This window comes from Lissotriton helveticus, chromosome 1_2, assembly GCF_964261635.1.
Source record: "Lissotriton helveticus chromosome 1_2, aLisHel1.1, whole genome shotgun sequence".
NCBI classification, from domain to species: Eukaryota; Metazoa; Chordata; class Amphibia; order Caudata; family Salamandridae; genus Lissotriton; species Lissotriton helveticus.
This window is the reverse complement of record NC_136058.1, coordinates 410,797,726-410,930,583: the sequence shown is the minus strand read 5'-3', so window position 1 is coordinate 410,930,583 and position 132,858 is coordinate 410,797,726. Positions and strand designations below refer to the sequence as shown.

The 132,858-nt window shown below is 49.6% G+C and overlaps 1 protein-coding gene across 1 annotated transcript; it reads right to left on the bottom strand.

Moving 5' to 3' along the window:
• Nucleotides 1-11,508: 11,508 nt before the first annotated feature.
• Nucleotides 11,509-74,473, bottom strand: LOC144807983 (uncharacterized). Its single transcript, XM_078673563.1, is given in 3 exon segments — nt 11,509-12,918; nt 13,122-16,158; nt 74,351-74,473. Coding segments are annotated over 2 exon segments (2,520 nt in total). The 5' UTR covers nt 15,442-16,158; nt 74,351-74,473; the 3' UTR covers nt 11,509-12,718.
• Between the last annotated feature and the right edge of the window lie 58,385 nt (nt 74,474-132,858).

The window sequence follows — 132,858 nt, the reverse complement described above, 5'->3', positions numbered from 1 at the left end:
AGATTCTGCATCGTGTCTATGTCACGGGTCCACGGTTGGTGCATTTGGGTTATTCTGTGGATGTGTCATGTCGGCGTGGCTGTGGTATGCTTGCTACCTTCCTCCACATTATATGGGAATGCCCGGAGGTAGTGGTTTTCTGGAATCAAGTGCATGCGGTCATGGGTGAAGTGACGGGTGTTGAGCAGCTCCCTGAGGCCAGACGCTGTTTGTTGAATGTATGGGAACCGAATGACTGTACGGTTGCTCAGACTCAGTGGGTCACGCTGAGTAACATGATTGCGAAGAGAGATATTGCTCAATTGTGGGGATCTCATAGGGCACCGTCGGTCTCGACCTGGGAGGAGAACATGGACTGGTGCATGTTTAGAGAAAAAATCGTGTACATATCTCGTGGTAGGCCCAAGAAGTGGGGCAAGATATGGGGTCAATGGAATTCATATCGAGGAGAGATCTGTGCTCCTCCCCTTGCTGAGCCCCCTGACATTCCACGATCTCCTTGACTGTACGTTCTGGTACTTTGATTTCCTGTTGTATGTGATGCACTGCTCACTCTCGGTCCCCACTCCCCTCTCCTGTGATTTCTTGATGCCTGCTACTCATTTGTCTCCCCCTACCGTACGTAACAGTCCTTATATTGCTTGGTTTTGCCTCGACTCTTTTTCGTGTTTTTCTTTGTGGTGTTTATACATTGTAAAAAATGGAAACCTTTATTTATCCTCTCTTGCCATGGGCTCCGGATAACATCGTGCTTCTACGCTGCCGGACCCTCGGGCTGTCGGCTGATGAGCTGTGTATAGAGTTGTTATTGTTATTGCATGTAACTGACCGGCCTCTGTGGTTGTAGGTCTGTAACTGTACTCTTTTTTACGAAATAAAGGTTTTTTAAAAAAAAGAAAGGGGGGGAGAGATGACCCCCCCAACTATCGGCTAATTTCCCAATTAGGCAACATCTGGAAAATCTTTGGGAAACCCTTACAGTCACGACTCGAGACCAGGACAGAGGAGGACAATATTGCCTCTAACTCTCAGGCTGGATCCTGAAAAGGCTAAAGTAGAATCGACCAGGCTCTGAGGTTGCACATGATCTGTATGAAGTTTGTGTCCCTGGAAACTACCCGCTCTACTTGGTCTTAAGAGACCTAAAAACAGCATTCGATTCTGTCGCCGCTCCGTCCTTCTGAGTCTTCTGGAAGAAGGAGGTTCCCAAGCAACTATTTAAGTATCCGAAAGGATCTGCAACGGCAATCATTCCAGAGTAAGATTTGGTGTAAAAGAAGAATGCACAGAGAAGTTTGAAATAAACATTGGCGTTGGGCAGGGTTGCGTACTTGCCCCAGCTTTATTCAACATTCACATCAGTGGAACTGATTTCTCTCGGGAATCTTCGTCTTGATGTTCCGATATTGGAGAAGGAATATATTCCAATCCCGCTGGTTGCAGATGATACAGTAATATTAGCGCATACTGAAAAATCAATGCATCAACTTTTGGAAGGCTTCGAGCTATTCTCTAAAGTACAGAAGTTAATAATCAATAAAGAGAAAAATATATGATAATTAATCCTAAATCAAAGTTATTGTTGACATTCAGGATTGATAGTAAACCAACTAAGCTAATTAAAACATGGCTACCTCGGCATACAAATGGATGACCATTTATATTGGAAAGCTCATCTGGCGAAGTCGGAAACAAACTTGTCGCCACATTTCTACATTTTGCTAACTCAAGCAGCAAGAAACCAATAAAACTAGCACTGACACATTCAAGACAAATGCACGGTGGCCTGCTCTTATGGTGCTAACTGTGGGATTTTAAGAAGGTTCACGCTGTTCAAAAACTGGGAAAATATTCTTGAGACGTGTACTGAACATGGCTCCTGGCACCCCAATGACAGTATTAAGAGCTGAGCTGGGGTTCACCGGAGGATCTCAACTTGTAAGACACAGGGTGCGAGTGTGGTCGACTCCAGCTCTTCCCTCATATAGAATGGTCCTGAAGGTACTGCGACGATGCAGGATTACAATAGTTTACCCTGGTTCAAGTACGTTACGAACGTTCTAACACACACTAGTTGAGTAGAGCAATAGAATAACCTGGAACTGATGAATAAGCCAACCAGAGAACTGGTTAAAAAGAGATATTGGGCATTCATGTGGCGCAAGCAAGAAGCCAGGAAAGGCATCCTTGCGACTAATTACCATAAAGTAAAATGTGAACCGTGCTGGGAGCCGTTCAAGGACTTGCTGTTCCCTCCTGAGAAAAGGGCTTTATATCTCATGTTCAGATTAGGGACTCTTCAGGTGGGGGCCTTTGCTAAATCATGGGTAAAGCCCCTGGAGGCGGATCTAACATGTGTCCCAGTACATAAGGGGGCCCTGAGCCATTTATGTGTTTGATGCTGCTGTGTGATATGTCGCTTAAAATCCATAGGTACTACCTACGTCCTCTTTTTCTAAAACGTAATCTGAGATGCTGCAGTGCAGCACTTTTCTTATGTTATAGAACTGATCGTATGGAGATTTGCCAGGCAGCTGCTTCGTATATGCAGACCTACTACAAACAGCAGCGAAGGAAGTGGGTGCAAGCCATAAACCAACTGTAGTGATGGTTTTGCCATTTTCCGAGTTGTCTCTGGGGGCTGTGGTCCTCCTTTGATATATCTGCCCCCATAAACTGGAGTGTGGCTCGACTCCGGTATTAAATGCACTAGGGCACAATGGATGACCTGGAGAACCTTATGGACTGGACAGAGCATCAAGAGGTATTGTTGCACATTTCTACTTGTACCTGCACTTTAGAAAATGCTCACGTAGGTGTTGGCCGTCTATTGGCCCATATCTGAGGGTTGATTTCCATCGGGCTGTCAGCAAAACTGTAATTATTTGGTCAATCCTCGTTTTTTTAACACACTAGGTAACGTCTGCACAGCAGGCTTGTGCTCTTCTTTTATTTCTGTTGCTTATAAGACAGCTGTCTGGCTTGCTAGAGGTTTACTTGCTCTGAGTAGGCAACAAACAGACAGACGCCGGTATCTGCACCTTGGTACATGGTTGTTAGCTGGTAGGTTTTGTAAGATCTAATGACCGCTCTATCTAATTGATTGGTTTTAATAGTGATGTACGTCATCCGTTGGCACTTGCACTATACATCAGATCATGGATTATGCGCAAAGTGTAGTATTTATATGAACTGTGCTTAAGTCGTTTTAAATGAAGAAGAATTGTGATTGTTTTATTATGTGCTGTAAATATCAATGTTTTAGGCATTATTGCATAAACTGCTGACAATAAACCTTTGCTATCAAGTACCACACCTGCAAGAATGCTCAGTGGGTTGTGCGCTGCTAGATTTAACATGGACGTCTGTGGAAGTGTGTCCCTCCAGAAAGCACAGTAGATCATACGGGGGCCAAGAAAGCTTTATTCAAGTATCACAACTACAGAGACCCCATCCATCATCAAGCTAAGACCAACGGACAAATGTCTCTATTCCAGCCCACGGCCTAGCAACCATCCCCACATTCCAGAGTATCATGACACAGGACGACACACCTTCTCCCCCTAAAACATTCTAAACTTAAAGATAATAAAAGGAAACTTAACTATGAATGCAGAGGGTACAAAGAACATAATAGAGAATGCAGTTACGATCTTTGAAGAACTCAATAAAGCGATTTCATAGGCAAGGAGAAAACTGGGGTGCATGGCAAATGGGAAAGAGCTCACTTTAAGAAACACAATCGTGCAAACATCGGGGAATACATTTCAAGTGAAGTGGCCCAGAGCCCCTTTCTCCTGCAACAGGCTCTTCCACCTCGGAGCCCAAATCACGCCCACCAGTTGCGGTGCTGGTTTCAAAACTAGTGCTCGCCTGGCACTTCGCCACTCGACTTAGATTCCAAATTCTATGGTCACTGGTCTTTATTGCATTTTTGAAAACCTTGATAACCTGAAACGGAAGACTGAATTTGGATCTGGGAGACTTGATCTTGACTCAGTCTCCCACGTCGACCACTCTTCTCTTCACAGCCCTCCTTTTATCATACAATATCTTTCTTTTTTTCGTCACCTCTTTCTCTCTTTCCAGTCCTCAATACTGTCCACTGTTAGACCTGGTACCATTGGCGTGAGTTTCCCTTCCATTTTTCGGTGTTGTCTCCTCTGTTTTTGATATGGTTTTGCTGGTCAGATGCTTTGGGCACTGCACCACTGCTATTCAATGTCACAGTGCAAGGGCTCCCTATGTCAAATTGATGTAATGGATTATTAACTCCAGGATTGGCTTATTTGATGTGCTTGTCAGACCCTAGTTCAGTGCACTGCCTGTGCCCAGGGCCTGTAAGTCAAATGATGCTGGTGGGCTTGCAGCACTGATTGTGCCACCCGCACAAGCAGCTTGTAAAGTGTGTCTCAGGCCTGCCATTGAAGAGCCTGTGTGCAGTCTAGTAATGCCATGTCGACTTGGTAAGTGCACCCACTAAACCTGCCCTTTTCTACATGTTAGCCACCCCTAAGGTAGGCCCTAAGGCAGGGTGCATTGTATGTGATAGGTAGGACATGCCCTAATGTGTGTAGCATGTCCTGGTAGTGAATTACAGCCAATTTCGTTTTTCACTATTGCAAGGCTACCTGTCCCCTTAGGCCAGAATGGGTAGTTTGGTTATAACACCTTATAATCCTAACTATCCCAGGGAACATGTTAATAACAAATTTAATAAGCATAACCTCAGAATGATAAAATACATATTTTAGTGAAATTGGTTTTAACATTGTGTTCGAACTACCACTTTTAGAAAATAGGTATTTTCTTGCCTAACCATCCAAGCCTGCCTCTGCTAGGTTGTGTATTCCTTGTCTGGCTTGTGAGTGACAGGGGCTGAGGGGGCTCCAGGAGACAGGGTGAGTCAGCACAAGGCTGAATAGACCTATCTGAAGTGGGAGTGGTGGGAGGAGTAGCACCTGGGCCTGAATAGATCTGTGCCTGCCTTCCACAATGCTGGCTCCACCTCCTGTGGTGTGTCTGAAGACCCTGGCCCACACTGACAAAGGAAGAAGTTTTGCATTGGCAGGATGCACCCAGAACTGGTTTGGACCAGGTACAGACACTCTCTGCCTTCAGAGACAAGGCATTTGTGTGTATAAAAAGGGGAACCCAGACCCCAGAACTTAAGATCACTTCTGGAAATCAAGATGGACCTTTTGCCAAGGAGAAGAACCAGACAATCTGCAGGAGTTTTTGACTACCCCTATGCCAGTGTGTTGTTTGCTGGGTTGGCCTGCAGTGGTTTCTTTATTGCCAAGGAAAGGAGAAAAGACTTTTATTGAAACTTTCATCATCTTGCAGAAAATCTCCAAGGGCTTGAATTTGAGCTTGCCTCCTGTCTGAAGTCTCAGGGATACAGAGACTTCACCCCTTCTGCTTGCCTGCATCTGGAACTTGCCTTTCTGGCTGCTACAGAAGGAAATTGGAACACCGACCCCGGCGAGCAACGCCGTAATCTGCATCGAAGCCGTAAGCGCTGCTCCGACTTACAACGTAGGCCCGACGCCTGCCGCCTTGCCACATCGACGCCAGCGAGCGACATTGTATCCTGCCACAAGCCCTGAGCGCTGCTCCGACTTTGTGACGTAGGCCTGATGCCAGCTGCTGTGCCGCATCGACTCCAAAGCTAACATCATTGTGGAGCCGATCCTCGACATGGGTGGACAAGAATCCATCGATATCGTATGGAACCGTGGTTTTGGTGCCATCGTAACGTCACCTCCTCTCCGGTAAGAAACCAACGCCTCTCCTGCTTTGCGCAAGCATCGAGGACCCGACGCGTCGCCTCTCCCGAAGCAAGGAACCGACACCGCACAGTGCCAACGATGCCGCATCTCCTCGACGCTGCGAGCGGTCTTTGTTTTCGCTTTTCCAAGGTACTGTTCTTTGTGGATCTGTTTTGACTCTGCGTCTGCAGCCACGCACCTCGCGGTCGACGCCGTACTTTGGGATTTCTTTGACCTCGACGTCGTGATAATTCCAGCTGTTGCACAAAACTGCGTTTTACTGAATAACCTATTTTTTAGCTACTTCTACCATCTTATTTCTGATTATGGTATTGTGGATTTTTGTCGTTTGAATCTTTTGTTAAGTCTATATAAAGAATACTTATTTTTATAAAACATGTACGGTTTCCATCTGTTGTGTTTTCACTGTATTGCTGTATGTGTTCACAAATGCTTTACACACTCCCTCTGAGATGAACCTTCCTGCTGTGGAAGAGGTGTGGCGCAAAGGCCAGGGTGCCTAACTCATAACTACGGGGTTCACGGTTCGATTCCCAGTTAGCCCAGCACCATGTGACTTTGGGCAATAGCTCGCTTAATCCTCCCGAGGGTCCCCAGTGCTGGAACACCACTTTGGACGTTGCTGTGAGCTTCACAAATAGTGGTATTTCATTTCATTTAATTTCGTGCCAAGCTACCCCCGGGTTGAGCAGGGGTTATTTTAGGAGTGTAGCCCCCTTACTCTGACTAGAAGCAAGAGTCTCTATTTGGACAAAGGTGCAAGCCATTGCCAACTAGAGACCCCCAGTTCTAAAACCCACCTTTTCATCCACTAAGGTTTTTTTGGTCATTACCCACAAAGGAGTGATTTCCATGGTGGGGAGCCTTCCTTTAAATACACGAAAGGGAGTTTCACCAGTGGACGAACAAGAAGTGAACCTATTCTCGCTAACCTTCTTCCTCATGGCCAACACCCTACTTTCACCACAGGCAACAGATTGTTGCAGAGTCTCTTTAACAACCTAGACAAACCTTTCCACCACACCATTGCTTTGTGGATGGTACAGGGACGCCTTCTTATGCTTGATCCCCCTGGAACTCTGAAATTCTTCCATGACTAAGGTCGTGAACTGAACACTATTGTCTGACAAGAGTGTTAACTAGACACCCTCACGTTCAAATAACTCTTCTAGAAACTCTATCACTACACCAGACTCAACGGAATGAACCACCTTGATATCAGGCCAATGGAAAAACATATCAATACACACATTCAAATAGCGTTCCAGAGTCTTCAACTTCACAGGTCCCAAAATATCTATAGAAATGTCCACCACGGACAAGTAGCCTGTTCCCTAATAACCATGGGTTGCGTCCTGCACTTCAATATCGTGTCACAACACACACATTCAGCACATTCACACATTAACCTCTCTACATGTACATCTATGACAGGCCACCAAGATGCTTCCCTCATTATTTTCTTTCTCTTGACAATGCCCATGTGCGAGGCATCAGAACTCTTTACTAGCTTATCCCTTAGTGCAAGGGGTGCAACCAACTTACTACCACACATGAGGAGACCATCCTCCACTGCCAGATCTTCCCTAACTCGATGAAATCCTTCGAGGACCTCTTCACAGTCCTTCTTCTCATACCAATCACCTGTGAGCATGGTGAGGACTTTCTGCAAGTCTTAATCGTTCATGTGAGGTTCCCTCCACTCACTCTCAGAAATCAACCCTTCGCTAATCACACACACATTAATTCCTTACTCCAGTTCTTCACCTCCAAACCACTCAACATCATCTGTCGTTTCACACTCCACACCCCGAGTCTTGACAGAGAGTCTGCCAGAACTGTGGAGCCACAACCCACTGCCGTATCCCAAGGGAGACAAAGTCAATGCCTTTCTTGGAGAAGACCTCACTAAGAGGTTTGCGGTCAGTAAGAATTCTGAAACTTTTCCCCCACAAAACCTTTCTCAGCTTGCGCACCACCCAGAAAACACCCAGAGCTTCTTTCTCCACAACAGAACAGTTGCATTCAGCACCCCTTAAGGGCTTAGAGAAGAAAAGAATCGTTTTAATCTCCACATCAACCTTCTGAAAAAGAACTGCTCCTAACCCCTTCGAGCTGGCATTAGTCATGAGATAAGATACCTTTATGGGGTCAAAATTTCATAGACAAGGTGTTTCATTCAGATGTTTCTTAATGCACTCAAACTCTTCCTCACAGCACTCGGATCAAACAAATGTACTTCCCTTCTGGAGGAGAGACCTCAAACAAGAGCTTTTATCTGCAAAGTTAAGAACGAATTTGTGATAAAATTCAGCCATGCCCAGAAACTTTACAAACTCTTCTTTGTTCAAAGGGGTGCGCAAATTAAAAAGAGTGTTTAGCAAAGAGTCTTTGAATTTGATGCCTGCAGTGGACACAAAATGCCCTAAGTACTCTATTTCTTTGATACCAAATGTGCACTGGTCAGCCCTAAGGGTGAGGTCAGCATAGCGTAACTTCTTCAATCCTGACCTCAGCCTCTCATTATGCTCCTCAAAATCCACACCAAAGATGAGCACATTATCTGGGTATACCTTGATACCCTGAAGCCCTCCAAGAATGACCTTCATCGCTCACTGAAAAAATGAGGCTCCAGAAGTCAGTCCAAAAGGCATTCTTAGAAATCTAAAGGTACCAAAGGGTGTTACACAGGAGGTAAGGTCCTGGGAAGAGGAGTGAATATTCTGAATGTTCTGAAGAGGAGTGAAGGCTGGCCTGGTGATAGGCGGAGGTCAGGTGCAAGGAAGAAAAATGCCTTGCCCCTCAATAGAACACAGCATTTTAGTTACGTTGGGTAAAGAGTAATGATCAACAATAACTGCTTTGTTGAGCTCCCTCGATCTGACACAGAGCCTGGCCTCCCCATTGGCTTTGTGGGCCATAACAACAGGAGAGACCCACTCCATTGCTTCAACTTCTTGCATGATGCTCTCCCTTACTTACAGAGGTGTATTCCTGACTTTAACTGTTTTTAGAACAGCGTTAGATTTGACCTTTAACCAATGTACATAGCTTTTGAGACAAACCAGTTCACCAGCAAATACCTCAGGGAATTCCTTGATCCAGACTCAATTATCATTACTAACAACCCTAACTGGTGGTAATTCTTTTAGGCAGACAGATCTCATTGAGATCAAGTCAGATATGTAGATCACGTTGATGGAACAAACTTATGAGTGGGTCCCTTTTCATAAAGACATAGATTTTACCAGGCTCGACTCTCCCTTTGAAGTCAATCGTGTACCAGAAATTACCCAGCAACTCAATAGTCACCCCACCTTAACCTTTTGGTCTAATGTCAGGCTTCAACAGGGTGACTTTGCCCAGCAGATTACGCTCATAAAATGTTTTTGGAACTAGAGTTATCTTGGCCCCAGAGTCGAAGAGCATGCTCACTGGAGCATCTTTAATCAAAACTAGCTACTAAAGGCCATCACTAGCATTCCCTGTGACTGGGAGAGTATTGATTCCTTCCAATTCTTCTTCATAAAGATCAACTTCCTTGACTTTTTTATGCTCGTGGCCCGTTCTGCAGCATTTTGAGACGTGAACTTTTCTCTCACAAGTTTTGCACATGGCCTTCCAGCCCGGGCAGTCTTTAACATGTTGAACACAGCGCAAATTTCGTCATGGTGCGGGCTTATTAATGAGTGGGCGCGGTTCGGAAGGCCCCCGGCCATCCTCCGCACATGCCCACTGTCACATCGGACGGCCGGGGCCATCTGAAGTACGCAACAGGTTAAATTGGCCATATGGACAGAGTTGCCACACCTGAAGCATTTCCCCTGAAAATTCTTTGTGTTAAAGAGCTTTGAAGTGGTGCTAAATTTGGGTTCAACGAATCTATCCACCAGCACCTTGACATTAATGTTCTCCTTTTTATCACCTGAACTGTCTTTTTGCATAATATCAACACACACTTTTGAATGTTCGTGACTTTTGGCTATGGTCAGCACTTCTTGAAGCGATGGCTTGTCTTTTTGCCACAGGGCGTCTTTCGTTTTGTTGAGGGCGCATCCCAACATGAACTGATTTCTTAACCGCTCCTCTAAAGCTGCACCAAAATTGCATGTGGAAGCCAATTTGCGCAAGGTAGTTATGTACTGTTCTACCGGCTCAACCTGGCTTTGCATTCTTTTCCCAAAGTGATATCGTTCAAGGACAGTACTCACTTTGGGGAGGTGGTGCAAGTCCAACTTTTTGAGGCAGATCTCGTATTTATCAAGAGTTGCAGAGTCACTGTCAGAGAGTTCAGGAAGGTGTTCAAAGAATTATTTTCCATCAGAGCCCAAACAATGCATTAACCATGAGGCTTTCCTCTCTGCGCTTAAGTGCCACAGACACGAGCATAATGTGTGAAAACCTTCTTTCACTTCAGCCACAAGAGAGGAGGAACTCCTGGAGATGTCAACAAGAAGCGAGGGGCAGTGACATTTTGCATGATGTACGTAATATGTTTTGACCTATTTACTACTTAAGGGTGAACTTCAGTGATCTGCTTACAGTGCGCAATATCCTCAAGCCTTATAAGCTGTGCAAATCAGCAAAACTGCGTGAAACTTCAGCAATTAAAATTTAGGCCAATGCGTACAGTCCCAGTAAGTTTATTTGCTGTGCGCATCAGCGGAATAATCAGCCCGATTACTGATGGCACATATTTATATAGAGAGGAGTTACTTTAGTCTGGTGCTCAATTACATGTGTAGACGTGAGTCTGGTGATGCCTGATAACTGAAAGGTACATATTTGTTTACATGCAATTTCATATATGTCTGATTTATTATTCCTATTACAGCACCTTCTACCTTGAGAAGGCCCATCCTAGACCAGTGTGTGGACAAAACCCATGCAGACAAATCAAGGACAAAGGGATTGGGACATGGTCTAGGGACACAAACAACAAATCCTACATCAAACCTCACGTTTATATGATGGAGAGCTATGAGCGCCCGAAGCGTAATACTGAGAAAAAGTAACCTGGAGAATTGCTGCAAATAAAAGTACATTAAAAAAAACTAATAATGAACTACATAACCACAGCTGTGTGACCTGGAAGCCGATGGTTTCTCAATATAGCCCTTGTTTGTGATTACCTTAAAGTGCTCACATTATCATCCGTGCTAGAAGAGATGGGAGCCTGGGGTGTATGGTCACAGAAGCTCATTTACATACAAATAGGGGTGACAGCCTGTTCATATCGCACAGTACAAATTGTTTACGTAAAGTGCTTGTACACAGAACAGGGTAAAGTCTTGTGTCTCTTTTTTTCATTTTCTTTAATATATCCTGCACCTCGCTCTCTTCTTCTCTTCCTCGCATTTCAATTCATCGTAAATTACTCAAATCCACTATTGCTTTATCAGCACGTCACAAGTCGGGGGTCGACACACTTTGATGTGGTCCCCCACTATTACCTAGAAAAGGGATTTAGTTAAACCTAGCTCCTTAGGCTGCGACTGGGAATTGTTACTTTGTTTATTGCATCTGCAAACACAGGCCTCAGAGTGTTTGTAACTATCCGTCCAACTAGCAGCGTCCCCTTTATTTATTTGTGTGAGTGGCGCAAGAGAGGAACAGAGAACTAGACAAAATTAGCCCTTCAGTTGCTTAATACATTGTAAATGTGAAACACTTTAGGGCTTAGGGGCTGTATGAAGAACAACGTTAGGAAACAAACTCAAATTAAAAGCACATTTTATTTATTCGCTGAAAACTGTTTAAAAATGTAATTTCCAAGTTCCACAAAGCACTTTAAAAATATTTACACAGTCAGTCCTTTCCGAGTTTAGTTACAAACTCATATTTGGAAAAACACATGATGTATAAAAACTGAGAACAAAAACTTCTTTTGACATTATTTTATGTTTCTTGTTTTTTTGTTTTTAAAACAGGCCGTCAAGTTTTCACATGAAAATTATTATAAGGGCCTGACATCACTTCTTCTGACGTCATTGTGATTTGCATATGATTCTTCAACCTGAATCTGCTGCTTACAGTGGCTCAATTATGGTAAAAAGTAGAGTTTGGCAAGTCACAAAATGAATAGGGAGAGCCAAGTCGGAAAGGAGCCACGGGTCACACTTTGGTATAAGGCTCGAGGCACAAGCTGATCCATCAACTGATAACAGTGTGTAAAAGATGTAGCAAACGTTAATTAAAAACAAGGTATATGCTCTTTTATATATCTAACAATACGTTATTTGTTGAACACCTGTGCTTCATTTTAGTTCATTATATATACTGCTGTAGCATTTGTTAATAGTAATACATACATTTTACAACTGAAGCTTCCATCTCCAGAGCCCTGACAACATGTCCACTCTGGGCGTGTTGGGTTTATAGGTTTTATCACTAATCTGACAAGTTAGGTGAAAGTACCGTTGTTAGTCCCAGTGTTGTTCAGTGTTGCTATTACAGGTAGTGTGATCAGGTGTGATTGAATGTTATTTTTTGTATCTCTTCTTCACCAAATAAAAATAAAGAATGTTTCTTTTCTTTTAGTCCACATGGTGCTTGTCTCCCACTGTGTATTTTGGTGCATCATGTCGCTTTGCTATGTGTACTGAGGTGAACAGTCTCTGGAAACAAACAGTTTTACAATTCTGCAAATACTATTATCTGTTTTTCTTCTTTACTGCTAGTCGGGTCTTCTATCATCTGGTATTTCAATGTCCCACATAATTTGAATTTGATCTTTTTCCGCAATTCATTCCTCTCACAATAACTGCACCGTTCAGCTCTTGTCTTTGTCCTCTAAGGGTCAATATTATTTTTGATGTTCTTAAAATCTCTCCAGAGTCTCTGCATCTCTAGGATTATTTCCATGCAAGTTAAATGAAGGAGTGTATTCACTGAGGGCTGTGTGGGATCGAAAATTGACAAAAGCACTACTCACTTTCAGTGCCCTTATATGTTTTCCCCCTGTTTGTTCGCTGATGACTTTGTAGCACTGATAATCGACTAAAGCTCTTCCGACATTCACTGCACTTGAATGCTTTTTCTCCTGTGTGTGTTCGCTGATGATACCTTAATGCTGAAGAGTCACTAAAACTACTGTCACATTCACTACAATGATAGGGTTTTTTCCCTGTGTGTGTTCAATTATGTCTTTGAAGGTTTGAAACTGACTAAAGCACTTCACACATTCACTGCACTTGAATAGTGTTTGTAGGTTTGACAGGTGACTAAAGCACTTTTTACATTCACTGCCCTTGAATGGTTTTTCCCTTGTGTGTGTTCGCTGATGACTTTTAAGGCTTAATAAATGACTAAAGCACTTTGCAAATTCACTGCACTTGAATGGCTTTTCCCCCCTGTGTGTTCGCTGATGACGTTGAAGGCTCGATAACTCACTAAAGCACTTTGCACATTCAGTGCACATGAATGGCTTCCCCCCCGTGTGTTTTCGTTGATGAATTTGTAGTTCTGATAATTGACTAAAGCTCTTCACACATTCACTGCAATGGTATGGCTTTTCTCCTATGTGTGTTCGCTGGTGTCTTCGTAGGTGTGATAGCTGACTAAAGCTCTTTACACATTCACTGCACTTGAATGGTTTTTCTCCTGTGTGTGTTTGCTGATGATACCTTAATGCTGAAGAGTAACTAAAACTACTGTCATATTCACTACAATGACTTTGTAGCACTGATAATCGACTAAAGCTCTTCCCACATTCATTGCACTTGAATGGTTTTTCCCCTGTGTGTGTTCGCTGATGTGTTTGGAGGTTTGATAAGTGACTAAAGCTCTTCCCACGTTCACAACAGTTGAATAGTTTTTCCCCTGTGTGTGTTCACTGATGCATTTATAGTCTTGATAATTGACTAAAGCTCTTGACACATTCATTACACTTAAATGTTTTTTCTCCTGTGTGAGTTCTCTGATGATACCTTAATGCTGAAGAGCCACGAAAACTACTGTCACATTCACTACAATGATAGGGTTTTTCCCCCGTGTGTGTTCGCTGATGACTTTGTAGCACTGATAATCGACTAAATCTCTTCCCGCAGTCATTGCACTTGAATGGTTTTTCCCCTGTGTGTGTTCGCTGATGTGTTTGGAGGTTTGATAAGCGACTAAAGCTCTTCCCACATTCACTGCACTTGAATGTTTTTTCTCCTGTGTGAGTTCTCTGATGATACCTTAATGCTGAAGAGCCGCGAAAACTACTGTCACATTCACTACAATGATAGGGTTTTTCCCCCGTGTGTGTTCGCTGATGACTTTGTAGCACTGATAATCGACTAAAGCTCTTCCCACATTCATTGCACTTAAATGTTTTTTCTCCTGTGTGAGTTCGCTGATGATACCTTAATGCTGAAGAGCCGCGAAAACTACTGTCACATTCACTACAATGATAGGGTTTGTCCCCCGTGTGTGTTCGCTGATGACTTTGTAGCACTGATAATCGACTAAAGCTCTTCCCGCATTCATTGCACTTGAATGGTTTTTCCCCTGTGTGTGTTCGCTGATGTGTTTGGAGGTTTGATAAGCGACTAAAGCTCTTCCCACATTCACTGCACTTGAATGGTTTTTCTCCTGTGTGAGTTCGCTGATGATACCTTAATGCTGAAGAGTAACTAAAACTACTGTCACATTCACTACAATGATAGGGTTTGTTCCCCGTGTGTGTTCGCTGATGATTTCCTAGCACTGATAATCGACTAAAGCTCTTCCCGCATTCATTGCACTTGAATGGTTTTTCACCTGTGTGTGTTCGCTGATGTGTTTGGAGGTTTGATAAGCGACTAAAGCTCTTCCCACATTCACTGCACTTGAATGGTTTTTCTCCTGTGTGAGTTCGCTGATGATACCTTAATGCTGAAGAGTAACTAAAACTACTGTCACATTCACTACAATGATAGGGTTTTTCCCCCGTGTGTGTTCGCTGATGACTTTGTAGCACTGATAATCGACTAAAGCTCTTCCCACATTCACTGCACTTGAATGGTTTTTCGCCTGTGTGTGTTCGCTGATGCATTTGTAGTCTTGATAATTGACTAAAGCTCTTGACACATTCATAACACTTAAATGGTTTTTCTCCTGTGTGAGTTCGCTGATGATACCTTAATGCTGAAGAGCTGCGAAAACTGCTGTCACATTCACTACAATGATAGGGTTTGTCCCCTGTGTGTGTTCGCTGATGAATTTGTAGGGATGATAATCGACTAAAGCTCTTCCCACATTCACGGCACTTGAATGGCCTTTCCCCCGTGTGTGTTCGCTGATGAATTTGTAGGGATGATAATCGACTAAAGCTCTTTAAACATTCACTGCACTTGAATCGTTTGTCTCCTGTGTGTGTTTGATTATGTCTTTGAAGGTGTGATATCTGACTAAAGCATTTTGCACATTCACTGCACTTGAATGGCATTTCCTCCGTGTGTGTTCGCTGATGTGTTTGGAGGAATGATAACTGACTAAAGCTCTTTACACATTCACTGCACTCGAATGGTTTTTCTACTGTGTACGTGTGCTGATGAAGCTTGAGTAGTGATGACAAACTAAAGCTTTCGCTGCAGGTGTATGATTCTTCTTTCTTAATTAGTGTCTGTGGGTCGGGTATATATTTGTCTACATCCCATGACTGTATTTCCTGATGGGCCAACATGTCTGATAAAGCACTTGTGTTTTTCTCACACACTTTATATGTTTGAAGTATTTTGCACGTTCGATTTCTGCTTCAATAATAAAATGCAATAGCCACCAAACATTTGCCATACTCCTCATACGTAGAAGATGTCTTTGTAGGCAATTGTGCTTTACATTGGATTATGGCTAAGCACGCTTGCGGGTAAAGATGTATTTTCCTTCTGGCTGGTGCAAATTGGGACAGTCTGTTGTATTGCAGATAGAAGAACGCCTCTTTCCTTTACCAGTCAGTTGTCCGGCTCCGCTCTGTTGTGCTTTTCTCTGGTTACTGTGGTTTGGCTAGAAATTGTTTACTATTCACCTGGAGCGCGGAATGATGGCTTGTCATCATATTAGAAAACAGATCACTGTGGTAATCACATCATACCGATCCCATGATCAAAGCTGGTATTGGACACTTGTTTATACAGGATGCGATTTGTTATTGTTGTTGCCTTAATTTTCCTAAGGTCATTTCTTCGTCTTGTGGCGTGGAGGTGCACAGCTCAGCCTCTTGCAATCACTGAACTGCCCTTAATGCTTCATTCGGCATCTGTCAGTTTATGTGCAGGTTACTCTGTCGCCAACTGCGCTGATGTTGTCCTCAGTACTGGAGCTCATTATTTCTGCTATTATTGAAGATTTACAGCATTAGCTTCATTATTGATGGTCATTTTATACATTCAAGGATCGTTTTCTGTTGGATGTAAAGATATTTAAAATTACTAAATTGAAACATAATGGAATGAGAATTCACAATGTTTAAATGGTTGTAAAACACATTTGAGAGATTTACAAAATCTCCACGCAATGCAGCGCAGTCCCTCGCACCCCAGAGGCTGCTCTGTGCAACAGGGAGGGAGCAGGAGAGGACCATATTTTCAAAGATATGTCTCTCTCCTTCCCTTTCCCTTGCACCACCACTGATTACAGCAGCCCTGCGCCATGCACACAACTTGGCACCAGAGTGCTAGGGTGTGTGTGTGAGTCCAGCATAGGTTTTGTACAGGAAGGATTCCCTTTCTCTACAAAATACTATGCCTAGACATGAGGGAAAGCTTTTCCCACATTGTATGATTGTTACACAGTGCTGCACGCATGCAAAGTCAGAAAAGGAAGGAAAAAGGATAGCATTTCTCCTTCCTTGGGCCTAGTTCAAAAGGGTGCAGTTTTCAAATGCTAAACCCAATCTACTGTGTTAGAAATGGGATCCCTGGCTGGCCAGGGCTTGCGCCAAAGTCAGTCAGAGACCACCACTCTAAGTCAGGGCAAGGGAGTTACACGCCAAGATAACCCCTGCTCACCCCCTTGGTAACGTGACACGAGCAGTAAGGCTAAACTCGGAGGCAAGTGTTTGCGCGCGCACCCAGCAACAACACCCAAGGCCCACCACAAAGGAAACTCCACACAAGGTTCTATAAAAAATAGCCTTTGTATTGTAACAAACACATTAGATAATAAATACACACTTTACAATGTGCCATGGGCACGGGCAGAATTTACAGGGGATTAGGTGCATGGGACAGGGCCACGGGCACCACTGTCAGGAAGAAACACTTTTGGAACTAACACTTGGTAGAATTAGCACTCTGTGGGATAACCCTTAGCACATAGAACAATTGTAGAACCAAATAGAAAATAAAGCACACAACCAGTAACCACTGGTAAGAGGCAAGTACCACCTACGCAACCCTAACCACCTTAGGAGAATATTACGCAGGGAACCAGGACCTTACTAGCAACACCTGTACTAGAAAGAACAACCACCTAAGTATCACTATACATTTAGGGGTATAGGCAAGAACACATTACACATGATGCATCACCACATTCAGAGGTGTAGGGAAGGAAAACACATAATGCATTAACATACATTAAGCGGTGTAGGAACAAGGCACATGACGCATCAAAAAACATTCAGAGGTGCAGGACAGAATAATTCGCAGAAATGATGTAAGCCACAACCTGTGACTGTCCCCAGGCCAACTGACCTCTCATGGGGCTGAAACGCCCCGTGTCCCAAATGTCAGGGCAGGCTGCGCAGGCAGCCAAAGAAGATTTGCACCAGGCCTAAACGTAGCAGCTGCCCACTAAGTGCTGGGCAGCTGTAGAACTCCTCTGGGCTCCTAACATGAATAGTAGCGCCAAAAACGATGTGGGAGCCTCGCACGCTCTAAAACAACCAACTGTACCCCCAGGAGCCCTCGTGGGCTTAGAAACAAATGTGGTGCCCTGGAGCCTCTCGGGTTCGAGAACGGTGTGCCCAGGAGCCTCTCGTGGGCTTCACAGAAGCAAATGGGGCCTCAGGGGGAGCCTCGCAGGCTCTCACTACACAAATGCCCCCCCTGCGGACTGCCAACTCGGAGCCCCACTCACCGGGGCTCTTGCTGCCTGTCTTCTTTACTCGCGGTCGGGCAGGGGGATCAAACAGAGTCCCACTCACACTGAGCAGCTGCAGGAGGAGCGGGCACCGGCAATGCGCCCGACGCCCCCTCTGCTGACAATGGTGCCCGGAGCTCTCATGGGCTCTCACTATCTTCGTGCTTCCTCCCGCCTCGTCACTCACCAGCTTCTCCGCTTCTGGTGGCGGTGACGGCGGGGGCGGCAGGTCCTCTTCGATGGTGCGGTGGGGGCAGGTACGGCACTGTAACTCGCGCTCCTCCTTCCTCCGTCGCAGGCTGCAGGCTCCTCTGCGGGACACCACGGGGCTCTCCCTCTCTCTCGGGAGCCCCGGGGGAGACGCCGGCTTCTTGCTTCTGTCCGCGCTGAGGTTGCGGGGCAGGACTTCTGGGTTTGTGGCTTCTGCTTCCGGGTTGCCGCAGGGGGGATACCTCGGCGGCTTGTTTGGCGGCAATACGGGGTGGGCACCCGCTAAATAAATAAATAAAACAGGGTGGCCTCCTGTTCATGAAGCACAAAAAATTGGCAAATATGCGGCGTGGGCAGCCGCTTTCACCTAGGACAAACTAGGGGCAAATAAAGCGCTCCCAGACGCTAGGGGAAGCAACAGAAGTCCAGGGATTCCTTCTTGAGGAAATGCAGCCCTTCTTCCTCTTGTAGAAAATACAGCACTCCTGGCACTGTAGAACAAAGCCACAAGTCCAGGCAAAAGTCTTTAGGAAGTGGGGGGCAAGGCTGGGCCTGCCAGGGGCCAGCTCACAGGGTCCTCCTAGGCAGGGAGGCAATCCCCAGTGGCGGTCCTCCTGGCGCCCAGCAGCACCCCCCCTCAGGACAAGGATCCAGGAAGAAAACATTTCGTAAGGGGACACAGCCCCTTTTTATACCGTGAATTCCTTTGTCTCAGGGTGCAGGGTGGGGGAAAACCAGTCGCAGCTGGTTTTGGAGCACTGTGATGTGCTCAACCACCCTTTCCTTTCACTGGCCAGGCTAGGGTCATTAGACGCACCACAGGGGGCGGAGCTAGAATTGTGTGGGGAAAGCCCAGCTCTATTCAGGTCCCAGGAGCACCCCTCCCTCACATCAGCATGCTAATCTCTCCACTCACCACCGGGGTAGACCCATCCAGACTCCTGGAGCCAGGCTCAGCAGCCAGCTCCAGCCAATCACACGCCAGCACACTCACTGCACACGCACACCCATATCTAGAAGTGTCACTTCCACACTAGACACATTCACGCCGCACACATCATTGCGCAGCATTCAATCTCACAAGTTCGCACATACCAAACTCGAGCCTGCACACCTCACGCATCAGGAACTACGAGGGACACAGACATTCCCCATGCATTCCTATGGGAGGGCAGGCCTATCTCACCACACGCACTCAGAGTGCGCACGCACTTTCCACTGGGACACAGTGAAAGTGCGCAGAAACCAAAAATCACCTTCCCCAGGTCACATATAAAAAGCAAAAAGTTCAGGGGTGAACCTGCCAGAAGGGCCAAGTCCAACACAACCCCCTTCCAGCCAAATCGCAGGGTAGACCAATCACCACCGTGATGGGCTTCCCTGCTTGGGGCGATAGAACACAGACACGGGCCCGCATCTGAAGGGACACCCTCCTGTTCTACGCCACGGTGAACCCATCGGGTTCCTTCTAAAACCACTGTCTGGACGGGGGCGGAGCTAGCAGGCGACGAGAATGGCCGCGTAGTTCCCGAGCTCTGCCGGCGCCACCAATAATCCTGCTCTATCCTGCATTAACCACGCTTGTTGGATACCCCCGACACCCCCACGGTTGGCGGAACCACAGGTGACCAGTCCGGTACGTCTGAGGGGAGTATTCATCGGCCCAAACGGCAGCTGACAGCTCGCTCTCCTGAGAGCCGAGTGGGCCCGCAGACCGCGGCCTCTAGTGGAACCACTACCCGGTGTCAGGAATGGCTTCTCGGTAAGGCATTCACAGGTAGTTTCCCCCATAAACAAGGTTTCTATGTTGGCAAAGACTCCTTGCTCCTTAACAGGTTGGGGCGCTTTGGTTTCTAGATATCGTTTGAGTCAGGTCAGGCACTTCCCTGTTGCCACAGTTTGCTCAAGCGGTTAGCGTTCTAGTGGCCCCATTGAATTCTGGCACAGCTGAACGTTAAGCGCGAGCGTTTACCGAACGTCGCACTTCAACCGTTCATTTTCGGGAGGCGGATGTTTTGTTCGCGCTCTCCTATTCTTGTTAGGCCAGAGGACTGAAACCCGTTTTATATCTGGCATTTCTTGTTTATTCGACATCGAGTTCCCGAGACGGCTCCTCTCGTGAGCCTTCAGTTTGGTTCAGCTCGCAGCAGGAAGTCACTGAACAGGCGACAGACTCGCGCTGTGTTTCTCCTCAGCCTTCCTGTGTGTCCCGTCAGAGAGCCTCATCAAAGTGAACCCAGCAGCAGTGACAGCTCATTCCGTACTGGCTCCATTTTCCTGAGGCAGCATTCACCGAGTATTGGTGAGACCATTCCTTGTTTTAGTACACGAAATGAATAAGGTATTTCAGGTCAATTTTCTACATCGTGTTCAGAGACATTCTTTTCCAGCGCCTTGTATATAGTTTTTTTTTCCACATCAGTTAGAGACTTAAAACTTCACTATTAAAGTCTCTTTCATGAAGGTTTTTTCGCTCATGAAGAAATGAGTTTCCAGAGAAGTCTTTTATCATTATGAACTTGCAGAATAGACTTACAAGGAGTTAAAGCAGTTATTTTTGTAAACCTAGAGCGCCATCTGCTGACCTTAATCGGCGCCTCCTTTGGAACTGAACATTTTGTCGTTGGCATTTGGAATATTGTTGGAGTACAGTCTTCTGAGAACTCTTCTTCTAGAGACACCCTCTTCAAGTAGATAACAATATATATATATATTCTTGTGTACCACCTTTATCTTCAGACTCCAATTCTACCAAGTATTTATTTTGACTGATGTTCATCGCAGTAGAGTTCCATTTAGAGATTTACTAGAGAGAGGCTAACTCCCACACTAAGTCAGGTAAAGAAAGAGAGAGAGTGAATTTAGATATAATTGTTAAACTCAATGTGCATGAACTTATTAATGTTTTGTTCAATCTTGTAGGAAGAACATTCATCTAATCTGAACAATCGAGGTGAAGATTCTTGTGTGGGCAGTCTCTCTGTTTTTCTCTTCCACTTCCCCTTTCCCCCGCGTCACTGTGGCAAGAGAAATCTGGTGCAGTGGTGTGAGGGAGTTGGGAGCAAGCATCAGCTTCGGCCTGGCATTCCCGCGGATATCAGGAAATTCCAGGTACTAAATCTGACACCCGGATTGCGTAAGGAGGCGTGCGGCTGGAGATAGCGAGTGCACCCCCCGTGGGCGATTATCCTGCAACAGGCTCCTGCGAACACGACGGAAGGAGGCGGGCACCACAACGGGACTACGGCAGCCGCTGTTCACCGCCGCTGTGAGACCGTAAAGGAGACGGTGAGCCTGACCCACGGGGGAAGGGGGAGCCCAACAGCGCCATTTTGCCGCGACCGGAGCTGTGCGCCAGGGAAGCTGTTGTAGCACCACACGGAGCGGAGGACTCACACTGCGGGAGGGCTGAGGCGCCATGGGTCCCCGAGACTGGGGTGGCCTACCCTCCCCCCTGCATTACATCCACCCAGGTGGGTCGACGGTTCTGGGCCCTACTGCACCTGGGGGCCTCGTAACTGGGACGGCGGCGGCACCTGAAGCGACCTGATCCACTGCCCGACTCGCCCTGAGCCCACACCAGCTGCACTACCGGGGTGCCGGCCCACGTGGCCCTCACATTCAACGGCGGACAGCGTCGACACCGAGTGGGGCACCCCGCGGTCTGGGCCGGACGGACGGGCTCCTTCTCCACAACATCAAGAGGGCAAGCGGATGTGGTAGGAGTGATTCGACCCCTAACTTTTTTAGCTGGGAAGCTTGAGAAGCCCACTGGTGACGGGACGATCGATTGTGCGACGGCAGTCCACTTGATACCTGCGCATCATCACCGGTGGAACACGGTAATCACAGGACGCTACCAAACATGGGGAAAGGTGACAGAACTCAGAGTAAGCTCCCCTTCTCACAGAGGCGGTTACCCGTGCAGAGTCCCCCGGCACAGCGCGACGAGGAGGCGCGTACAGGGGAGACGCAGGAAGAGAACTCAGACATAAAAACTATGCTCCGCTCCATGGAGCAGAATATCCAGACGAATATAGCGGCGCTGGGATCCAAGATGGACGCCATGTCCTACAGAATGAACCGCATGGCGGAACGCCTCGATAAACATGCGGAGAAGCACGACATGGCTGAACGGCGAATCACAGAGGTAGAGGAGGCCCAAACGGAGCTAGACACAGCACGACGGCGGGCGGAGACACTCATCAGAACACTCCAAGATAAAACGGAGGATTTGGAGGCGCGGTCCCGTCGCTGCAATTTCCGCATCACTGGCCTTCCGGAGACCACTCAGACGGGGAAGATGGAATTATTCATAGAACGATTGCTCACTACGCTTCTGGGTGACGGAGTGTTCTCGGCAATGTTTGTCGTGGAACGCGCACACCGCACGCTTGGCCCACAGCACAAACCGGGTTACCCTCCCCGTCCAGTCATAGCGAAGTTGTTAAACTACAGAGACAGAGACACGGCGCTCAGGCTAGCACGAACCAAGGAGGTCCTACAATTCGAGGGGTCGGCGATTTCCATATTCCCGGACTTTACAGCAAGGGTGCAGGAGGCACTAAAGCATTTCGCCCCTCACAAGAAACGCCTCAGAGATATGGGCCTCGATTACGCAATGTTGTACCTGGCCAAATTACGTGTGAATAGGCAGGGCCACTCACATATCTTCACGGACCCGGCAGAGCTGCAGAAAGCCTTGAAAACATGGGCCAGGGAGAAGAAAGACGGACAAGCCGACAACCAGAACGAAGCAGATAAAAGTCAATTCGATGAACAGGAGTGATCTGGGGGTGCGAAGCTTGGAGCAAAGTGAACTTATGATGAAGACTTTACAACCCTAGCGACTGGAGGGATCTGGACTCGGAGGTGTGACCCACAGGGACGATGTGACAGATAAGTGGGGCCAGGGTTCTGAGGATGGGATGGACTGCTCTGTGTTCTGAACTCTGATGGACATATGCTCTGAGTGCCCCTGTCACGTTTGTTAGCTGGCGAAGTGTAGGTATCGCCTGTGGGGTGGCGGGGGTGGGAGGGACAAGTACGGTAAACCAGGAGAAAACCATAATGGTGTATAGGTTGGTGCATTGACGCATTGCTGGTGGTGCAGGGCGGGGGGAGGGGGGCTGGGCACCAGAGTTGAGAGTTGTGCACAGAGGACGAGTTAGCTTGCTACCTTTGCCCCGAGCGTAATGCATATGGGGATGTTGAAATTGTTGCTGGGGAGGGCTGGGTGGGATGGGGACCTGCAAGGCCAAATTGGGGTGGGTCTGCTGTGGGTGGCGGGTGGAATGTTGGGGACTGTATCTGGGAACAGGTTGTTGCTTTGTTTGACTGCGGTTGTGCTAATTGCTGACTATGGGTTTGGTTCTACTGTGTACACTACTGCCACTTACACGCCACACAGCCTGCTCGAAATCGCCCTTCGGGGCGCCTGAGACTCTTACACAATTGCCTCAGTACTCACACCGACCGACAAGGTCATGGCTGAAGCCCCTATGCCGCAGATTGGCACTGCATCAGATCACCTGCGGGTACTGACATGGAATGTTAGAGGCCTCAACGACTTTAGAAAGCTGCGTAAGGTCCTTAGTTACTCACGTAGACATCACATAGATCTCGCTCTCATACAGGAGACTCACTTACCTCTTAACAGCAAAATGCTGACACACAAAGGTATAGCAGGCTGTAGTGTGGCGGCGGGCTTCACCACTCACTCACGGGGGACACTCACATGGGCCAACCCGTGCTCCAAACTCACATTGACGTCTCCAGAGGCAGACCCTGAAGGACACTACGTACTCTGTAGGTGTCAGGGTAAGGGGCATGATCTATTGGTTGTGAATGTATATGGCCAGAACTACGACTCCCCTGATTTTTACACGGAGTTAGCCCAGAAATGCAAGTCGTATGACTACTCAAATATGCTCTGGGGAGGGGATTTCAATTTAGTACTCGACCCGACCCTGGATAGGTCTGCGGGACCCCCCGGAACCCGTCAGCTGCTGCCATGGTAGTCCGGACTGAACTGGTGCAGTTAGATCTCCTAGATGTGTGGCACAGTCGGCATCACTCCGGGGGGGGGGTACACTCACTACTCCGCTTATCATGCACTCCACACCAGAATAGATTACTGGCTAGCATCACAACAGCTCTCCAATAGTGTCAGGGACTGTCTGATACTGCCGTGCACGCTATCTGATCACTCTCCTCTCCTTCTGATTCTGGAGACGCCGGTTCATAGGATCCCCTCCTTTACGTGGCGCTTCCCCCCGTACTCCCTACTGGATGTGGTTTTCCGGGGAGAAATCGCAAACGAAATTGATAACTTTTTTGAGACCAATGTGGGCTCTGTAGACAGCTTCCAGACGCTATGGGAGGCATTTAAGGTCTACGTCCGCGGGATAGCCATGGCCAAACACTCCAGTGTCCTGAAATCCATTAGGCAGAGACTTCAACATCTTGAAAATCAGCTCTCAGAACTGGAAGAGAGGCAGCGGGTGGAGCCTGAGGGGGACGCCATGGAACAGATTAAACAACTGGTGACAGAATATAACGCAGAGGCAGACAGGGAAGTGCAACATATGGGTAAATACGCCACTGCCCGTACTTATGGCGAAGGTGAGAGACCACACTCTCTTCTGGCCAAAATAGTCCGCTGCGAAAGACACCAGCTAAGAGTGGGCAAGCTGGTGTCGAGTTCGGGGGAGGTTCTCACAGATGAAGAGCAGATTATTGGGGAATTCAGGCAGTACTATTCCACTCTCTATAAGTCTAGGTCAACAGGAATGGAGGAGGCAATTGACGACTACCTAAGCTATATCAAAGTGCCACAGCTGTCCAACTCACAGAGAGAATTCCTCATGATGCCTATTCAAAAGGAAGAAATAGTGGAGGCGCTCGATGGCATGCGGTCCGGTAGCGCTCCTGGTGCTGATGGGCTGACTGTTGGCTTCTACAAGGCCTTTAAAGAACAGTTGGTGCCCTTCCTCTCCATCCTCTTCGACGACATATGCATGGAAGGCAGCATGCCTGCTACTATGCGAGAGGATCTCATTATAACGCTCCTTAAGCCAGGGAAGCCTTCCACTGAGTGCGGCTCATACAGACCCCTGTCCCTGATAAATGTTGACGCAAAGCTGTATGCCAAGGTACTTGCGACGCGCCTCGCACTACTCGCTCCGGAACTGGTGGCCCCGGAACAGGCCGGTTTTATCCCTTCTAGGAACCTCACATACAACATATGCACAGTCCTAGGGACGATGCAGCATGTGAAGCCGGAGAATAAGGCATTGGCAGTCTTCCTCGATATGGAGGAGGCGTTCGACTCCGTAGAGTGGCCCTTTATGTCGAGAGTGCTCAGAAAGCTGGGGTTGGGCGAACCCTTCCTACAAATGATAGGTGCCTTGTATTACAAACCATCGGCCCGACTGCGAATAGGTGATAGAGTCACGGAAGCGTTTGAGATAAGCAGAGGCACCAGACAGGGCTGCCCCCTCTCACCATTACTATACGCCCTAGTGGCAGAACCCCTAGCATGTGCGCTCCGGGAATACCATAGTCATGAGGGCATTAGTTTCCCTACTTACAAGATATGTATCTCCACGTACGCAGATGATACACTCTTGTACGTCCGAGACCCGGAGCTCAACCTCTCCCCCGTACTGAGGGAGGTAGTGCAGTTCGGAGCGCTGTCTGGTCTGAAGGTGAACTGGACCAAATCGGTGGCATTCCCACTGAGTCCGTTGACGCGTAAATTTGTTATGGATTACCCATTACAGTGGTCAGAAGACCCGGTCAGATACTTGGTCATACAGCTGCATCCGGACCCGGACATCTTAGTAAGGGAAAACTATGAAGTCGCCTACACTAAGTTAACTGAAGATGTAGACAGATGGTGTAAATTGCCGTTGTCCCTGTTGGGCCTCATCGCATTAATGAAAATGATTGTGCTACCGAGGTTTTTGTTTCTCTTTAGCAATATCCCGGGGATCCTCTCAAAGGCTTTCTTCAGAACAATGACTCAGACTCTCACACGGTTGGCATGGAGAGGTAAGCAACCACGGGTCCAGTGGCAAGTTCTAACGCTCCCGTAAGAACAAGGCGGTCTAGGGGCCCCGGACATGGAGAGGTATTATAGGGTTGCGCAAGCAACGCATTTGCACACATGGATACATGGGGATCGTAATATCCCACACGTGATCCTGGAGACTCTGTTCACAGACCCCCTCCCTCCCCCGGCTACAGTGTTTGAGCCGGCCACGCGCCGGGTAGGATCTCTGGATTCAATCACAACGACGAACCACGCATGGCATTCTTTGGCCAAGAGACAGGACTATGCCCTACTGTACTCCCCCCTTGTTCCGACAGACTGGGCCGGGTGGCTGGCGCCGCTATGGGAGAAGGGGGTCACGCGCGCCCTTAAACAACTTGGTATAGTTAAGCTGGGAGACCTGTTCAGGGATGGGAAGGTAGTTTCCTGTGAACAGGTTGCCCCTTCCCAGATCCCGGTGTCGTTACTGCACCGTTTTCACCTGCACAGGGTCTGCGCAGCACTTCAAGAGCTGCTGGGTCCGGACATGGCGGAGCCTCCCGAACTTCCAGAGCTGACGTATGTCATAAAAAAGCCCTCACCCAGCAACTTGATTTCGCGTTTATACAAGGCAGGACTGCACCACAGGGAACAGCCACCCTCGAAAGCCCGGTTGGCATGGCAACATGACCTACATAGCAGATAGATGACTCAATGTGGAAATACTGCTGCCAAAATACTAAAAAAGTGTCGCCTAATGCCCGGCACAGACTAATCCATTTTAAATTTCTACAACGTGTATATTACACTCCAGAACGCCTACACAGATACGGGCTCCGACAGACGTCGGAATGTGAACGCTGCCATGCACCGGTGGAGGGTTTCATACATCTGGTGTGGGAAGACATTTTTCTGGAACTAGGACTAATACTTGAGTTTGAGCTCCCAGTCGACCCTGCGTTGGCGTTGCTGGGACACACCAGGATTCTCCCACCGGCGACACGTCGCCTGGCAGATATGGGGTTACTTATGGCTCGGCGCGCAGTGGCGCAATGCTGGATGCGAGGCCCGCTTCCGACCAAACACAGATGGGCCAGGGATATGCTGTACAGCTGCACCCAATCACAGTTCTATAGCGAACTCCTACCCCCTGTTAGCAGACCAAAACATTTTTGGGACCTGTATCTGACTTACAGCTCCACTAAGGACACCAAGGATGCAGTTTGGGAGGAGACGGAGGAGCGGCAAGGAGGGGAGGCGGGCCCCGAAGATTAGATACACAGCACCCTGTAGTCCAAGCGGGAAAGTAGGCAGGCCATTTGGGACCCGGGGATGCTGGAGGGACACAGGACTGTGGTTCTGCAAATTCTGGACTCGTGTAATAATTCTGGACTCGAGAATAAAACTTCGTCGTAACATGACGAATTTGGTATCAAAAGACCGAGAATGGCTAGTACACTATGTACAAGCATTTTCGTCGTATTTGAGTGACGATTTCACCTCGAAATCGTCATTTTCGCCAAGAAACCCTTGGCTTCCATTTTGTGTACGGCAGCCATTTTGTGAGTTGCCCTCACATAGGCAGCTGAATTAAGCCAAATTCGATTCCAAAGGACACGTACACCTTAATTGACTTTCATCTGACCTGGGCAAGTTGGAACCATTGCCCCAGGCCGAACCTGTTTGGTCAGTTCCTCTCCCAGTGGCCGAACGAGATAGCATCAAGGCACACCCTACCATAAACCTTTTCATCGCACACACACCCTGCCGAATCTTGCTCACACCTGTCCCTGCTCTTTTTTCTCTCACTTGCTTTATGATGGGGAGGTGCCCGTTTTTATTGGGGGTCCACCGATATCTGATGGAAATGTTGGGCCTTGCCGGGTAATTTGTTATGGGATGGACAAACTGAAATGTGGGCTTGTCATCATGACTCTGCTTTTCCTTTGTAGTGGAAACATGTAACAGTATACTGAAATGTGGAGAATGTTTGCCTAAAGCACAATATTTCGTATAGAAAGAGAAGCCTGACTTTGTAAATTTGAGCAGTCTCCTGAGAATATACATCCCGTGTTGTTGTACTTCTAGGACCTGTTACTTGGTTGCAGCCAATAAATTCGATCTTTGACTTCACCTAGAAGACTCTGAGTTTCTGTGGTCTGAATCAGGAAAGTACTCGAGGTCTTTGGGTGTACCCTGACACTGCTGGGTTACCGGTTCGGTACCGGTTCTTAAAAACCCAGTACCTCAGTTGGCGCCCAACGTGGGGCGATTCCAGCGGTACCGGTCCAGCCAGAAGTTCGTGAGGAGCTTCGTGTGAAAATTCTGGAGGAAGGCCGCCACTTCATCGACCCCTGCATGTCGACGTGGTCCGAAAGTCTTTGCTGCGAGGTTCCCCGCTTCCCGACGGCTACAAAGGACTGCTGCCCTGGCTATCGCCCTGATTTGGACCCTTGAAGTTTGGTAGAGCGAAACGCTAAAGACGAGTCTTCTGGTGACGTCATCGATATCTCAGTTAAGTATAAGTGTAGCGTCTCCCAGTCCTTAGTTGGTTCTTAGTTTTGGGCATCCCTTTGGGATCTTTATTTGGAATTTGCAAGTGCCAAAGCCGAAGGACTTGTGTATTCACGAGAAATATCGTAATCAATAATCCTTTGAAGTTTGGAGCTAGACTAGAGAGCTAAGATGCCTGGTCTTAGCAGACTTGGAAATTCGTTTTGTCTTGGTTGTAGTAAAAGGGATTCCCGATTGGAGGACTCGTGTCCGGTTCCTCCGATTGGAACTCCAACTTATGAATTATATGTGAAACATGGAGTAGGCCCCATCACATATAATGAAGTGTGGATCAAATACACCAGAAACGATGGTGTTTTAAAATGGCCCCAATATGGTAGCTTTGATACGGAAATCCTAGAGTTTCCTTTTCCCAGTCCTGAGGCAAAGTAGCCGGGAGCTGGAGGTACTATTCTCGCTAATATCTGAAAAGTTGATTTTAAAAACTGCTTTTATCTTGTGTGGTGTCACTTACCCATTGCTTGTGTTCTAAGCGCCTCTGTTTAAACTTTGTTAGCGCACAGCCGATCTTAACGCTGTTCGCGCTTTCTTCTTCTTCCAGCGGCCGCCATCAGCCCAGGCGTGCGTGCTGGCCACGCCCCTTTTAGGCCACGCCCCCTGCCCTGACTACTAATACGCTGCATAACCAGCGCCTGACAGTTTCCTTTTCCCAGTCCTGAGGCAAAGTAGCCGGGAGCTGGAGGTACTATTCTCGCTAATATCTGAAAAGTTGATTTTAAAAACTGCTTTTATCTTGTGTGGTGTCACTTACCCATTGCTTGTGTTCTAAGCGCCTCTGTTTAAACTTTGTTAGCGCACAGCCGATCTTAACGCTGTTCGCGCTTTCTTCTTCCAGCGGCTGCCATCAGCCCAGGCGTGCGCGCTGGCCACGCCCCTTTTAGGCCACGCCCCCTGCCCTGACTACTAATACGCTGCATAACCAGCGCCTGACAGTTTCCTTTTCCCAGTCCTGAGGCAAAGTAGCCGGGAGCTGGAGGTACTATTCTCGCTAATATCTGAAAAGTTGATTTTAAAAACTGCTTTTATCTTGTGTGGTGTCACTTACCCATTGCTTGTGTTCTAAGCGCCTCTGTTTAAACTTTGTTAGCGCACAGCCGATCTTAACGCTGTTCGCGCTTTCTTCTTCTTCCAGCGGCCGCCATCAGCCCAGGCGTGCGCGCTGGCCACGCCCCTTTTAGGCCACGCCCCCCTCTCTTTAAATATGTGCATGCATAGGAAGCGCAGCGGACGAGCGCAGCGGGAGCGCCGTTTGCGTGCCGAAGGCACGCCTAAGGCAAGCCCGTCTGCGCCCGTCCGCGCCAAGACCGCGCCAGGCGCAGGAAACCCTGCCCTAATCCCTCCACTTATTAGGTACACCCCTATTGACCTCCTCCGACTCCGAGGTTCTTCCTGCTGTTCCTACAAACTTGACCTTTCTAAGGTAGTCGGTTCTGCCAGCTGCCCCAAATGCTGCTGGACACCTACCATCGATCCCGACCAGCCAATTCCCCCCAAGAACCAGCTACCATTCTTCAAATGTGGCCTGATAAATGCCCGGTCTATGTGCAAACATAGCCAAGATATTCATGACCTCATCATAGAACATGACTTTGATTGTCTCATGATCACTGAAACTTGGCTCACAGAAGACAGCAACCCTGACATAGCCGTAGCTCTCCCCCAGGGTTACTCCTTCTACAGACAGGACAGATTGAAAGGAAGAGGAGGAGGTGTCGCAATTATTTTGAAGAACACTTTTAACTGTCACACCTTCTGCCTTGACCCACTTACCGACTCAGAGGGAATGGGTTTTTCCATCAAACTCAGCCAATCCCTTTCCCTATCAGGAGGTCTGATTTACCGCCCTCCTGGCAACGCCTCTAAATTTCTCGACTCTCTTAACGATGCTCTGGGCCACTTCTTACTTCGTTACCCACATTTCACCCTTCTAGGAGACTTTAATCTGCCTCTTGAGTCCCCCCTCGATCCTCAAACGAGAAATTTTCTTCAAACACTTGAAATTTTCCAATTACAACAAATTGTCACGTTGCCTACCCACTCACTAGGTCATACCTTAGATGGTGTCTGCACTAATTTCCCTTCTCTCACCATCTTGCCCCCCTTGCCCCAGATATGGACTGATCACAGCCTGATCCCATTCCACATCTCCAGCAGCTGCCCTCCTTTTGTCAATAAATTCAATTCTCATCGTGGTCACTCTGCCAATTGGAAAACCGTCCAACAAAACCTCATTATCAATCCCATTTCCCAAGCCCACTCCCCCCCTCTATCTGGTAACATCGAAAGTGATGCGACCTCTTCCATAACTGGCTCTCACAAGAAATTATTAAACGGAGCCCCACCAACCGCCATGACAGAATACAGAAAAAAACTAAAAACAACGCTCCCTGGTTCACACCTGACTTAGCCTCCGCACATCTAATCCGCAGGAAAGCCGAGCGTAAATGGCGTCAAACCTATGGCAACGACGACCGCCGCGACTATATCCTCCAGAGAAAAAATTATCTCTCTGCCATCAAATCGGCCAAGAGGGTGTTCTACGTAAAAGCCATCAATGAAGCCAGCCAAAAACAAAAAACACTATTCACAATAGTAAAGACCTTCACCCATCCCAAAACCCTCCAACCTGAAATTCCCCCTTCCCAAGAGCTATGCGACAAGATCTCTGAATACTTTGATGAAAAAATTAACGCTATCCAAAAGAGCTTCCCCCCTCCTCAAACGCTCTATGGTCTTCCCAATCCAGATCAACCTTGCTCGACAGCTGACAGTCTTAAAAACTTCACCCCGGTCACCCTGGCCCAAACCAGAGATGCCATTCTCTCGTGCAAATCCGGCTCCCCTTCCGACCCATGCCCTCCCAAGATCCTCCATCAAATCATTGATGAGATAAACCCCATCATCAATGACATTATCAACCTGTCTCTCAGTTCTGGATCTGTTCCTCGCTTATGGAAAAGGGGTGTTGTCAAACCGCTTATGAAAAAAGCTAATAAATCCCCAGTGGACTTGACCAATCTCCGTCCTATCACCCTTCTCCCCGCTCTGGGAAAAATAACAGAACAGTTAGTCCATAAAGAACTCAAATCCTTTCTGGAAACCCACAACTTACTTCACCCTCAACAATCCGGGTTTCGGCCTAAACATTCAACCGAAACTGCTTTAATTGAACTGACCGACACCATCAAAATGCTGCAAGATCAAAGGAAGAAGGCCATTCTGATCCTTCTTGACCTCACGGCAGCATTCGACACCATATCCCATTCCATTCTGATCGACAGATTAAGGGATATCGGAATCTCGGACTCAGCCTTATCATGGTTCAGATCGTTTCTCTGTGACAGGTCCCAAATTGTTGCCCTGGGCCCCTTCCAATCTAAAGAGAAAACAGTCTCCTCCGGAGTGCCCCAAGGGTCCATCCTTAGTCCCCTTCTTTTTAATGTTTATCTCATCCCTCTCCTCACCCTGATTGAATCATTCGGCATAACTGTCACCTCATACGCCGATGATACTCAGTTGATCATCCCCCTAGACGACAACTCCAACAATGCAGAGCTCAATCTTAAACATTGCCTAACTGCTGTATTCCAATGGATGGACTCCAACCACCTCCGCTGTAACTCATCGGAAAGAACGCCTCTTTCTGTCCTGCTCTCTGGTGGCCTGATAATTCTGCCGCCCCCCCCAGACCGTCTCTACCGCTAGAAACCTCGGGGTATTCTTCGACTCTGATCTTTCATTTGACCATCATGCCACGACCGTGGCCGGCAGATGCTTCGGCATAATCAAATCCCTCAGAAAGTTTTTTGACTTTCTCCCCTTAGATTCTAGAAAAACGGTAACAGTAGCCCTCATTCTTTCGCGCGTGGACTACTGCAACGGCCTCCTGGCAGGGACCAAGAAGTCCACCCTCTCCAAACTCCAAAGTGTTCTACATACTGCTGCCCGGCTGGTCTTAAAATTACCTCGCAAATCTTCAATCTCTGCAGCCCTTAAGACCTTGCACTGGCTCCCCCTGCACAAGAGAATACTTTTCAAAATTCTCATCGTTGCCTTTCGGGCCTACAATAAAACAGGCCCTGTTTACCTCACTAGACGCTTCCCACACTACAACCCGAGTCGTTCCCTCCGCTCTGCCCAAGAAAATCTCATGGTCTCTACCAGGTTTAACCTGAAGTCTAAAGGAGGTAAAACCCTAAGCTCCCTGGCTATAAAAGCCTGGAACAGCATGCCCAGACACCTAAGACATCAGACTCTCGAGAAACCGTTTAGAAAACTTCTCAAAACATGGATTTTCAATCTCCCCGACGAATGGTCCAAAGCTTCCATTTAGCCTCCCCCCTTACCCTCTGCGACCTGGCCTCAAGGATTACTCAGCGCCATGATGCTCCTTTCGGAGCGAACGCAGCGCTTTATAAATACCCATCCAAATATCCAAATATCCAAATAGATAATCTTGAAGTTAAACTTTTTAAGAAGAAAGCCCGGCCGGCAATGTTTGACTCTTTCCGCCTATGGCGTAAGGAGGCCAAACAGAAGGAAATTAAATTAGCGAAAAAAAATAAGAGAGAAAGGGGTATTTCGATAATGCAAGCTGCTATGCAGTTTAAAGACAATGAAGAAGAACAGATGAGTGAGCAGTTGCACAGGCAACGTAAAATGGTAATAGATAAATGTTATCCAGTTTTGCCGCCTCTTCAGCAAGATGCAGCAAAAGAGCTTGAAAAAGATCCGTTAATGGCGCATTTGTTAAGTTCGCCACCGCCCTATGCGCAAAATGCTACGGCACCTCCGCAACCTTTAGTTGCGCAACCTGTGGTTGTTATGCCTCCTGTTCCTCCACAGCACCCACCAGCTACTCTTCAGCTGGCTCCTGCTCTTCCGGTGCAGCCTCCTCAAGGGCCACCGACTTTGACATCTGCTCTTCCTATACTCCCTACAACTTTGACTACTATATCGACTACCACTCCTGGTACTTCTCCTGACACTGCCTCTACATCTGCCTCGTCTAACTCTGCTTTCCCTCTTGTCTTTTCATCGACTTCTCCTTCTGTTCGTCAGAGAGTGACTAGCACATTTAATAGTATTTTATATCCTTTCTTTGGAGCGACAAGTCCGGCTCCTGTCTCTAAGCATAAACAGTTGCGTAGCCAACAGCCTGATTCTAGGGAGAAAGAAACGTTAAATCATTTGGCACATAGATGGATGACTGACCCGACAATATATGATCTAGAATCTGTTATGGAAGTCTTCCACAAGTGGGAAGCATCAAAACAGAGATACATTTTCGAGAAAATGTGTGTTTTTCTGTGTGAAGATTTAGAGGAAAATGATTTGGACTCTAATCCGCCCGAGTTGAGCCATGTACGGTTCGAGTTTTCAAAAGGCACAATTGTGGGTTCAGATGTTAGGAAAGCAGTTGCGACGTTGTTGTCACTTAGGACTGAAGGTGTTTCTAAGTCGTTGTTGTTTGAGTATGATTCTTCTGCTAAAAAGAAGGCGAGACAATATCCAATGAGAGAAGTTCCTCCGGTATGGAAGGAAGCAGTTCAGGCTGATGCCGCTCTTCATATTGACGCCGTTCCAGCACACTTTCAGCGTGTGTTGGTACATGTTCCTTGGAAGCGAGCTGAAGTTTTGGCCCTTAAACAGACATTGCCTGATCCCCGTAAAAATCCCGCAGGGTATTACAAAGAGTTGTCACAGACTGCTGGGTCATGTATCATGAATTTAGCCGATATCGATATGTTATTTGGGAATGTTGTTCCACAGCCTTTATGGGGAAAGATTCGTCATGCAGATCATGACCAGGAGTTAGGTGACTCATGGGCTAATATTACTGCTGTCGATGCCCGACAAGTTGGTGGTGCTAAACCTGAGCCTTTAGTAGCAGATCTCCCTGGTAGGATCATTAATTACATGAAAACTTTAATGCCTGCCATGCGAGTAACTTGGGATAAATTGTCTGCGTGTAAGCAGAAGAAAGATGAAACGGTGTCTGATTTCTTCACCAGGTTTGAAGAAACGTTTGTCGACCACAGTGGTCAAGATATGAGCACAGAAGGTGGTCAGCGACTGTTCGTCGAGAAATTCGTGCACAATCTGCTTCCAGAGTTGTGTAAAAAGTTGAAGGATTCAGAGAGTTCTTGGGCAGTTTCCTCTTCAGCACAGATATTGGCTACTGCACAGTATTATGAAAATCGAGACAAAGACGAGAAAGATAGAGCAGAGAAGAAAACTAAAGAGTTGAAAACGAAGGTTTTGTTACAGCAAGCGTATCCGCCACGTGGTGGTGGTGGCCAGAATAATGGTGGTCAGAATAACTATCAGAATAATTATCAGCAACCTCAACAGTTTCAAAGGCAAAGAGTAGAGTATAATCAGCCACGTGTTCCTGTAGGTCCCAACCAGTGTTCGTATTGCAAGGAAGAGGGTCATTTTAAGTATAGTTGCCCTATTCTGTTACAGCGCGCAAATGGTGTGTCAAATACAAGAGGTAGAGGTGTTCAGCAAGCGCCTAGAGGTAGAGGACGTGGAAACGTCCCTCAGAATGCACAGTCTTTTCCACCTCAAAGTTCGATGAATAGGTTTGATCAGCAGAATAACACGTCTGGTAGGACAGCTCAGTACTATGCTGATGATTACTATGTAGAAGATGAGAATATGGAAGGTAATATTACCTTCCATATTACCTGGAGCCTTTTCTGTTGGATACTGGTGCTACAAAGAGTTCTATTATGCACTCAAAACCCCCGGCGCACCTTTGTCTGGCGAAATGAATGTTTCTGTAGGTTTTTCTGGCGGCCCGGTTAGGAACCCGATTTCTAGTCCTATGTCCCTTTCTGTTGGTCCTTGTGAATTCGAATCACCCCTTATTCTGACAACAGGTTGTGGTGAAAATTTGTTGGGATTAGATCTGTTAAAAAGATTGTATGCAACTTTGTACTGTTCTCCTTCAGGAGTACAACTTACTTTAGGTAAGAAAGTGGTTTCTCCAATGTATTTGTCAAGGGATAAACTTCCAACAGAATTGTCGTTTCTTCCTGATATTCTTTGGGCTACTGGTCCTAATGATGTGGGTCTTTTTGAAATACCACCATATATTGTAACATTGAAAGTCAATGTTAAAATGCCACGAATTCCCCAATACAAAATTTCTAGTGAAGGTGAAAAAGCTTTGCTAGCGATCGTTTACGATCTAATTGAAAAAGATGTCATTGAAGAAACAAGAGGCAACGTTTGCAATAGTCCTGTTCTGCCTGTTTTGAAACGAACTGACCCTTCTCAGCCACCTGTTTACAGATTCGTGATCGATCTCAGAGAGGTCAATAAGATAGTTGTGCCACAATTTCCAGTTGTCCCTGAAATCACTGCCCTATTGACTATGATTCCAGCTTCTGCAACATGGTTTTCGGTGATTGACTTGAAGAATGCTTTCTTCAGCATCCCGATTGCTGAGGAGAGCAGAGATATTTTTGGCTTCAGTTTAGGAGGACGTTGCTTCCGCTTTAAAAGAGCTCCCCAGGGCTACTGTGAAAGTCCATCAATATATAGTCAAGCTCTAAAAACACAGCTTGATACGATTGTTTTACCTGATGGTGCTACTCTTGTACAGTATGTTGATGATTTGCTTATTGCTGCAGATACTGAGGAAATCTGTAAAAAAGCCACGTTGTCATTGTTGCGTCATCTGTGTGATTTGCATCACAAGGTGTCACTTTCCAAATTGCAATATTGTCGACAAGAAGTGACCTACTTAGGTCATCTCTTATCAAAGGAGGGAAGGAAACTGACCCCAGAAAGAATTCAGGCAATAGCGAAATTGAGTGTGCCAAAAACACAGAGAGAAGTGCGTGCTTTCTTGGGCATTACATCGTACTGTAGACAGTGGATTCCAAATTTTTCGTTATTAGCCAAACCTTTGGTGGCATTAACGTGTAGAGATACACCGAATCCCGTTCCTTGGTCTGAAGTGTGTCAGAAAAGTTTTTCTGAATTGCGCACAGCATTATGTTCGGCTCCTGTGTTAGGTACCCCCAACTACAGTAAGCCCTTTACACTGTATGTCCACGAGAAAGAAGGTTGTGCATTGTCCGTGTTGACACAGTTGTTTGGGGACAAGCAGCGTCCATGTGCATATTTTTCGTCGACTTTGGATCCGGTAGCTAAAGCATTGCCAAGTTGTTTAAGAGCAACAGCGGCAGCAGCTGTTTCTATTCGACAGTCTGCTGGTTTAGTGATAAATAACACCTTGATCGTTATGGTTCCACATGCAGTAGACACGTTGTTAAACAGAACCAAGACACAGCACTTAACTAGTGCTCGATTGTCAGGTTACGAGTTGACATTGTTAGCGAGTCATGTGCACATAAAACGCTGCAACACACTCAACCCAGCCACGTTGTTGCCGATTGTAGAGGAATTAGATGCTTCAGAACAGCATGATTGTTTTCTTAGGACAGAAGAAGAAATGAAAGGGAGAATAGATCTCCAGGACACTCCTCTTGCTGAATGTGATGGTACATTGTGGGTGGATGGTTCATGTTTCAAGCTCCCGAATGGTGATACGACTGCAGCATATGCTGTCACGACTTTGCATACAATTGTTGAAGCTGCACGTATTCCACATAATTCAGCTCAAGCAGCAGAATTGATTGCACTCACGAGAGCATGTGTGTTGTCGAAAGGAATGAAAGTGACCATCCACACCAACAGCCAGTATGCTTTTGGTGTGGCTCACAGTTTTGGACGATTGTGGAAAGAACGTGGGTTCCTGACTTCGCATGGAGCTAAGATTCAGCATGGTCAGTTGGTGAATGAGCTTCTTGAATCACTGACCTTGCCTCTGCAAGTGGCGATTGTGAAATGTAGTGCTCACAAGAAGGTGACTGATGATGTTGGTCGTGGAAATGCATTTGCTGACTAAATCGCGAAAGAAACTGCAAGGAATGTGATGAGCCGAATGTATGTTGCAGGCCCTGCAAGATGGGTTGGTGATGTTGGAATGTGTGAAGACACGATAGAGAGTGTGAAGTCTATTCAAGCTGAAGCTACAGAGAAAGAGTTGAACATGTGGAGAGAGAGTACGGGTAGAATGGATGCGAATGGTTGTTGGATTGAATTGTCAGAGCATCAGAGATGGTTGCTACCCGATGCGTATGTGCTTGCAGTGGTTACAATGGCTCATGGAATGGCTCACATCAGCGTGAAAGGGATTTGCAAGTTGTTGGCTCCAGTATGGCAAAATGCAGGAATTCCCAAGTGTGCAGAGAATGTGGTCAATAATTGCATGGTGTGTCTGAAACACAACCCTGGTAGGGGAACCCCAACTCCAGCTGGTCATTTTGTGCCTCCTACGTATCCGTTTGAGGTTTTGCAGCTAGATTTCATCCACATGGAGAGGTGCAACAACTTAAAATACGTACTCGTTGTTGTTTGTGCCTTCTCAAGATGGGTAGAAGCATATCCTCTAATGGACAATACTGCCCTGTCCACAGCGAAAGCCCTTGTGAAAGAATTCTTCCCCAGATTTGGAATGCCTAGAATGGTCTGGAGTGACAATGGGAGTGAATTTGTGGGTCGTGCGATGAAGCAAGTATGTGAAGGGCTAGGCATTCAGCAGAAGTTCCACGCTGCAAATCACCCCCAATCAGCTGGACTAGTAGAATGCTACAATGGCACGCTTAAGTTAAAATGGCCAAAATTCAAGCGAGCACAGGTCTTAAATGGCCTGACGCTCTACCCTTAGCACTCCTATCCACCAGAATGACTGTGCATTCGCGAGTGAAACTTAGTCCCTATGAAATTGTTTTTGGCCGCCCGGCCAACATATGGGGAGTGCCTAGGCCCACAAAGTTCAGTGAAATCGAACACCCTGTTTTGCTTGATTATCTGTACGAATTGACGGCTAAATTGCGTGTTTTACACCAACAGGTGCATGATTCACTGCCTCAAGTCTCTGAAGCTCCAGGACACCAGATTGACCCTGGATCCTGGGTGCTGGTCAAGAACTTCCAGCGAACCAAGAACGACCAGCCCAGGTGGACCGGACCGCACCTCGTCCTTCTTTCCACAAGATCAGCTGTTCGAGTGGAAGGGAAGAAAAACTGCATCCACGGGATCCACTGCAATAGGATCCCTTTACCTCTGCCGTACGACCGGTGGGTCCAGGAGGATATCGCTGACTCAGAGACTGAAACCGTGCCACGTTTTCTGCCTTTCAGTGATGCACGTGTAAAAGGAACACTGACTGAACAAGAGAGTGATGACATTTTGAAACCAGCAGTATCACCATCAAAGCGATTGAACACTACAGAGCCTGAACTCCTGTTTCAGGATCAGACAGTACTTGGAAAAAAGCGCTATAATTTGAGGCCGAGACCTATGGACAAATAAAAATCTTTTTTCCCCTCCAAGTACTATTTTTGAAAGTGCAGCTCTCCCATTTGAGAAACTTGCTTATTTTTGTTTTTCGAACCGCCATCCGGGTTCCGCTGCTAGGGCCGCGATTGCCCAAAGTCTTTGGGGTACAGCTGACGACGTTAGGTCGGCAGTTCTGGTTGGTCCAAGGGAGTTGCCCTAGACTGACAGAAGCATTCCTTAGCAGAAACAACCTCCCATCGCGGGCAGCACTTTAGAGAGGATGGCGTTTTTCGAGATGGAGAGACCTGCCAAGGAAATGAACTTTAAACACAGATTATGTAAAATGATGACAAAGAAAAGTTTTTTGATATTGTGCATTTTCATGTTATTCAGTGTGATGATATTTTTATTAGGATATGTCTTATTCACTTTCCAAGTGACATTTACACCCACTACATCGCCCATACCTCCTCCTTCTACTGTTTCCCCACACTCTTTTCAACCCCTTCCTGAACATGAATCCGCTAGGAGATTAGAGTTTATTAATAACTCCTTTGTTCAGCTCTTGCACCAACACCAACTTCTAATGAACACGACTAACTGTTGGGTATGTGGTCTTATGCCTCACACAACGGATAAAGGTATCCCTTATCTGGTCCTGCCTTTCAGCCATAATGGTTCTGTGTGGGCATACAGAACAATGTTCATATATGCTCGTGAAGTCCACCCCCTACATTCTGTAAAGGACAATCCTAAGAATAGTGCTCTAGTTAAGGGTATAGTCGACATGATTAAGGAAGATATTTCTTATGAAACTACCCCCGAAGATGAGACACTTGCATATATAGGATGGAACGTGACCGGATATGGAGCTACTCTGAGTGAGAAACAGCAAGCTAAGAGATCGTCCCCGATTTGGATTGTACCCCATCAGGGTCACCTGTGTCTGCAAGGTACTGGCAAGAATCCCAGAGCTCAGTTAGGGAAGAGTGTCTGTACTGAAACATATGTTTTTGGGTCTCAGACTTCCCCTGCTTTTTTAGCAGCTAAGGGTACCTATTTCATCTGCCATGATAGAGCCTATACATGGTTGCCCCCTGACTTTTCGGGCTCATGTTTTGTTTCGTTCCTGTTGCCTCCCACCTACACAGCAGCGGCAGACTACCACAAGACAAGGATAGTTAGAGGTATCTTGAGTAAAGAAGACACTGCAGGTCAAGAATTTGGAGACTTCGCAAAGGGTTTTCTGCCGTTCTGGGGACCCATGGTTAACAGCTGGAACATAAGGCAATTGACAAGGGTGGTTGAGTCCACTGTAATTGAAACTGCTGGTGCCCTTAGTAACTTGACTGCTGAGCTCCAGTCGGATCGTCTTATGACCCTTCAGAACAGGGTCGCATTAGATGTCATACTTGCAGACCGAGGTGGGGTATGTAGATTGATCCAATCGAGTTGCTGTGTTTTCATTTCAGATAACGCTCCAACAGTGTACCAGGCCATCTCCAAACAGCATAAGATTTCCGAATCTATTCATGTGGATAAAGGAGATTGGTCATTAATGGGATGGTTCTGGGAACTGATATCCGGCTGGGGATGGAAAATTCTGATGGCCATTGGGATGGTCTTAGCCATTCTTTTCCTGTTCTGTCTGTGCGTGCAGTGTGCTCCTGCAATATGTGGCCTCTGTGCTACATCATGAGTAAGGAAACCTGTATCAAGAGACGAGCTAAGTACTAGGATGATGTTACAGCAGCATCTCAATGACTTTAGGAATATAGACCTGGACTCAGATTAGCATGAGATTAGGTTAAATTGCCTATGTAAGGGCAAAAGGAGGGTTTGTGGTTCTGAAAATTCTGGACTCGTGTAATAATTCTGGACTCGAGAATAAAACTTCGTCGTAACATGACGAATTTGGTATCAAAAGACCGAGAATGGCTAGTACACTATGTACAAGCATTTTCGTCGTATTTGAGTGACGATTTCACCTCGAAATTGTCATTTTCGTCCTGAAACCCTTGGCTTCCATTTTGTGTACGGCAGCCATTTTGTGAGTTGCCCTCACATAGGCAGCTGAATTAAGCCAAATTCGATTCCAAAGGACACGTACACCTTAATTGACTTTCCTCTGACCTGGGCAAGTTGGAACCATTGCCCCAGGCCAAACCTGTTTAGTCAGTTCCTCTCCCAGTGGCCGAACGAGATAGCATCAAGGCACAGCCTACCATAAAACTTTTCATCGCACACACACCCTGCCGAATCTTGCTCACACCTGTCCCTGCTCTTTTTTCTCTCACTTGCTTTATGATGGGGAGGTGCCCGTTTTTATTGGGGGTCCATCGATATCTGATGGAAATGTTGGGCCTTGCCGGGTAATTTGTTATGGGATGGACAAACTGAAATGTGGGCTTGTCATCATGACTCTGCTTTTCCTTTGTAGTGGAAACATGTAACAGTATACTGAAATGCGGAGAATGTTTGCCTAAAGCACAATATTTCGTATAGAAAGAGAAGCCTGACTTTGTAAATTTGAGCAGTCTCCTGAGAATATACATCCCGTGTTGTTGTACTTCTAGGACCTGTTACTTGGTTGCAGCCAATAAATTCGATCTTTGACTTCACCTAGAAGACTCTGAGTTTCTGTGGTCTGAATCAGGAAAGTACTCGAGGTCTTTGGGTGTACCCTGACACCGCTGGGTTACCGGTTCGGTACCGGTTCTGAAAAACCCAGTACCTCAGGACATTTAGGTAACACTTGCATTGGGGTGCACACAGAGAGGGGGGGCCTGGCGGGAGAGGGAAAACGGCGGGTGGGGATGATGCAGAACCGGCGTGGCTGTGGGCGGGGTGGCACACAGAACTGAGGTGGCAGTGTAAGGGTAGCGGTTGGCACATAGGCAGTCAAGGGGGGAGGGGAGAGGTTGGGCGGGATTGTTGCGGGAGCTAGGTTAGAATCGGATTACGTTGGCAGACACACACACTTCACCACAGGATCCCCGCATCGTTGCAGCCATCATATCCACACTTACCCAAAGACGAGGGAGCGGGGCGGGGGGCGTCGGCATGTTCTGAAACTAGACTGGGTAACGCACTCTAGGATACGAGTCGCCGGACCCTCGGGTTGACGGTGCATTAACTTTATATGTTGGTTTTGTTCTATGTACTGACATTGCCCTAGTTTGCTGCCGGCCCCAGGGTTGTAGGCGGAAAGCTGTGTGTGTGAACTGATGCCGAATAAAAGTTTATAACCAAAAAAAAAAAAACATTGTCTGGACCACCTGGGCTACCCCACTGGTACTCCCAAGCTGCCCGCGGCCAGGACCAGGCCCTGGGCCACCCAGGTGCCACCGGTCCTTGCCTATTCACAGAGTGGGGGGTAGGAACCCCTGGCACATAGTAGCCATTTTCATTCTCCCTGTCTGCAGGACAGGGCTAGACTGCCACTGGTTCTCGAGCCTAGGGTCTACACCCTCCGGTGGACTAGAAGTCTCAGTTGAGGCTCTCCTCCCCCTACCTCTTCTTCTAGGGTTCCTCCACCTCCTGCGAGGGGTACCCTTAGAACACCATTCACCCAACCTAGGGTTTAACCCCTCAGTTTGCACTAGGGTCAGAGGCGGGCTCTCCCACACTCTGCACCCCCTTCCAGAGTTCTGTACCCTCCCAAATGGAGAGGTACCCCTGGAAGATGAACCGGTCAGGACGCTGCTTACAGACGTCCTACCCTTCAGGTCAGGCGGATCCTGAACCTGGCCTTCCAACCTCTGGTCTAGAACCTTTGGAGGAATAACTGCTTGGCACTCCAGGACTTCTGGAGATTAACACACTATCCCCCTGAGGCTGACACATGACTCATGTGTTGAGTGACTGTCTGTCTGGCACAGATCTCCCCTGTCCACCTGACAGTGCGTGAAGACCCCCCAGAACAGAAGTGGCACCAACCGGGTCCTCCCAAGAAGATCTAGCCCAACTGGCTAGTCCCTGGTCCACTGGTTCTTCCACTGGGGAACACATCCCCCATTCACACCTCACTTCAGACTCCTGTACCCTCCCAACTGGAGTAGCACTGCCGGACACGGGAACCCCTGGAGCTCTAGTTACAGATGCTCCAGGTTCCCTAGATTCTAGGAGATCCTCCTCAAATGGTCTAACAGGACAGCCTACGTCCCCAACCTGGTGTTCCCTCAAGAAACCACCCAGGTTCTGAGATAGGGCTTCAGCATCTGGGGACTCTCAGCCACCCACTGACTCCAGCTCCACTGAGCCAGGTAGTAAGCCTCTACACCCCTCTCGCTACTCTGGGACCTAGCTGGGCTACTCTGAGCCTCTTCCACCATCCTGGGCTGGAAGATACCTGAACCACTACTTTTGGAATCACCTACTAATGACTCTAAAGAACCTCTGGCACTCTCCCAGCGCTTTGCTTCTTCTGCAAGGGTGTCAGGATCAGTCAACCAATACTCCAACAGGTGTTGGCGCAACCCTGGCAAACAACTATTGAGCACCTGCTCTCTGAGAACCAGATCAAACAGTTTGGCAAAATCAGGTTCCTTGTGAACCTCTAACCAATTAGACATTGTACCTTGACATTCATCCACATACACCCCCCCAAGACTGGTGAGACAGTTTCCTACTACCCCTGAATTTCAACCTATACTCCTTCTCTGGGGTAACAGGTACCATACTCTGGGAACTGGGAATGGGATTTCATGCACTGATGTCTATATAGCTGCCACCACTGGACTCAACCCTCCCTGGAGAGTCCAGAAAATTAAAACTGCGCTCAGGGGAGAATCTACCCTCCTGAGCTAATCTCTCTCTGGAAAAGGCCCTCTCAGCCTCTGCCATCCTCTCCTGCACACCCAGCTGAGCTATCTCTTTGGCATGCTCTAACCTGAGCTTCTCCAAAGCCAGCTGGTGCTCCCTCTCTTCCCTTCTATCTACCCACTAGTCTGGGGACAGGGAGCGGGAGAGGGATGAGGCGCTGCCTCCTACACTGGAACCAGCAAGGGACTCCCTATCTATGTGGTCCTCACTATCTGCTGGTGCCCATTCACTGTCATCTTCATCCTCCTCTTCAGACTCTTCAAGGCTCCCCAGAGACCCACCACCCTCATGGCATGAGGCCCGGGCCCTCTCTTTCTCACTGTGCTCACGTTCCCAGTCATCCTTCTGCCATAGAATTAGGTTATCCCTAAGCTTGGACTGGGTGTCTGACTCATTCACTGTGATGTCTCTCTCCTCACAAAACTGCACCAACTCATGCATACTGTACCTAAACAGACCACAGGGGTTAAAAGAAGATTCCATCTTGGCAGGATGCTCACAGACACGTGAAACACAGGGGACTTAACTGTCTGAGCTGAAGCAAGAGTACACAATTCACAAAGTATTTCAGCAAGCTCTCTACCCCAGAGAACTCACACTCACTTGTCTAGTACCCCACACCATTCATCCACACACAATCCCCCCCTTGGACTGGTAAGGCAGTTTCTACCACCCCTGATTTCTCAACCTGACCACACGTGACACAGGTACCAAACTCTGGGAGCGGGGCGGGGAACAAATGTACTGGACACAATTAAGCTGCTACCACTGGATCCCACCCTCTGGTGAATCCAGAAAATTCAAAAGTGCACTTAGGGGATTGTGAGAAGTTGGCCTGATAGGTGATGTTTCCAATTCTGGAACCACCTATTATCAGACCAAACAATCCCTTATGGTGTCTGGTTGTAAGTCAACCTTATGAGACAAGCTATCCTAGGGGTAGCATGGACTAAGCAGCCTAAAGGCTTAACTTAAGAGGTCGTGTTAAGCGAGCTGTTTTACCACATACAATCCTGTAATATCAAATGAAAGGACACCACACAAGTATATATTATAAAAATATATGTATTTATTACTAAAAACAATCCCCAGTATTCTTTATGAATAAAGGGGCACAAGCGTTAAATCAAAAGCACTGTTTAAACATACAAGTTGCCCAATTATGGATGAGGGCGGGTGGCCACTCAAACCATATACTAAACAAGTGGTATAAGAGATGCCAATCGAACAGTGGTTAGGCCTAGGGCCTAGGGAATCGCTGGGAGCAGTCAGGACAAGCAATGCTGAAGTCGGGAATGGCCCTCGGGATTCGGGAGATGTGCGGAAAGCGCACGCATGCACCAATGTTAACCAATGGTGCGTAAAAGTCATAAAGTTAAAGTTTAAGGACACTTCCGCTGGACCTAGAGGAACAAAACTTAACACACAGACCCTAGAGATGTGCACCAGTGTGGGAACACTGGCGGAGCAAAGTTACCTCACCCACAGGAAGTGGGTGCACAGGGTCGAAGTGGCGTCGGGTTTTGACACGCAGGCTCTTGGTGCTTGAAGCTGAAAGGGCTGCAGGCAGGTTGAAGGTGAAGTGTCCGGTGGAGTCCAAGGGTGGACTCAAGTCGAAAAGTACCTGAAAGCAGAGGGGACAGAGTCTGGGTCACTCAGCAGTGACCAGGGTGGAACCAGGATGGAACCAGGCAATGTCGGGCGCAATCAGGTGGTCGTCGAGGAGCTTCTCTCCGCTGTCACGTGGGCTCTGGGGCATCTGCGACGTCCAGGAGCAGGTCACGATCTGTCCCACGCAGGCTCTCACCGTCGGTGCAGTCGGCTTCAAGTTTGGAGCAACCAACACTTGGCAAGAGCAATCCACGCGGGATCGGAAGATTGCTTCTCACTTGGACCAGGAAGGTCAGAGTCGGGGCTCCTTTTCAGGGGAGCTGGTGTGGATCTGGAGCAACCAGATTCACAAGTCTTCTTTGTAGTTTCGTCGGCACAGGGACCACTAGCCAGCGGGCAAGTGACCGGGCCAACGCGTTGAGCCAAATGGAGCAGAAGGGCCCCACGCAGCACTCGTCGAGCGTGGAGGGCTGAACTTTGGCTCAGGAGTAGCTCAGGGTGGGGGCTTCTCAAACCCCGGTGCACAGCTTCGAGGGTCACTCGTGGGCTGCACGGTCAGCGTCTCGTGGTCAATTCAAGATGGCGTGCCCCACGCTTCCGGTCGCCTCCACGGGTCTCAGCTTTGCAGGGACTGTGGATCGGGCTGTTGGAAGGCAGGCAGGCTTGATCTCGTCGATCTCAGTCGCTCGAGCTCCGGCGGGAACTGCAACTAAGTAGACGTCGAGGGCTGGATGGTGCCTGCTGCTGCAGGGTGGTCACTCCTTGACCACAAGGGAGATTCTTCGGGCTTCCACGATGAGATGGAGGGCGAAGGGTCCAGAATTTCGTTTCAAATGTTTCTTCCAGGAAATCTGATGTGCATTGGCACTGCTCCCACTCTTATTCCAATCTGGGGGGCGTGATTACCTGCTAGGTCCCTCCCTATGGGTGGGACCCAGGAAGGGGGTGGATACACCCCTTTCCTTTGATCCAGGCCGCCCTGGCACGAGGGCTGGAGTGCCCCAGAACCGGTTTGGCCGGATTATGCAAGGGGCAGCCTTGTGCGCCCCAGGCAGTGTCTGGTTTCTTTCAAACCTCCCTGCTACAATCCACTATCTCCTGTCTGGAGGGTGGTGACACCCTCCTGTGACAGGAAACCCTTTGTCCAGGCCCCATCTGCTGAGTTTCGGTCAGCTACAGGGGTCCAGACATTTGTCTGTGGCAGAGGCATCCATTTTGTGGATCTAAGGTCTTTGGAGAAATTAACCGCATTACAGTAAAGGAACATGTCTTACCCCTCTAGAGGGGTGGAATGCCATCCCCGTCGCCAGAACTGGCGAGGGGATGGTATTCCAAATCGTATGACACCTTACACGACATGTTTTGATAAAGCCAAACCAAAGTTGCTATTTAACCGCGAGGATTATAAGGCACTTAAGAGTATATGGTATGGCATTATCCTGAAACAGCTTAGGGAGTTGTTCCCGACAGCTGCAGACAGGCTCAGCTCATGCTAGAGCTCCATCGCACATAAAACCACGCACCCTGCCTCCAGGATTGATGAGGCCTTCCATAGGAGTGGCTCACAGGTTTACATGTGTCCAGATATAGGTTTAGATATAGGTATACTATATCTAAGCAAGGGGTGATTACACCACCTTACCCCAGCTGAGTGAACAGCCAGTTGTGTCAATTTAAGAACCAGCCAGGGGTGGCAAAAGATATGCTGCAGCCCCTGGTAGGCCTTGGTGGCCCCTATGCCCTGGGCACCTATAGTGCATTATACAGGGGCTAACAAGGAGTCCATTTCCAATTGTGGTATGTACCTAGGGTACATGGAATCCATTTTACAGAGAGAGCAGATGGCCTGGGGCCCTGATTAGCAGGGAACCAGGTCAACTAAGTCAAAAAACCAGCTAAACACAGGCAAAAAATCTGGGGTAACCATAGTCAGGTAGCCACCTTCCTACATAACCCCCCCCCAAACGAAAGGAGATAAGGCTATCCTTGGCCAGGTAAGCCTATATTGCCTGAGTGGCCATATAAGGAAGTACCTGCACTAGCATGGGTACCCCCTGTCTCATGGTCCACTAAGCAGTCCCTCACCCTTTGGGTATTAGAGGGTCTCCACCATAGGGAATCACTACCTTGGGTGTGTTTATGCAACGTTAAAGGCTGGTTTGGATATCGAGTATTGAAGTGAGGCTCTACTAAGTTAGGGCTTGGCTTCCTCCAATTATCTTCCACCATGTGTGCCTTTCTTTCTTTAACTGAGTTGCACTGTGCTCTCAGGGTCAACCTCTGGCTACCTAAAGCGGGAGGCTGGGTCCTTCTGTTTGGCTTGCTGGAGGGACAGTTCAGGTTTGGGCCCCTTGGGTCCCAGGTTTGGCTGTGCCCAACAGAATCCATCTGTGGGAGGTCCCTAACTGTTTTTAAGGGGGCTCCCTCAGGAGTTTTTAAAGTTTTCACCTTACTAGGGCTACTAGTTTTGGTGCACCTAATCTTTTGATGGGGGTGCTTTATTTGACAGGGGGCCCTCTGGGTCTCACTGTCCTTCTTGTCCTCTGCAGCCCTGGGCTGGCTAAGGCAAGGTAGAGAGGGGCAGGTTACCTGCTCCAGGCTGGGTCCCACCTGAGAAGGGTCCACCGCCATCAGAGGCTCTGTCAGGCCAGGCCTAACAACCTCTGGGGCAGTTCCTTCATCAGGGGTAAGATCAGTTCCCTGAGGAGGCTGATCCTGTCCTAACGTCTGGTGAGGGGGAGATTTCTCTTCCTCCTCCATGCTCTCAGTTTGTGTGGAGTTATCCATCATTTCAGGCTTCACAACACACATATCAGTTTGAGTTTGGGCTGTGGCCATCACAGCCCCACCAACCTTTTCAGGAGGAGACTCAGTTTGGGTTTCTGCTGTTATCATAACAGCTTTGCTATTCTGTTCAGGAAGAGCTTTTGCTAAAGATGGGGCAGAGAGTTTCTCAGCCCTACCAACCTTTTCAGGAAGGACATCTTGCATTGGGGCTGTAGCCATTACAGCCCCACTAACCTTTCCATTGGAATTTACCATTCTAGAATGGGTTTCCTGTTCAACCTCAGCCCAGGCTGAGATCTCCAAATCATTACCAAGTAGGCAGTCTACAGGCAAGTTTGGTGACACTGCCACTCTCTTTGGGCCAATGACACCTCCCCAGCTGAGACTTACTACTGCCATGGGATGATTTGTTTGGATTCCATCAATGTTTGTAACCTGGTATGTGGCACCAGGTAAAAGTTGCTTAGAGGGGACTATGCCATCAGCCACCATGGTGATACTAGCCCCTGTGTCTCTAAAAGCTTCAACTTTCAAACCATTGATGATGGGTTCTTGTCTATACTTGCTCAAAGTATTTGGGCAAGCAGAGAAGTTGGCAAACCCCATGCCAGTCTCATAAACAAGATCATTGGGTGATGGGGACCTGGATAGGCCAGGGTCCACCTGAGCTCCAACAGTAAACCCACCCAGATTCCTGGGTGTGCTTCCACTTCCTGGGGGATTACTGCTGACAGTAACAGGAGGTGTTGAAGCTGGCTTTGGAGGTATATTTTCTTTATTGTTATTCTTGGGACAACAGTTGTCTGTTTTGTAATGCCCAACCTGTTTACAGGCATAACAATAAGGCTTTTTCTCAGTTGAAGAAGTGTCTTGGGACCCACCCCCATTCTTGGAGTTTTGGGGCCCTGGGGAAGTCTTTTCTTTATTTTTATCCCCACCCTTATCTTGAGGCTTGGTAGACTCCTTCTTCTGGTTACTGTCCTGATTCTTAGGCCTAATCCTGGTTCTGACCCACTTGTCTGCCTTCTTTCCCAATTCTTGGGGAGAGGTCAGATCAGAGTCCACCAGGTGCTGGTGTAAGAGCTGGTTCTGACAATTACTTAGGATCTGCTCCCTCATAATCAAATTATACAATCCTGTAAAGTCATGTACTTTGCTGCCATGTAGCCAACCCTCCAGAGCCTTAGTTGCACAATCAACAAAATCAGTCCAGTCCTGAGTCTGTGTCTTCTGGGTGTCTCTGAACTTCAACCTGTATTGTTCAGTGGTTAAGCCAAACCCATCTATTAGGACACTCTTCAGGACTTTGTAATTGTTTGCATCCTCATGTCTAACAGTGAGGAGCTTATCCCTCCCTTTCTCTGAAAAGGAGTACCATAAGATTGCTGCCCACTGTTCCTCAGGAACCTGCTGTACCATGCAGGCTCTCTCAAGAGCAGTTATCCACTTGTGGATGTCATCCCCTTCCTTGTAGGGGGGCACAATCTTTGTCAGGTTTCTACTATCATAGGACCTGGGTTTCTCTTTAGGAATATTGCTGCCACCAGTGGCATCTAAGCCACTCAATTTCTGCTCTCTTGCCAAGGTAAGTCTAGCTTGAGCCAAGGTAAGTTTAGCTTGAGCCAGGGCTACCTCCTCCCTCTCTATCTGGAGTCTGACAGCCCTCATTCTGGCCCTATGCTCAGTCTTTTGAGAGGCAGTCATACCTCTCTCAGATTCTCTTGAGGCACTAGAAATATGAGAGTCCCCTGAGGGGGATCTCACTCTTCTGTTGCCTGGGAGAATGCTATAGGATCTGGGGAGGTGCTGGCCCTCTCCATTCCCTAGTAGGCTTAAGTTGGCCTGGCTAAGCCTGGCAACTCCAACCTGGCTATCCTCCCGACCCTGGTCTTCTGTGTCCTCAACCTCTGAGTCCTCATCCCCCTCTTCTCCTTCTTCTTCCTCCTGAGGGGTACCAGTTACAGGTAGGTTCTCTCCATTTCCTGATCCTAGGGGAATTCCCTTCGCCCTTTCTAAGTCATCCTGTTCTAGAATGGCTATCAGGATTGGACAGGTGGGGCTTCTGCCCCTTTTTAACCCTCTTGATTTGCACAAGGCAACCAAGTCCTTTCGGGTTAGTTTGTCATAGCTGGAAGTTGCCTGGGTAAGGTCAACTGTCACAGGAGCAGACCCTGAGGCTTTTCCTGTGTCAGACATGACTCTAGTGTGGTGTAAGTGATGCACCTACCTACACTAAGTGTTTTCCTACTGTACCTTACTAGTGAGTTGTAGTCAGGGTGTGCTAATCCCTTCAACCTACAACTACTAAGTTCAGTAGAACTTAATATGCTAAGCTTTTGATTTTATATGTACCTAGAGGTACTTGATGTGATCTTTCAATTTGATACAAAGATTGCAATGGTAAAACAACAGCAAGCTCAAATCCGCACCGCTGCTCACCAATGTGAGAAGTTGGCCTGATAGGTGATGTTTCCAATTCTGGAACCACCTATTATCAGACCAAACAATCCCTTATGGTGTCTGGTTGTAAGTCAACCTTATTAGACAAGCTATCCTAGGGGTAGCATGGACTAAGCAGCCTAAAGGCTTAACTTAAGAGGTCGTGTTAAGCGAGCTGTTTTACCACATACAATCCTGTAATATCAAATGAAAGGACACCACACAAGTATATATTATAAAAATATATGTATTTATTACTAAAAACAATCCCCAGTATTCTTTATGAATAAAGGGGCACAAGCGTTAAATCAAAAGCACTGTTTAAACATACAAGTTGCACAATTATGGATGAGGGCGGGTGGCCACTCAAACCATATACTAAACAAGTGGTATAAGATATGCCAATCGAACAGTGGTTAGGCCTAGGGCCTAGGGAATCGCTGGGAGCAGTCAGGACAAGCAATGCTGAAGTCGGGAATGGCCCTCGGGATTCGGGAGATGTGCGGAAAGCGCACGCATGCACCAATGTTAACCAATGGTGCGTAAAAGTCATAAAGTTAAAGTTTAAGGACACTTCCGCTGGACCTAGAGGAACAAAACTTAACACACAGACCCTAGAGATGTGCACCAGTGTGGGAACACTGGCGGAGCAAAGTTACCACACCCACAGGAAGTGGGTGCACAGGGTCAAAGTGGCGTCGGGTTTTGACACGCAGGCTCTTGGTGCTTGAAGCTGAAAGGGCTGCAGGCAGGTTGAAGGTGAAGTGTCCGGTGGAGTCCAAGGGTGGACTCAAGTCGAAAAGTACCTGAAAGCAGAGGGGACAGAGTCTGGGTCACTCAGCAGTGACCAGGGTGGAACCAGGATGGAACCAGGCAATGTCGGGCGCAATCAGGTGGTCGTCGAGGAGCTTCTCTCCGCTGTCACGTGGGCTCTGGGGCATCTGCGACGTCCAGGAGCAGGTCACGATCTGTCCCACGCAGGCTCTCACCGTCGGTGCAGTCGGCTTCAAGTTTGGAGCAACCAACACTTGGCAAGAGCAATCCACGCGGGATCGGAAGATTGCTTCTCACTCGGACCAGGAAGGTCAGAGTCGGGGCTCCTTTTCAGGGGAGCTGGTGTGGATCTGGAGCAACCAGATTCACGAGTCTTCTTTGTAGTTTCGTCGGCACAGGGACCACTAGCCAGCGGGCAAGTGACCGGGCCAACGCGTTGAGCCAAATGGAGCAGAAGGGCCCCACGCAGCACTCATCGAGTGTGGAGGGCTGAACTTCGGCTCAGGAGTAGCTCAGGGTGGGGGCTTCTCAAACCCCGGTGCACAGCTTCGAGGGTCACTCGTGGGCTGCACGGTCAGCGTCTCGTGGTCAATTCAAGATGGCGTGCCCCACGCTTCCGGTCGCCTCCACGGGTCTCAGCTTTGCAGGGACTGTGGATCGGGCTGTTGGAAGGCAGGCAGGCTTGATCTCGTCGATCTCAGTCGCTCGAGCTCCGGCGGGAACTGCAACTAAGTAGACGTCGAGGGCTGGATGGTGCCTGCTGCTGCAGGGTGGTCACTCCTTGACCACAAGGGAGATTCTTCGGGCTTCCACGATGAGATGGAGGGCGAAGGGTCCAGAATTTCGTTTCAAATGTTTCTTCCAGGAAATCTGATGTGCATTGGCACTGCTCCCACTCTTATTCCAATCTGGGGGGCGTGATTACCTGCTAGGTCCCTCCCTATGGGTGGGACCCAGGAAGGGGGTGGATACACCCCTTTCCTTTGATCCAGGCCGCCCTGGCACGAGGGCTGGAGTGCCCCAGAACCGGTTTGGCCGGATTATGCAAGGGGCAGCCTTGTGCGCCCCAGGCAGTGTCTGGTTTCTTTCAAACCTCCCTGCTACAATCCACTATCTCCTGTCTGGAGGGTGGTGACACCCTCCTGTGACAGGAAACCCTTTGTCCAGGCCCCATCTGCTGAGTTTCGGTCAGCTACAGGGGTCCAGACATTTGTCTGTGGCAGAGGCATCCATTTTGTGGATCTAAGGTCTTTGGAGAAATTAACCGCATTACAGTAAAGGAACATGTCTTACCCCTCTAGAGGGGTGGAATGCCATCCCCGTCGCCAGAACTGGCGAGGGGATGGTATTCCAAATCGTATGACACCTTACACGACATGTTTTGATAAAGCCAAACCAAAGTTGCTATTTAACAGCGAGGATTATAAGGCACTTAAGAGTATATGGTATGGCATTATCCTGAAACAGCTTAGGGAGTTGTTCCCGACAGCTGCAGACAGGCTCAGCTCATGCTAGAGCTCCATCGCACATAAAACCACGCACCCTGCCTCCAGGATTGATGAGGCCTTCCATAGGAGTGGCTCACAGGTTTACATGTGTCCAGATATAGGTTTAGATATAGGTATACTATATCTAAGCAAGGGGTGATTACACCACCTTACCCCAGCTGAGTGAACAGCCAGTTGTGTCAATTTAAGAACCAGCCAGGGGTGGCAAAAGATATGCTGCAGCCCCTGGTAGGCCTTGGTGGCCCCTATGCCCTGGGCACCTATAGTGCATTATACAGGGGCTAACAAGGAGTCCATTTCCAATTGTGGTATGTACCTAGGGTACATGGAATCCATTTTACAGAGAGAGCAGATGGCCTGGGGCCCTGATTAGCAGGGAACCAGGTCAACTAAGTCAAAAAACCAGCTAAACACAGGCAAAAAATCTGGGGTAACCATAGTCAGGTAGCCACCTTCCTACAGGGATAGAAAACCACCCAGAGCTAGTGACACCTAACTCACAGTGCACAAGAAACACATTTCCCAAGAAATTACTTTTAGAACAATTTTGAAACAATAATCCCCAAAATGTGATTTATCTAAAATGCAGAGTTTTGTGGTGCAGCCAGCTGCCACTGCGGTACAGCGCAAACACAAATCCGGATCCCTTCCTCTGCCTACCAATGTTAGAAATGGGATCCCTGACTGGCCAAGGCTTGCGCCAAAGTCAGTCAGAGACCACCACTCTAAGTCAGGGCAAGGGAGTTACACGCCAAGATAACCCCTGCTCACCCCTTGGTAAGGTGACACGAGCAGTAAGGCTAAACTCGGAGGCAATTTGAGTTAAGTATTTGCGCACGCACCCAGCTACAACACCCAAGGCCCACCACAAAAAAAACTCCACACAAGGTTCTATTAAAAATAGCCTTTGTATTGTACAAAACACATTAGATAATAAATACACACTTTACAATGTGCCATGGGCACGGGCAGAATTTACAGGGGATTAGGTGCATGGGACAGGGCCATGGGCGCCACTGTCCGGAAGAAACACTTTTAGAACTAACACTTGGTAGAATTAGCACTCTGTGGGATAACCCTTAGCACATAGAACAATTGTAGAACAAAATAGAAAATAAAGCACACAACCAGTAACCACTGGTAAGAGGTAAGTACCACCTACGCAACCCTAACCACTTTAGGAGAATATTACGCAGGGAACCAGGACCTTACTAGCAACACCTGTACTAGAAAGAACAACCACCTAAGTATCACTATACATTTAGGGGTATAGGCAAAAACACATTACACATGATGCATCACCACATTCAGAGGTGTAGGGAAGGAAAACACATGAGGCACAAACATACATTCAGCGGTGTAGGAACAAGGCACATGACGCATCAAAACACATTCAGAGGTGCGGGACAGTCAGTCAGTCAAATTTCTTTATTCGATTATTTAAAATCATAAAAGAGCGAGCAATACACGGGAACATTTCATCATGACACATAATAATATAGATCAAAAGTTTGTTTAAAAAAAAAAACCCTAAAAACACATTATACAGAATAAAATATGCAATAATCTTTAAAAAGAGTAAAATCGATAAAATATAGAGGGTACACATTAGTCAGGGACAGAGTGCCTAATACTAAAACGATGCTTATTTATACGTGCACCGGCAACCAAAAAACTAGCAACATGGAATGCCACTTTTAAATTAGATAAAAGTTGCAGGAACAGCATAGCTGGTTTTACCTGTGTAAAACCCATATTGCACAATATAGGCAGCAAGAATTTTTTCCTACTCTCTTTGTAGTGACCGCAGAACAGGATAAAATGGGTCGTGTCTTGAATAGAAAAATGATCACAATCACATGGATCAGCATTTTCAGGTCTAGTCCATTTTTTAAAATTGCCCAGAATAAAAGGAATTAAATCAAGACGAAATCTTGTTAGGAGGAAACGGTGGTATGGTTTATGAACCGAAAAGAGATATGGTTCCATACCTGGGACAGATGTTATCATGCAATGTTTCCTACCCGTAGGTTTGTTCAACTCTGTGGCTTCCCTCTCCAAGACGTAACGGTCAGTCAAAAGATTTTTGACTATCTTTACGTCTTCCGAATTTATCAAATGTGGGGAGGAAAAAAGTTCAGATCGGCCAACTAGAGTTAACTGCGTCTTAACATATTTTAACCATGGAATGTTATGTGCTTTGTCCAGGGCTAAACAGTCTTTAAAAATATGGTGGTTTAGAGTATGCTCCTGGTTGAGCCACACTTTCAACCAACCAATAACTGGGGCTGCCTTCAAAATGTCGGTAATGTAGCCCAGACCAAGCTCTGTATGTGTTATATATGTAGAAGTCGACTGGGGGACAGAAAGCAGGGTTCTCAAGAATTTGTTTTCTACTTTCTGAATTTTGTCGTGCTCGTGATTAGTGTGCCCCCAGATAACAGAGCCGTATTGAGCAACCGACAGACATTTGGATTTGTAGACCTTTATAATGCTTTCCATGGGGCGAGCTCCGAGCTTTTTAGCAAACCCAAGCAGCCCAGCAGCCGCTCTTGCTACTGCGTTGCTTTTAGCCAAAAGCTGGGGGCCCCACTTGCCTTTTTCATCAAAGATCACGCCTAAGTAGGGGAAAGATGCGACTCTCCTAACCTCTTTCCCAGCACAGAAGAAAGTTTTGGTCTTTCTTTTCCTGCCTGCGGCTCCTGCTATCATTACGTGGGATTTTTCTACATTAGTTTTCATGTCCAGCGAGGACATGAAATCCCCAAAGGCTAAGAGGAGTTTATTCAGTGCCACTCCAGAGCGTGCTAAGAGGACAGCGTCATCCGCGTACAGGAGGACAGGTATCTTTATCTCTCCTGCGGAATGTCAATATGGGACACTGCCAGGACTGCCTCAAGACCATTTATATAGAGTGTAAAGAGAAGGGGTGCAAGGATACATCCTTGCCTGACCCCTCTCCCTGATTCAAAGTGGCAGGTGCATCTTCCTTCCCTGGTCACTCTGACCGACGTCTTGAGGTCTCTATGTAGCTCTGCCAGGTACCCTACCAGGGGGGCATCAATGCCCATGGCCAAGAGGACCCCCCACAGCTTAGCCCTGTTGACCAAGTCAAAAGCTGAGGAGAGGTCCATAAAGGCCATGTACAGAGAGCCCCCCTTGGCAGTTACATATTTGCTTATGATCAGTTCTAAATTTAAACACTGATCTAAGGTTCCTCTTTTGGCTCTAAAGCCATATTGTGCATTCGATAAAATGCCCTTCCCTTCTAAAAGCTGGGTCAGTCTTCCTAAAAGGACTCTTCCCAAGATCTTGATACTAGAATCAATTAGGGAAATTGGCCTATAACAGGCCGGATCTGTTCTTTGGCCCTTTTTAAAAATCGGTATAATAGTAGACTTTGACCAGCTGATAGGGAAAACAAAATCTCTTGTGGCATTAAAGATGTTAATAAGAATTTTGGCACTTAATTCAGGAGCACTCTTAAAAAAGTCTGCGGGAACCCCATCGGGGCCCGGAGCCTTTTTAGAGTGTGTGTCGCTGATCGCTTTTTTTACCTCTTCTATGCTAAAAGGGGAAATAAGAGCTGCTGCTTGTGTGGATTGTAATCCACAGCCTGGGATATTATCAGGACAACTATAGATATTACTGAAGTGTGTGACCCACTGTTCGTCCGGTATGATGCAATCTGCTCTCTGCTTGTCTAGACCCACAAAAAAAGGATGATTTATTATCGCCCAAAATTTTGAGCTGTCTCTCTGTATGTCGGGCGACAACAAGTCGTTCCAGGCCTCCTTTTCGATCTCTAATTTTCTCTTCCTGATAGCGTCATTATAATTTTTCCTTAGCGACGCTATCTGTGCTTTATCTCTTGGCTTAATTTTTAAAGCCTTCAAGAGGGTTGAGTGAGCCTTTGAACAATCTGAATCAAACCATTTTTGGCCCCTACAAATCTGGGCCTTTTTCCTTACAGTCAGATCTAGATTAACCTGGCTGCAGATGGTGTTAAATGCTTCTATCAGGGTAATAACCGTTTTATTATTATCCAGGCAGATTGCAACCTCACCCTCAACTTTGGACAGAGTGTCCTGTATAAAAGTGATTGGGGTGACTTGGTCCCACTTCAGCCTGCGATTCTGATCTCCCAGGACTAAGTTAGTCGCACATAAAACTCCAGCCTCTCTCTTTCCCAGAACTCCCTGAGATAAAATCTCTAAAATAACTGGGTTGTGATCACTAAAAACTGAGGTTTCCACCTTATAGGTTGAAACCTCAGACAAAATACTAGGCGACAAAAAAATATAATCTACTATTGTGCCAGAGTTGTTACCCACGAATGTTGGTAACCTCAAGCCTCTATTGCTACTAGAAAATTCATAAAGGTTAAAAGTTGCTAAGAGTGATTCCAAAGCCTCTCCACGCGGTGAGTGTTCAAAGTGCGGGATACAGAGGAAGGGGGGAAAATCCTCATATTCCTCACGACAATCCATGTTGCATGGGTGAATATTATAATCTCCCATGAGAATCACGTCAAAGCCGTGGGCACTATTCTCGCTGTGGGTAGACAAGAAATCCTCTAGAGTTACCAAATGCTCGTTCAATATTTGACTGGCAGGGGAATTATAAAAATTAACTAATAAAATAGGCTGTGAGTTATATGTTGTTAATTCAACCGCTAATATATTTGTTGAGTTAGTTTTGATCTGTCTTGGCTTTCCTTGGACTTCTAAGGAAATATATATAGCCAAGCCTCCCTTTGCCCTTCCAGATGTGCTAGGTACAGCAGGTACAGAGAAATAGGAAAAGCCGTCTAGAACAAATCGGTCGGACGTCTCCCAAGTCTCCTGAAATACAAGAATGTCGTTTGATCTGACCATTTCCAACCAGTTCTTATTGCTGAGTTTAGATCTACCAGCGACATTCCAGCTCAAGATACTACAAACCCTGTTACCTGTGATTTTTAGGTCTAGGAGTGCAGGGACAGGTAAAGAACCCTCATTATTGGTATCTTCTGTAGGAGCGAGTCAATCATTCTGATCCATGAAGGACAATGGGGCGTAGCGATTAAATAACTGGAGAGGTTCAACAAAAGAATTTTGCTGTGGTAGAAGGGGATAATGGGCCACTGAATTATGCCTTATATCCTGCCCCCGTCTGGGGTTAGAATCCCAGAATCTATCCCACCCTATCGCAGGAGTCCTTGGATAAGTGACATTTTGTTGCTCCCCATAAAAAAACTTCAGGGTTAGAGGAACAACAGTACCTTGTCTGCGTTGGGGAGGGAATAAATTAGCCAGTATGTTAGGAAGAACATCCTGATTCGAGAGGGTCACTGCCACGCAGTCCCCTTTAAACTTTTTCGGCCGGTTTCCCAGCCAAGGGACCCTGGTCGCGGACTTAATAACATTTGCCAGTTGATGTTTCCCCCCTGGGGCTAACCGCATGTTACTGGTTAGCCAATGCAGAGCCTTACTTGTAAGGGAGGTAGGGCTTTCCACTGTTCCCCCTTCCAAGGGGGGTACATTTGCTAGCACCAGGACCACTGGTGTGGCCTCGACTAGAAATTGGAGGGGGACCGTAGTGTGGGTAGTTGCTGGGGGTGGTCTAGCAGAAGGGATATCATCTGTAGGGATGTTAACTTGAAGAGGGCCCTCAGTGATGGTAGTCAAAGGTATTAATGGCTGGGGCAATACATTTTCAACAGGTAACTGAGTCCCTTCATTATCACAAAAGACTTCACTAATCACATCTCCCCCTATATTGTTAGGCAAGTTTGTGACTATCTTAGTGATATTTTCTACCCCATCTACGACCAGAGTGTTTAGACCACCCAACCTCTTAACCTCTGCATGCAATTTGTCTAATTTAGATATTAAGGGTTTAACAATGGCATTAATTTTTAGTTCAAGAAAGTCAGCAATCCTTTCAAAGAAGGCATCCTCGAAGGTATGACTCTGATTATCCTCCACGACGTTTGCTTGCTTTATCTTTGGGGTAGTAACCCTTTTCCTTCTTGCCCCTATGCGTGGGCCACTCAGCTTAGGAGGATTCTTGGTGCATAAACGTCTTGGCCTTGTTGCACGCCCTTTCGGTGTCATCTCATCAGGTGCAACTCGTACATGTCTCTCTTGATCAGAGTCAATGTCAGTACCACCCTCGGCCTGTATGTTGGAGGTCTCGATAGCCGGGACTGCATTATCAGGTGCACTACTTAAATCTAGGAGAATGGGGCCGCCAGTTACATTCTCCTGACTAGTTTCCTGCAAGATAGTGTCATCAATCATAGTAGATGCAGTCGGGGACAAACAGCAAAGGTCTGGGGATTGACCTAACCCAAGAGAGTCTCTCCTTTGCGTGTTTATTTTCCTAACTGTCTGGACAAGATAATTGTCAAGAGTGTTCTGTGGGGCTTCCTTCACTTTCGCAGGCATAATTTTCAATATACTCACAGCCTAATTTTTCAAAATAAAATACTTAATTTTAGTAATGTTTACGACAGTGTAGCTTACTTGCGTGTAAGTCCTGTAGAGTTTCTGGCACTGCCCCTGCCTCTTCCTGCCGATGAGGGCCGTAGAGGGCCCGCCCTTTGCTCGGGCTTAGCCCCGGGCGTCCCGCTCGCGTCCCGCGACGCGGGTGTGTGCACCGCTTTATGTGTCGTTCGCGCTCTCCGTGCGCGTCACACAGCGCGCCGCCGCGAGGCCTGCCGGGTGTTGTGGTTCCCGGAGCGGCGGCGCGGTTTCAATGGCAGGATGACTCTTGGCGGTGCCGGCTTCTCCCTGTGCAGGACGGCGTGTCAGGTAAGATTACAGCGGACTCCCCCGCTTTGCCGGTGTGTGCACCGCTTTATGTGTCGTTCGCGCTCTCCGTGCGCGTCACACAGCGCGCCGCCCCGAGGCCTGCCGGGTGTTGTGGTTCCCGGAGCGGCGGCGCGGTTTCAATGGCAGGATGACTCTTGGCGGTGGCGGCTTCTCCCTGTGCAGGACGGCGTGTCAGGTAAGATTACAGCGGACTCCCCCGCTTTGCCGGTGTGTGCACCGCTTTATGTGTCGTTCGCGCTCTCCGTGCGCGTCACACAGCGCGCCGCCGCGAGGCCTGCCGGGTGTTGTGGTTCCCGGAGCGGCGGCGCGGTTTCAATGGCAGGATGACTCTTGGCGGTGGCGGCTTCTCCCTGTGCAGGACGGCGTGTCAGGTAAGATTACAGAGGACTCCCCCGCTTTGCCGGTGTGTGCACCGCTTTATGTGTCGTTCGCACTCTCCGTGCGCGTCACACAGCGTGCCGCCGCGAGGCCTGCCGGGTGTTGTCGTTCCCGGAGCGGCGGCGCGGTTTCAATGGCAGGATGACTCTTGGCGGTGGCGGCTTCTCCCTGTGCAGGACGGCGTGTCAGGTAAGATTACAGCGGACTCCCCCGCTTTGCCGGTGTGTGCACCGCTTTATGTGTCGTTCGCGCTCTCCGTGCGCGTCACACAGCGCGCCGCCAGGAGGCCTGCCGGGTGTTGTGGTTCCCGGAGCGGCGGCGCGGTTTCAATGGCAGGATGACTCTTGGCGGTGGCGGCTTCTCCCTGTGCAGGACGGCGTGTCAGGTAAGATTACAGCGGACTCCTGGTGCGGGACAGAATAATTCGCAGAAATTACGTAAGCTACAATATGTGACTTTCCCCAGGCCAACTGACCTCTCATGGGGCTGAATCGCCCCGTGTCCCAAATGTCAGGACAGGCTGCGCAGGCAGCCAAAGAAGATTTGCACCAGGCCTAAACGTAGCAGCTGTCCACTAAGTGCTGGGCAGCTGTAGAACTCCCCTGGGCTCCTAACATGAATAATAATTCACATTTGTAAAGCGCACAATCACCCGTAAGGGTCTCTAGGCGCTGGGGGCCGTCGGGAAGATTAAGCGAGCTATTGCCCAGAGTCACATGGTGCTGGGCTAACCTGCCGCCGGAGCAGGGGATCGAACCGTGGTCCCCAGATTCCAGCGTCAGTCGCCCTGGCCACGGCGCCACACCTCTTCCACTTGAATAGTAGCGTCAAAAACGATGTGGGAGCCTCGCAGGCTCTAAAACAAACAACTGTGCCCCCAGGAGCCCTCGTGGGCTTAGAAAGAAATGTGGTGCCCGGGATCCTCTCAGGTTCGAGAACGATGTGCCCAAGAGCCTCTCGTGGGCTTGACAGAAGCAACTGGGGCCTCAGGGGAGCCTTGCAGGCTCTCACTACACAAATGCCCCCCCCTGTGGACTGCCAACACGGAGCCCCACTCACCGGGGCTCTTGCTGCCTGTCTTCTTTACTCGCGGTCGGGCAGGGGGATCAAACGGAGCCCCACTCACACTGAGCAGCTGCAGGAGGGGCGGGCACCGGCAATGCGCCCCTACGCCCCCTCTGCTGACAATGGTGCCCTGAGCCCTCGTGGGCTCTCACTATCTCCGTGCTTCCTCCCGCCTCGTCACTCACCAGCTTCTCCGCTTCTGGAGGCGGTGACGGCGGGGGCAGCAGGTCCTCTTCGATGGTGCGGCGGGGGCAGGTACGGCACTGTACCTCGCGCCCTTCCTTCCTCCGTCGCACGCTGCAGGCTCCTCTGCGGGACACCACGGGGCTCTTCCTCTCTCTCGGGAGCCCCGGGGGAGACTCCGGCTTCTTGCTTCTGCCCGCGCTGAGGTTGCGGAGCGGGATTTCCGGGTTTGTGGCTTCTGCTTCCGGGTTGCCGCAGGCAGTGCGGCGGCCGAGGGGGGATACCTCGGCGGCTTGTTTGGCGGCAATATGAGGAGGGGGTACCCATTAAATAAATAAATAAAACAGGGTGGCCTCCTGTTCATGAAGCACAAAAAATCAGCAAATATGCGTCGTGGGCAGCCGCTTTCACCTAGGACGAAAAGGGGCAAACAAAGCGCTCCCAGGCGCTAGGGGAAGCAACAGAAGTCCAGGGATTCCTTCTTGAGGAAATGCAGCCCTTCTTCCTCTTGTAGAACATACAGCACTCCTGGCGCTGTAGAACAAAGCCACAAGTCCAGGCAACAGTCTTTAGGAAGTGGGGGCAAGGCTGGGCCTGCCAGGGGCCAGCTCACAGGGTCCTCCTAGGCAGGGAGGCAATCCCCAGTGGCGGTCCTCCTGGCGCCCAGCAGCAACCCCCCTCAGGACAAGGATCCAGGAAGAGAACATTTTGTAAGGGGACACAGCCCCTTTTTATACCGTGAATTCCTTTGTCTCAGGGTGCAGGGTGGGGGAAAAACCAGTCGCAGCTGGTTTTGGAGCACTGTAATGTGCTCAACCACCCTTTCCTTTCACTGGCCAGGCTAGGGTCATTAGACGCACCACAGGGGGCAAAGCCAGCATTGTGTGGGGAAAGCCCAGCCTTATTCAGGTCCCAGGTGCACCCCTCCCTCACATCAGCATGCTAATCTCTCCACTCACCACCGGGGCAGACCCATCCAGACTCCTGGAGCCAGGCTCACCAGCCAGCTTCAGCCAATCACACGCCAGCACACGCACTGCACATGCATACCCATTTCTAGAAGTGTCACTTCCACACTAGACACATTCACGCCGCACACATCATTGCGCAGCATTCAATCTCACAAGTTTGCACATACCAAACTCGAGCCTGCACACCTCACGCATCAGGAACTACGAGGGACACAGACATTCCCCATGCATTCCTATGGGAGGGCAGGCCTATCTCACCACACACACTCAGAGTGCGCACGCACTTTCCACTGAGACATAGTGAAAGTGTGCAGAAACCAAAAATCACCATCCCCAGTTCACATATAAAAAACAAAAAGTTCAGGGGTGAACCTGCCAGAAGGGCCAAGTCCAACATACTGTAATTATGTAAATTGGGTTTAGCGTGAGAAAACTTGGGTGGTTGCACGGGAACGCCCATGCACCCCTCTTGGCAGGTCCCAATGGTGTGAAGTAATGCGAAACAGTTCTATGCGCTGCTTCACATTACTTTTATGTTGTTTCCAGTGCTAAATACGTTTAGCGCTGGAAAGTAAATTGTTGTGACGCAAACACGGCGCAAAATCTTCATAAATTTCCCCCTTCTTCTTTACCACATTTGAAACATAGCAAGAAATATTTCATCATACACAGATATTTAACAAAAAGTTGATTTGATCATGTGACATCTCAATAAGGTTTGAAAAAGAGGTGATTCACCAGTGTTCACAGAGTAACTTAGCAAAGTAAGGGCGCTCACGGAGGACCCAAGTGCTAAGGGTATATCTTAAGAGAGACGCATATGGTCAAGATTTCATTTAAACAACAATAGAGTTTAGAAAAAAGAGATGGATCAGGCTGGGCTGCAAAATTTCAGGTAACGTTTTATGAAGTATACAACAAAAGTAACTCCATTTACACACTTCTTCTTGTTCTTTTCCTATTCACTTAAGATCATCTCAAATGCCAACTCCTGTCTTTACTCGCTGTTCATAAGTCACCTTTGACACTTTCAACACCTCCCTTGGATCATTTTCTGCTTTCTTTGTACCTGGAACATTGGAACATTATTGTGAGTTGAGGGGGGGTTTCCTATCGCCATAACATCTGTCCATCTCCCTGAAACTAGTGAAGCTTACAGCACCCAGTTCTGACCCTGAAAGTCTTTAAAAAGCAAGTCTTTAGTTCTTCCTAAAGTAAATAAAGTTCTGTAAGATGCAGCTCCTTCCAGGGCTTTTGGGTCAAACAGAGCGAGGGATTCACTGTAAGGCCCATCCTATACACTATAAGCACAGATAATGTAAACAAACATTGCTTCATATCATTTAATATTCAACAATATCAGTCATTTAGTACTTATAGAGAATCCATCAGAACCAATAATTTACCTGACATATCCCCGCAGCAGATGTGTGCATATTACTCTGTATCCCCCCTTTTCCACCATTACATGGCATCTGGCAGCCCCCCCACTGACCTCTGGCTGCGCAATCACTCTGTGGGGTACATCAGAAGTCAGATAACGGCATCATAGTCACAAGGCCATGGTTCTCACTTCTTCTACAACACTTATTGCAGACATAGAGCCTAGTTTAGAGTTTGTCCAACAGGTTATTGCTTCAAAAGTAGGGGTCGGTGAAGAATTCTGCTCTGCGGGCGAAGCTTGCACAGTTTCCCCCAAAAACTCCATGAAGTGATGCAGTACAGAGTTTTTTTTCTCAAGCGGTTCGCCAACGTTAAGGTGACCCGCGCTTGTGAGAAAAAATAACACGCTAGACCTCCTGGCGAAATTTCTCATTGCGGGAGGTCACGGCAGGTCGCAACCACTCAAGTGTAGAAATCTGCCATTCGCGTTGATGAAGCTGCCAATCAAGTAGAATGTCATGGCTTCTGATATGACGTTGTCCGTTTGGGGCCCAGGATGCCATTTGTAACCAAATGGACATTTGGCAGAGCAGGAGGAGGTGTCAATAATCCACAGGTGACGCAGCATTTCTACCCTTCCATATTTCTCATATTCAAGGTTACTCAATTTCCTGTCTTTCGGCCCCCCAACTGCCCTCTTGTTGCACACTCACTCTGTGGGGTACATCAGAAGTCAGATAACGGCCTCATAGTCACAAGGCCATGGATCTCACTTCTTCTACATTACTTATTGCAGACATAGGGCCTAGTTTAGAGTTTGTCCAATAGATTATTGCCTCAAAACTAGGGGTGGGTGAAGAATTCTGCTCTGCCGGCGGAGCTCGCAAAGTTATACAAAAAACTCCATGAAGTGATGCCGAACAGTTTTTCTTTCTCAAGCGGTAAGGTGGCGAGCGCTTATGAGAAAAAATAACACGCTAGACCGCCATGCGAAATTTCTTATTGTGGGAGGTCGCGGCAGGTCCTGACCACTCGAGTGTTTAAATCTGCCATTCTCGTTGATGAAGCTGCCAATCAAGTAGAATGTCAATTCGAGTGGCAGAAAGCAGCAGCACCCTCTGGCGCAATGCATAGTGCCGTTTGTGCTGATTTTACCTTGAGGGACAAACTCCTGGCACTAAAAATCATTGCGAGAAGCGCAAATTAAACTCTGCCACTTGCGGAAGTCCGTGGAGTGCGGCTGAGTTTCTCTGGCACTTCGTAGAGTACCGCGGAGTAAAACTCTGCGAACTAAACCAAGGCCTAATCAAAACGTGACATATAGCCTGTCTGCCTTATTATGATTGCCACACGATTTAATGTATTTTAATGGGGCGGGAAGGATACCTTTCACATTTGTAATGAAATAAAGCATCCACTAAAATATAAATCAGGCCTCTGGTGTATATTGCGTCCAGTCTGGCTAGTTGGGCTTGAAGGATCTTGTGGTTTGTGGGTCTCTCACTGCTTTGAGGTCACCGCCAGGCAGACCTTCAGTCAGCTGCGCCTCGTGCAGATCTTCCTTATAGGCAGAACTTCTGGCAGCTGTGCCGTGTGCTGATCTTCCTTCCAGGCAGGACTTCTGTCAGCTGCGCCTTGTGCAGATCTTCCTTATAGGCAGAACTTCTGGCAGCTGTGCCGTGTGCTGATCTTCCTTCCAGGCAGGGACTTCTGTCAGCAAGGTCTTGTGCTGATTCTTGATTTCCCTGTATTCTACAAGGATGTTGTTTTGGGAGGTGTCTGCCTCCCCTGCCGCCACACTGGAATGGTGGATTGTTATGACTTTTGTTTTATGTGTTGTTAGCGTTTGACATTTCTTTTCTTTATCTCTGTTACTAGTAGCTGATACTTCACCAGGGAGCATGTGAAGGTCGCAGGGATCTCTGTACCCTAATTTGGTTTATACTTTGCCCTCACATTATCTTTTAAACTTGCTAATATTGTGCTGAGTAGTATTATGGTTTCGTACACGCTTCTGCAGCACACCCCCGGATGTTGTGCTACAAAGAGCGATCTATAGCTCGCAGAAGTTGCGCCTAAGGCAAGCTTGTCTATGCCCGTTCATGTTCAGACTGTGCATGGGATGAGCTGCTCACTTTCAAACCTCTAGGTAAGACTTGTTTAGGCCCTACTTTGATTCCGTCTGATACTATAGCCAAGAATAGTTGCCCAGATTGTAAGCTCACTCTGAGCACCTCCAGGATTGTTGAACTTATCTCTCCTGCACCGCATGTCTTCAGGTTGCCCACTCCTCAGAGAGAAATCAGAGGCATGTTTATTAATGCATGGTCTCTAACTAACAGAGAGTGCATCCTATGTTGCGGACTTTCTAGACGCTTGTGCACTGGATTTTGTTTTCATCACTGAGACCTGAGCATATGCTTAATCCGACCCAGATCTAATTGTTGCAACACCCCTGATTTTTCCAATTTCAGGCTTGATTATTCGGGGAAAGTGGCGGTGGGTTAGCAATCATTTACAGGGACAACCTCAATGCCTCCTTTGAGACATTACCGGCCGCATCTGATTATGAAGCACTTGGATATAAAATTCCTCTTTCTAAGCGTTACTCCTTCAATGGGGTACCTTTTTACCGACCCCCAGTCCCTAGGACAGCATTCCTAAATAGTAACAATCAGCTCTTGGACATTAAACCCAATTCCCTCAATTTCACTCTACTCGGTGACTTCAATATCCATCTTGAAAATTCTGCGTATAAAAATAGGATTGATCTCTCAGACCCTAGGGCAAGTCTGGGTCTCACCCCGTTAGTGACGGCCCTGACACACTCAGCCGGGCCACTTATTAGATGGTATTTTCTCATACAATCCCTCTCTTCAAGTGACTGCTGCACGTCCACTTCTCTGGTCAGACCATCGTGCAGTTATGCTTCAACCGAATTTGGAAGCAGATGTTCTCAGTGTTCATCCTCAGCCGCTGGGGTCCTTATGCCGCTCCTGGCATAAAATGACCCCTGAACTATTGAAGGCACAGCTCACTCAATCTATGCCTGAGATTACTGCAGATTTAGATGCAGCCACGGATGTATATCGTCAGTGGATTGACTCCAGTCTCCATTCGCTTGCTCCATTTAAAAATCAGAAAAATAAAAGATTTTTTCCCTCCAAACCTTGGTTTGACGAGAACCTTAGAGCTCACAAACAAGCCTGCAGAAGGATAGAAAGGAAACGGCACATCCACTATGATCCCTGTGATAAAATCCCATACAAGCACGCCATTCAGGCCTACCATGATATAATTTTTAAAGCAAAATCCAGTTATTGTGCTGTCAAAGTTAAATCTTCTTTAAACATCCCCAAAGAACTCTTTGCGACAGTGGTAAAACCGAGCAAGCTTCCTGAACCTAAAAACATTACTGCCGACGAATCCTTCTGCAATTTGTTAGCAACTTTTTTTCAAGATAAGGTCAAAGCTACCTATAATACGTGTTCACACAAGCATCCTCCCTGTGGTGTAACCAATAAGAAGGACACAGGCATTGAACTGGTAATGATGGCTACCACCCCTTCAGACCTCATCAGAACAACAGGAAATAGGCCAGCAAAGGAGTTGGGATCCGGTAGTGTCGGGTACTGGCAGATACCACCTCCCTGACTCGATCAGTACAACAGAAAATATGGCTGTCCCTCACTCTATGACACGGGGAGCCTGCCCCTCAGTCGGAGATACGTTTCTGCTATCTTTTAATCTTCTATCGGAAGATCAAGTTCAATCATTATTTAGCCAAATGAAATGTGGCTCCCCCTTGGATCCCGGCCCTCCCAGAATTCTTCACTTGCCACCTGATGCCGTCTCCAGGCACCTCGGGGGCATCCTCAACAGGATGCTCACGTCTATTTATTTTCCTGAGAAATAGAGGACGGCCTCCGTTCTGCCTCTCCCATAAAAGCCCAACGTAGTCAGTAGCGATAGAAATAATTAGAGGCCTATCTTGCGTGTTCCCTTCCCTGCAAAGGTTGTGGAGAAGGCTGCGAACTCTGAGCTTTCACATTTTATTAATTATAATTCACTTCTGGATGCCACCCAATTTGACTTTAGAAGCCAACAGATGGGCTATCTCTGAATACAGCCTCAGAAGAGATACGGCAAACCCTTGACACAGGTGGAAATGCTGCCCTGACCTTGTCGAACTCTCTGCAGCTTTCAACAGTTAACCAAAGCCTTCTTATTGACTGTCTCTTCACTATAGGGATCAGGGGCAAGGCCCTTAAGTTTGTTAAATATTTCCTTTCAGATAGAGAGCAATTTGCTGAGTTCAATGGCGTCAAGTCGCCCTCTTTCTGTCGACCGAGTGCAGTTCCGCAGGGCTCTGCCCTTAGTCCGACCCTTTTTACCTTAAACATAACCTCTTTGGCTAACCTTATAAAATCATTTGGCTTTGCAATGGTATCCTCTGCTGATGACACCCACATTGTGGGGTTTGTGGCCAGCAACCCTGAAGACACTGCAGCTCGCTTTCATGAGTGTATGCTACAAATCGGTAGGTGGATGTCAAAAGACTTAACTCGGGTAAAATCAAGGTTCTGCTTTTTAGGCAGGAACACATTGTTCTGGTCCCCCACCTGTGGCCACAGGAGTTGGGGTGCGCCCTACCCCGATTACCAGAGTCAAAAATCTTGGTGTATACTTTGACAACAAACTCTTTTGATGGACACGTACGTTTTTTCACTTCCTCCTGTTTTTTCATACTCCAAATCCTCAGTAAAATCTTTACCTTTATCCCTTCTGACTTACGGAAATCTCTGATTTCTGCACTTATTCTTGCTAAAATAGATTATTATAGCGGATTTATTCACCAACATTCAGAAAAAAATCTAAAATAAAGTTCAGATCGTCCAAAATGCAGCCACTCTGCTGCTTATGGCAATACCCAAACGCCAATCAGTTTCTCATGTTCTTCCTTTAGTTCACTGGCTTCTTATAAAAAGGATTGATTTCAAATGTTCATGCATTGCATTCAAGGCACTGTGTAACTCCAGTCCAGAATACCTTAATCAACGCTTCCAGTGGTACGTCACTAAAAGATCACTGCCCATATCTTATACATCAAATCTCATTATACCTAAGGTCAGAAGGGCTCCTTGGGGAGACAGAAGCTTAGTAACCTGCACAGCTAGGCTGCGGAATTCTATGCCACCTGATCCCAACAAAGACGTCAGACCTGCTCTTGTTCCGTAAATCATTAAAAACCTGCCTTTCCAACCAGAAGCTCTTCTTGACTGAAGCTTCCAGTTCATTCTATCTTTTGGCTTGTTTCCTTCTTCTTAATCTGAGTATCCAGCGCCTAGACACCTTTGGGTAGCAGAGTGCTCTACAAATCTAACTTTCATTTAATTTCATTTCATCTTACATTTCATCCTTCCAGGCAGGACGTCTGTTAGCTGAAGTTTGTGCAGATCTTCCTTCCAGGCAGGACGTCTGTTAGCTGTGCCTTGTACAGATCTTCCTTCCAGGCAGGACGTCTGTCACCTGAAGTTTGTGCAGATCTTCCTTCCAGGGTGGGCTTCTGTCGGCGGTGCCTTGTGCAGATCTTCCTTCCAGGGTGGGCTTCTGTCGGCGGGGCCTTGTGCAGATCTTCCTTCCAGGGTGGGCTTCTGTCAACGCTACAAGTGCTGCTCCAAGGTTTTATTCAACCACTGTATCTGAACATCCCTGGTAAATACCAACTAGAGAGATAACATCCTGCCTGCACCAGCAGAGTGCAGAAAGCTTTTCAAGAATATCGAGGTACCTTGACTTTCTCTGTCTGTCGTAACTGAAGATGTTAAACCTTGGTAATATCAATCCCCTTTGGACAAGGTCCTCCATTTTCGTATCAGAATGTAACTCATCCTGCGCAGACACAAACCCTCAAGTCTGTATTGCATGAAGCTCGGTGGTTCTCGACCCAAAAGAGGGCCCTCCACAAATTGCTGACATTTTCTTACAGACGCTGGACAGCCGTGGCAACACACAGACCAACTACACCCTCTCAGGGATTACCAGTCCATCTGCCAGGATGAAGACTCAGATCTTTCAACCTTCTCTGATGCAAACAATGCAGTAACACAGGTCGGGCACAAGGAGAATCTTATACAAACAATGCACTAATACAGGTTAGGCACTAGGGTTGATGCAAGCAATGCAATAACATGGGCCAGGCACTAGGATTGATGTAAACAATGCAATAACACAGGCCAGGCACTAGAAGAATCTGATGCAAACAATGCAATAACACAGGCCAGGCACTAGGATTGATGCAAACAATGCAATAACACAGGTCAGGCACAAGGAGAATCTTATGCAAACAATACAATACCACAGGCCAGACACTAGGAGAATCTAATGCAAACAATGTAATAACAAAGGCCAGGCACTAGGAGAATATGATGCAAATGTCGCAAAAACACAGGCCAGGCACAAGGAGAATCTGATGTAAACAATGCATTAACACAGGCCAGGCACGAGGAGAATCTGATGTAAACAATGCATTAACACAGGCCAGGCACGAGGAGAATCTGATGTAAACAATGCATTAACACAGGCCAGGCACGAGGAGAATCTGATGTAAACAATGCAATAACACTGGCACCAATGGGGTTGCACGCAGTGGAGTTACTAACAGAAAGTGTTCAGTGTCCACCAGAAGGAAAACTTCTATTCTGTCGGCAAGTTCTCTTGACAGGTGAGCATGTAATAGCTGGCGGGATCCAGGGAACTTTGAGGTCAAGAGGGTGGGAGGGCAAAGACTGGTTTCATATGGACTGAAGCATGGGCAAAATGAGCAATATTTCAAGGAAGTATTACCATACAGTAAATCATGCAGAGTAAATTTTTTAGGTATGGGATATTACGTACCAAGTGGTGTCAGGGAGATTATAATCTTCCCTCCAAGGGTAATCTGCTTTACAAAGAATTTCAATACGAGGAGAGACATTAAAAAGCAGCAACGGGGCATGCAGTGAGAGGAGAGAATGCAAATTGTCACTAACGTTATGGAACAGCACACAACTTTAGAGGCTACGTAGATACAAAGGAGACACCTGAAATGGGCTCTGCACCTCACATGAATCCAGTACACGAAAGCACCTTCAGACACAGACTAAATATCCTTGGTGGGTCCGAGGGGAGAAGGAGGGGCTCAGAACACAAACATTTAAACTCGAGGTGTGGTATTATTTCTAGGGTGTTAGCGCTTCTTGGTGGAATTCACACATGGATATTAGGTAAAGAAAGATCCCTATTTGGGTTGATGCTGCAAGGTATAGAGAACACTAAACTCTATAAACCCGAGCCTGTGCTCAAAGCTCCAAATTAATACACTCCCCAGCACACGTGAAATTCGCATCAAGGTTTGCCTATTATGGTTTGTAGATAGTTCACATGTCAATGTTCAAGCAAGTAAATTAAACTTTGATGAAAACAAAAGGTTGTTCGTTGTTTATTCCATCATATCTCATCTTTAATGTATTCACCACAGCTAACACGTGTTTCGTCGCATTGGGGGGCTCTCCCGCAACTTCCTCAAGGCTAATGCTTCTCATCCGCGATCTTTGATATGTGGTGATAATTCCGACCCACATAGGGGTTCAAGTTTCTTGCGACGCGCCCACTCTCATATCAAGTAAATATCTCCCTCGTGTCTATCGGTTGCAGGTATCTCTACACAGTCTTTCCTGGTATCCGGCGCGTCTCTCACGTTGCTCTCGTGTGCAATAAGCAACTGGAGTTGCTGTGTTTTTATAAAGGAGATATTTAGATATGCCTTCGTATTAAGAGATGCAGAAATTCATTCTTGATAGAATCAGGACTAGACTCAGGTTTTTCCTAGATGAAGCTGGGATTTCAGCATTTGGGAGCTTGTAGAACAGTTGATTTTCAGCTCCTTTGCAACCCCACCTCGAAAAGGACATGCTTCACCTCGTCTGCACCCCTCCACCCCAGGACAGGCCTCACCTCCTCCGCACTCCTGGAACGGCCTCAACTCCTCTGCACCCCTGGATAGGGCTCACCTCCTCTGCATCCCTAGACAGGCCTCACCTCCTCTGCACCACTGGACAGGCCTCACCTCTTCTGTATCCCTGGACAGGCCTCATCTCCTCTTCCCGCTAGACAGGCCTCTCCTCCTCTGTCCACTGGACATGCCTCACCAACTCTGCCCCCCTGGACAGGCCTCGCCTCCTCTATACCTCTGGACAGGCCTCACCTCCTCTGCACCCCTGGACAGGCCTCACCTCCTCTGCACCCCTGGAAAGCCTCACCTTCTCTGCACCCCTGGACATGCCTCTCCTCCTTTGCACACCTGGGCAGGCCTCTCTGCTTCTGTACCCCTGGACAGGCCTCCCCTCCTCTGCACCCCAGGACAGGCCTCACCTCCTCTGCCCCTCCCCTGGACAGGCCTCTCCTCCTCTGCACCCCTGGACAGGCCTCACCTCCTCTGCCTCTCCCCTGGACAGGCCTCTCCTCCTCTGCACCCCTGGACAGGCCTCACCTCCTCTGCACACCTGAACAGGCCTCTCCTCCTCTGCAACCCTGGACAGGCCTCTCCTCCTCTGCAACCCTGGACAGGCCTCACCTCCTCTGCCCCTCCCCTGGACAGGCCTCTCCTCCTCTGCACCCCTGGACAGGCCTCACCTCCTCTGCCCCTCCCCTGGACAGGCCTCTCCTCCTCTGCACCACTGGACAGACCTCTCCTCCTCTGCACCTCTGGACAGGCCCCCACCTCCTCTGCACCCCTGCACAGGCCTCACCTCATCTGCACCCCTGGACAGGCCTCTCCTCCTCTGCACCACTGGACAGACCTCTCCTCCTCTGCACCTCTGGACACACCTCACCTCTACTGCACCCCTGGACAGGCCTCACCTCCTCTGCAACCCTGGACAGGCCTCTCCTCCTCTGCCCCTCCTCTGGACAGGCCTCACCTCCTCCGCACCCCTGGACAGGCCTCACCTCCTCTGCACCCCTGGACAGACCTCACCTTCTTTGCACCCCCTGGACAGACCTCTCCTCCTCTGCACCTCTGGACAGGCCTCTCCACCTCTGCACCCCTGGACAGGCCTCACCTCCTCTGCACCCCTGGACAAACCTCACCTTCTTTGCACCCTCTGGACAGGCCTCACCTCTACTGCACCCCTGGACAGGCCTCACCTCCTCTGCACCCCTGGACAGGCCTCTCCTCCTCTGCCCCTCCTCTGGACAGGCCTCACCTCCTCTGCACCCCAGGACAGGCCTCACCTCCCTGGACAGGCCTCTCCTCCTCTGCCCCCCTGGACAGGCCTCCCCTCCTCTGCCCCCCTGGACAGGTCTCACCTCCTCTGCACCCCTGGACAGGCCTCCCCTCCTTTGCACACCTGGACAGGCCTCACCTCCTCTGCACCCCTGGACAGGTCTCACCTACTCTGCCCCTCCTCTGGACAGGCCTCCCCTCCTCTGCACCCCTGGACAGGCCTCTCCTCCTCTGCACCCCTGGACAGGCCTCTCCTTCTCTGCACCACTGGACAGATCTCTTCTCCTCTGCACCCCTGGACAGGCCTCACCTCATCTGCACCCCTGGACAGGCCTCTCCACCTCTGCACCTCTGGACAGGCCTCTCCTTCTCTGCACCACTGGACAGATCTCTTCTCCTCTGCACCCCTGGACAGGCCTCACCTCATCTGCACCCCTGGACAGGCCTCTCCACCTCTGCACCTCTGGACAGGCCTCTCCACCTCTGCACCTCTGGACAGGCCTCTCCACCTCTGCACCCCTGGACAGGCCTCGCCTCCTCTGACCCTGGACTGGCCTCACCTCCTCTGCACCCCTGGACAGGCCTCTCCTTCTCTGCACCACTGGATAGATCTCTTCTCCTCTGCACCCCTGGACAGGCCTCACCTCATCTGCACCCCTGGACAGGCCTCTCCACCTCTGCACCTCTGGACAGGCCTCTCCACCTCTGCACCCCTGGACAGGCCTCTCCACCTCTGCACCTCTGGACAGGCCTCTCCACCTCTGCACCCCTGGACAGGCCTCGCCTCCTCTGACCCTGGACTGGCCTCACCTCCTCTGCACCCCTGAACATGCCTCTCCTCCTCTGCACCCCTGGACAAACCTCACCTTCTTTGCACCCCCTGGACAGGCCTCGCCTCCTCTGTCCCCCTGGACAGGCCTCATCTCCTCTGCACCCCTGGACAGGCCTCATCTCCTCTGCACCCCTGGACAGGCCTCATCTCCTCTGCACCCCTGGACTGGCCTCTCCTCCTCTTCCCGATGGACAGGCCTCATCTCCTCTGCACCCCTGGACAGGCCTCTCCTCCTCTGACCCCTGGCCAGGGCTCTCCTCCTCTGCACCCTGGACAGGCCTCCCCTCCTCTGCACCCCTGGACAGGCCTCCCCGCCTCTGCTCCCCTGGACAGGCCTCCCCGCCTCTGCTCCCCTGGACAGGCCTCATCTCCTCCACTCCCCACTCAGGCTCCTGACCTCACCATGAATGCCAGGCGGGGCGGGGGGGGGGGGGGTGGATCTGATCCATGAATTAATAAATTGCAGCCAAGTGAGTTGGCAGCTCTCCTACCTGAGCAGAAACCTGTCCAGGCTCTCTCCTCCTCCTGGGGTCTGTGAGGGTCTGAAGATGGAGGTAACTGCCCACCAGACAGGGCTCCTTCCTCCTCTGCAGCAGGCTGGACACACCAGGAGAAGGAGGAAGTGATGCCACCACCGCTACTGGTGCTGTCTCTGCCACCTCTGACCCGGAAGAGGAAACTCTTCTTTCATCCAATGTGCAGCTCTGTGGGTTTCATCAGCAGGCGAGGAGCGCCCTCTGATGGCTGCTGACGGAGCCACCGCCTCCAGACTCACACAAACAAGCATTGGTGCCTGTAAAGACCTGGGATTTCAGATGTCACAGATGTGAATGTTTTAAGGGTCAGACAGTTCAAGTACAGGGCCTCACACTTTGCTGCTGTACAAAAGTATTTATAGCTTCACTTCAGATGAGCATCTTCCAAACACTAATGTAAAGGACTTAAGAGTATTTACAGAAAGGCGACAACTGGAATGAAAAGGCTTCAGCCCCCCCCCCCGTCGTGTGTGGCAGCCCGGGCTCAGACAGCTCCCGGGCACACATGCAGCCGCACCCGAGCACTTCACAGGTCTTTAAAAGACCATGTGCATGTTAAAGAGGCTTTGTTGATGTTTCACCCCTTCTAAGAGCCCCTGCAGCGCCACTTTACCTACTGCTTAATGTTTCAGCCCCCCATGAAATTTTTTCTTAGCCCCCCCCCGAAATGTGGCTCTAGTTGCGCCTCTGACTGGAAGTGGCAGTCTGTATTTCAAAGAATATATCTGTATTTCAAAGAATATATCTGTATTTCAATGAATATATCAGAATATCAGTCAGTTTTCCCATTAAACTGTGCAGCTTATTTATTCTTTTAAAAAATTTATTTGCAGTTTTTCAAATCCACAACGTCCTAGATAGCAAAGTAAACAGAGGTAAATACCATGGAGTTTTAAACACCAGATCAGTGACAATGCGGCATAGGTCATGTGTAAAGCAACAATTGAAGGAACAGCTTATTTATAATTTTCCTATGTCTGTGGCTTATTTCTTATATTTACTTCGGTTTTATATCCTCAAACAAGACTGAATTGTAGGTTCTAATTAGGTTTTGAGTTTCTGGTTTAAGAGCACAACTGTCTCCTAAAATATTAAGATAGCGGTCTCCTCCAGGCTTTGTTTTTTTGTTTACAGTAACCACCATCCTCTCTCAACAAAGATTCACTGACAAAAATAAAGCAATATATCTTTGAAACAATTAATTCCTAAGATAGGGCAACCAAGTATGAACCAGAAATTTCTTACACAGTTTACATTGTATCATAAAAATGAGTGGGTGTTACTGGTCTGAAGAACAGGGGAGGGGCATTTCTTTACTCTAAAATATTCTACTCCTTCACATAGACTTCTATATAAAAGTACGTCGTCATCAATACACCGCTGATTAGTGAGCGCGTCAACTCTTTGTAGCATTGTCATGCAAGCAACCTTGAGTGCCTCGACAGCGACATTAATTTGGATGTGCATATATCAGAGCCTTCAAGCGTCACTCATCACGAGTGACACTAACACATTTGTAGGTCGTGGTGAGGTCTCACACAAACCTGGCCCATTCTTCCAAACTATGGGGATTAACTAGAACTTCACACATGACTATTCGGCACAGAGCAGACCCTCAGTCCCACATTTTGGTGCAAAACTTTTCTCATATTTCACCATGAGTACTGCACACAGTTCCGTAGAATGTTAAATTGAATGTCTATTTTAGTGAGACTTGGTTGTCAATCTTATCACTTGACATGTGTGCTGATCATGTCTATAAATTCAGTAATGTCCCTTCCTTTGGAATTGTCAAAGTCAAATGTTAAGTGACACCACTCCCTGTGCCTTTTTTAAATACCTCAATTCTCTATTGATTTTTCATATACAATGAGCATATTACAGGGATGGAAGTTTATCGATCCAGCAGAGTCCAAGATACTGTGTAAACTAGAACTTGTGAGAAGACATTGAAAACAGGAAAAACAATCATTGAAATAACCCCTCTAGATAGAGGTGATGTATCCCAGGAGATCCCGCAGATGATCCGGGAAGGAGGATGAGGGAGAACACGAGGGGAAGGGACTTGGGAACAGGAAAAAAAAATGTCAGGGTGCCAAGCCCCATAGTTGCCCACAAAAAGCCAACTCCCACTATGAAGGCCATAGCCAGCTAACTCTTACAGTGGTGGGTTAAATCCTGGAATGCTGACATTTTGTGAAGCAAGGTCAGACGGGCCATCAATTGCGGTGCCACCTCTAGGTTGGTCATCAAGATATCCCAAACATGACAGGCACCGCGCGGTGCCTGCCATGTTGTACCCCTCCCAACCCCCCACCCCTCTTCACCCTGGGGGCCCACAACGGGCCACCAAAGCAAGAACCGTATACCTTTTCGTGGTGGCATTTCTGCCACGGAAAGGCATTCCCCTCAGCCCATCCTAATATGGCTGGCGGTGTCTGATAGACACCGCCACCATATTAGACCTTTTCCGCCGCGGTCGCAAGGTGACCGCAGCGGTAAAGAGGCGGGCGGTCTTCCCGTCTGCCACAGTCCCCCCAGCCATTGTAATATGGCAGGGGAAATAGGTGGTGGACGGGCAAGGTTGGGGGACGGATCGCCACCGCCTGCATGGCGGTGGCAGTCTGTCCGCCATCCTAATCGTCCCCTAAGTTAGCGGCCTCTGTCAGGCATTGATACTTGGGATTGTTTCTTTGTTTGTTGCTTTGTTGACCACCTCCCTCTCTCTATCAATTCAATACTTTATTTTGCATAAAAGGGCCTAAAACATTTACAATAATTTAATAAAAAGACATTAAATATGAAATAGCGCCAGTATAGGGATAATAATATATTACAACACTACCAAGCTTGTTTTATATCAGTTATTTATCCAACAACAAATTGACTTAAAAAAATTCATAAAAGGCAATGCGTCATAAGTAAACTGAATAATCTATTGTGTTTCTCTCCAGATGGTCAATAATCCTCTATTTCCACCATAACCACTTCATCTATCACTGGACACTCATCAGCACCAATAATAGTCGACCCAAAAAAAAAAAAATAACTCCCTCTCTCAAGCATGATTCAATTACAAAAAATAAACAAGCAATGGCGTAGCCAATAGGTCTTGGCGACGGGACCTAATACGTGTTTAGCCATGCAGGAGAATAGGGTTTGGGCGCAGGGGTGGGTTTGCTTAGACTAGCACTAATCTTTGAAGCTACTGTATGTGGGGTCATGCCGCTGCAACACAAATCAACCACCAACAGAACCAAGCAGATCCAGGCACACGTACAAGCATACACACTCGTGCAAGCAGGCAATGAAGAGGACGCATGCAGGCACCTGGTCTGCCAACCAGAGTCTGTCCCCAGCTCCTCGTGCTGCCCAAGCAGAGCCCCCCGCACACTGCGCCAGATGCCTTAGGCACGTCTCTTTTATTACCCGGAGTGACTAAATCGATATCATGGATAATGAGACAGCAAGCACTGTGGCACTGTTGATTGGAAGCTCGCCTTTTTTTTTTTTTTTAATGAATGTCGCCATTGCTAAACTGGCAGCCAGTGCCCATGCCAGGGAGAGGTCGCCATGCCAGGTACACCATGGGAAGGCTTTTACAACAAAGGTGACAAATCTCCCTCAAGGGAAGAAAGAGAGAGATGGGTCCTGCAGAAGAGGCAGTGATTTCGGACATCCCTTTTCCCAGTCCTTCCCCTCCCCCTCTTTCTCCTCACCGGATCCGTTACCCCAACACTGACACCCCTCGTGTACCGGCTTGGCAGACAAGCATTGGCAAAGCCAATAGGTCACGCCTTTTGACTTTGCCAATGGTTTTTGGTGACTCTGTTCAGCCTTTTAATAAACAGTGGTGTGCCGCGGGCGGGCAAGGGCGGGGGAGCACCTCACGGGCCGCCGCACGTGAAGAGGCAGGCAGAAACAACAAAAAAATGCAGACAACGGGAGGAGGGCAGGAGCATGTTCAACACAGACAAAGGAGGGGGGCAGGAGCAAAGGGTATGCGGATAGCGGGGGGCGATAGCCTGGTGAACATGAACAAAGGGTGGGGGGCAGGTGCAAATCAACAGGAAATTAAACAAGCGCACCACTAAAGTGAAAGTGACTGCACTGTGTTTAATTAGTAACCTGATCCAAAATGCGGAATGCAGCTGCCACCCTGCGCGCCGCTGCTCGCTCCCGAGAGCAAAACGAGGTGGGAGTCAACCTTTGAGAAGAGGTGGGACATGCACCCGCCTTTGGCCGTTTGAGTGCTTCATTATTACACGCAAAGGCCAATCCGATGTGTGGGAGGAGTCAGACCCATACGGAGAAGTTTAGAGTGCTCACAAGAGGCCTCCCATAGAGCTTAAAAAAATATTGTTGAAACAATGAATTCCTAAGATAGAGCGAAAGTAAGAGACACCGCATGCCTTCCGCACCGTGTTTTTAAGCTCTTTCAAACACTTAACATTTTACCTTTCTCATTTTAAAAATACCTTACTCATTTGTACATTGCTTATGTGTACTTTCATGCCACGGGGCGATGTTGTCATACAAGTTTGGGGTAGCTTTTTGTTTTTAAATTTACTGGGGGTATACAATTCGAATTTGCTAGAATACGATTTTGGATTTGCTTGAATTTGAATATGCTTGAATCACTTTTCCCTGCATTCAAATGGCGGCGGTGTAACTCCACTGCAAAAACCTTCGCTTCCCCGCTCCAGAGTTTAGCAGTGGACGGGGCAGCTTACTCTTTTCTCTTCTAACGCTTCTTAAGATGTTCAAAGCGCCACTGGTGTACTGAAGGCGAGCCTAAGGCAAGCCCATCTGCGCCCGTCCGGATCCCGGAAGTAACTAGATTCTAGCACATCAGACAACGTCAATGGGAATAGCAATTGCTCCTGCTGCAGATAATGTCTTACCAATGCCCAGTGCTTTGGACCCCCATTTATAACCTGCGTGGGCAAGCAGTTTATAACCCCATCTGTTGAGTGCGCAGTAGGGAGTACCAGAAATGTGCGTCTCCTGGAGCAGCACAAGGTCGGGGTGAGGCGCTTAAGGTATTGTAATACTAGCCCCCTCTTAATTTGGTCACCCAACCCATTCACATTCCAGGAGATTATTTTGAGTCAACCCAGTGCTGTAAGTGGTGGGGTCGTCACTCATTCAGCTCGGAGATTATGAGCCCACCCTCCCAAAGGGACAAAAGTGTAACAGGCATAACGAGACATATCCCCGCAGCATAACAGGATAATAAGCAGATCCCAGGGTCACCCTTGAAGAATTCGGCAGAGCCACCGGGGGTGACACGGAGCACCGCAAAGGTAGCATCATAAGCGGAACTGCACCAGACAACATGTGTGCCAGTAACCCCGTCACATTTGCATGTGACCTTGGAAGACAAGCTACTCAAAAAACACAATAAAAGATTAAATAAATACCCTGGAAAACACCCTGGAACCCCCCCATCCCTGCAACGTGGACTCAGAACTGCCCACCATCTCAATTTGCAGAGCGCTTGTGTACCCATAACTAGAACCGTGTAGAGGGGAACGCTACACAACCAAACTACCCCATGGTACGACCGTCCCCCCCTAAAGAACAGTTACATTTGCCCATGATGAATCCCGAAGTGCCTCGTAGCCCCAAGCTTGATTTATGTAGCTCCGACCACCCTGAGCGGAATATGTCTCCACCCCCTTCTCCAAAACCGAGTCCCAAAGAAACCCTTAACAGATTCCTAAGTGGAGTGGTGTGGCTCACTGGTTAGAGGCGGCAGACCCGGGAGCAGAGGACTGCCCGGGACCAGGGTTCAATTCCCGATGCGGCAGGGTCTTGGACCAGGGTCAACGGGCTCGATAATTCTCGCCTCGGTGCCTACTGTAACTAGGGATCACACTCTGCAACTCTGGGCATTAGCTTGCCTCATCTCCACAACGGCCCCCCACATACGCCGGGGATGCCTGGTTTCACCTTGGAGATACCCAGTAGGGACCATCTCACCGGGAAAACCAGGACGGGTTCCCCAGCGGTCTACAGCACAGAGATACTCCTTCGGAAGTCGATTCTAGCGCTTTAGAAACCCACAATCAATCAATCAATCATTAAGGTGCTCAGTCGGGGGCACAAGATGATAGACAACATTTGGAAGCAAGTAACACCTCCCTCCCACTGAACCAGGAACCATGTCCAGTAGCCACCCTATTGTCGGCGGCTCAACTAAACATTACCATAGGGCAGAACCCAAGTGCGTGTCAACATCCAATGACACCTGTATCCGGTTCTCTCAGTCAACCTTTTCCAGATGACGGTCAGATCTATGAGGATGATCCGGGGATGAGCGATCCCGTTCCTCAGAGGAACGCCACCTCTCCAGCCAATCACAGGCATCCTCCGGGGTCAGGAAAAACAACGACTTACCGTCTGATTGCACACACAGTTTTGCTGGAAAAAGCATGGCATACTTCATATTGTGGCCACTGAGTGCCCGTTTCACTTCTAGGAAGGAGTAGCATTTCTGGTGTACCTTATAGGTAAAGTCTGGAAAAAAGGTTATGCTTGAGTTATCAAATCTGAGAGGCGGTCCAACTCTTGGAGCTTGAAGGATAATATCCCGGTTACGAAAGTTGAAGAGCCGTGCCAGGATGGGACGCGGCAGAGTACCTGGCTTCGGAGGGCCTACAGGCACCTTGTGGGCATGCTCAACAGAGAAGTAGTTGGAGAGGGGTCGAGGCTGCAGATGGTTTTGAATCAGGTCTTCAGCGAATAGGTCTATGGCCTGTCCCTCTGCCCGTTCGGCAACTCACAGGATGCACACGTTGTTTCTTCTTGCACGCCCTTCATAATCTTCTAGCCGAACCTCAAGGTTTGACGTCTGGGTCCGCAGTTGCGTAACCGTCGTCTCCAGCTGCGTCGTGGAGTGTTTAAGTGTGTACAGGAATTTTGTACAGGAATTTATATAGCGCAAATCACCAAGCGGTTTCTAAGCGCTTGCTTAGGGAACCCGTCCTGGTATTCCCCTGTGAGATAACCCCGGCAGGGTATCCGCAAGGTGAAAGCCAGGCATCCCGCCGCGAGGGGCCGTTGTGGAGATTAAGCAAGCTATTGCCCAGAGTCGCAGAGTGTGAACCCGTGAATCGAGTAGGCACCGGAGCGAGAATTGTCGAGGCCATGGACATTTTAGGATTCAAGACCCCGCTGAGCCGGGAATTGAACCCTGGTCCCGGGCTGACCTCTGCTTCCAGGTCTGCCTCCTCTAACCAGTGAGCCACACTTCTCCACCTGCCAGTGAGCCACACTTCTCCACAGTGTTGCAACAGAGTCTTTGTTTGCCTTGACCCTCTCCCCCATGTTTCTCACATCGGTGTGTATGAGGTTGACGTCGATCAAAACAGTGTCAATATTATGTTCCAGTGCTGTGTGGACTCCCCGGATAGCCTGTATGTATGTATATGTATGTATAGGCATTTATATAGCGCGCTACTTACCCGTAGGGTCCCAAGGCGCTTCGACCGCTGCGAAACCCTTCCTGGCTTCCCTGATAGATGGTCCCTTAATGGGTATCTCCAGGGTGAGACCAGGCATCCCCGGCGGTCGGGTGGGGCCGTTAGTGAAGATGAGGCAAGCTAATGCCCAGAGTTGCCGAGTGTGAACGCTGATCAGAGTGGGCACCGAGGCGAGAGAATTATCGAGTCCGCTGACCCTGGTCCAGAAACCTGCCGCGCCGGGAATCGAACCCTGGTCCCGGGCCGTCCTCTGCTCTCGGGTCTGCCGCCTCTAACCAGTGAGCCACACTACTTCACGCCTCCATGATGTCCAGCAACGTCGGAGCACCGTCTTCAGTTTGCTGCGTCACCTCCATACCAGCCTGCTTCCCCTCGGCTTCATCTGACTTGGAATGGGCAGATTTGGATAGTTTTTGCTATGAGGATTGCCTGGGGCCCCTCGCGGTGGCCATTGCGTCCCGCTCTCTGCCTCCAGCGGGAGACTACCGAACCAGGGGAATAGCGAGACTAGGATCTGTGGGACTGCAGACAGAGGCCGATTCAGCAGCGTAGGAACCCCTGCTGGAGGACCAAAGCAAGGCGGGGGAGTCAGGACCCTCGGGGCAGGAGTCAAAGATTGCAGCTGTAGCGTCCAATCTGTGCTCACTTTTGGTCGTTATCAGCCCCTTGTAAATCAAAATGGCAGCGGCTAAGTCCCAGTCAGCTACTAAACAGTCACGGGACCCCCAAGCCCTAGCAGGGTCACTGAGTATCAGGCGCCCAATGGCGTGGTGCGAAGAGGGATGCCAGATCGTTGGTGAGGCGGCTGCGTCTGCCGCCATGGAGATCAGTTGGTCGCCCATTGAGCACGCAGAGGAGGACAGCGTCTGTGTGGAGGTGCAGCGGGACAACCCACCAATGGGTGACTCTAATTGTGGCCCACGAGGGCAGCCACTGGGAAATCACTTCAGACTGCTGCACGTCTTGGCACTCCGGGCGTGTTGATCCGGGCGTTGCGGGACTCAATAAATTGCTGGCAATTCACGGAGGCCGGTATGGACCTCCGTCCTCAGAAAGCTTAAAGCGGCAACAGTTGCGAGAGGGGCCACCTCTCACTGAGTGCCCTCCAGGACCGACAGGCTTGCCCCTGATGCGCCGGGCTGGCAGTGGGAGAAGCCGTGCGACATCAGGGCCGGATCCTCGCTCCCCTCTCGGTCGGCAAGGTCACAGGCGATTGCGCTGGTTTACGGGGTCGGATTCACACCAGTGGCAGACCGGACGGATCCCATGACCTTCATTATTGATCCTGCACTCTTCTGAAGTGAAATACTCAGCCGGGCTATCACACGGCTGCAGCTCTATTTGCGCAGAGGGCACCCTTCACGAGCGGGGTTTATATAAAATGAGGGATTTATTTTGCTTGTAAACACAAAGACAGAATATTTTTTCTGTCAAGAATGAATTTTGTTCACGTTCCTTCTGTTCTAAATGCAGATTTATTTTCCAAGCCAAGGGTCCAGAACTGTAAAGTAGAGTTCTGTATTCTATTTTGTAAGTTCTAGAATTCAATTTTTACTTGTCAAGTTTTCAGAAACCTGTTAATAACCAGGGGCCTGATGTAGATCTCGAAGGACGGGTTACTCCATCACAACAGTGACAAATATCCCATCCGCCGAAATAATAATCCCACTGGATATAATGGAATTCAGATTTCGACGGATGGAATATCTGTCACCGTTGTGATGGCGTAACCCGTCCGCCAAGATCTAAATCAGGCCTTAAATGTTTCAACTTCTCTGTCTCCTCGGATTTGATTGAATGATGATGTAAATTATCAAATTCAGTTTTATTGTGTGATTACTAAACCCACAACAATTTTAAAATCGCGTCATTCATGTATACAAGGATTTTTTTTTTAAAAGACACAATTAGTGCTAAAAAGGTGCGTTAATCTTGCTATAAAGTGAGGTGTAGTTAAAATGTCCAGCTAATGACTGATTGCCTAAAAAGTTAAAACCCATGGTTGACAAGACAATCATAGCATTACTTTAAAAAGATGGAGAGTGAGGCTTAGACAACATTTTCAAGCCGTAATTAAGTAAGAACAATTAGTATTAGGTAAAAAAAAAGGTCAAATAAACTATAATGGGTGATCAAATGTTTATGAGTTCATCAGGGGGCTGCGTAATGGTGCGGCCAGAACTAGGGAGTCTTGCGGCCCCGTATTTGCCCAGTGACTTGGCCGCTCCGGTGGCTAATTTGTTGGCTATAATCTCCTGGTGACATGTACCAGCTCTGAGTTTGTTCCATTCGTCACGCAGTGAGTTCCTTCTGTCATTGAGCAATACGGGACACGCACAGGCTATGTGCTACATTGCTTCAGAGTGGTAACCGCATTTTCTACATTCGTTACTGACATGTGGCGCCGCCATTTAAATAAATGCTCTAAAAAAGGCCATTCTCCAATCTCAGGACCATACATTTTAACTTCCCAAAAAGTGCAAACGTGCATGATAAATAAGATGGTTCAACCCCCAGTTTGAAGTAAGAAATACCCGCCCAGGCATGTTTCCTTCGGGACAGATTTGCCCTGTCTGAATGAAAGGACCATAGCCGGACACTTCTCTTAATAACAGTCTCTAACGCCGGCTGTGATGGATTTATTCCCCAGTATTCCTTGACGCCGAGTAGCGGCAAGGAATGGTTGAGATGATGCCATTGTTTTTGGCTAGATTGGCTGGTCAATATTTAATTCCAAAGTCTAACCTCGAAACTGCCTTCCCAGGAATTGCGCAGTCTATTGCAAAGCTTGATAAACGCGCCAGCCTAGACACCATGATGGTCTAATAGTCCAAGTTCAAGTCGGATTTGGACTCGAGACGAGGATCTTGGCAGGCACCATGCTCATTCAAAAATGTTGGTGGTTAATTTGTTTAGAGGGGTACTTAATGCGCCCATCATGATCTCATGCCCATATGATAGGGAGTTGGTTATCTTTGCCTTCATCACCTTTAGCAATGGGGTAAGGCTTGGGCCAAGTAGTTGTTTCGAAAGTTTCGCTGAGGCAACCTCGAATGACCAGGCTTTTGCCTTTACTGCCTCTTTCTGCTTTACAAAGGAGCCTCTGGCGTCTCAAAAAATTCCCAAATATTTTTAATGATATACTGTTTCAATGTTTTTATTATTAAAGACCCACCCACCTCTCTGCTGCTTCCGCTTCCCAAAAGAAATTATTTTTGTTTTTGACAAATTCGGTTCAAGGGAGTTTATTGTTGTGTAGGGGAGCAGCTGATCAAGTAACCTCTGTAGTCCTACTTTTGTATGGGTCAGTAACACAAGGTCGTCAGCATATACCAGGTTGCTAATGCGGGATCCGTCTATTTGAGGGGGACGAGAATGGACTATGGCAAGTTAAGGAGATAAGTCTGAAATAAACAAGGTAAAAAGGAGTGGAACCAACATGCAGCCTTGTTTGACATCGCTATTGGTCGAAATCTTCCTTGAGACATGGCACCCATCTCCCAACTTTATTCCTATCCAGGTTTTCAAATTAAGTTGAATTATGGCTCTTAAGAGGGCCGTGGTTTGCCCCAGGTCTCTACATTTTTGCCACAGACAGCCCGCTGCACCCGGTCAAAAGCCGCTTTGAAGTCCACAAAGTAGCAGTGAAGTTGGATACCTTGGACTCCCGCTTTCTCCATCAAAACAGATAATGCAAGTAGGTTACGAGTTGTTCCGGAGTTCGCCACCAAGCCGGTCTGGTTGAAGGGAAGGTGCTTTGTTGATTTGGCCCAGACCGACAGCAAAATACTGGCATAGTATTTATAATAATAATAAAGAGTTTTCTAAAGCGCGAACAGCTACCTCAACCAGGAGGTGTCCCGGCGCTACAGAGCACATTTTGACCGTGAGGACTGAACAGAGTAAGTGACTAGCGTGGTTGGGCAAAGAGCCATGTTTTCAGCATACGTTTAAAGCAAGGCTAAGAGGGGGCCTGCTGGAGGGCTGGGGGCAGGGAGTTCCAAAGTTTAGCCGCATTGGCTGAGAACGTCCGGCCGCCTAGCCGAGCTCTTTTTGCTCGCGGGACAGCAATCTGAGCACGACTGTTAGATCGGAGGGAGCGGGCTTGACTGTATCTCGGTAGACGTATTTTTAGATAGTTTGGACATGTGCCATACAACGCTCTGTATGCCAATGTGAGTGCCTTGAACTTAATTCGGCTGGCTACCGGAAGCCAGTGAAGAAGTTGGAGATGCGGAGAGACTGATTGCTTGAAAGGAATACGCAATAACAGTCTCGCAGCCGCATTTTGGACCAATTGTAATCGCTGTACCTGGTATTTGGGAAGGCCCAGGTACAAGCCGTTGGCGTAGTCCAATCTTGATGTTACTGTGGCATGGATTACAGTTTTTCGGCAGTTTACCGGTAGGAGTCTCAGAATCTTACGTAGATTCCTCAGCTTGCATAGGCAATTGCCAGCTGTTTGCTGGATGTGGGATGTAAAAGATAGCTTGTCATCCCAGCGTATTCCCAGGTTTTTTGGTTTTGGGTGAGGGAGCTTCTCCCATTTATCATTCGGAAGTTCTTAGGGTCATTTCTCTTTCCACTTTTATAGATTGGGTGGATAATAGCGCCTTTCCAGGACCCCAGGATGTTGTGGATTAGCCTACAGTATGAAAACAGGGGAGCCAAGAGGTCCGATCACAAATCTACGTCCGATTTAAACAGGGCCTGAGGAAGACCGTTAGGCTTAGGGGCTCCTTCTGACCTTGCTTTCCTGATTGTACGGGCAATGTTGTTTCTTAACACTTCTGGTGTCATCAAGGTGTCCGTCAGTGGGTCTTCGCTTTGCTCCTTTCCGTCAAATGTTTTTGATTCCAGGACATGATTAGCTTAGTTGTCAGGCTCGGTCTTTCCTATGCGTTGGCTTCAAAAGGTAATAACTAAATTAGTTGATGGGGGGGCTACATTGACCGCCCCTGTTTGAGTGGTCGCGGAAATGTTTAGATAAAAACTGAGTCCATTCTTCTGAGGTTATATTTGCGCTACCATGCCCAATGCTACCTAAAGGACCCCTGTTAACTAGAGACCAGAATAACTCTGTGTTGGAGTTCTTGCTTGTGTGAACCAGCTTCAGCCAGAACTGATAAGATGCCAGCTGTTTGTCACTGTATATAGATGATTTGAAGGCTTTTTGTGCTTGCTTGTAGTTGTTAAATAAGCTTGTGTTGCCTGTTTTTTTCCTAGCCAGGTGTTCGGCCAAGTTTCTTTGAGATTTTAACTTTTTTGTCGCTAATGAAATGAGAGGTTGCGTAATGTGCTGATGAGTACGGCTCGTAGACGGAAATTCGGACTATGATCATCATTTGTTCTACAAGTGTGAAAAAACCATTTAAAATAACAAAGTGGACCTTTGAATTAGGAAAAGACAAATTGTGAACAACCAAATATAATGAGTGATCAAAAATATATGTTTATTTGTACCAATGTTATTTTTTAATATTATTTCTATATCATTTTATCTTTTTGTTTCCCGAAATTGAGAGAACGTATCATGGAGACAGATACTGGACTGGGTCTATGGCACCTGCATTGTGATGAGGCGTGCACGCGGGCCAGGGACTGCTGCTGCGACTACACCCAGGCCTGCCTAGGTAGGTGGACGCTGCTTTGTCACATTCACAGGGTGCACAGGGGACTCATTCTGGGCCTTCAAAAACACAGGCGGGTTGGTCAGGCAGAAGATGAGTGCGTTGTTGCAGATCACACAACGTGTCAGAGGTCAGTCGTCTATAGCTCCTCTCTCTGAACACATGCATGAGCACCATATATATATCACATTCTTTTACAGGTGGCATGCCTTTTGGCGTCTGGTATGTGATGCCGGACCTCAATTTCTCATCTTACTTCTCCCTCTAAAGGCATCTACAGAACAGTTTTGCATGTGCCCCATGGTCGACTGGCCGTTTCACCACTCGGGCGTTTCCGAAGTAGGTTTCTGCTTTCAGAGCCCAGTGAGCAACCATGCCACCTTGGTTCGATTCTGGTGGTGGCCTCCTGTAGCACGGGCTATTTTCAAAATGTGCCCAGGGTTATTTAGATTTCCAGAGCATCTCTGACGGGTTGTTTTCTTCAGACCATATAACACTGGAGTTTCTGTCCTGACCTGCCATTCTTATAAGCGATGAATTTTCAAGTACGGTGCTTAGAACATTGAAAAAAACACAACAGAGTCAACCCGGAACGTAAGTAGTGACTGTGACTGAACGCTGCAGCGGGTGCACAGCCAGCAGAGCAAATGCAGGGGAACCAGACCTTGAGGGCCGCTATTATAGCGGGGTGCGTTTTCTTTTGGGTGATACTAACGGCTCAGACAGTCTTACAAACGAGAATGCATGCCTGCGAGCTGCCCGCCTTTAACTCTGCACAGCGGCACTGGGAATCAGAAGATGCAGGCGTGCGCTTCATCACACACCATGAAGGCAGCAACTAGAGGGAGTTTTACTTTTACACTATGTGGGAGCACGGCATGATGAGAGTGAGACAGGGGCGGTTTGGGAGGCTGAGCCTGAGCATGATGAGAGTGAGACCCGGAGGCGTCTGTCACCCCAGTCTTGTGGTCGTGGATCAAATGTAAAACTGAATGAAAGTCGGTAGCAGCCAGTCACCGAGACTGTGACCTTGACACAGCGTTGCAACAACTGTGCTCATGCCCGTGCCATCTCACGGACTCAATCTAATTTATTGCCCGCCGGCATATGCACATACGCAGAGGGTTTGCTCCTTGCTCGAAGTCTTAATCTTCAATCGACTCATGCCAGGCCAGCTGTAAGGCTTGTGTTTCACTTTCACTTTGGTAGCTTAGATTGCATGAACATCTGTTAAAATTAAGGTTGAGTGGACCAAGAGACGTCATTGTGTCAAGTGCCAATATTGCTGTTACCTGAATTGACTTGCTCTAACGTGTTCTCAGAGTTGTAGTACTGAAAATCCTGAACTCGTGTTACAATTCTGGACTCGAGAATGAAACTTCGTCGTATCATGGCGAGTTTGGTATCAAAAGACCGAGAATGACGAGTACATTATGCACAAGCATTTTCGTCGCATTTGAGTGATGGTTTCACCCCGAAATCGTCACTTGTACCTTGAACCCTTGGCTTCCATTTTGTATATGGCAGCCATTTTGTGTGTTGCCCTTCACATAGGCTTAGTTCAACATCGAAAGGACACGTACTCCTTGATTGACTTTCCTGTGACCTGGGCAGGTTGGAACCATTGCCCCAGGCCAAACTCGTTTGGTCAGTTCCTCTCCCAGTGGCCGGTCGAGATAGCATCTAGGCGCAACCGGCCATAAAACCCTTCCAACACACACACACCTTGCCGAATCTTGCCCACACCTGGCCCCACTCATTTTCTCTTACTTGTTTTATGATGAGGACGTGCTCGTTTTATTGGGGGAACACCGATATCTGATGGAAATGCCGGACCTTGCCGGGCAATTCATTATGGATTGGACAACCGAAATGTGAGCTTGTCATCATAACTCTGTTACTTATTTGTGTTCGAAATATGTGAATAGTATCCTGAAAATCTAGGAATGTTTGCCTGAAGCTTATTATTTTGCATAAAAAGAGAAGCCTGACTTCGTGAATTGCGGCAGTCTCCTGAGAACATACTTCCTGTGTGTTGTACTTCTAGGACGCTTGTTACCTTGGTTGCAGCCAATAAATCGATCCTTGACTTCATCTAGAAGACTCTGAGTTTCTGTGGTCTAAATCAGGAAGAACTCGAGGTGTACCCTGGCACCGCTGGTTTACCGGATCAGTACCGGTTCTGAAAACCCAGTACCTCAGTTGGCGCCCAACGTTTGGGGCGATTCCAGCGGTACCAGCCCAGCCAGAGGTTCGTGAGGAGCTTCGTGTGAAAATTCCGGAGGACGGCCAACCACTTCATCGACCCCTGCATGTCGACGTGGTCCGAAGGTCTTTGCTGCGAGGTTCCCCGCTTCCCGACGGCTACGAAGGACTGCTGCCCTGGCTATCGCCCTGATTTGGACCCTTGAAGTTTGGTAGAGCGAAACACTAAGACGAGTCTTCTGGTGAAGTCATCGATATTTCAGTTAAGTATAAGTGGAGCGTCTCCCAGTCCTTAGTTGGTTCTTAGTTTTGGGTATCCCTTGGGATCATTTTGTATTGGTACTTGCAAGCACCAAAACCGAGGGACTTGTGTATTCACGAGAAATATCGTAATCGATAATCCTTCGAAGTTTGGAACTAGACTAGAGAGCGAAGATGCCTGGTCTTAAACTTGGAAATTTGTTTTGTCTTGGTTGTAATAATAGGGACTCCCGATTGGAGGACTCGTGTCCGGTTCCTCCGGTTGGAACTCCAACTTACGAATTGTATGTGAAACATGGAGTAGGTCCCATCACATACAACGAAGTGTGGATTAAATATACCAGAAAAGATGGTGTTTTAAAATGGCCCCATTACGGTAGCTTTGATACCGAAATCCTAGATAACCTCGATGTTAAACTTTTCAAAAAGAAAGCCCGGCCGGCGATGTTTGACTCTTACCGCCTATGGCGTAAGGAGGCCAAACAAAAGGATATTAAATTAGCAAAGAAAAATAGGAGAGAAGGGAGTATTTCAGTAATGCAAGCTGCTATGCAGTTTAAAGACAATGAAGAAGAACAGATGAGTGAGCAGTTGCACAGGCAACGTAAAATGGCGATAGATAAATGCTATCCAGTTTTGCCGACTCCTAAGCAAGATGCAGCAAAAGAGCCTGAAAAATATCCGTTAATGACACATCTGTTAAGTTCGCCACCGCCCTATGCGCAAAATGCCACAGCACCTCCGCAACCTTTAGTTGCGCCACCTGTGGTTGTTATGCCTGCTTCTCTACAGCACCCACCAGCTTCTCTTCAGCTGGCTCATACTCCTCTGGTGCAGCCTCCTCAAGGCGCACCGATCACACCTGCTTCACCTGTGCTTGCTCCGACTTTGCCTAGTATACCTTCTACTTCTCCTAATGCTCCTTCCGCTATTGTCTCTGCTCCTACCTCATCTCAGCCTATTTTTCAGCCCGTTCTTCCGTCAGTTTCTCCTTCCGTTCGACAAAGAATGGCCAACACTGTTACTAATATTTTCTCACCTTTTCTTGGGTCGCCTAACACGACCCCTAACACAGAACGAAGACAGTTGCGAAGTCAATTACCTGACTATCAAGAGAGAGATTTATTGAATCGTTTAGCACGAAAATGGTTATGGACACTGTAAGATATGATGTAGATTCTGTAATGGATGTCTTCCGTCAATGGGAAGCATCAAAGCAGAGATACGTTTTTGAACAAATGTGTGTTTTCCTCTGTGAAGATTTGGAAGACAATGATCAGGAATGTAACCCGCCCGAATTGTGCCGTGCGCGGTTCGATTTCGCAGAGGGCATGATTGTAGGTCCAGATGTCAAAAAAGCGGTCGAGATATTGTTGTCGTATCGGAGTAAGGGAGGCACTTCCGGATCGCAATCTGAGCATGGTACATCCAGTAGGAAAAGATCGCGACAGTACCCCATGAGAGAAGTCCCCCCACAGTGGAGGGAAGGTGACGCAAATGCTAATCCACCTATTCAGCCTCATTTCCAGCGAGTATGGGTACATGTGCCATGGAAACGAGCTGAAGTTTTGGCCCTAAAACAGACATTGCCAGATCCGCGTAAAAATCCTGCAGGGTATTACAAAGAGTTGTCACAGACTGCTGGGTCATGTATAATGAATTTAGCCGATATCGATATGTTATTTGGGAATGTTGTTCCACAGCCTTTATGGGGTAAGATTCGTCATACAGATCATGATCAGGAATTAGGTGATTCATGGGCTAATATTGTTGCTGCAGATGCCCTACAAACTGGTGGTGCTAAACCCGAGCCTTTAGTAGCAGAACTCCCTGGTAGGATAATCGAGTACATGAAAACGATAATGCCTGCAATACGTGTAAATTGGGATAAGTTGTCTGCATGTAAGCAGAAGAAAGATGAAACTGTCTCAGATTTCTTAACCAGGTTTGAAGAAACATTTGTCGACCACAGTGTTTGTCGATAAATTCGTGCACAATTTACTCCCAGAGTTGTGTAAAAAGTTAAAGGATTCGGAGAGTTCTTGGGCTGTCTTCTCTTCAGCACAGATATTGGCTACTGCCCAATATTACGAAAATCGAGACAAAGACGAGAAAGATAGAGCAGACAAGAAAACCAAAGAATTGAAAATGAAAGTTTTGTTACAGCAAGCCTATCCGCCACGCGGTGGTGGTAATGGCCAGAATAATGGTGGTCAGAACAACTACCAGAATAATTTTCAGCAGCCTCAACAGTATCAGAGGAACTCACAAAGAGTCGAGTATACTCGGCCACGTGTTCCTGTAGGTCCCAATCAGTGTTCATATTGCAAGGAAGAAGGTCATTTTAAGAATAGTTGCCCTATCCTGTTACAACGTGCGAAAGGTGTTTCAAACACAAGAGGTAGAGGCGTTCAGCAAGCGCCTAGAGGTAGAGGACGTGGAAACGTCCCCCAGAACACGCAGTCCCTTCCACCACAAAATTCTATGAGTAGGTTCGATCAGCAGAATAACGCATCTGGTAGGACAACTCAGTACTATGCAGATGATTATTATACAGAAGGTGAAAATTGGGAAAGTAATGATTGCTAGGACAGTCATGGACAAAGAGAGGGAGTTGTTTCAGTTCCAGTAGATCAGAGTGGACCATACGTTGAGGTAATCACATCAGGTGTGTCAGAACCTTTTCTGTTGGATACTGGTGCTACTAAGAGTTCTATTATGCACTCCAAACTCCCTGGCGCACCTTTGTCTGGTGAAACGAATGTTTCTGTAGGTTTTTCTGGCGCCCCGGTTAGAAATCCGATTTCTGACCCTTTGTCTCTTTCTGTTGGTCCCTGTGAATTAGAAGCACCCCTTATTCTGACAACAGGTTGTGGTGAAAATTTGTTGGGATTAGATCTGTTAAAACGATTGCATGCCACTTTGTACTGTTCTCCTTCAGGAGTACAACTTACTTTAGGTAAGAAAGTGGTTTCTCCCATGTATCTATCAAGAGATAAACTTCCAGCAGAATTGTCGCTTCTTCCTGATAGTCTTTGGGCTACTGGTCCTAATGATGTGGGTCTTTTAGAAATACCACCATATGTTGTAACATTGAAAGCCAATGTTAAAATGCCACGAATTCCCCAATACCGAATTTCTAGTGAGGGTGAAAAAGCGTTGCTAGCGATTGTTCACGATCTAATTGAAAAAGATGTCATTGAAGAAACAAGAGGCAACGTTTGCAATAGTCCTGTTCTGCCGGTTTTGAAACGTACCGACCCTTCTCAGCCACCCGTGTACAGATTCGTGATTGATCTGAGAGAGGTCAATAAAATAGTTGTGCCACAATTTCCAGTTGTCCCCGACATTACTGCCCTACTGACTATGATCCCAGCTTCTGCAACGTGGTTTTCAGTGATTGACGTGAAGAATGCTTTCTTCAGCATCCCCATTGCTAAGGAAAGCAGGGACATTTTTGGCTTCACTTTAGGTGGACGAAGTTTCCGCTTTAAACGCGCTGCTCAGGGATACTGTGAAAGTCCATCAATATACAGTCAAGCTCTAAAGACACAGCTTGATACGATTGTTTTACCTGATGGTGCCACTCTCGTACAGTACGTAGATGATTTACTTATTGCTGCAGATACTGAGGAAATATGTTGGAAAGCCACATTGTCATTGTTGCGTCATCTGTGTGATTTGCATCACAAGGTGTCACTTTCCAAACTACAATACTGTCGACAGGAAGTGACCTACTTAGGTCATCTCTTGTCGAAAGAGGGAAGGAAATTGACCCCAGAGAGAATTCAGGCAATAGCGAAATTGAGTGTGCCAAGAACACAAAGAGAAGTGCGTGCTTTCTTGGGTATTACATCGTACTGTAGGCAATGGATTCCAAATTTTTCGTTATTAGCCAAACCTTTGGTGGCATTAACGTGTAAAGGTACACCCAATCCCGTTCCTTGGTCTGAAGAGTGCCAGAAAAATGTTTCTGAATTACGTGCTGCATTATGTTCGGCTCCTGTGTTGGGTACCCCCAACTACAGTAAGCCCTTTACATTGTATGTCCACGAGAAACAAGGTTGTGCATTATCAGTACTGACACAATTGTTTGGAAACAAACAGCGCCCATGTGCATATTTTTCGTCGACTTTAGATCCAGAGGCTAAAGCATTGCCAAGTTGTTTAAGAGCTACAGCAGCAGCAGCTGTTTCTATCCGACAGTCTGCTGGTATAGTGATGGATAACACCCTAGTCGTTATGGTCCCACATGCAGTAGACATATTGTTAAACAGAACCAGGACACAGCACCTAACTAGTGCTGGATTGTCCGGTTACGAATTGACCTTGCTAGCGAGTCATGTCCACATAAAACGATGCAGCACATTAAACCCAGCCACATTGTTGCCAATTGTAGAAGAACTAGATGCTTCAGAACAGCACGATTGTTTCCTTAAGACAGAAGAAGAAACGAAAGGGAGAGTAGATCTATATGATACTCCTCTTGCTGAATGTGATGGTACATTGTGGGTGGATGGTTCATGTTTCAAGTTACCGAATGGCGACACGACTGCAGCATATGCTGTCACGACTTTGCACACGATTGTTGAAACTGCACGTATTCCACATAATTCAGCTCAAGCGGCAGAATTGATTGCACTCACGAGAGCATGTGTGTTGGCGAAAGGAATGAAAGTGACTGTCTATACCGACAGCCAGTATGCTTTTGGTGTGGTTCACAGTTTTGGAAGATTGTGGAAAGAACGTGGGTTCCTGACTTCGCATGGAGCTAAAATTCAGCATGGTCAGTTGGTGAATGAGCTTCTTGAATCACTGACCTTGCCTCTGCAAGTAGCGATTGTGAAATGTAGTGCTCACAAGAAGGTGACTGATGATGTTGGTCGTGGAAATGCATTTGCTGACGAAATCGCGAAAGAAACTGCGAAGAATGTGATGAGCCGAATGTATGTTACAGGACCTGCAAGATGGGTTGGTGATGTTGGAATGTGTGAAGACACGATAGAGAGTGTGAAGTCTATTCAAGCTGAGGCTACAGAGAGAGTTGAACACATGGAGAGAAAGTACGGGTAGAATGGATGCAAATGGTTGTTGGATTGAATTGTCAGAGCATCAGAGATGGTTGTTACCCGATGCGTACGTGCTTGCAGTAGTGACAATGGCTCATGGAATGGCTCATATCAGCGTGAAAGGGATTTGCAAGTTGTTGGCTCCAGTATGGCAGAATTCAGGGATTCCCAAGTGCGCAGAGAACGTCGTCAAGAATTGCATGGTATGTCTGAAACACAATCCTGGTAGGGGAACCCCAACTCCAGCTGGTCATTGTGCACCTCCTACGTACCCGTTTGAGGTTTTGCAGCTAGATTTCATTCACATGGAGAGGTGCAACAATTTAAAATACGTACTCGTTGTTGTTTGTGCCTTCTCAAAATGGGTGGAAGCATACCCCCTAAAAGATAATACTGCCGTGTTCACAGCGAAAGCCCTTGTGAAAGAGTACTCCCCTAGATTCGGAATGCCTAGAATGGTCTGGTCTGGCAACGGGAGTGAATTTGTGGGTCATGTGATGAAGAATGTATGTGAAGGACTAGGTATCCGGCAGAAGTTCCACGCTGCAAATCACCTCCAATCAGCTGGATTAGTAGAATGTTACAATGGCACGCTTAAACTTAAATTGGCCAAAATCCAAGCGAGCACAGGTCTTAAATGGCCTGACGCTCTACCCTTAGCACTCCTATCCACCAGAATGACTGTGCATTCACGAGTGAAACTGAGCCCCTACGAAATAGTCTTTGGCCGTCCGGCCAACATATGGGGAGTGCCTAGGCCCAAAAAGTTTCGCGAACTTGAACACCCTGTTTTACTTGATTACCTGTATGAATTGACGGCTAAATTGCGTGTTTTGCATCAACAGGTCAACGACACCCTGCCTCCGGTCTCTGAAACTCCAGGCCACGTCATTAGCCCTGGATCCTGGGTCCTCGTGAGGAATTTTCAGAGGATGAAAAACGATCGGCCCAGGTGGACCAGACCGCACCTCGTCCTTCTCTCCACAAGATCAGCTGTCCGAGTGGAGGGGAAGAAGCACTGGATCCACGGGGTCCACTGTAAGAGGATTCCTCTTCCTCTGCCGTATGACCAGTGGGTCCAGGAAGGTGTCGCTGACTCAGAGACTAGCAATGTGCCGAAATTTGTGCCTTTCAGTGATGCACGAGTGAAAGGAACTAACTCTGAACGTGAAAACGAGAACATTCTGCAAGAAGCTGTACCATCGTCAAACCGGTTGAACACTTTGGAGCCTGAACTCTTGTTTCAGGACCAGACAGTACCTGGGAAAGAGCGATATAATTTGAGACCAAGACCTACGGACAAATAAAGAAAAAGATTTTTTTCCCTGCTTCCCTCCAAGTACTATTTTTGAAAGCGCAGCTCTCCCATTAAAAGAAAACTTGCTTATTTTTGTTTTTCGAACCGCCATCCGGGTTCCGCTGCTAGGGCCGCGGTTGCTTAAAAGTCTTTGGGGTGCAGCTGACGACGTTAGGTCGGTAGTTCTGGTTGGTCTAAGGGAGTTGCCCCGGACTGACAGAAGCATCCCTTAGCAGAATCAACCTCCCACCGCGGGCAGCACTCTAGAGAGGATGGAGTTTTCTGAAATGGAGAGGCCTGCCAAACAAACGAACTCTGAACACAAATTATGTAGAGTGATGACAAAGAAAAGTTTTTTAATTTTGTGCATTTTCATGATATTCAGTGTGATGATATTTTTATTAGGATATGTTTTATTCTCCTTTCATGTAACATTTGCACCACCTACATCCCCTACACCTCCTCCTCCTACTGTTTCCTCTCATTCTTTCCACTCCCTTCCTGACCATGAATCTAATAGAAGATTAGAGTTAATTAATAACTCCTTCGTTCAGCTCCTGCACCAGCACCAGCTAGTAATGAACACAACTAACTGTTGGGTTTGCGGTCTTATGCCTCACACTACGGATAAAGGTATCCCTTATCTAGTCCTGCCTTTCAGTCATAATGGCTCTGTGTGGGCATACAGAACGATGTTCATATATGCACGAGAAGTCCAACCCCTACGTTCTGTAAAAGACAACCTCAAGACTAGCGCCCTAGTCAAAGGTATAGTTGACATGATTAAGGAAGTAATTTCTTATGAAGATACTCCGGAAGATGATATATTTGCATATGTAGGTTGGAACGTGACCGGATATGGAGCTACCTTAAGTGAGAAACAGCAAGCGAAGAGGTCTTCCCCGATCTGGATCGTACCCCATCAGGGCAACCTGTGTCTGCAAGGTATTGGCAAGAATCCAAGAGCTCAGTTAGGGAAAAGTGTCTGTATAGAAACTTATGTTTTTGGGTCTCAGACCTCCCCTGCATTTCTAGCAGCTAAGGGTACTTATTTCATCTGTCATGATAGAGCCTATACATGGTTGCCCCCTGACTTCTCGGGCTCATGTTTTGTTTCGTTCCTGTTGCCTCCCACCTACACAGCAGCGGCGGATTACCACAGGACAAGGATAGTTAGAGGTGTCTTGAGTAAAGAAGACACTGCAGGTCAAGAATTTGGGGACTTTACAAGAGGTTTTCTGCCGTTCTGGGGACCCATGGTAAACAGCAGGAACATAAGGCAATTGACAAGGGTAGTTGAGTCCACCGTGATTGAAACTGCTGGTGCCCTTAGTAACTTGACTGCTGAGCTCCAGTCGGATCGTCTTATGACCCTTCAGAACAGGGTTGCTTTAGATGTCATACTTGCAGACCGAGGTGGGGTATGTAGATTGATCCAATCGAGCTGCTGCGTTTTCATCCCAGATAACGCTCCAACAGTGTACCAGGCCATCTCCAAACTGCATAAGATTTCCGACTCTATTCATGTGGATAAAGAAGATTGGTCATTAATGGGGTGGTTCTGGGAACTGATATCCGGCTGGGGATGGAAAATTCTGATGGTCATTGGGATGGTCTTAGCCATCCTTTTCCTGTTCTGTCTGTGCTTGCAGTGTGCTCCTGCAATATGTGGCCTCTGTGTCACATCATGTGTAAGGAAACCTGTATCCAGAGACGAGCTAAGTACTAGGATGATGTTACAGCAACATCTCAATGACTTTAGGAATGTCGACCTAGACTCAGATTAGCGTGAGATTAGGTTAAATTGCCTATGTAAGGGCAAAAGGAGGGTTTGTAGTACTGAAAATCCCGAACTCGTGTAACAATTCTGGACTCGAGAATGAAACTTCGTCGTATCATGGCGAGTTTGGTATCAAAAGACCGAGAATGACGAGTACATTATGCACAAGCATTTTCGTCGCATTCGAGTGATGGTTTCACCCCGAAATCGTCACTTGTACCTTGAACCCGTGGCTTCCATTTTGTATATGGCAGCCATTTTGTGTGTTGCCCTTCACATAGGCTTAATTCAACATCGAAAGGACACGTACTCCTTGATTGACTTTCCTGTGACCTGGGCAGGTTGGAACCATTGCCCCAGGCCAAACTCGTTTGGTCAGTTCCTCTCCCAGTGGCCGGTCGAGATGGCATCTAGGCCATAAAACCCTTTCAACACACACACACCCTGCCGAATCTTGCCCACACCTGGCCCCACTCTTTTTCTCTTACTTGTTTTATGATGAGGACGTGCTCGTTTTATTGGGGGAACACCGATATCTGATGGAAATGCCGGACCTTGCCGGGCAATTCATTATGGATTGGACAACCGAAATGTGAGCTTGTCATCATAACTCTGTTACTTATTTGTGTTCGAAATATGTGAATAGTATCCTGAAAATCTAGGAATGTTTGCCTGAAGCTTATTATTTTGCATAAAAAGAGAAGCCTGACTTCGTGAATTGCGGCAGTCTCCTGAGAACATACTTCCTGTGTGTTGTACTTCTTGGACGCTTGTTACCTTGGTTGCAGCCAATAAATCGATCCTTGACTTCATCTAGAAGACTCTGAGTTTCTGTGGTCTAAATCAGGAAGAACTCGAGGTCTTTGGGTGTACCCTGGCACCGCTGGGTTACCGGATCAGTACCGGTTCTGAAAACCCAGTACCTCAGAGTTCATCATTAAATTGAGGCATAGCAAAGTAAAGTTTTTTGCCTAGGGCTAGAATCACATTTTGGTCGAGCGAGGAAGCCGTGATTTGAACCCATGCTCTCTGGGTACACACTATGACATTAAGCCTATAATGGATGTATTTCTTCAGTGAGCCTCATTTTCCACGGTGGACGATGCTCCGTTTTCAGTAATGTATTTAATCAGTGGAGTGTATTTTTGTAAGTGCTTATTTGGGCTCTGTGTGTCCTCTCCAGACAGCATGGTCCGTTCACCTCACACTGAAGTGCGCTCTGAATGTAAATTGATGGATGCAATTTTAATAGTACCACTTCAGTCAGTCAGTGTGTAATACAACTGGTGCTCAACTCATGTAAGTAAAGCGCCCTGATACCTTCGGGTCGAGTTCGCGCTATTAATTAAAACTGCAAAAAAACAACTCAAGAGCGGTAGGATAGGGTCAGCCCAGGCGTGTGTCAGACTAGCAGGAGGGCGGAGGGACTTCAGAAAAGGGCATGCGGGGAGGAGGGAGGTTTACAAACAGCATGGACCTCGCAGGCAAGGGGCTGGTAACTAAAGTGCAGCAACAGGAAAGCACTGAAGTAAGGCCATATAGTGTTACTGTTTTCAAAGCTTGCCGGGTGCATCGAGGGGTGCCGGTATACACGTGGTCCGGTAGTAGGAGACGCTAGGTGCCGAGCGGGTGTCAGGCGTTGCGGGCGGTGTGCCATTGTCGCCTCCATCCCCTCCCGAGACCTATGGGGTGTGGATCTTTTAACTTGCAAACTATACAGGTTCCTCTCAAGTGAGGAAAAACCCAAAACTTGATGGTTTGTTTTTTACACCCCTCTTTTCACACCTGATTTTAACTTTCACATCCTCTGGTAAGGGTGGGCCTTAGCGCGCCCATACCGCCGAGGTACACTACTTACGGTTCTGTTGAAAGCCCAGTAAAATTACACATAGAAGGGCAGAAACATGTCGACCCCACTCCGAAGTGGAAATATCCAAACAATTATTTGGTAGATTTCCCACACATATATATTTTTACTCATGTCAGGCTGACCATTGAATAGAACTTTTGCATGGTACAGCCCTTGACATTTTTAAATCACATCCTTTTGACACTATTGCCACGAATAACCAGCTCTGCAGTAATCTAGCGTTGTAGCACACCAGGGAGGCATTCGGCTTCTCCTGGTGGGCCCGATGATGAAGCATGTCACCACCCAAGCTGGTGAGTGAGGGCTTCCTAAAGAAATCCCCAATGATTTTCCAATGTGAGTCATTAAGGTTGATTTTTCCTTCTCTCCGTTCTGTGCTCATACATTTGTTTTTCACAACACTCTTTTGTTGTTTGAAAAGGTATACACGTGCTGTCAAAGAACAGTGGTTTCAAAAAGAAGCATTATCATTTTGTTTTTATGTAGCACACATATCGTTTCTGGGCGCTATATATAAGAGAAGTTGCTATTTCTGTAGGTTTGTGTGTGTCCTGATACATTTGTGAAAGGAGGACCCCCGTCCGAGGTTGAAGTATTGCTAATTTATTATACATTAATTTATTTACATCACTGTGTGGAAGAGGAAGACATAAAATTGTATGTAGGTTCATGCTGCTCAAATTTGCTTGAAAATGCACGATTTGCCGACTCATTTTTCAAATTTGTCTCGGGGTAGAACCACCCCCCCTCCTTTAATTGTTCGGGCTTGTAATCACGGAAACTTTACGCCCTACCACTTTCAAATCTCACCAGCCACCACTGCATGGGCAACAGGTTCATCCTGGTCTTGGTGGACCATGCCACCCGGTACCCGGAAGCCATACCTCTGAGGACAGTGACGGCCCCCGGGGTGGGACGAGCACTGATGGGAATTTTCTCACGAGTGGGATTCCCTCGAGAGTTGGTGTCTGACCGGGGCACCAACTTCATTTCCAAGTATATGAAGTCCCTGTGGCAGGAGTGTGGGGTAACTTACAAGTTCACCTCTCCTTACCACCCCCAAGGAAACGGGTTGGTTTAATGGTTCAACCGAACCCTGAAGGGCATGATTATGGGTCTTGAGGAACCCATAAGGCGTAAGTGGGATGTCCTCTTACCATGCCTGTTGTTTGCATACCGGGAGGTGCAAAAGAAATCTCTAGGGTTCAGTCCTTTGAGCTTCTCTATGGGCACCCAGTCAGAGGACCTCTGAGTCTGGTCAAGGAAGGCTGGGAGCAATCTCCCAGGAAACCTCCCCAGGATGTATATAGCTACATGCTGGCCTTCAGGAACTAGACTAGGCGTTTCAGGCAGCTCGCTGAGGTGAATATGGAAGCCAGCCAGGAGGAGATGAAGCGGTGGTATGATCAGAATGCCACTCTGGTAGAGCTTCAACCTGGACAGAAGGTATGGGTCATGGCCCCAGTGGAGCCCTGTGCGCTGCAAGATAAGTGGACCAGACCTTTTGAGGTTGTAGAGCGCAAGAGTCCAGTTACCTACTTGGTAGACTTGCGGTCTCCTAGGAACCCCTTCAGGGTCCTACATGTCAACCGCCTTAAGCCCCACTTAGAGAGGTCAGAAGTGGGCATGCACCCCATCCCCAGAGCTGATGAGCTCATTGATCAGTTAGGGGCTGCACGGTACCTCGGCACGTTTGACTTGACGTCTGGGTATTGGCAGATCGCCTTGACTGATGGGGCAAAGGAGAGGTCAGCATTCTCCACACCAGATGGGCACTTGCAGTTCCGTGTTATGCCCTTTGGGATGAAGAATGCCCCTGCCACCTTTCAGAGGTTGGTCAACCAGCTGTTGGTTGGACTGGATGAGTTCAGTACCGCCTACCTGGATGACATCGCAGTGTTCAGTGTCACTTGGGAGGCACATCTGCGCCACCTCTGGGAAGTGTTGTTGGCACTGAGGAAGGCAGGCTTCACGATCAAGGCGAGTAGGTGCCAGATCGGGCAGGGTTCTGTGGTGTACTTGGGACACCAAGTTGGGAGCGGCCAGGTGGTGCCCCTACAACCCAAGATTGAAACCATCCTGGCTTGGGAACCCCTCAAAACCCAGACAGAGGTGAGGGCCTTTTTATGGCTCACAGAGTACTACAGGAGGTTTGTCAAGGGGTATGGCAACATTGTTGCACCTTTGACAGAGCTGACTACCAGGAAGCAGCCCAAGAAAGGGATTTAGAGGGACACCTGTCTGAAAGCTTTTGAGGCCCTGAAAGCTGCCATGTGCACGGTGCCCGTGCTCCTGGCACCCAACCTCTCCAAAGAGTTCATCGTTCAAACAGACGCTTTGTTGTAAACGTATCTAGGACCTTAATTAAATATTCCCGATTTATGCCCTTATGTGGTTATAACAAATCATATCCTTATAAAGGCGTAGGAATCATATCCATATTTAGTCATAGCCAATGCAGTCCAAATACGGCACGGCTACTTCCTTAGACTCCTAGAAAGTACAACGAGTTCTTTAAACAAACCAAACCTCCAGCAACCCGGGAATTCCCCCTGCTTTCGTTTTGATTTGTCCTAGAACTCCTGCGAGTCCTGGAAGTACTGCCAGTTCTTAGTGACAGTTCTTAGTGACGTCTTATGTCCAACCTTACGTCAAACTCGGCACCTTCCTGCACCCAAGGATTCTCCTCAAAGCACCCCTGCAGCACCACAAGCGCACAGAGATGCATCCAAATATTCACTCCAAAGCACCCCTGCAGCACCACAAGCGCACAGAGATGCACCCAAATATTCTCTCCGAAGCACCCCTGCAGCACCACAAGCGCGCAGAGATTAACCCAAATATTCTCTCCGAAGCACCCCTGCAGCACCACAAGCACGCTGAGATGCACCCAAGTGTTCTCTCCAAAGCACACCTGCAGCACCACAAGCGCACAGAGATGCACCCAAATATTCTCTCCGAAGCACCCCTGCAGCACCACAAGCACGCAGAGATGCACCCAAGTATTCTATCCGACGCACCTCTGCAGCACCACAAGCGCACAGAGATGCACCCAAATATTCTCTCCGAAGCACCCCTGCAGCACCACAAGCGCACAGAGTTGCACCCAAATATTCTCTCCGAAGCACCCCTGCAGCACCACAAGCAGGCAGAGATGCACCCAAGTGTTCTCTCCGAAGCACCCTTGCAGCAACACAAACGCGCAGAGATGCACTCAAATATTCTCTCTGAAGCACCCCTGCAGCACCACAAGCACGCAGAGATGCACCCAAGTATTCTCTCCAAAGCACCCCCGCAGCACCACAAGCGCACAGAGATGCACCCGAGTATTCTCCCCAAAGCACCCCTGCAGCAGCACAAGCACGCAGAGTTGCACCCGAGTATTCTCCCCAAAGCAACCCTGCAGCACCACAAGAGCGCAGAGATGCACCCGAGTATTCTCCCCAAAGCACCCCTGCAGCACCTCAGGAGCGCAGAGATAAACCCGAGCATTCTCCCCAAAGCACCCCTGCAGCACCACAAGCACGCAGAGATGCACCCAAATAGTCTCTCCGAAGCACCCCTGCAGCACCACAAGCGCACAGATATGCACCCGAGTATTCTCCCCAAAGCACCCCTGCAGCAGCACAAGCATGCAGAGATGCACCCGAGTATTCTCCCCAAAGCACCCCTGCAGCACCACAAGAGCGCAGAGATGCACCCGAGCATTCTCCCCAAAGCACCCCTGCAGCACCACAAGCGCACAGAAATGCACCCAAATATTCTCCCCGAAGCACCCCTCCAGCACCACAAGCATTCAGAGATGCACCCAAGGATTCTCCTGGAAGCACCCCTGCAAAACCACAAGCGCGCAGAGATGCACCCAAGTATTCTCTCCGAAGCACCCCTGCAGCACCACAAGCATGCAGAGATGCACCCAAGGATTCTCCTCAAAGCACCCCTGCAGCACCACAAGCGCACAGAGATGCACCCAAGTATTCTCTCCGAAGCACCCCTGCAGCACCACAAGCCTGCAGAGATGCACCCAAGGATTCTTCTCGAAGCACTCCTGCAGCACCACAAGCGCGCAGAGATGCACCCAAGTATTCTCTCCGAAGCACCCCTGCAGCACCACAAGCATGCAGAGGTGCACCCAAGGATTCTCCTCAAAGCACCCCTGCAGCACCACAAGCACACAGAGATGCACCCAAGTATTCTCTCCGAAGCACCCCTGCAGCACCACAAGCATGCAGAGATGCACCCAAGGATTCTCCTCAAAGCACCCCTGCAGCACCACAAGCGCACAGAGATGCATCCAAATATTCTCTCCGAAGCACCCCTGCAGCACCACAAGCGCGCAGAGATGAACCCAAATATTCTCTCCAAAGCACCCCTGCAGCACCACAAGCGCGCAGAGATGCACCCAAGTATTCTCTCCGAAGCACCCCTGCAGCACCACAAGCATGCAGAGATGCACCCAAGGATTCTCCTCAAAGCACCCCTGCAGCACCACAAGCACACAGAGATGCACCCAAGTATTCTCTCCGAAGCACCCCTGCAGCACCACAAGCATGCAGAGATGCACCCAAGGATTCTCCTCAAAGCACCCCTGAAGCACCACAAGTGCACAGAGATGCATCCAAATATTCTCTCCGAAGCACCCCTGCAGCACCACAAGCGCGCAGAGATGAACCCAAATATTCTCTCCGAAGCACCCCTGCAGCACCACAAGCGCGCAGAGATGCACCCAAATATTGTCTCCGATGCACCCCTGTAGCACCACAAGCATGCAGAGATGCACCCAAGTATTCTATCCGACGCACCCCTTCAGCACCACAAGCATGCAGAGATGCACCCAAGTATTCTCTCTGAAGCATCCCTGCAGCACCACAAGCATGCAGAGATGCACCCAAGTATTCTCTCTGAAGCACCCCTGCAGCACCACAAGCGCGCAGAGATGCACCCAAATATTATCTCCAAAGCACTCCTGCAGCACCACAAGCGTGCAGAAATGCACCCAAATATTCTCTCCAAAGCACCTCTGCAGTACCACAAGCATGCAGAGATGCACCCAAATATTCTCTCCAAAGCACCCCTGCAGCACCACAAGCATGCAGAGATGCACCCAAGTATTCTCTCCGAAGCACCCCTGCAGCACCACAAGCGTGCAGAGATGCACCCAAATATTCTATCCAAAGCACCCCTGCAGCACCACAAGCGCGCAGAGATGCACCCAAATATTCTCTCCAAAGCACCCCTGCAGCACCACAAGCGTGCAGAAATGCACCCAAATATTCTCTCCAAAGCACCCTTGCAGCACCACAAGCGCGCAGAGATGCACCCAAATATTCTCTCCAAAGCACCCCTGCAGCACCACAAGCGTGCAGAGATGCACCCAAATATTCTCTCCAAAGCACTTCTGCAGCACCACAAGCGCGCAGAGATGCACCCGAGTATTCTCTCCAAAGCACCCCTGCAGCAACACAAGCATGCAGAGATGCACCCAAGTATTCTCTCCAAAGCACCCCTGCAGCACCACAAGCATGCAGAGATGCACCCAAATATTCTCTCCAAAGCATCCCTGCAGCACCACAAGCATGCATAGATGCACCCAAGTATTCTCTCCGAAGCACCCCTGCAGCACCACAAGCACGCAGAGATGCACCCGAGTATTCTCTCCAAAGCACCCCTGCAGCACCACAAGCGCACAGAGATGCACCCAAATATTCTCTCCAAAGCACTTCTGCAGCACCACAAGCACGCAGAGATGCACCCGAGTATTCTCTCCAAAGCACCCCTGCAGCAACACAAGCATGCAGAGATGCACCCAAGTATTCTCTCCAAAGCACCCCTGCAGCACCACAAGCATGCAGAGATGCACCCAAATATTCTCTCCAAAGCATCCCTGCAGCACCACAAGCATGCATAGATGCACCCAAGTATTCTCTCTGAAGCACCCCTGCAGCACCACAAGCGCGCAGAGATGCACCCAAATATTCTATCCAAAGCACTTCTGCAGCACCACAAGCGCACAGAGATGCACCCGAGTATTCTCTCTGAAGCGTCCCTGCAGCACCACAAGCATGCAGAGATGCACCCAAGTATTCTCTCCGAAGCACCCCTGCAGCACCACAAGCGCGCAGAGATGCAACCAAATATTCTCTCCTAAGCACTTCTGCAGCACCACAAGCGTGCAGAGATGCACCCAAATATTCTCTCCAAAGCACCCCTGTAGCACCACAAGCATGCAGAGATGCACCCAAATATTCTCTCCAAAGCACCCCTGCAGCACCACAAGCATGCAGAGATGCACCCAAATATTCTCTCCAAAGCACCTCTGCAGCACCACAAGCGCGCAGAGATGCACCCAAGTATTCTATCCGACGCACCCCTGCAGCATCACAAGCACCAGAGATGCACCCAAATATTCTCTCAGAAGCACCCCTGCAGCACCACAAGCATGCAGAGATGCACCCAAATATTCTCTCCAAAGCACCTCTGCAGCACCACAAGCGCGCAGCGATGCAACCAAATATTCTCTCCAAAGCACTTCTGTAGCACCACAAGCGCGAAGAGATGCACCCAAATGTTCTCTCCGAAGCACCCCTGCAGCACCACAAGCGCGCAGAGATGAACCCAAATATTCTCTCCGAAGCACCCCTGCAGCACCACAAGCGCGCAGAGATGCACCCAAATATTGTCTCCGATGCACCCCTGTAGCACCACAAGCATGCAGAGATGCACCCAAGTATTCTATCCGACGCACCCCTTCAGCACCACAAGCATGCAGAGATGCACCCAAGTATTCTCTCTGAAGCATCCCTGCAGCACCACAAGCATGCAGAGATGCACCCAAGTATTCTCTCTGAAGCACCCCTGCAGCACCACAAGCGCGCAGAGATGCACCCAAATATTATCTCCAAAGCACTCCTGCAGCACCACAAGCGTGCAGAAATGCACCCAAATATTCTCTCCAAAGCACCTCTGCAGTACCACAAGCATGCAGAGATGCACCCAAATATTCTCTCCAAAGCACCCCTGCAGCACCACAAGCATGCAGAGATGCACCCAAGTATTCTCTCCGAAGCACCCCTGCAGCACCACAAGCGTGCAGAGATGCACCCAAATATTCTATCCAAAGCACCCCTGCAGCACCACAAGCGCGCAGAGATGCACCCAAATATTCTCTCCAAAGCACCCCTGCAGCACCACAAGCGTGCAGAAATGCACCCAAATATTCTCTCCAAAGCACCCTTGCAGCACCACAAGCGCGCAGAGATGCACCCAAATATTCTCTCCAAAGCACCCCTGCAGCACCACAAGCGTGCAGAGATGCACCCAAATATTCTCTCCAAAGCACCCCTGCAGCACCACAAGCGCGCAGAGATGCACCCAAATATTCTCTCCAAAGCACTTCTGCAGCACCACAAGCGCGCAGAGATGCACCCGAGTATTCTCTCCAAAGCACCCCTGCAGCAACACAAGCATGCAGAGATGCACCCAAGTATTCTCTCCAAAGCACCCCTGCAGCACCACAAGCATGCAGAGATGCACCCAAATATTCTCTCCAAAGCATCCCTGCAGCACCACAAGCATGCATAGATGCACCCAAGTATTCTCTCCGAAGCACCCCTGCAGCACCACAAGCACGCAGAGATGCACCCGAGTATTCTCTCCAAAGCACCCCTGCAGCACCACAAGCGCACAGAGATGCACCCAAATATTCTCTCCAAAGCACTTCTGCAGCACCACAAGCGCGCAGAGATGCACCCGAGTATTCTCTCCAAAGCACCCCTGCAGCAACACAAGCATGCAGAGATGCACCCAAGTATTCTCTCCAAAGCACCCCTGCAGCACCACAAGCATGCAGAGATGCACCCAAATATTCTCTCCAAAGCATCCCTGCAGCACCACAAGCATGCATAGATGCACCCAAGTATTCTCTCTGAAGCACCCCTGCAGCACCACAAGCGCGCAGAGATGCACCCAAATATTCTATCCAAAGCACTTCTGCAGCACCACAAGCGCACAGAGATGCACCCGAGTATTCTCTCTGAAGCGTCCCTGCAGCACCACAAGCATGCAGAGATGCACCCAAGTATTCTCTCCGAAGCACCCCTGCAGCACCACAAGCGCGCAGAGATGCAACCAAATATTCTCTCCAAAGCACTTCTGCAGCACCACAAGCGTGCAGAGATGCACCCAAATATTCTCTCCAAAGCACCCCTGTAGCACCACAAGCATGCAGAGATGCACCCAAATATTCTCTCCAAAGCACCCCTGCAGCACCACAAGCATGCAGAGATGCACCCAAATATTCTCTCCAAAGCACCTCTGCAGCACCACAAGCGCGCAGAGATGCACCCAAGTATTCTATCCGACGCACCCCTGCAGCATCACAAGCACCAGAGATGCACCCAAATATTCTCTCAGAAGCACCCCTGCAGCACCACAAGCATGCAGAGATGCACCCAAATATTCTCTCCAAAGCACCTCTGCAGCACCACAAGCGCGCAGCGATGCAACCAAATATTCTCTCCAAAGCACTTCTGTAGCACCACAAGCGCGAAGAGATGCACCCAAATGTTCTCTCCGAAGCACCCCTGCAGCACCACAAGCATGCAGAGATGCACCCAAATATTCTCTCCAAAGGACCCCTGCAGCCCCACAAGCGTGCAGAAATGCACCCAAATATTCTCTCCAAAGCACCCCTGCAGCACCACAAGCACGCAGAGATGCACCCGAGTATTCTCTCTGAAGCATCCCTGCAGCACCACAAGCATGCAGAGATGCACCCAAGTATTCTCTCCGAAGCACCCCTGCAGCACCACAAGCGCGCAGAGATGCACCCAAGTATTCTCTCCAAAGCACCCCTGGCTCACCCCAGGAGACCAGGGATGCACCTGAATAATTCTATGTTAGGACCGGATGCAAGATTTATACATAACTTTCTTCACTTCTTATTAACAGCAGTTTCAAAGTTAAACAAAAAAACACTGTCACAGTACAACTTCCAAGAGTCCTTAGGTAGTGTCTAGGACAACCATTAACCAATAGCAATATAGTGCATCAATGCATAAATATCCCTGTTGCCTGCAGCCCTTCCTCTTTCTTCACTGCTGCTATTTAAGTCCCTCATTCCACTTACAATTTTTTTGGGGACAAGGTGTTTGGGGGGATTAAGAGTGTTACTAGCATTTCACTATGTTGGTGATTTACTTTGTTATAGTCGCCAGACCAAATTAACATAATTGCTGTGTGTGCCCTTGCACGAGATTGACAAGACGCATAGCATGCTTCAGCACAAGCGCATCATTTTCTTACCCCGAGGGTCTGCTTGGGGTGCTGTTTGTAGCCAGTTGGATGCATTGCGATCTGTGAGGCAGTGCACTATGCTTCAGAAGTGCTCTCCAGACTCATGACGCATGCTAGGGAGTAGAGATGGCCATTTCCACGGTTGCATTACCATGTGCCCCCCCCTTCCTACCAACCCTCGCAAATCACTTCTGGGGCTGCCATACTGGTGAACGATTCAGTGGTGGTCCCTTCCTCCTGAGACCACCCCAAGCAGAGTGGCCGCTCTGGCTCTGCGCACTCTCCTCCCATAGCCTGGCCGCTCTGGCTCTGCGCACTCTCCTCCCGTAGCCTGGCCGCTCTGGCTCTGCGCGCTCTCCTCCCGTAGCCTGGCCTCTCTGGCTCTGCGCGCTCTCCTCCCATAGCCTGGCCACTCTGGCTCTGCGCGCTCTCCTCCCATAGCCTGGCCACTCTGGCTCTGCGCGCTCTCCTCCCGTAGCCTGGCCTCTCTGGCTCTGCGCGCTCTCCTCCCATAGCCTGGCCACTCTGGCTCTGCGCGCTCTCCTCCCGTAGCCTGGCCGCTCTGGCTCTGCTGGCTCTCCTCCCGTGGCTGCTCTGGCTCTGCACGCTCTCCTCCTGTAGCCTGGCCACTCTGGCTCTGCGCGCTCTCCTCCTGTAGCCTGGCCGCTCTGGCTCTGCGCGCTCTCCTACCGTAGCCTGGCTGCTCTGGCTCTGCGCGCTCTCCTCCCGTAGCCTGGCCGCTCTGGCTCTGCGCCCTCTCGTCCTGTAGCCTAGCCGCTCTGGCTCTGCGCACTCTCCTCCCATAGCCTGGCCGCTCTGGCTCTGCGCACTCTCCTCCCGTAGCCTGGCCGCTCTGGCTCTGCGCGCTCTCCTCCCGTAGCCTGGCCTCTCTGGCACTGCGCGCTCTCCTCCCATAGCCTGGCCACTCTGGCTCTGCGCGCTCTCCTCCCGTAGCCTGGCCGCTCTGGCTCTGCTCGCTCTCCTCCCGTGGCTGCTCTGGCTCTGCACGCTCTCCTCCTGTAGCCTGGCCACTCTGGCTCTGCGCGCTCTCCTCCTGTAGCCTGGCCGCTCTGGCCCTGCGCGCTCTCCTCCCGTAGCCTGGCCGCTCTGGCTCTGCGCGCTCTCCTCCCGTAGCCTGGCCACTCTGGCTCTGCGCGCTCTCCTCCCGTAGCCTGGCCACTCTGGCTCTGCGCGCTCTTCTCCCGTAGCATGGCCGCTCTGGCTCTGCACGCTCTCCTCTCGTAGCCTGGCCACTCTGGCTCTGTGCGTTCTCCTCCCGTAGCCTGGCCGCTCTGGCTCTGCGCGCTCTCCACCCGTAGCCTGGCCACTCTAGCTCTGCGCGCTCTCCTCCCGTAGCCTGGCCACTCTGGCTCTGCGCGCTCTTCTCCCGTAGCATGGCCGCTCTGGCTCTGCGTGCTCTCCTCCCGTAGCTTGGCCACTCTGGCTCTGCACGCTCTCCTCCTGGGGCCTGGGCACTCTGGCTCTGCGCGCTCTCCTCCCGTAGCCTGGCTGCTCTGGCTCTACGCGCTCTCCTCCCGTAGCCTGGCCACTCTGGCTCTGCGCGCTCTCCTCCCGTAGCCTGGCCACTCTGGCTCTGCGCGCTCTTCTCCCGTAGCCTGGCCGCTCTGGCTCTGCGCGCTCTCCTCCCGTAGCCTGGCCGCTCTGGCTCTGCGCGCTCTCCTCCCGTAGCCTGGCCGCTCTGGCTCTGCGCGCTCTCCACCCGTAGCCTGGCCACTCTGGCTCTGCGCGCTCTCCTCCCGTAGCCTGGCCGCTCTGGCTCTGCGCGCTTTCCTCCCATAGCCTGGCCACTCTGGCTCTGCGTGCTCTTCTCCCGTAGCATGGCTGCTCTGGCTCTGCGTGCTCTCCTCCCGTAGCTTGGCCACTCTGGCTCTGCGCGCTCTCCTCCTGGGGCCTGGGCACTCTGGCTCTGCGCGCTCTCCTCCCGTAGCCTGGCCACTCTGGCTCTGTGCGCTCTCCTCCCGGTGCCTGGCCACTCTGGCTTTGCGCGCTCTCCTCCTCCTGAATCTTATCTTGTAACATTTGCATTTCATTCAAAGACTGAAAACACGTCAGACTCTGTTTCCCCGAGGGCACCTATTTCCTTTTCTTCCTTCTCTGACTTTAGAGTGGGAGAACCCCCGCTCCCCCCCGCTGTTTGTCCTGTGTTCGACTTCTACGAATACCACACGCCCATCTGGTTTATTTAGCTCTGTTAAAAGGTGAGCTGTGGAAAGAGGGTATTGTAGTGGATGCTGCTGCATTACTTGGACGTGGACAGGATGAATATTTGAATATTGGTTGGGTGTGAAGTGGCACAGGACAAATTCAAACCCCCCCCCCCAAATCCCACAGCCTAAATAAACCAGCCCAGGAGGGTTTGGACCCCCTGAGTCACACACTTCTCATTGGGTCTGGAGCGTGTGCTTCCTGCTGGCACTTGGAGAGTTGGCAGCTACAGGTGGTGACGCCAACACCCCATGCCGGTAGCTCGGATAATACAGTTCACCTCAAACATGGCCGTGCACATTTCTCCATTTATTTTAGCTTTTAGGTAGCACCACCATTGACATGCAGGCATATAATGTGCATGCTAGACTTTCAGCTGCCTGTTAACCGATGCTGTGTATAATTGATTAAAATAGAGGTTTTACAGTATATTTTGATGAAAAAAATACTCATTAAGTGCCCGTGATCACTTTCGCCCGCGATCACTTTAGCAGCACCCCTATGATGTTCTCGTTCAAAGAACATCAAACATCAAAGAACATGTTGTTGTGTTAATGCTTTGCTGCGCCTGTTTGACTTACAATGAGCTTTCTCTTTCCACAAACTCGATGTTTGTGTTCCTTTATTTTGAGATGCTTTTAGTATTACTGTCACACACACAACCACACACACGACACACACACAGCCACACACACAACCACACACACAAAACCACACACACAACCACACTCACAACCACACACAACCACACACACAAACCCACACATCCACACACACAACCCCTCACAACCACACACATAACCACAACCACACCCACATACAACCCCACACACACACACAACCACACAACCACACACACACACAACCACACCACTCATAACCACACCACTCATAACCACAACCACACACACACACACACAACCACACACACAACCACACACACAACCACACACACAACTACAACCACACACACAACCACACACACACACAACCACAAACGCACACAACCACACTCACACACACCCACACACACAACCACACACACCCACACACACAACCACACACACAACCACAACCACACACAACCACAAACACACACACAACCACACACACAACCACACACAACCACACACACACAAACACACACATACAAACACACACTGAACCACACACACAGCCACACCGTCAGTGCACACTTTTAACAGGAACAGACACCATCAGTCGTCAGTGCACGCTTCCACCAGGCACACACCACAAGACGTCAGTGCATGCTTTTACCAGGCACACACACACACCACCAGCCATCAGTGCATGCTTTCACCAGGCAGACACACACCACCAGCCGTCAGTGCATGTTTTCACCAGGCACACACACACCACCAGCCGTCAGTGCACGCTTTCACCAGGCACACACACCACCAGTCGTCAGTGCACGCTTCCACCAAGCAAACACACCACCAGCTGTCAGTGCACGCTTTCACCAGGCACACACACCTCCAGCTGGCAGTGCACGCTTCCACCAAGCACACACACCACCAGCCGTCAGTGCACGCTTTCACCAGGCACACACACCACCAGTCGTCAGTGCACGCTTCCACCAAGCACACACACCACCAGCCGTCAATGCACGCTTCCACCAGGCGCACACACCACCAGCCGTCAGTGCACGCTTCCACCAAGCACACACTCCACCAGCCGTCAGTGCACGCTTTCACCAGGCACACACACCACCAGCCGTCAGTGCACACTTCCAGCAGGCACACACACCACCAGCCGTCAGTGCACGCTTTCACCAGGCACACACACCACCAGCCGGCAGTACACGCTTCCACCAGGCACACACACCACCAGCCGTCAGTGCACGCTTTCATCGGGCACACACACCACCTGCCGTCAGTGCACGCTTTCACTAAGCACTGACACCACCAGCCGTCAGTGCACGCTTTCACCAGGCACACACACCACCAGCCGTCAGTGCACGCTTCCACCAAGCACACACACCACCAGCCGGCAGTGCACACTTTCACCAGGCACACACACCACCAGCCGTCAGTACGCGCTTTCACCAGGCACAGACACCATCAGCCGTCAGTGCACGCTTCCACCAGGCACACACACCACCAGTCGTCAGTGCACGCTTCCACCAAGCAAACACACCACCAGCTGTCAGTGCACGCTTTCACCAGGCACACACACCTCCAGCTGGCAGTGCACACTTCCACCAAGCACACACACAACCAGCCGTCAGTGCACGCTTTCACCAGGCACACACACCACCAGTCGTCAGTGCACGCTTCCACCAAGCACACACACCACCAGCCGTCAATGCACGCTTCCACCAGGCGCACACACCACTAGCCGTCAGTGCACGCTTCCACCAAGCACACACTCCACCAGCCGTCAGTGCACGCTTTCACCAGGCACACACACCACCAGCCGTCAGTGCACACTTCCAACAGGCACACACACCACCAGCCGTCAGTGCACGCTTTCACCAGGCACACACACCACCAGCCGGCAGTACACCCTTCCACCAGGCACACACACCACCAGCCGTCAGTGCACGCTTTCACCGGGCACACACACCACCTACCGTCAGTGCACGCTTTCACCAGGCACAGAAACCACCAGCCGTCAGTGCACGCTTTCACCAGGCACACACACCACCAGCCGTCAGTGCACGCTTCCACCAAGCACACACACCACCAGCCGGCAGTGCACACTTTCACCAGGCACACACACCACCAGCCGTCAGTGCACGCTTTCACCAGGCACACACACCACCAGTCGTCAGTGCACGCTTCCACCAGGCACACACACCACCAGCCGTCAATGCACGCTTCCACCAGGCGCACACACCACCAGCCGGCAGTGCACGCTTCCACCAAGCACACACTCCACCAGCCGTCAGTGCACGCTTTCACAAGGCACACACACTACCAGCCGTCAGTGCACACTTCCAACAGGCACACACACCACCAGCCATCAGTGCACGCTTTCACCAGGCACACACTCCACCAGCTGGCAGTACACGCTTCCACCAGGCACACACACCACCAGCCGTCAGTGCACGCTTTCACCGGGCACACACACCACCTGCCGTCAGTGCACGCTTTCACCAGGCACACACACCACCAGCCGTCAGTGCACGCTTTCACCGGGCACACACACCACCAGCTGTCAGTGCACGCTTCCACCAAGCACACACACCACCAGCCGGCAGTGCACACCAGGCACACACACCACCAGCCGTCAGTGCACGCTTTCACCAGGCACAGACACCATCAGTCGTCAGTGCACGCTTTCACCAGGCACACACACCACCAGCATTCGTGCACACATCATCATTTGTTTTGGCCTACAATTTATAGACTTTTGTTGCAACTGGTGTTGCAATATTTAGCTACGCCAATGGTTCAAACTTAATTAACCCGAGACCTATTGCATTGCAAATGCTTGTTTTCCTTCGGGTGATTAATGCAAACATGCGATCCTTGGCTGCAGGTAAAGTGTCAGTCACCAACATTTGAAGCAGGGGGCGGCGGGCTGGGGCTGGAGCGCCCCCTTGAAGTCCCCCCTCCAGCCCTGCATCTTCAGAACGGAAGCAGCGCAGCCGTATCTGTCGCCCCCTCCTCAGGGCCGTCCATGCTCAGGACTGACTGACGGACGCAGGTGGCCCCCCAGGTCCCCCAGGCCCCCCCATGACCCCCCAGGCCCCTGCTCTAAACGCCTCATCCTCAGGGCCGTCCATGCTCAGGACTGACTGACGGACGCAGGTGGCCCCCCAGGTCCCCCAGCCCCCCCCCAGGTCCCCCCAGGCGCCCGCTCCAAACTCCTCATCCTCAGGGCCGTCCATGCTCAGGACTGACGGACGCAGGCGGCCCCCCAGGTCCCCCAGGCCCACCCCCCTCCAAACGCCTCATCCTCAGGGCCGTCCATGCTCAGGACTGATGGACGCAGCTCAGGCAGGAAGAAGCCACAGTAAGAGATGACAGGGACACTCAGCGACAGCACCGGCGCCCACAGCTCAGACAGGGAAGAAGCCACAGTAAGAGATGACAGGGACACCCAGCCACAGCACCGGCGGCCACAGCTCAGGCAGGAAAGAAGCCACAGTAAGAGATGACAGGGACACTCAGCGACAGCCCCGGCGGCCACAGCTCAGGCAGGAAGAAGCCATAGTAAGAGATGACAGGGACACTCAGCGACAGCACGGGCGGCCACAGCTCAGGCAGGGAAGAAGCCACAGTAAGAGATGACAGGGACACCCAGCGACAGCCCCGGCGGCCACAGCTCAGGCAGGAAAGAAGCCACAGTAAGAGATGACAGAGACACCCAGCCACAGCACCGGCGGCCACAGCTCAGGCAGGAAAGAAGCCACAGTAAGAGATGACAGGGACACTCAGCGACAGCCCCGGCAGCCACAGCTCAGGCAGGAAGAAGCCACAGTAAGAGATGACAGGGACACTCAGCGACAGCCCCGGCGGCCACAGTTCAGGCAGGAAGAAGCAACTGTAAGAGATGACAGGGACACTCAGCGACAGCACCGGCGGCCACAGCTCAGGCAGGAAGAAGCCACAGTAAGAGATGACAGGGACACCCAGCGACAGCCCCGGCGGCCACAGCTCAGGCAGGAAAGAAGCCACAGTAAGAGATGACAGGGACACTCAGCGACAGCACGGGCGGCCACAGCTCAGGCAGGGAAGAAGCCACAGTAAGAGATGACAGGGACACCCAGCGACAGCCCCGGCGGCCACAGCTCAGGCAGGAAAGAAGCCACAGTAAGAGATGACAGAGACACCCAGCCACAGCACCGGCGGCCACAGCTCAGGCAGGAAAGAAGCCACAGTAAGAGATGACAGGGACACTCAGCGACAGCCCCGGCAGCCACAGCTCAGGCAGGAAGAAGCCACAGTAAGAGATGACAGGGACACTCAGCGACAGCCCCGGCGGCCACAGTTCAGGCAGGAAGAAGCAACTGTAAGAGATGACAGGGACACTCAGCGACAGCACCGGCGGCCACAGCTCAGGCAGGAAGAAGCCACAGTAAGAGATGACAGGGACACCCAGCGACAGCCCCGGCGGCCACAGCTCAGGCAGGAAAGAAGCCACAGTAAGAGATGACAGGGACACTCAGCGACAGCACGGGCGGCCACAGCTCAGGCAGGAAGAAGCCACAGTAAGAGATGACAGGGACACTCAGCGACAGCACGGGCGGCCACAGCTCAGGCAGGAAAGAAGCCACAGTAAGAGATGACAGGGACACCCAGCCACAGCACCGGCGGCCACAGCTCAGGCAGGAAAGAAGCTACAGTAAGAGATGACAGGGACACCCAGCCACAGCACCGGCGGCCACAGCTCAGGCAGGAAAGAAGCCACAGTAAGAGATGACAGGGACACTCAGCGACAGCACGGGCGGCCACAGCTCAGGCAGGAAGAAGCCACAGTAAGAGATGACAGGGACACTCAGCGACAGCACCGGCGGCCACAGCTCAGGCAGGAAAGAAGCCACAGTAAGAGATGACAGGGACACCCAGCCACAGCACCGGCGGCCACAGCTCAGGCAGGAAAGAAGCCACAGTAAGAGATGACAGGGACACTCAGCGACAGCCCCGGCGGCCACAGCTCAGGCAGGAAGAAGCCACAGTAAGAGATGACAGGGACACTCAGCGACCGCCCCGGCGGCCACAGCTCAGGCAGGAAAGAAGCCACAGTAAGAGATGACAGGGACACCCAGCCACAGCAACGCCGGCCACAGCTCAGGCAGGAAGAAGCCACAGTAAGAGATGACAGGGACACTCAGCGACAGCACCGGCGGCCACAGCTCAGGCAGGGAAGAAGCCACAGTAAGAGATGACAGGGACACCCAGCCACAGCACCGGCGGCCACAGCTCAGGCAGGAAAAAAGCCACAGTAAGAGATGACAGGGACACTCAGCGACAGCCCCGGCGGCCAGAGCTCAGGCAGGAAGAAGCCACAGTAAGAGATGACAGGGACACTCAGCGACAGCATGGGCGGCCACAGCTCAGGCAGGGAAGAAGCCACAGTAAGAGATGACAGGGACACCCAGCGACAGCCCCGGCGGCCACAGCTCAGGCAGGAAAGAAGCCACAGTAAGAGATGACAGGGACACCCAGCCACAGCACCGGCGGCCACAGCTCAGGCAGGAAAGAAGCCACAGTAAGAGATGACAGGGACACTCAGCGACAGCCCCGGCGGCCACAGCTCAGGCAGGAAGAAGCCACAGTAAGAGATGACAGGGACACTCAGCGACAGCCCCGGCGGCCACAGCTCAGGCAGGAAGAAGCCACCGTAAGAGATGACAGGGACACTCAGGGACAGCACCGGCAGCCACAGCTCAGGCAGGAAGAAGCCACAGTAAGAGATGACAGGGACACCCAGCGACAGCCCCGGCGGCCACAGCTCAGGCAGGAAAGAAGCCACAGTAAGAGATGACAGGGACACTCAGCGACAGCATGGGCGGCCACAGCTCAGGCAGGAAGAAGCCACAGTAAGAGATGACAGGGACACTCTGCGACAGCACCGGCGGCCACAGCTCAGGCAGGAAAGAAGCCACAGTAAGAGATGACAGGGACACCCAGCCACAGCACCGGCGGCCACAGCGCAGGCAGGAAAGAAGTCACAGTAAGAGATGACAGGGACACTCAGCGACAGCCCCGGCGGCCACAGCTCAGGCAGGAAGAAGCCACAGTAAGAGATGACAGGGACACTCAGCGACAGCACGGGCGGCCACAGCTCAGGCAGGAAAGAAGCCACAGTAAGACATGACAGGGACACCCAGCGACAGCACCGGCGGCCACAGCTCATGCAGGAAAGAAGCCACAGTAAGAGATGACAGGGACACTCAGCGACAGCACCGGCGGCCACAGCTCATGCAGGAAAGAAGCCACAGTAAGAGATGACAGGGACACTCAGCGACAGCACTGGCGGCCACTGCTCAGGCAGGAAGAAGCCACAGTAAGAGATGACAGGGACACCCAGCGACAGCACCGGCGGCCACAGCTCAGGCAGGAAAGAAGCCACAGTAAGAGATGACAGGGACACTCAGCGACAGCCCCGGCGGCCACAGCTCAGGCAGGAAGAAGCCACAGTAAGAGATGACAGGGACACTCAGCGACAGCACGGGCGGCCACAGCTCAGGCAGGAAAGAAGCCACAGTAAGAGATGACAGGGACACCCAGCGACAGCACCGGCGGCCACAGCTCATGCAGGAAAGAAGCCACAGTAAGAGATGACAGGGACACTCAGCGACAGCACCGGCGGCCACAGCTCATGCAGGAAAGAAGCCACAGTAAGAGATGACAGGGACACTAAGCGACAGCACTGGCGGCCACAGCTCAGGCAGGAAGAAGCCACAGTAAGAGATGACAGGGACACCCAGCGACAGCACCGGCGGCCACAGCTCAGGCAGGAAAGAAGCCACAGTAAGAGATGACAGGGACACTCAGCGACAGCCCCGGCGGCCACAGCTCAGGCAGGAAGAAGCCACAGTAAGAGATGACAGGGATACCCAGCGACAGCTTCGGCGGCCACAGCTCAGGCAGGAAGAAGCCACAGTAAGTGATGACGGGGACACCCAGCCACAGCAACGCCGGCCACAGCTCAGGCAGGAAGAAGCCACAGTAAGAGATGACAGGGACACTCAGCGACAGCCCCGGCGGCCACAGCTCAGGCAGGAAGAAGCCACAGTAAGAGATGACAGGGACACCCAGCCACAGCACCGGCGGCCACAGCTCAGGCAGGAAGAAGCCACAGTAAGAGATGACAGGGACACCCAGCGACAGCCCCGGCGGCCACAGCTCAGGCAGGAAGAAGCCACAGTAAGAGATGACAGGGACACCCAGCGACAGCACCGGCGGCCACAGCTCAGGCAGGAAGAAGCCACAGTAAGAGATGACGGGGACACCCAGCCACAGCACCGGCGGCCGCAGCTCAGGCAGGAAGAAGCCACAGTAAGAGATGACAGGGACACCCAGCGACAGCCCCGGCGGCCACAGCTCAGGCAGGAAAGAAGCCACAGTAAGAGATGACAGGGACACCCAGCGACAGCACTGGCGGCCACAGCTCAGGCAGGAAAGAAGCCACAGTAAGAGATGACAGGGACACCCAGCGACAGCAACGGCGGCCACAGCTCAGGCAGGAAGAAGCCACAGTAAGAGATGACAGGGACACCCAGCCACAGCATAGGCGGCCACAGCTCAGGCAGGAAAGAAGCCACAGTAAGAGATGACAGGGACACTCAGCGACAGCCCCGGCGGCCACAGCTCAGGCAGGAAACAAGCCACAGTAAGAGATGACAGGGACACCCAGCGACAGCACCGGCGGCCACAGCTCAGGCAGGAAAGAAGCCACAGTAAGAGATGACAGGGACACCCAGCCACAGCACCGGCCGGCCACAGCTCAGGCAGGAAAGAAGTCACAGTAAGACATGACAGGGACACCCAGCGACAGCACAGGCGGCCACAGCTCAGGCAGGAAAGAAGCCACAATAAGAGATGACAGGGACACCCAGCGACAGCACCGGCGGCCACAGCTCAGACAGGAAAGAAGCCACAGTAAGAGATGACAGGGACACTCAGTGACAGCACCGTCTGCCACAGCTCAGGCAGGAAAGAAGCCACAGTAAGAGATGACAGGGACACCCAGCGACAGCACCGGCGGCCACAGCTCAGGCAGGAAAGAAGCCACAGTAAGAGATGACAGGGACACTCAGCGACAGCCCCGGCGGCCATAGCTCAGGCAGGAAAGAAGCCACAGTAAGAGATGACAGGGACACCCAGCCACAGCAACGCCGGCCACAGCTCAGGCAGGAAGAAGCCACAGTAAGAGATGACAGGGACACCCAGCGACAGCACCTGCGGCCACAGCTCAGGCAGGAAAGAAGCCACAGTAAGAGATGACAGGGACACTCAGCGACAGCCCCGGAGGCCACAGCTCAGGCAGGAAAGAAGCCACAGTAAGGGATGACAGGGACACCCAGCCACAGCACCGGCGGCCACAGCTCAGGCAGGAAGAAGCCACAGTAAGAGATGACAGGGACACTCAGCGACAGCACCGGCGGCCACAGCTCAGGCAGGAAGAAGCCACAGTAAGAGATGACAGGGACACCCAGCCACAGCACCGGCGGCCACAGCTCAGGCAGGAAGAAGCCACAGTAAGAGATGACAGGGACCCCCAGCGACAGCACCGGCGGCCACAGCTCAGGCAGGAAGAAGCCACAGTAAGAGATGACAGGGACACTCAGCGACAGCACCGGCGGCCACAGCTCAGGCAGGAAGAAGCCACAGTAAGAGATGACAGGGACACCCAGCCACAGCACCGGCGGCCACAGCTCAGGCAGGAAAGAAGCCACAGTAAGAGATGACAGGGACACTCAGCGACAGCCCCGGCGGCCACAGCTCAGGCAGGAAAGAAGCCACAGTAAGAGATGACAGGGACACCCAGCGACAGCACCGGCGGCCACAGCTCAGGCAGGAAAGAAGCCACAGTAAGAGATGACAGGGACACCCAGCCACAGCACCGGCGGCCACAGCTCAGGCAGGAAGAAGCCACAGTAAGAGATGACAGGGACACTCAGCGACAGCACCGGCGGCCACAGCTCAGGCAGGAAGAAGCCACAGTAAGAGATGACAGGGACACCCAGCCACAGCACCGGCGGCCACAGCTCAGGCAGGAAGAAGCCACAGTAAGAGATGACAGGGACACTCAGCGACAGCACGGGCGGCCACAGCTCAGGCAGGAAAGAAGCCACAGTAAGAGATGACAGGGACACCCAGCGACAGCACCGGCGGCCACAGCTCAGGCAGGAAAGAAGCCACAGTAAGAGATGACAGGGACACCCAGCCACAGCCCCGGCGGCCACAGCTCAGGCAGGAAAGAAGCCACAGTAAGAGATGACAGGGACACTCAGCGACAGCACCGGCGGCCACAGCTCAGGCAGAGAAGAAGCCACAGTAAGAGATGACAGGGACACCCAGCGACAGCACCGGCGGCCACAGCTCAGGCAGGAAGAAGCTACAGTAAGAGATGACGGACACTCAGCAACAGCCCCGGCGGCCACAGCTCAGGCAGGAAGAAGCCACAGTAAGAGATGACAGGGACACTCAGCGACAGCACGGGCGGCCACAGCTCAGGCAGAGAAGAAGCCACAGTAAGAGATGACAGGGACTCTCAGCGACAGCACCGGCGGCCACAGCTCAGGCAGGAAGAAGCCACAGTAAGAGATGACAGGGACACCCAGCCACAGCACTGCCGGCCACAGCTCAGGCAGGAAAGAAGCCACAGTAAGAGATGACAGGGACACTCAGCGACAGCCCCGGCGGCCACAGCTCAGGCAAGAAAGAAGCCACAGTAAGCGATGACAGGGACACCCAGCCACAGCCCCGACGGCCACAGCTCAGGCAGGAAAGAAGTCACAGTAAGAGATGACAGGGACACCCAGCGACAGCACCGGCGGCCACAGCTCAGGCAGGAAAGAAGCCACAGTAAGAGATGACAGGGACACTCGGCGACAGCCCCGGCGGCCACAGCTCAGGCAGGAAAGAAGCCACAGTAAGAGATGACAGGGACACTCAGCGACAGCACCGGCGGCCACAGCTCAGGCAGGAAAGAAGCCACAGTAAGAGATGACAGGGACACTCAGCGACAGCACCGGCGGCCACAGCTCAGGCAGGAAAGAAGCTACAGTAAGAGATGACAGGGACACCCAGCGACAGCACCGGCGGCCACAGCTCAGGCAGGAAGAAGCCACAGTAAGAGATGACAGGGACACCCAGCCACAGCACCAGCGGCCACAGCTCAGGCAGGAAGAAGCCACAGTAAGAGATGACAGGGACACCCAGCGACAGCACCGGCAGCCACAGCTCAGGCAGGAAAGAAGCCACAGTAAGTGATGACGGGGACACCCAGCCACAGCCCCGGCGGCCACAGCTCAGGCAGGAAAGAAGTCACAGTAAGAGATGACGGGGACACTCAGCGACAGCCCCGGCGGCCACAGCTCAGGCAGGAAAGAAGCCACAGTAAGAGATGACAGGGACACCCAGCGACAGCACCGGCGGCCACAGCTCAGGCAGGAAAGAAGCCACAGTAAGAGATGACAGGGACACCCAGCGACAGCCCCGGCGGCCACAGCTCAGCCAGGAAAGAAGCCACAGTAAGAGATGACAGGGACACCCAGCCACAGCACCGGCGGCCACAGCTCAGGCAGGAAAGAAGCCCCAGTAAGAGATGACAGGGACACCCAGCGACAGCACCGGCGGCCTCAGCTCAGGCAGGAAAGAAGCCACAGTAAGTGAAGACGGGGACAACCAGCCACAGGCCCGGCGGCCACAGCTCAGGCAGGAAAGAAGCCCCAGTAAGAGATGACAGGGACACCCAGCCACAGCCCCGACGGCCACAGCTCAGGCAGGAAAGAAGCCACAGTAAGTGATGACGGGGACACCCAGCCACAGCACCGGCGGCCGCAGCTCAGGCAGGAAGAAGCCACAGTAAGAGATGACAGGGACACCCAGCCACAGCACCGGCAGCCACAGCTCAGGCAGAGAAGAAGCCACAGTAAGAGATGACAGGGATACCCAGCGACAGCACCGGCAGCCACAGCTCAGGCAGGAAAGAAGCCACAGTAAGTGATGACGGGGACACCCAGCCACAGCCCCGGCGGCCACAGCTCAGGCAGGAAAGAAGTCACAGTAAGAGATGACGGGGACACTCAGCGACAGCCCCGGCGGCCACAGCTCAGGCAGGAAAGAAGCCACAGTAAGAGATGACAGGGACACCCAGCGACAGCACCGGCGGCCACAGCTCAGGCAGGAAAGAAGCCACAGTAAGAGATGACAGGGACACCCAGCGACAGCCCCGGCGGCCACAGCTCAGGCAGGAAAGAAGCCACAGTAAGAGATGATAGGGACACCCAGCCACAGCACCGGCGGCCACAGCTCAGGCAGGAAAGAAGCCCCAGTAAGAGATGACAGGGACACCCAGCGACAGCACCGGCGGCCACAGCTCAGGCAGGAAAGAAGCCACAGTAAGTGATGACGGGGACACCCAGCCACAGCCCCGGCGGCCACAGCTCAGGCAGGAAAGAAGCCCCAGTAAGAGATGACAGGGACACCCAGCCACAGCCCCGACGGCCACAGCTCAGGCAGGAAAGAAGCCACAGTAAGTGATGACGGGGACACCCAGCCACAGCACCGGCGGCCGCAGCTCAGGCAGGAAGAAGCCACAGTAAGAGATGACAGGGACACCCAGCGACAGCACCGGCGGCCACAGCTCAGGCAGGAAGAAGCCACAGTAAGAGATGACGAGGACACCCAGCCACAGCACCGGCGGCCGCAGCTCAGGCAGGAAGAAGCCACAGTAAGAGATGACAGGGACACCCAGCGACAGCACCGGCGGCCACAGCTCAGGCAGGAAAGAAGCCACAGTAAGTGATGACGGAGACACCCAGCCACAGCCCCGGCGGCCACAGCTCAGGCAGGAAAGAAGCCCCAGTAAGAGATGACAGGGACACCCAGCCACAGCCCCGACGGCCACAGCTCAGGCAGGAAAGAAGCCACAGTAAGTGATGACGGGGACACCCAGCGACAGCACCGGCGGCCACAGCTCAGGCAGGAAGAAGCCACAGTAAGAGATGACAGGGACACCCAGCGACAGCACCGGCAGCCACAGCTCAGGCAGGAAGAAGCCACAGTAAGAGATGACGGGGACACCCAGCCACAGCACCGGCGGCCGCAGCTCAGGCAGGAAGAAGCCACAGTAAGAGATGACAGGGACACCCAGCGACAGCACCGGCAGCCACAGCTCAGGCAGGAAAGAAGCCACAGTAAGAGATGACAGGGACACCCAGCGACAGCACCGGCGGCCACAGCTCAGGCAGGAAGAAGCCACAGTAAGAGATGACGGGGACACCCAGCCACAGCACCGGCGGCCGCAGCTCAGGCAGGAAGAAGCCACAGTAAGAGATGACAGGGACACCCAGCGACAGCACCGGCAGCCACAGCTCAGGCAGGAAAGAAGCCACAGTAAGAGATGACAGGGACACCCAGCCACAGCACCGGCGGCCGCAGCTCAGGCAGGAAGAAGCCACAGTAAGAGATGACAGGGACACTCAGCGACAGCCCCGGCGGCCACAGCTCAGGCAGGAAGAAGCCACAGTAAGAGATGACAGGGACACCCAGCCACAGCACCGGCGGCCACAGCTCAGGCAGGAAGAAGCCACAGTAAGAGATGACAGGGACACCCAGCGACAGCCCCGGCGGCCACAGCTCAGGCAGGAAGAAGCCACAGTAAGAGATGACAGGGACACCCAGCGACAGCACCGGCCGCCACAGCTCAGGCAGGAAGAAGCCACAGTAAGAGATGACGGGGACACCCAGCCACAGCACCGGCGGCCGCAGCTCAGGCAGGAAGAAGCCACAGTAAGAGATGACAGGGACACCCAGCGACAGCACCGGCAGCCACAGCTCAGGCAGGAAAGAAGCCACAGTAAGAGATGACAGGGACACCCAGCGACAGCACCGGCAGCCACAGCTCAGGCAGGAAAGAAGCCACAGTAAGAGATGACGGGGACACCCAGCCACAGCCCCGGCGGCCGCAGCTCAGGCAGGAAGAAGCCACAGTAAGAGATGACAGGGACACCCAGCGACAGCACCGGCGGCCACAGCTCAGGCAGGAAAGAAGCCACAGTAAGAGATGACAGGGACACCCAGCGACAGCACCGGCGGCCACAGCTCAGGCAGGAAAGAAGCCATGGAAATGTAAAGTGAGAAGGGATTGTAGCTCCTGAAGTGAACAGCAGCGCTCTATGAGCTAAAAACGAAAGAATGCAATGAAGCGAAAGACATAGAAAGAAACGCAGGATATGATAGCAGAGAATGATTCGAGGACACCATATAGAATACCATAAAGAACAAGAGACTGTAAGAAGCATCCAAGGAATGAAGCAGGAGTGCGGGGGCGACATGAAGGGAATGGAGGGGATGATTGGGTGTCTTGTAACTTCTTCACCAGAGAAGTCTCGAGTCTGCCACGAGCAGAAGAACAGTCGAGGGGGGGGGGGAGGGGGTGGTGCCCGCCGAGGGGCATGGAAGTGGGGTTCATGCCCCTGGGGCCACGATGATGGCACTGTGCCCAGTGGCGTAATGAAACTTGAGGGGGCCCCCCTGCAAAGTACATGGTGGGGCCCCCCATGCTGTGAACCCATTCAGGAGTTCTCAGGCCAGGGGCCAGCCACTCATACGCAATGCCCTCTGTAAGTTGAGCTCCACGCACTACTGCGTGTGCGAGGGCTATTGTTTTGTCACTGGTGAGAGGATAGGTGAATGAGTGGGTCTGGTAGCTCAGTGGAATAATCCGTCAACTGTGAGGTCAAACTGTGTTTGACGTCATAGTCAGAGATTCAAATCCCAGCAGGTCCACTCAGACTTTCATCCTTCTGGGGTCGATACAATGAATTCCATTGAGAGGGTAACAATAAACATCTTTTATTCAATGCCAAGATACCCTTCAGCTTGTACGTGTGCTTTACAAATACATATGTTTTATGAGAGGATAAGTAAGTGAGAGGGTAGATACATGGGTGGATGAAAGGATGACAGAGTAAAGGGAAATTTTAGAGGATGGATGGATGGCAGAGTTAATGCAAATCTGAGGAAGGGTGAATAGATGGTAGAGTAAATGACAATCCTAGAGGAGGGATGGATAAAATGGCCAATGGATGGAATGGTGAACGATTGAAAGTTGGATGAAATAATGAATGGATGACAGAATGTAAAGGTGAAATGATTGATAGCAGTGTGGAAAAGTAAATTTTGCCATGTTCTGTGTCCCTACGCCTCATCCATCACATGTTATGTGTGCATGATTAAATATGCATATGTTATTCCCCATGTTTGATTAATGACGCAATTACAGTTGTGTCCACCTCTAGTATGCCAGTTTCCAGTCCTCGTGAATACTACGAATATCAGGCCTATGTAAAATAATGTTGCCACGTTTCTCAGTGTGCACGTTATTCCATTATAAAGTCCCCGTTTCCAGGCCTCAAAAGGGCCTGGACATCAGATTCAGCTCCTGTCTCCTGAAGCCTCGCTGAGGAGCGATACAGCCCCCACCTGTATCCTCGACCTTTCACTTACTTCCTGCCTCGCAGTGCCCGGTGCAGCTTGGCTCTGCCTCTGAGTCTGCCAAAAGTATGTTATAGTTCCAGTTATCAGTTCAGTCCTCCTTCTCTGCATTCCTAAGCTATTGAACTGCATCAATAGTTTCCGTCATTGTCTAGCCTTCTCGTCTCCACGTTAGAGAAGTACTGCATTTAATGGTCATTTAGTATTCTTCATCACGCACTACATGTAGAATAATGCATGGTCCAGTCTTAGAGTCAGTTAGCTTTTCTCCTCCTGACTTCTAGTTTATATCAACATGTTCCCTAAACATCAGATACTAGGTAGGGTTTAGGTACATGTCGCTCCGACCCTCCAGACTTTAGTCTCTGCTCCTAGCACAGAGTTCATAGCCCCCAGCTTCTCCTAGTAACACGTCATTGCCAGTTTGCGCGCACCATCAGGTTAGAGGTCCCGGCTCCTTAGGTAGCCCCCTCCAATGTTTCCGCCCATTCATGACATATTCTGTTACGTTTGCACCACATGTCTATGTATACGCCCAGTTACACCTACTTTTACTGTTATCTTTCGCGACTGCTACGCGTCATGCCTTCTGCTCCACCCACTGCTACGCCTACTGCAATGTAATGCTATGTGTTTGCGTTATGTATATAAACTCATGTATTGTTATTAAAAGTTAGCGCGCTCATCCCAGACCCAGCCCCGGCAGCTGCCGGGCCCTGCCATCCTGTTCCTATGCAGGTCGTCCTGTTCCTGTCCTTATGCTGTATTAAACCTGCAAAAACTCCTACTACCTCGAATCTTGACTCTTATTTTATTGAGCTATCTGTTATGATATATGCCTAGTCAAAAATAGGGTATTATTTATTTATTTACCACATAATGGCGCCCGAATAGGGACTTGCCCTTTCCCCACGCGTCGGTGAAGCCACGCCGACCCCCTGACCCTCTGCAGTCGTGACGGAACTCTTCTGCGCACCGGCAGATATTTCTGCTCAAGTATCCCTCAGGCCCACGGAGGAGACGGAGGAGGCGGTCCAGCATCCGAACGAGACGGTGGAGGAACGCGGCGAGTCCCGACCAGAGCCCAAGCCAAGAGTCCAAGGTCCGAGGTATCCGGAGGCCCACCCGTAACTGAAGTCCGAAGTTCGTCGTCCGTCGTCGTAGCAGTCCAGTCCAGTCCAAGGCCTCCCGTTCTTGCTGCCCGGTGAGTACCATTACTGGGGTAGTATCTAGACAGGGTCAATCTAAATTGACTCTGGTCCGTGGGTAGGTGGTACCCAGGCCCACAAACGAAGTGTTCACCTAGGTGGATACGGGTCTTGATGCGTCCCTTTATGGGACCGGTATGTTCCGTACTGTTTCAGCAGTGCATCCAGTAACTCTAGTCTGTTCCGTTCTCGAGAAATTCTTATGTTTCTGTTCTCAGTATTCCAGGTAATATTCTGTCCGAACTGTTATGTTATGATGTTGTTCAATGTATTTCCAATATCGTGGTATGCCTGAATTGTTTTCCCAATTGTTATTGTTTTTCGTGTATTGTATTGTGTTCCGATTCAAGTTTACAATGTCTCTCTTTTCGAGACTACGTCAGTTAAAAACTAGAAAGGGTTTGTTAGAAGAAGCAGTTCCAGTCCCGCCTAGGGACAGTCCAGGTCATTTTATGTATCAGAAACATGGCATAAGTGCCATATTGTATCTAGATTTATGGGTAGATTATACCAAACAGTTAGAAGAAAAGTATAGATGGCCCGTATCGGGTACATGGGATGCTGAATGCATCATGCGAGTAGAAGAAGCATTATGGAAAAAGAAAGCCAGACAGTCACAGAAAGACGCCATCGAGTTATGGCGCAAAGAAGCTCATAAAAGAACCGAAAAAGAAATCAGAAAGACAGAACTAAGTAGAGAATCCCAAGAACGAGCCCAAGAAAGAGAATTAATCGAGATAGGTGAACGAGTCAAAGCCGAACAGTCAGACAGACAGAGGCATGCCCTCATTAAGGGTATGTATCCTCTTCTTGCTGAGGGCTTGCCAAAAGCGACCCCAGAGGCATCCAGTAATTTCCCGCCACCATTAGTTCCGACCAAGCTACGTCACAAACCGACCGCAGCTGATATTTTTATTTCGTCCTATTTGGACGACACAGTCCCTGAATATGCAAATCCTGTTCGCGCTCCGCCAGTCCCTGTAAATCAGGTAATTCCTGCTCCTCCAGACACCGGGGTGCCCTTAACAACCCCCCCGGGTCAGCTCGCCATACAAGTCCAGTCCACGTTACAATTACCGACCCTGCCAGGAAAAGCATCAGTTGATGACTCCAGTATAGGGGCCGCAGGAGGAGGTCTTCCTCAAACCCCGCCGCCACACAAGCGTTTATCAGCACTCGAATTACATGCTCAAGCATCACAGCGTACTCCTAAAAGTAATAAGTCTGTCGCAGAAATCAGGCAAACCCTTGGCGAATGTGCCTATGACCCAGTTCCAGGCGAGTTTAATATGGTTTTATACTCAGTACGCGTAAGGAGGGTGACCGAGTATCTAGTCACCCTGCCGAATATGAAAGAAGATCTAGACAGAATATATCGTTTCATCCGTACAGGGGATGATCCAGAAAGTATTAGTGATGCCATGTCTCAAAGGAAAGCCGAGATTCAGCGTATGATATTAAAGTTTTTAATTAACTGTCTAATAAGAGAACAAGATAACCCGTCTAAAGATCCAGCCGAAATGAAAACTCTAACAAGGTGGAGTGATAATATAGCCGAAGGAAAGCACAATACTATTGGTGCCATGGAAAGTATGTACAAGAAAATCCGTAGAGAGATAATAAAGATACACGAACAGCGTAAAGCAGCACAAGTAAGCGAGAAAGAAAGTATCTCTGATCCTGAAGAGGAAGACGACGAGAATACTGCCAGAATAGCGTATGTAGGAAAATCTAGATTTCCAGATCGCCATTTACGTCTAGAACCCAAGTCTATTTTCCATCATCCAGCACCAGAACAAGGTTCCCTAGAACAAGTATTTCAAGCTACCGATCACATCCTGAAATCACGAATCGGTTACAGTGAGTTAAGTACTATGCATGAACAAGAACTAGTCCGATCAGCAGTCCGATGGATTACTGATTCTACCACTTTTCCAGACGAAATAGTGGCACAAATGTTTCTGAAATTGCCCCCAGCCGAGCAGCGACTGGTGGGTATGTATATGATTCAGCACCTCATTACTTTGTATGAGGGTCAACACTCTGATCCAGGTCCGTTACATGATGTCCTGAACGAGTTACTCCAGTACAGATGGAGAGGTCTAGGTACCGATTTAATTAGTGTCATTTTAGAACAGCGTCACAAATATAGAACATTCTTGAACCCGCATTTTGTTCATGTCTCACCCCCAGAAAGTAAATCATTTTACATAGACAGACAGAATCCGTTACGAGAAGTCCACCCAGTTAAAGGAACGGGTGGCGAAATGCAACGAGTGTTTGTATACACTCCAATCACAAAGATGGAACTCCTTGAAATGAAGAAATTAATTCCCTGTCATGACAAAGATCCAGCAGGGTTCCATAGAGAATTAAAAGACATGCTCCGTATGGGAGAATACACTTACCCAGATATCATTAAAATGTTAAAGGTCCTGTTGCCCGCAGGGGTGTATGAAAAGCTAAAGGAAAAAGAATGGGAGGTGGGAGAGAAAAAGATCGATTGGACAGTTCTAGAAGCTGAAGACAAGGCACGAGTACCAGGTACCGGTCTTGGAGATAAATGTAAAGAATTACCAGAATTATTGATTCAAGTTTTACCCAGATTATTGACAACGAGAAAAGAAGACTGGGATGCAATCTCAGCCTGTAAACAGAAGCAAGATGAAGATATTAGTGATTTTTATTCTAGGTTTGAGAAATGTTTCAGTATCAACAGTGGTCTCAAGACAAGTAGTGAGTCATACCCTCACCTTTTTGTTACTAAATTAGTCGAGAACTCAAGTCCACAAATTAAAAATCGAGTTTTGAAAGTCGAAAGCACCTGGCAAGCAAATACTCCGTCCCAGATGCTCCAGATGCTCCAGTATCACCAGAATAGAATCAGAGAAGAACAAGAACACGAAAGAAAACGTATGAAAGACACGAAAATGAAAGTGCTAGTTGCACAATCTGTTCCTCAAGACAGTCAGAAGAGGGGTCCGAATCAAGCCAGTCATCCTGCAGCTCCCGTTAAAGGGAACTGCAATTATTGTAAACAGCCAGGCCATTTTATAAACGAGTGTGCAGTTCTGAAACACAACATAGCTACTGGTAAGACTAAAGAAAGACCACGTCCGCCTAGACAAGAACAAGTTTCACAGACTCCTCAGTCACAGAATGCACCACAGACAGTTACACCACCGCAGCCTATCGCTGCAACACAGCATGTTACATCGCAGATGTACCAGTATGCACAGTCCGAGTATCCAGAGTACCAGCCATATTCATGAAACAGCCTAGAGAGGGAGGTAGGCTTGCCTCTCATCGAGATACCTGTAGATCAAGAAGGTCCCTATGTTCACAGTCAAGTATTAGGGAAAGACAGAAAGTTTTTGATTGATACAGGGGCAAGTAGGACCACAATTAGTCATGCCGAAGTTCCAGGGGCTCCGCTCTCAGGCTCAAGAAATGTTTCCCTTGGATTTTCAGGAAAGCCTATCGTGAATGAGATTTCAAAGCCAGTCACTCTAGAAGTAGGTCCATTGTCCCGCACTACTGACCTGTTACTTACTAAGTCATGTCCAGAAAATCTATTAGGCATTAAAACACTGAAAGAATTAGGTGCAGTTATATGTTGTTCCCCAGAGGGAATACGTCTGTTCCTACGTGACTTTAAGGGTCACTATGTATTACGAGATTTTGATTCCAGACTGTCTAATGTTCCGCAGCACTTATGGGCGCAAGGCCCAACTGATGTAGGTTACATGCAAATCACACCCTATCGTGTGACTCTCAAGCCAGGTGTAGTGTTACCCCGAATCAGACAGTACAGATTGCCACCCGAGGCTGTAGCAGCCTTATCCAAAATTATTGACGAGCTCATGGCTCAAGGAGTAGTTGTAGAAACTGACTCCAACGTATGTAATTCTCCGATCATTCCAGTCATGAAACGTACTGATCCGAATGCACCCCCAGTATATCGATTAGTGATTGATTTACGAGAACTTAATAAATGTATTATTCCGCAGTACCCAGTTGTCCCAGACATCTCTTCCCTGTTAACAGCCATTGATTCCGAAGCCATGTTCTTTACAGTAATAGACCTCAAGAACGCATTTTTTAGTGTTCCCATTCATCCAGACAGCCAGTTTCTTTTCGGATTTTGTTTAAATGGAAGGAGCTATATGTTCACACGCGCTCCTCAAGGTTTCACAGAAAGTCCTAGTATTTACAGTCAAGCACTTAAGAGACAACTAGACAATATTCACATGCCAACTGACACTACCCTGCTCCAGTATGTCGATGATCTACTGATCACAGCCCGTTCTGAATGTGATTGCGAGCGAGCGTCACTCACGGTTCTGTATTTCCTAGCCGAGATGGGGCACAAGGTGTCCCCTTCGAAGCTTCAATTCTGTGTCCAGCAAGTGGTATACTTAGGACACTTGCTGTCCAAGAGGGGTAGGCAGTTGACACCAGACCGTATCCAGTTAATAGCGAGTCTTCCCCAGCCCAGAACCCAGAAGGAGGTACGTGCTTTTATCGGCCTTACTTCTTATTGTAGACAATGGATTCCCCAGTATGCATTTCTAGCCAAGCCACTGATACAGTTAACGACACAGGAGGCAGCCGTATCGACTGTTCTCCCTTGGACATCTGAACATACACTTAGTTTCAACGAGTTAAAGAAAGCCCTATGCCAAGCTCCAGTTCTAGCGACACCGAACTACAGTAAGCCTTTTACACTTTTCGTTACTGAACGCGAAGGTACAGCATTATCTGTTCTTACACAAGATCAAGCAGGACAATACAAGCCCTGTGCTTATTTTTCGAGCACACTAGATCCAGTCGCCCAGGCGTTGCCTGCGTGCCTCAAGTCAGTTGCAGCCACAGCACTAGCTATCAGACAAAGTGATTCCATAGTTTTAGGACATACCTTGACAGTACAAGTCCCACATTCAGTAGAAGTTCTTTTAAACCGAACACAAACTCAGCACTTGACAATTGCACG